This window comes from Rana temporaria, chromosome 13 (assembly GCF_905171775.1).
Source record: "Rana temporaria chromosome 13, aRanTem1.1, whole genome shotgun sequence".
Classification (NCBI taxonomy): domain Eukaryota; kingdom Metazoa; phylum Chordata; class Amphibia; order Anura; family Ranidae; genus Rana; species Rana temporaria.
The window spans coordinates 57,202,372-57,346,550 of NC_053501.1; the positions used below are offsets into that span (position 1 = coordinate 57,202,372).

General features: G+C 43.7%; 1 protein-coding gene and 1 long non-coding RNA gene across 5 annotated transcripts; one reads left to right on the forward strand and one right to left on the reverse strand.

Moving 5' to 3' along the window:
- Window positions 1–54,110: 54,110 nt before the first annotated feature.
- LOC120921177 (rho GTPase-activating protein 11A-like) lies at window positions 54,111–94,733 on the reverse strand. Of its 4 annotated transcripts, none has more exons than XM_040333892.1 (12): window positions 94,375–94,730; window positions 81,756–81,826; window positions 78,749–78,845; window positions 77,257–77,513; window positions 77,010–77,170; window positions 72,273–72,419; window positions 69,397–69,471; window positions 67,511–67,681; window positions 64,651–64,765; window positions 64,420–64,528; window positions 62,624–62,753; window positions 54,111–59,622 (listed from the first exon to the last, which is right to left on the reverse strand). In XM_040333892.1, the coding sequence occupies exons 1-12, from the start codon at window positions 94,513–94,515 to the stop codon at window positions 58,124–58,126; spliced, it is 2,973 nt and encodes a 990-aa protein (XP_040189826.1). In that variant the 5' UTR covers window positions 94,516–94,730; the 3' UTR covers window positions 54,111–58,123. The 4 variants fall into 4 exon arrangements, with proteins under 4 accessions (XP_040189826.1, XP_040189825.1, XP_040189827.1 ...); XM_040333891.1 differs by having other exon boundaries at window positions 64,627–64,765; XM_040333894.1 differs by having other exon boundaries at window positions 59,528–59,622; window positions 62,634–62,753; window positions 64,627–64,765; window positions 94,375–94,733.
- A 421-nt stretch (window positions 94,734–95,154) lies between these two features.
- On the forward strand, window positions 95,155–103,047 carry LOC120921180. Its single transcript, XR_005744838.1, has 3 exons — window positions 95,155–95,485; window positions 101,759–101,915; window positions 101,995–103,047. It is a non-coding gene; the product is annotated as an uncharacterized LOC120921180 (long non-coding RNA).
- The last annotated feature ends 41,132 nt before the right edge of the window (window positions 103,048–144,179 follow it).

Here is a 144,179-nt window from a genome sequence, read left to right on the forward strand (position 1 = left end):
TATAGGCGAGACCCATAGTCCCCTACAGAAGACCTACTGTCGAACCAAGTCCCGTAGGTCCCTCTCTTACCTTTCCACGCTGCAGGGTATTGCCAAGCAAGAGGCCCAATCTTCCCCCTTCACCGTGGGTATAGTCCTAGACCTTCAGGGACCGGGGTCCATGGCAGGAACACCACACCCCTGGACCTATATAGCACCCTGGCAGCAGAAAAAACATTTGGTCCTTAGAAGGCACAACGTTCTGGAACCCAGGATCCAGCCCTCCGCAGAGAGGCATTATAGGCTAAACCTCGTTCTTCGTACCGAGGCCCGGGTACCGTCCACTTTGGCTATGAAGCACCTTGGACGGATCCGGATTTATGGAGGCTTTTTACATCCAGCATGGATCCCTCCAGTGGAGCTCCTAAGAGCACATGTTAACTCGTGACCAACACCTTAGACACTGATGAAAAAACTGGAACTCCCAGTAGGGGAGGGGTTATATAGGGAGGGAACTTCCTGTTTAATTGATTACACCAGTGTCCATCACCTGAAGGTAGACTCTATAACCCACATAGTAATGAATATGCAGCTCTGTGTCCCGTGATGTACGATAAAGAAATATAGTTAGATAGATATAATTTATTGTCCTTATATACACACATTTTTCCAGGTAGTCTTTACAGCAGCAATAAAACACTTCTTAACAAAACCACACATACACACTCCTAGCACATGCCCACATATCTATTTAAATACATCAAAATATTTAAAAATAAATAAATAAAACATATTAGAATTCCACATAAAATTCCGAAAACACTGTAACTGATGAATTATGGACAATACAGCCCTTAAGTGGTTAAAAGGTAAGCCAATGATGGGGGTTGCAGTAGTCAAGGTGAGAGATAACCAGGGAGTGATATAGGAGCTTTGTGGGGTCATTGGTTAGGAAGGGGCGTATTTTGAAAATGTTACGTATGTTGAGGTGGCAAGCTTTGGAAAGTGATTGGATGTGGGACCAAAAGGAGAGTACAGAGTTCCTGTTCTTGCACCTCTCCTATTCTCAATCTACACCTCCTCCCTGGGTCAGCTCATAGCCTCCCATGGCTTTCAATATAATTTCTATGCCGACGACACCCAAATCTATGTCTCCACCTCTCAGCTTACTCCATCTGTCCCCCTCACACATCACTAATTTACTAACAGACATATCAGTCTGGATGTCAAACCACTTCCAAGCTCATAATATTTCCTCTCCCACGTTCCCCTTCCCCTGACTTCTCTGTCAAGATCAATGGCACAACTATCAACCCCTTTTCCTTTTAGTGGTCCTAAAAATGTTACGGGTATGCTAGGCCATAACTGCTAGATGATTGAGACAGTCAAACTGTGCTAATCTACAAAATTTCACAGGTTTTCTGATTCCATCTTTAACCACTTCCCGACCTCCTCATGTACATTTACGTCGGCAGAATGGCACGGACAGGCACAATCACGTACCTGTACGTCCTCTGCTAGACGTGGGTGGGGGGTCCGATCGGGACCCCCCCCCCCCGGTACATGCAGAGGTCGGGTCCGCTCGGGGAGCGATCCGGGACGACGGCGCGGCTATTTGTTTTTAGCCGCTCCGTCGCGATCGCTCCCCGGAGATGAAGAACGGGGAGAGCCGTGTGTAAACACGGCTTCCCCGTGCTTCACTGTGGCGGCGCATCGATCGAGTGATCCCTTTTATAGGGAAGACTCGATCGATGGTGTCAGTCCTACAGCCACACCCCCCTACACTAGTAAACACACACTAGGTGATCCCTAAATGTTACAGCGCCCCCTGTGTTTAACTCCCAAACTGCAACTGTCATTTTCACAATAAAGAATGCAATTTAAATGCATTTTTTGCTGTGAAAATGACAATGGTCCCAAAAATGTGTCAAAATTGTCCGAAGTGTCCGCCATAATGTCGCAGTCACGAAAAAAAATCGCTGATCGCCGCCATTACTAGTAAAAAAAATAAAAAAAATAAAAGTATTTTGTAAACGCTATAAATTTTGCGCAAACCAACCGATAAATGATTATTGCGATTTTTTTTACCAAAAATAGGTAGAAGAATACGTATCGGCCTAAACTGAGGAAAAAAAAAATGTTATATATGTTTTTGGGGGATATTTATTACAGCAAAAAGTAAAAAATATTGCATTTTTTTTTAAATTGTCGCTCTATTTTTGTTTATAGCGCAAAAAATAAAAACCGCAGAGGTGATCAAATACCACCAAAATAAAGCTCTATTTGTGGGGAAAAAAGGACGCCAATTTTGTTTGGGAGCCACGTCGCACGACCGCGCAATTGTCTGTTAAAGCGACGCAGTCCCGAACTGTAAAAACCCCTTGGGTCTTTAGCCAGCATATTGGTCCGGGGCTTAAGTGGTTAAGAGCACTCCACATAGATCCTGCAGACAAGGCAGGGACATTGGTGGAGCAAACCTGCTGATCAGCCTTCTGATCCAGCTAGGATTACTTCATCAGTCATAATGAAGTGGAGGTAAAAGGTGCTGTAGAACCTGACATTTGGCAGGAAGATCTTGAGGCCAGTGGTCCCACCCTAAGGTAGGCCTGCGGATTACTTGACTATCCTGCCGTCCTGGAAGTTGAGATCAGAAATCGGATTGGTTAAACTTACCAGTAACGGTGTTTCTACAAATCTTCCAGGACGGCAGACCTACTTCCCACCCAGTAAGGATGGAGGAAAGAGTGTATACAATAGGTGTCTAAAGACCCCTTGTGAATCAGTTGGGAGAATTGCTTTACAACAACTGAGGGACAAAGGGAAAGGTGGGGCCTTTTAATAGGCATAAACTGATTGTTTCCTGTAGGGAGGAGCCTCCCTGGAAGGTTAATAGAAACACTGTTATCAATAAGTCTAACTGTTGTTTTTTAATGGTTTAACATTGGTCCCCCCTCTATTCTTTTTTTTCTTTTTTTTTTTAAATGAGTGGAGCTAACCCAGGTTTCTGAAGGAGAGGGAAAGTGTTTTTTGCCACTATAACGTGCTATTGTCACTTACAACTCTACTTCCTCCTCTCCTCTTCCTTTCTCTGCCACATCCACCACCACATGAAATGGCCTCTCACCTCACCACCTGGACCCTTTGATTATGGAGGGTCAAATGCGCTTTATGTGTAAATATCAGCAAATCCAGCAGTAGTAGAGACGTCACAGAGAAACCGATAGGTCATCCCAGGTCATGTAATAAACAAATGCCAAAACATAGTGCTTCCCGTTTGGATAAACGATTTAATCGTAATAAAAGATAAAAAACACTCACAATGAAGGCACCACGATCGGTGTATATGGAGCAAAGTGATAGCCGCGGGTGACGTCACAACGCTCCTTCCGTACGCGTTACGTCCTCTATGGGCGGGGACTTCTTCAGCGGTGAAGGAGGCGTGGAGGAGCAACAGTTTACAGTCATATGATCAACAGAAAAGCATAGCTCCCAACTGTCCCTGATTTAGAGCAACTGTCCCTGATTTGGAGCAATGTCTCTCTGTCCCTCTTTCCCTCATTTTGGTATGATATATATAGTTATATATAACATGCACTTAAAAAAAGTGTTTCCTGGTGTTAAACCTTTTATCCAAATTCTAAATTGCTGCATTTGTAAATTTTAAAAGCCAATATAAAGAAATAGTGGTGGTACAAAAAAGCCCTTGTGGATTTAATTAACCTTTTTTTGGTTAATTCTCCTTTAAGGGGTTGTGGCAGGGGGTGTGTCCTATGCCTACATACATTTGTTAGTAGGTGTCCATCATTCCCGTCTCAAAATGTTGGGAGGTATGGAAAAGTTGCTTACAAACTTTAAATGCTGTGCATTTTTGATTAGCAATAGTGTATAGTCATATAACCCAAAGAAATGTCACTAGCAACCTTCAATGCTGTTAATTTCTGATTAGCAACAGGGTACAGACATATAATCAATAGAAATGTTGCCAACTTTAAATGCTGTGCCTTTTGATTAGTAACAGAGTACTGTGTCACTTAACAAAATTTGAATGTTGTGCATTTTTCATTAGCGACAGGGTACAGTTATATAACCAGTGGAAATGTTACCAACAAACTTCATTGTTGAGCATTTCTAATGAGCAATACGAGTCATATAACCAAGATGATAGAATAGACACAAAACAATGTAGTGTATTTCTGATGCTCAATAAGGCACAGTCTAACAGAAAACGACAGACAACTCAGTGTTGTGTATTTCTGATGAGCAGCAAGACAACCAGAAAGAACACAAATGAAATTTCACATTGTGTGTTTCTGATGTGCAGCCATACAAGGTATAAAGTCAAAGTCATGGTATATTCAACTGTCCAACAAAGAGGAAAATCTATCATAGGCTTAGCTTGGACTCTATATACTAATCTTCATCCACCAGAGGAGAACCAGGGTGGTTCCAAATAATGGAAGTCTAATGCCTTGTACACACGATCGGAATTTCCGATGAAAAAGTCAGATGGAATTTTTTCATTGGATATTCCGACCGTGTGTGGGCCCCATCGGAATTTTTTCTGTCGGAGTTTAGAAATAGAACATGTTTTATTTTTTTCCGATCGTCTGTGTGGAACTCCAGCGGTGAAAAAAACACGCATGCTCAGAATCAAGTCGACGCATGCTCGGAAGCATTGAACGTAGTGTTTTACGTCACTGTATTTTGGACGAATTTGGTATGACAGTGTGTATGCAAGACAGCTTGAACGGAATTCTGACAGAAAATTCCATCTGATTTTATCCCATCGGAAATTCCGATCATGTGTATAGGGCAAAAGGTGTGTGAATACCCCAGAGTAGCAATAGCTGTTGGCCTACCACTGTCAAATTTTAATTTATCGTTCGTTCGGCAGAACATTTCCAAACTTGTCCTTTATTTTTTGGGCTCAAAAACGTCCCAACCGATTACCAATTTGTACCCATTAACTGGCCCATCAAATGGACGGTGCACTCAGCAGTATTTCTGTTTAGGACAGTGTGCACCTAGAAAAAAATGCCCAGAACAGAGGCTTCTTGCATTCCAGAATGGAAAAAAATGGTGGTGTAAACTGCGCTAATAAAATAAGACCGTAGATACGGAAGAATAAATGTTGCTGTGATGCAAAAAATGTAAAGCTGCGATTCGTTGCATTATATAAAACAGTGAACAAAAGTGAAAAAAAGGAAAGAATCGCGCTAAAACCTTGTGAGCAATATACTTAAATGTAACATTTGGTGAATAAATATTTGCATATGTTATGTTAATGCTGGGCTCATTAGGATGTGGACAACTTGGCATGGATAATCTCCTCATTCAAATACTCCAATGGTGGTAATCACATATACATGGAAAAGAGACAAGGGATGCCTCGATAGTGTAAAAAAACATTAAAAATGTATTGGTACAAATTTGTATGTGTTAAAAACTCACACTTTTGCAGTTGAAAAACAACCTTAAGTCTGCTGTACCGGCCGGTTAGGTTACATGCAGACAAACCCGTTAGCGTAGGAATCTTGGAGCAGTCCAGGGGGTGATGCCAGTGTGCCGCTCGGTCCGCCCGACTTTTTTCGTGAAAGAATCACTTCATCAAGGGGCACTTGCATTCCAGGCATTCATTCCTGGGTGCACTCTCAAAGTGGTTCATTTTATGCATTAAGGTAAAAAAACTTCCTCTGTTTGTGTCTGTTCCCCCCTCTAAACACTTACCTGACACTGTTCCCACTAGCAGCCCCACACTGCTCTCTCTTCCTGTATTCCCAGGCTTGACTAAGAGCAGCAGGAGCCATTAGCTCCTGTCATCGTCAGTCAACTCCAACGGGGAGGAGACGGGGGCCCAGACCGAGCCGCACTGCATGTGTCTATGGATGCACACAGCCCGGCTCGGGATCAAGCCTGTATGAGTGCCCCCATAGCAAATGGCTTGTTATGGAGACACTCAGAGAAGAGGAGAAGTCTACAGTACTGGTGGGGACCCCAGAAGAGGAGGTTCGGGGCCAGTCTGTGCAGTACTATTGTACAGAGAAGGTAAGTATAACATATTTGTTATTTTAATTCGGAAAAAAAATTGCTTTACAATCACTTTAAATGTATGTACCACCTATCTAGTTGAAGTAGCTGTTAAACTTTCAAGGAGTTTGTCAGACTGCTGGCAGCAGAACTTGGCGCACCTGTACCCTCTGCCAACAGCTAATGCTGGAGCTCTCTGCACCCGGGCTAGAGGCCAGTGTGCATGGACCCTACTGCTTTTTAATATAACATATACAGTCACTTAAAAGGTTTTATGAAAGGTTATGTTGAATAATATTTTTAAATAATACATTTGTTCACAAAGGTTTATATACTGGGCCAAAAATGGGGGCAACTGAGGAGGTAATTGAAACAGAAAGACAGTCTGAACGTTTCCCTGTAAATTATTTTATATCCTTTTAGTTCTGTGATGCAAACCAATTGTTTTAGTTTCTGTATATCTTATGAATCCATTATCGGCTTTGATTTTTTTGGAGAAATGGCTAAATAGTTCTAGAATTTGGGATCCTACCAGGCTCTTTTTTATGTATTCAGCTATATAGACCCATTATTATGAAGGTGCTACGTCGCCACCTTTTGTCCAAAGTAAAACACTGCAACCTGTGCAATGCATATGATAACAGTTAATGAGATATTCATGCTGATCATATGCAAATGTGTTCCCTGCGTGATGGTGAATAATACAAAGCAGACGGGTTCCTATTCTTACGCATTTCATCAAAACACTATGTCATGTGAGAAGTGTGTATATAAACCTTCTCTCCTATGTCTGCAATGATTTGCAGACCCCAGGAGATAAGAAGGGATCAGAGGGTCCCTCACGCACTGGATTCTTTAGTGTGGAGTCAAGGTCGCCTGGCTTCCAGGAATCCTATTCATCAGGTCCTCTTGATTTTAGTCTTTAGATCACAGCACAAAAAAAAAAAAGCACAGTACTGACAACATTTAAAAGTTAATAGTAGTTAAACATTCATGAGCTTCATGGATAGTTCAGCAACAGTGATCTTGTGGCGCAATAAATATAAGAATCAAAACAAGCATTACCATGCCATTTTTCAAATTTAGTCCTGTGATAGTTTGATTGACAATTACTTGGTCACGCAACACTGTATCCAAATTAATTCTAAAATTTTTTTTTTTTTTTTTAGATAGATAGAGCCTATTTATTAACTTTTTTTTAACCATACATTGCTTACATTTACCAAATATTTACCATAAAAAAAATCCCATAATTATTGGTGCCAAGTGACACTTTATCCCACCACCACCACAAAAAAAAAAAAAACGAAGCGTTAGTGGTGAGTGGCAGTTTATCCTCCCCACACAAATACACACACACACACACACACATATTTAAAAAAAAAATCCTTAAAGTGGATGTAAACCCTGAATTTTTTTTTTTTTTTTATGTCACAATGTAGAGTATAAGATTTCCTATCATCTGTGCCCAGTCTTGTCACACAGAGTTAATCCAGCTCTGAGCGATCCTCTTTTATTGTTCAGTGAAATAAAACGGATTTACAGAGAAAAACCTTAGACTGTTTCGCCCCCTTGCTGTAAATGACAGGTTATTTACATATCTTATGCACTAGTCTGCAGACAGGCATTATTTTTTATTTCCCACCCCCACTCCTTTTCTGAAGTCATGTGGTTACTTTTCTGGATTTTGACTGGATGTTAGTGATCATAGCAGAATTTAGTGTAAGGAATACATAGGAAAAAATGCATGTTGACAAGGGGAGTGTAGAGGAGGGCGGGGAGTCTACGGATATCACGACTCCACCCACCGAGGTCCAGACAGACCCACCCACAGAGAATCTGCAGTTTTTCAGTTCTTATAACAGACAGAGGGGGGACATTTGACAGGTAAGGATGCATCTATATCCTTATAGATCAGCACTATGGCAGTAGTTTAGAAAGGATGAGAGTGGGTTTACATCCACTTTAATCTATATTGGTCAGTGCCACTTTAAAGGATAAGTTCACTTTTATAAAGAAATAATAAATGTACATAATTTTTGCAGGTAACAAAATATGCAAAAAAATAAATGCATTTATTATTTTTTTGTTAGGAACCTGTAAAGAATTGCACCCATGGTCAGCAGATTGTGAATATAATGCCACAGTCCTGCAGACTGTTATGCCCTGTACACACGATATCCGATGAACCCGACTTTCATCAGGCTTGCCTACACACCATCAGTTAAAAAACCATTTGTGTCAGAACGCGGTGGCGTAAAACACTACGACGTGCTGAGAAAAATGAAGTTCAATGCTTCCGAGCATGCGTCGACTTGATTCTGAGCATGTGTGGCCCTAAAAAATATCAAGGTTTTTTTTTTCAGCCCAAAAATGCTGGGATAGGCATAATAAGCAAAGCTTCTCCTGACTTTTAATGCAAGTTGGTGTTGAGAAGCAAACAGATCAGGTTGTAGAGTTTTATCCACAATCTTCTTATGCAAGGGCGGGTCTACATAAGATGTACCATCATGCCAGGCTTAGCACAATCTCTGAAAGAAGTGGGTGGGTAAGTAGGAATATACTTAGCCAGGTGTGCCAAAGTATAACACCACCCAATTGTTCTTTGTTGTGGGGTCATTGATTGGATTATACGTGTTACCTCTTAGTTTTTAGGTCAACTTTAAAATAAAACATGTGTCTGATCCAAAATGTTCTTAATAAGGGTTTAGGATATTAGGAAAATATGAGTTTAGGTGAGGATGCCATCTTGGTACACAAAGCTTTAGAATTACATTGAAGTAGATGCTAACAACAACAACAAATACATTACTGCTCAAGTGTTATCTGAGCTATTTAGGATGTTGGGCAATATCTGGAAACCGTGGAATTAATCTTGGGCCAATAGATGGTACAGTTTTTGGCAGATTCGTATAATTCTAACCCAGTATTGGGACTTTAGTAATGTTCAAAAGCTAGTCATTAGGTAGATTAGTAAGGTTCACTTTACATAATAATACATCTCCCCAAGCTGTAATTAGGATTTGGAGAACCTAACAACCATTGTTATGGGAAAAGTTATATTTTCCATTATGCATTAGCTGAGCACATTTGCTATAATGTAAACAGTTGGGCAGAGTACAGAATTCAGTTCCCCTCAGGTCTTCCGATTAGTGAACATAGTAATGGCTGATTATCCCAAGTAATTAGTTGAGCTAGTTGATGAGTATTTATGGCAGACATGGCGTGAATGACAATTCACATCAACAACCCTTGGCTACAGGCCTTTCCCGTAAGTGGAATTGATGGTTGGTTTATCATAAGTGAGTCACGAATAGAGAAAGGAAATTACGATTTTCTGAAATTCCTGAATACTTGATTTTTTTTTTTAGTAAAGGACAACCTATTAGCAAAGATCACTTATGTCTGCCCGAACATTCAATTTAATGCTCATGAGGTCACTGCATTCTTGAACCGAGAAGACAAGAGCAAGGATAGGCAAATTTGCCTGGGTTCAATTCTAACTTACCAAGGAATCCCCAACAACCGCAATGAGGACTGCACACTTGCAGATTTGGCATAACTTTATACCATTTTGTAACAAATGGAAATATTTCCTGAGGGACACCAACTTCATGTGTGCAAGACTATAAAGCCAGGGGTGCCCAACCTTTTGAAGAGCAAGGGCCACTTAAGCAACTTGGTAACCAGTCGAGGGCCACAATGTGCGGAGCGTGCGGATGACAGGTCACGGCTACTCTATAGGCCCTCTAATCCACTCAGATGAAAGCGGAAAAATTCCCTTCTGTTTTTTGGATTGGAGGTAGACAGACATCTGTTGCTCTAAAGAGGTGAATTGAGGGTCCCATTTGGTTGGGCTGCTTGTGTGAAAAGGGCCTAAAACTGCTTTCACACTGATGTTCTGTGGTTTACCCACACCGTGGGTGCAGTATAGTGCACCTGTGTCGATCCTGCGGGGTCTAGCTGAACTGTGCCATAGACGCCACCTGTGGCAAAAGCTGACACTGTAGAGGAGGCATCTGTTAATGGTGCTCTGCTCCACAGCCGCTTTCTTTCTTTACCACCATCCACCAGCTTTATTCACAACACTGATGCTGTGATATGGCGGGTCGTAACCTGAGATCTGGGCTTGCCAACCCACCATTCCAGAGCAGGAGGTCGCGGGCCACATCAGATGGCTGTGCGTGGCCACACTGGTTGGCCACCCCTGCTATAAGCCATCCCTTAACAGCCATGGCCTGTCTCAGCTACAAACAAATCCAGCCCAGCCTATATAATATCACTTCTATATATGATTGATATTCGGATACCAACGCCCTGGGTAACCTCTATCACCACTGCGCCAAAAAAAAACTTTTTAAACTCACGGTTTTATTCTGCTTCCCCTGTTGCGGCGGAATGGCATCTCCGCCGCATCCAGCGCTGCTATGCCTCCTGGGAGATGTGTGTCATCAATCCCAGGAGGCTGGGCTGAACATCGCCGTAGTTGAAAATCTCGGGGGGAAGCGAGAGGGGGGAGGGCAGTGCCGCCCATAGAGGTGGTGTCCTCTTCCTCCTCTCCAACTCCTGCTAGCACCGCTCCCGTCCTCCCGCCTCCACCACCCGCCCGCCATCTGTCTCCGATGCGCGGAGATACAGATCATCAGGATGACAGAGCGCATCTGTCTGATAGATCTGTATCTGAGAACACCGCTCGTAGTACAGCCCCGCCTCCCTGCACATTGAAACAGTGCGCTCTGCACTGTCTGTTACAATTCTGGTGCAGGGAGGCGGGGCTGTACTACGATCAGTGTACTCACATACAGATCTATCAGACAGAGATGCGCTCTGTCATCCTGATGATCTGTAACTCTCCCCACTCTGCACTGGTGTCACGGAGTTAGTGGGAGAGCGGAGCTTGCCATCCACTGTGCCCAACACTGTGCCCAACACTGCCCAGCGCTGCCCTCACTATGCCCGTAACTGTGCCCTCACTGTGCCCAACACTGCGCCCGTAACTGTGCCCTCATTGTGCCCAACACTGTGCCCAATGCTGCCCTCACTGTGCCCAACGCTGCCTCACTGTGCCCAATGCTGCCTCACTGTGCCCGTAACTGGGCCCTCACTGTGCCCGTAACTGTGCCCAACGCTGCCTCACTGTGCCCGTAACTGTGCCCAACGCTGCCTCACTGTGCCCGTAACTGTGCCCTCACTGTGCCCAATGCTGCCTCACTGTGCCCGTAACAACGCATCCATGTGCTGGGGGCTATGTGTTTTGGCGGGGGACCGATGCGGTGTGCTGCGATGTGCCTGGGCCGATGCAGGGTGCCGAGGCCGATTCGGGGTGTAAGGGACGACGCGGGGTGTAAGGGCAGATGCGGGGTGCTGTGCCAGGGCCGATGCGGGGTGTCGAGGCCGATGCAGGGGCCGATGCGGGGTGCTGTGCCGGGGCGATGCGGGGTGCCAGGGATGATGCAGCACAGCACAGGGATGGTGGGAACCCCTCATGAAGGGTTCCCACCATCCATGTTCTGTGCTGACTTCCTGTGGCTGTACTCCTGCTGTGCTCATTATGAGCGTACGAATCCGAATTGAGTTTCGGGCACAAAATACGAAATACCGGCTAATGCGAAACAGAACTAAACAAAATGAATTTATTGACAGTGCACATGTCTAGTATATGTATACACACTACATATATAAATAATTTTGTTATGTAGATATATCTGCACAGGAACAAATAATTTCTTATATTTACGGAAGAAAAAGAAGAAGAAAAAGAAGAAGAAAAAGAAGAAGAAAAAGAAGAAGAAGAAGAAAAAGAAGAAGAAAAAGAAAAAGAAAAAGAAAAAGAAAAAGAAAAAGAAAAAGAAAAAGAAAAAGAAAAAGAAAAAGAAAAAGGAAGAAGAAGAAGAAAGAAGAAACCTATTACACTGCTTGTGCAGAACTGAGCATGTGCGAGGCTGAAATCCAGGAAGTCATACAGTCTGGCTTCATGATGCCCACACTTAAGATGGCCCCAGTCAATTTCTATTTTATAAAGTGTCTAAATGCTGTAACAACCTAACAAAACGGACCTTAGTTTACAGACTAACTTTACTAGAATACATTAAGCTTGTGTATTACAGGGGTATTTATATTTAAAAAGTGAAATTGTGGCCGGAACTCCGCTTTAATATAATAATAAACAATAACATATAAACTCAATAACACCACGTGACAAGTGATATAAAGTCCATACCAAATTGATGAACAATATCGATGAGAAAATTCCTTATGCTGTGATAACTCCCCTCTGAAAAACACACTCACCAGACGGATTTGCCTTACACTCTCGTGTTAGGCTAAATCACTTGTCTAAGATCCCACAAATGGATAAACGAATCACAGCTGGACCACCTCAGCTGTGATTCGTTTATCCATTTGTGGGATCTTAGACAATCTTAGATAATCCCTCAATTATGTACATGAAAACAAAAGAAGTGCTCCAATAGTGTAAAATTGTACCACCAGTTTAATTCAAAATCACAGCAACACTTCATTCATTAAACTCACATGTAAACAATTTAAAAAGTCAGCTTCAAACAAATCACAGCAAACACAAATACAGTGTTTAGTTGGCTCTGCAGTGCTAGGCGGTCATGGCGGACCTGAGGTGTGTATAGGCTCACCACACTCCAGATTCCCGGCTCCCAGTAACGGCAAGTTGTCTATACAGCAGCGGCGTCTAGTCAGTGAAGCTAGTAAAACTGTAGATACGTTCCCGACATGTTTCGCAGTAAATGCTTAGTCATGGGATTGGCTACTGAACTCCCACCCACTTCCTTTATAGATTCCCACTGCCTAACACATAATTGATCAACTCGCGCATGCGCGCACGTCATGCCTTTTGGCTAGGACCGGAGGAATTTTTTTATTCCTGGCCGGAGGGTCTGGTCATTGTACACCACAATGACCACTTCTTTCACTCTCCTCTCCAATATCCCTTTCCCCCACTTTATTTAATTTATTGCCCATGTTTGTCACGTTTTTGTCCTTTGTTTGTGCACGTTTTGTTCACTGATGTTTGCTGTGATTTGTCTGACTTGTATCTTAGTGCAGACTTCTGGGAAAATTGGTGAACCAATCACACAAGCAAAAAATGATGTTTCTGGAGGGCGTTCTGTACACATTGTACAGAACACCTCCAGGTAGCCATATTGCATTGCATTTTTAGAAAATTGACAGAGCTGCAGATTGAAAAGGAAAGGTAATTTTTAATAACATTCAATTACAATAAGACTTGTGTCTCAATTATATACGTTATATTGTTTTTTCTTTATCTTCTGATGTCAAATCATACATATACCAGCAAAATACCTGTACTGAGGCTACCGTCAGTAAAAACTGGACAACAAAACTATCAGTCAGTTCCTACTTACTTAGATTGCATTGACCAATGGGGTGGACTAGAAGGTAGGGTTGTCCCGATACCACTTTTTTAAGACCGAGTACAAGTACCGATACTTTTTTTCAAGTACTCGCCGATACCGATACTTTTTTTAATGTCATGTGACAATTTGAATAATGTGAACTGACTGGGGGCACTGACGGATGGATGGCACTGATGGATGGATGGCACTACTGACCACTGCTCTGTCCACTACACTACACTGACCACTGCTCTGTCCACTACACTATATAAAGACTTGTCTAAACTCTCTCTCTGGCTGAGTCTCACCTGCAGCTTGTGTCTTCCATCAGCCTGGAGGAGGTGAAGAGAGGGTGTCCAGAGGAGAGGGGGAGCCTGGAGGAGGGGAAGAGAGGGTGTCCAGAGGAGAGGGGGAGCCTGGAGGAGGGGAAGAGAGGGTGTCCAGAGGAGAGGGGGAGCCTGGAGGAGGGGAAGAGAGCACATCGGTCCGGAGGCTAGGCGGAGGCGGGACCAGCCCCGCCGTGATCGTGGATAGGCCAGCCTCGCCCCACCGTGGTCACGGATTGGCCAGCCCCGTCGTGATCACGGATAGGCCAGCTCCGCCGTAATAGCCCCGCCGCCATTCATAACCATTCACAGGGCACCAGTCAGGGACACAGGAAGTCAACATTAGGGGGACGGATCCGGCAGTGACACACTGCCTGGCGTCCCCCTAAATGTTGCACCCGGTGCCACGGCGCCCCCCACGTTACTACACTGGCTCCGCCCCCTCTCCGTCCTCCGACTTCCGGGTATCGGATCAGGCATCAGGAGCATTTGTGCGAGTACAAGTACTCGCACAAATGCTCGGTATCTAGACAACCCTACTAGAAGGTTTGATGGATCAGGCCCAAGCTCCACTTTACTTTGCAGATATGACTATATTTGCACATACCTTTTACTTCTTTCTTAAAGTATTTGAATATTTGTTTGTTGGACAACATACCGTATATACTCGAGTATAAGCCGACCCGAGTACAAGCCGAGGTACCTAATTTTTACCCCAAAAAACTGGGAAAACGTATTGACTCAAGTAAAAGCCTAGGGTGGGAATGCAGCTACTGTAAGCAGAAAAGAGGGTCAACAATGCCCATTTGCATGCCTCACTGTGCCCAACCTCACTGTGCCCATTGCCACCTCACTGTACCCAATCTCACTGTGCCCATTGCAGCATCCCTGTGCCCGAATCAGTGTATCTAAAATTCTTGACAGGCCGCGGGCGTCCATTCATTGTTTAAGAGTCGCGGTCTCCTCCTGTTCCTGTTCCGTGATCGGAGTTTCCCAGCAGCCTATCACAGACACTGTGTTCAGTGTTCTGCCAATCACGGACGTCTTTTCATCCTCGGACGTGAGAACGGCCACGATAGGCGGAACACTGAACACAGTCTGCTGGGAAACGCCTATCATGGAAGGGACCAGGGGAAAGCTGCAACTTTTAAAAAATGGATGCTCGCAATTCTTCAGGTACACTGACGTATAAGCTGAGGGGTGTATTTTCAGCCCCAAAAAAAGGGCTGAAAAATTCCATAAAGAGGACCAGTCACACACTATTCCTATTACAAGGGATGTTTACATTCCTTGTAATAGGAATAAAAGTATTAAGAAAAAAAAAAAAAAATTAAGTAAAATAAAAAAATTAAATATATATAATAAAAAAAAATAAAAAAAAAGGAAAAACGCCCCTGTCCCCAGTGGCTCACGATCAGAAGCGAACGCGCACACAATATGTAAACGCCGTTCAAACCACACATGTGAGGTATCGCCGCGTGCGTTAGAAAGAGAGCAATAATTCTAGCACTAGACCTCCTCTAACTCTAAACTGGTAACCTGTAAAAAAAATTAAAGCGTCGCCTATGGAGATTTTTAAGTACCGAAGTTTGGCGCCATTCCATGAGTGTATGCAATTTTAAAGCGTGACAAGTTAGGTATCTATTTACTCAGCGTAACATCATCTCTCACATTATACAAACAATTGGGCTAACTTTACTGTTTTGTTATTTTTTAATTCATGAAACCGTTTTTTTCAAATAAAAAGTTGCAATGACCGCCACTTTACTCCCTAGGGTGTCTGCTAAAAAATATATATATAATGTTTGTGGGTTAGTAATTTTCTAGCCAAAAAAAATGATTTTTACATGAAGGAGAGAAGTGCCAGAATAGGCTCGGTATGGAAGTGATTAAATACGGTAAGTATTTTTTTTGTCGTCATATGCTCAGCCTGAATTGCCCATGTTTTTGACAGATTTGATCAGCACTGCAGGGAGCTTGGCGCATAATATTTTTTTAAGAAAGGAAAGTATATCAGTCCTGGTAATCACTATCCATAAGTTTTTCATGTACATCTGCTATCTTCAGATTTCTAAATTCTTTCAAAGTGTACATCATGTTACAAATTTCCCTTCCTGTTTCAGCAGTGGGTGTGGAGTCTAGGCATACACTGTGTGAGAGCTGATTGGAGGAAAGGGACCCCCCCCCCCCCCCCCACATAGGCAGAGGGACAAAGAAACTTGTAGAACTGCAGTGTGAATAGACAAGCTCTCTGCTTATCTAAGTTCCCTCCTGACACAAATTTCCACACATTTCCAGCTGCTTTTATCACCTGTGTGGGAGAGCTTGTCAGAAGTTATCATACTGTAGGAATTGCAATGAAAAAAATTAGTCTGATCATACAGTTGTATTCAAAATTATTCAACCCCCACTGAAATTGATTGTTTTGCCCAATTTGACACTGATTTTGATCATTCAGTCATCCTGCTTACAATTAAATCAAAGAGGCACGTGTAGGTCAGACAAATATAACATAACATTTATAATGAAATAACCACAAATGTCTTTTCTGTGCTCACATCATTATCAGTTTTATTCAACCCCCAGTTGACATTCAATCTTTGTACTTAGTACAACATCCTTTTACAGTTATAACAGCTTTTAAACTTGAAGCATAGCTTGACACAAGTGTCTTGCAGCGATCTACGGGTATCTTCGCCCATTCGTCATGGGCAAAAGCCTCCAGTTCAGTCACATTCTTAGGCTTGCGCACTGCAACTGCTTTCTTTAAGTCCCACCAGAGGTTCTCAATCGGATTTAAGTCTGGTGACTGCGATGGCCACTCCAAAATGTTCCAGCCTTTAATCTGCAACAATGCTCTAGTGGACTTGGAGGTATGCTTGGGATCATTGTCCTGTTGAAAGGTCCAACGTCTCCCAAGCCTCAGGTTTGTGACGGACTGCATCACATTGTCATCCAATATCTCCTGGTACTGAAGAGAATTCATGGTACCTTGCACACGCTGAAGCTTCCCTGTACCTGCAGAAGCAAAACAGCCCCAAAGCATGATTGAACCCCCGCCATGCTTCACAGTGGGCAAGGTGTTCTTTTCATCATAGGCCTTGTTCTTCCTCCTCCAAACATAGCGTTGATCCATGGGCCCAAACAGTTTCATCAGTCCACAGAACACAATCCCAAAACTTCTGTGGTTTGTCCACATGATTTTTGCATACTGCAGTCGACTCTTCTTATTCTTTGGAGACAGCAAGGGGGTGCGCCTGGGAGTTCTGGGATGGAGGCCTTCATTACGCAGTGTGCGCCATATTGTCTGAGAAGAAACTTCAGTACCCACATCTGACAAATATTTTCTCAGTTCCTCAGCAGTCACAAGGGGACTTTTCTCCACTCTACGCTTCAGGTAGCGCACAGCAGTCGAAGTCAGCATCTTCTTTCTGCCACGACCAGGTAGCGTTTCAACAGTGCCCTTTGCCTTGAATTTGCGAATGATGCTTCCTATGGTGTCTCTTGGTATGTTTAACATCTTTGCAATCTTCTTATAGCCATTGCCCTTCCTGTGAAGAGTAATCACCTCTTCTCTTGTCTTCCTGGACCATTCTCTTGACTTCACCATGTTTGTAACCACACCAGTAAATGTCTAGAAGGAGCCGAGTATCACAGTCATTTTAAAGCTGCCTAATTAATGCTTATTAGGCTTTATTGCTGCTCCCTGACATCCACAGGTGTTTTCAATACCTGATTGAAAACGCTTCAATGAACCTCTGTTCTTCAGAGTGGTAGTCTTTAAGGGGTTGAATAATTGTGTAAATGAAGAATTCACAAAATAAACATTTACTACTGTATTACAAAACCAATTGATGTCATTTTAGTTGCATATGGTTCTTTAAGAAGTCCTTGTAGGATTTCATTCAGAATACAATTACAAATGTACACTAAATTCCCTAAAACAGCATTGGGGGGTTGAATAATTTTGAACACAACTGTATATAGTATAAATATTGCAACAAGAGATGTATCCAATGGGCCACACATCAAAACAAACCCACTATAGTAAAGTATGTGGAAGTCTCAGCCTAGGCACCAATTAGGCAATACTTAAAACATATTTTCACTAGTCGTGGGCATGGTATTGGCGAATGCGATTTTCCACTTTTCTGTCCCTCTGTACCAGAAAGTATAACGGTCCTTTCACTGCACAGGCAATGTACAGGGTGTAAACATTTTATGGCAGGTACAGGTAGAGTGATCTCATTTCTAGGGATGAGCTTCGTATTTGAGTCGAACTCATGTTCGACTCGAACATCGTATGTTCGATCGTTCGCCGAATTACGAACTTTTTGGGCCGTTTGCGCCAAATTCGAATTACGTTTCACAGCCCATAATTCACTGCGGCATCGCAGTGCATTGCTGGCTGATGATTGGCCAAGCATGCACTATGACCCGCATGCTTGGCCAATCGCAGCTTGCAAAAAACGGAGAGCCATAATTGGCCAAAGCCAGGGTGGCTTTGGCCAATTATGGCTCAGGGGGTTTAGTACATGCCCCACACTATAAAAAGTCGCCTGCAGGTCGGCCTTGTGTAGTGTGTTGCGGTGGTTAAAAGACAGAGAGAGAGAGCGCGAGAGAGAGTGTGAGTGTCATTTTTAGTAGGTAGATAGAGCAGGCAGGCAGGCAGGCTAGTCAGTTAAATTTACAGTGTGTAGAAGATATATATGCATCCCAGGTGTTATATATATATTTATATATAGTATAGTTTAGCTAGATCAGCTCTTCCTAATTTACTGGCAGGCAGGTGATTGTGCTAGCTGCAGTATTCTCACGTGGTGTATTGCCTGTGTCCACCATAAAGCTACAGTGTGTGTGTACTGCCTTTGTCCTCTGTAGTTTGCACCTAAAGCTACTTGGTGTGTACTGCCCGTGTCCTCTGCAGATTGCACCTAAAGCTACGTAGTGTGTACTGCCCGTGTCCTCTGCAGTGTGCACCTAAAGCTACGTGGTGTGTGTACTGTCTGTTATTTTTCTCAATGATTTTCATCCATATTGCAGGGACCAGACATTACATTAAAGCCGCAAGCAGTTTTAAATTACTTTTTTCTTATAGAAATCTCATTTTGTGCAGGGACAGTTCTAAACAAGTGCAACTTCACAGGCATACTATAGACACCCAGCAGGTACAATATTTAAAGGAATTTTTCATTTTTTTTTTTAATAAGCATCATTAAAATCACTGCTCCAGAAAAAACGACTGTTTAAAACTTTTTTTCCATTGATACATGTTCCCTGGGGCAAGACCCGGGTTATCAAAGACGTTTTACGACAATAACTTGCATATTAGGCTTTAAAATTAGCACTTTTTAATTCGAACGTTCGAGTCCCATAGACGTCAATGGGGTTCTAAATGTTTGCACGAACGGTCGGTCCGTTCGAAGGTTCTGGTGCGAACCGAACGGGGGGGGGGGTTCTACTCATTTCAAATGGAGAGATCTTTAATAGGACCACAGAGGGGCCCTCCATCAGCTTTTAGCTTACCAGACTCACATGAAGAGGTCCAACTGTACAATTAACTGGAGCCTTATTCATTTTTTTTACTGCCTTTGGCTTATACATTTATGGAGTTACCTTCAATGCTCTGTGGACCAACAAGGTTCATGGCTTGATGTGCAGGATACTCCACTCTAGGCCTGGCGATGCCTAGCTCTTCCATTACTCCATGAAGCAAACGTTGAATATCTGCTTCTGACACGCGATCAGGGCTTCGTGGGCTGTGACCAAAGGATGGATTCAGCCCACACACCAACAATACCACTAAGGGATAGACCAAAGAGATGATGGCATTGTGTTTCATTGTCACCTGCAAGAACAGAAAGTCAGCTGTTAGCAACATGGACAGAAAAAATTATTAATTTACATTAAACCTGAACTTGGAAACAGATACATGTTATCCATGACTATTGTTTTCACATTTGCTGTTTTTAGTGGGGATTGCAGAGATATTATAATGAGTACCGTATATACTCAAGTATAAGCTGAGATTTTCAGCCCTTTTTTTAAGGCTAAAAATACCCCCCTCGGCTTATACTCGAGTCAGTGTACCTGAATTTATTGACAGGCTGTGGGTGTCCATTGTTTAAAAGTCACGGTCTCCTCCTGGTCCCTTCCGTGATAGGCGTTTTTCAGCAGACACAGTTCCGCCTATCACGAACGTTCTCTCATCCTCGGACTCCGTTTCCCAGTGTTTCGCCCATCACGGACGTCCTCTTGTCAGAGGATAAAAAGACGTCAGTGATTGGCGGAACACTGAACACAGTGGGGCAGATTCTCGTAGAACGGCGTATTTTTGCGGCAGCGTAACGTTTCCGATTTACGTTACGCCTCCGCAACTTAGACGGACAAGTGCTGTATTCTCAAAGCACTTGCTTCGTAAGTTGCGGCGGCGTAGCGTAAATCGGCAGGTGTAAGCCCGCCTAATTCAAATTTGGAATGCGCCGTCTGTGGAAATCTCCCAGTGTGCATTGCTCCTAATACGCCGCAAGGACGTATTGGTTTTGACGTGGACGTAAATCACGTCCAGCTCCATTCACGGACGAGTTACACAAACGATGTAAAATTTTAAAATTTCGTCGCGGGAACGACGGCCATACTTAACATTGTTACGCCGCACTTACGCCACCATATAGCAGGGGTAACTACACGCCGGGAAAAGCCCAACGTAAACAGCATAACTTTACTGCGTCGGACGGGCGTACGTTCGGGAATTCGCGTATCTAGCTGATTTACATATTTAGACGCGTAAATCAGCTTACACGCCCCTAGCGGCCAGCGTAAAAATGCAGTTACGATCCGACGGCGTAAGAGACTTACGCCTGTCGGATCTAACAGAAATCTATGCGTAACTGATTCTAAGAATCAGGCGCATAGATACGATGGCGTATCTGGAGATACGCCGTCGTATCTCGGGTGTGAATCTGGGCCAGTGTCTACTGGGAAACTGAGTCCGAGGATGAGAGAACGTTCGTGATAGGCGTTTTCTCAGCAATCACAGTTCCGCCTATCACGGAAGGGACCAGGAGGAGACTGCGACTTTTAAATAATGAAGCCTGTGAATAATTTCAGGTACACTGACTCGGGCACAGTGGGGCTGCAATGTTCCACAGGCCATAGACTGCAGTGCTCACCAGTGTATTTTGACAGTGGCAAAGTCTCCCTGCAGTCAGAATACAGTAGCTCAATGAGGAAGATTCCCCCATCCACCTCATGGCTGAACAAACAAAATGACTGATGTAGGGGCTGCCAAAGTCTCAGCAACATGTCCCGTCCACATTGCTAAATCCAGACTAGAAGAGACTATTATGCAAGTACTCCATGTTACAATAGTGAAACTGAAGCTGCCCATAACATCTTGAGTGTGTTTCAGAGTATCTCTGTCCTATTATTATCTCACATTCACAGTGCCAGATAGCTTGGTCTGTGCTGCTGCATGTGAGTAGCGGTCACCTTCCAGTACATTAGTAGGTGAACTGGTTTATTGCAGTAGAGTTCATATACATGTAGTACTACTCTTAGGCCCCATACACACGAGAGGATTTATCCGCGAATACGGTCCAGCGGACCGTTTCCGCGGATAAATCCTCTCGAGGATTTCAGCGGATTTCCATGCGATGGAGTGTACTCACCATCGCATTGAAATCCACGCCGAAATCCTCTGGCGATGACGTGTCGCGCCGTCGCCGCGATTATGACGCGGCGACGTGCGCGACGCTGTCATATAAGGAATTCCACGCATGCGTCAAATCATTACGACGCATGCGGGGGATCCCTTCGGACGGATGGATCCGGTGAGTCTATACAGACCAGCGGATCCATCCGTTGGGATGGATTCCAGTGGATAGATTTGTTTGGCATGTCAGCAAATATTTATCTGCTGGAATCCATCCCAGGGGATAAATATCCGCGGAAACAGATCCGCTGGAGTGTACACACCATAGGATCTATCCGCTGAAACCCATTCGCTGGGATTTTTCAGCGGATGGATTCTATCGTGTGTATGGGGCCTGAGAAGTCACTGATGTTCCGGGTCCCCACTGTTGCATAGCCAGTCACATAGCATTGCCTTCATTTACTCCAATTCAGAAAACAATCCTTGGCTTGTTTTTGTTGTTTTTATTGGAGATACCTTGGATGGGGGTAGGGAATTATAGGATGCCCAACTTGAAAATGTCCAAAACACTAAACCAGGGACAACTTCCATCCCATTTACAAAAAGTCCACTCTTTCCTTCCACCTTGCACAAACTTGGTTTCCTATGTACAGCACCTGCTGTTCGGTCCTGTTGGAACTAGCAGTACTATTGCTAGTACAGCAAAGGCCCATTACAGACAAGAACTCTCAGTTCCTTGACAAAATAGCACAGATGAAGTGAACAGCATTACATTTCTCCTTCTGCTATCCTGTGGTCACTGATCCCATCTCCACTTGTCTGCAGAATGCTAGCCCACCTAGCTGCCACCAGCCACATCTGCCTGCTCTTCCTCCCAGTCCTGCCCGACTTGCACACATACATGGAGATCTCACAGGGCAAGGTTAGATGAAGACACGTGGTCTTCAAGAAAGTACTGTCACAGCTTGCATTCTTTCCCCTTGTTTTTTCCCTGCTCCGCTAGCTGATCTACTCACTATTACTGTTTGCTCCTTCTCGCTGCCTCTCCAGCATTAATTCTTCCACTGCCTCTTGTGTTAGGATCCTTCCAGACACGCTTTCCTGAGCTCCCGGCTGGAGGTAAATCTTCTCCCAAGCAGGGGTCATTCAAGGGCCATCAACAGCCTCTCCTCAGGACTGCTTCTCCATCTTCCACCCAACTACCCTTGCTGGAATGGCCCATGTCTATTTATGGGTTATCCCAGTTCCCTGCAAGCCCACTTCTGTAGATTCGCTGAGAGCCCATAAATATTCAAGACAGCCCCTTCCAACCTCCTCCCACTAGTTCTAGAAGGTTCTCCCACCTCCTAGCTACCAGAGGGAAGCACCAGAGAGCTGCCAGGATAAGTCATCCAGCCTGCCCTCTGGTAACCCTAATCCAATTCAGTGACTTAAGTTTATTCCTGGCCAAAAAAAAACGCTTTTACCTACTCTCACTTCTAGTAGCACACACTAGAGCAAGGGTCTCAAACTGGCGGCCCTCCAGCTGTTGCGAAACTACAAGTCCCATCATGCCTCTGCCTGTGAGAGTCATGCTTGTAACGGTCAACCCTGCAATGATGCCTCATGGGACTTGTTGTTTCACAACAGTTGGAGGGACGCAAGTTTGAGACACCTGCACTAGAGGGTGCCACAGTACATGCAGTTCCTCTTATGTTAGTTAATCCTGGCTCTTCTGGTCTGGGTGTCTATAGCTAGTTTTAGTTTAGGCTAGAGGCACGTTAGGCATCCAACAGCCACTTCAGGTTGTTGCATGTGAGATTAAAGACTATTAGGGCCCTTTCACACGGAGCGGATCCGTATTGATCCGCCCCGTGTGTGTCCGTGTGCTCAGCGGGGATCATCCGTAAATCCCCGCTGAGCTCTCGGCGGACAGGGCGGTCCCCGCACACTGTGCAGAGACCGCCCTGTCTTTCCTCCGCTCTCCCCTATGGGGAATCGGATGAATATGGACCGTGTGTCCATATTCATTCGATCCGTTCTGCCAGACAGAAGAAAAATAAGGTTTTCTTCCATCTGAAAAAGCGGATCTTAGCGGAGGCGGATCTTTATGGACGTTAGCGGATGCTCATCCGCTAACGTCCACAATCCCATAGGGATGCATTGTGAGTCCGTAAACGGACTTGTAAAAGACGGACCGTTCGTCCGCCCGTGTGAAAGGGCCCTTAGGGAGGGACTAAAGTGCAGTGTGGCACTGTTTCAGTGCCACACCACGATTTCTCCATGTGTTTGTTTGGGGGAAGAAAATTTTTTTTTATTTTTGGGAAATATCTGCCTGTCAATGGCTACCCTAATGCCGCGTACACACGATCATTTTTCAGTGTGAAAAAAAAACGTTTTTCAGCATGTTGAAAAAACAAAGTTTTTCCAACTTCATCATTAAAATGACATTGCCCACACACCATAGTTTTTAAAAAATAATCTAGCAAAGCACCGTGACGTACAACGACACCATAAAGCGGAAGTTCTATTCGCCTTTGGGCTGCTTTAGCTGATTCCGTGTTAGTAAAAGACGTTTTGTGCTTTTTTTTGTCCGTTACAGCGTGATGAATGTGCTTACTCCATTATGAATGGTAGTTTTACCCGAACGAGCGCTCCCGTCTCATAACTTGCTTCTGAGCATGCGCAGGTTTTTAACATCATTTTAGCCCACACACTATAATTTTTTACAACCCGAAAAACGACATTGTTTAAAACTACGTTAAAAAATGCAGCATGTTCAAAAAAAATTTTGGTCGTTTTTCAGAACCTGAAAAATTATGTGAAGCCCACACCACGATCATTTAAAATGACATTTTTAAAAAACTATGTTTTTTTAATGCCGAAAAATGATCGTGTGTACGCGGCATAAGGATTCACTATGTTACTCAAACTAATTTATATGCAGATAACAAAAGTCTAGATCACCCATTCTCAACGGATTCTGTGTAACCTAATAGTTCCTCCATAGGTTACTAGGGGTTCCTTGAGCTGTTGAAGTAAAGGGAAAAAAGTGTGCTAAACCAAAAGAAAAAATGTATAAGGAAGCTGCCAACACTCAAACAAAGTCAACAATGGAATACAAAATAGTGTAGCGCTATGTGATGAACACAATACCATGAAATATATGTGCAAACATACAAATATGTATGAAGAAATAGTAAAACCAAACATGGAATACAATCAATTAGTGATTCAAATGGTGAAATATAAGGATGATGGCTCAACCCTAAGGCCCCTTCCACGCAGGGACGGATCCGCTTGCAGCAGTCCGCCAGCTAAGCAGGAGATCTCTCCGCTGATCTCCACTGAGCCGGAGTATGACAGGTCCCTCTCTGCTCTCCTATGGAGAGATCTGATGAAAACGGACAGCATGTCCGTTTTCATCAGATCTCACCCGATCCGATCTGCCATGGATGGATGGCGACGTATCACCATCCGTCTGATTTTAGCGGATCGGATGTCAGCGGACATGTAACCGCTGACATCCGGCGCTTCATAGAGAAGAATGGAACGTCCGTTTAGGTCCGCCACAAAAACCGACAGGTCCGGCAGTGTGAAAGGGGCCTAAAACAAAAAAGTCCCAAAACAGAGAATTGGTGAACAATGCAATCCATAAAGGGATGGTGAGTTTGTTATAACGTTATGCCCCAGTTGAAGTCCCATAGAGATGAAATGCGTTGGTCTTGCTAACGATTGCTTCCCACATTGCTTTTAAAACGTAATTTTGTGATCACTTTGTATACCTTTTTATGCATCTTGTCTTGATGTATGTTAGATTTTTAAATAAATCTCTCCATTTTTAGCCTGAACCTAATGGAGCTCATTTTTGTTTTCTATCCTCATTCCGGATTCTGATGAGAATACTGTCACTTATTTGGTTGACTTGAATTTGGTTGACCCTCTCACCTGGACCAACTTATCTCCCTTGGTTATCGCTGGCCTATAGATTTCCGGAGTTCTGTGGAGTGACACTCTTAAAGTGGAGTTCCACCCATAAATATAACATTACATCGGTAGTTATAAAAAAATGTCATTAGTCCTTTACGAATTTTTTTTTTTTTTAGATGCCTTCAAAGTGTTGTTGCTAGGCAGAATAGTTAATCTTCCCACTTCCTGCACCTAGGTGCTTAAGCTTCCTAACCTACACCGCACAGACTCCTGGGAATGTAGTGGGTGTAACTTTCCAGGAGTCTGTACACTCCCCAGTCTCAAAGAATCATGCGACTTGGACAGCACAGGTGCTGAAACCTGATCTGACACTGCTTGTGCAGCACTGAGCATGTGCGAGATTTGCAAGGCTGAAATTCAGGAAGTCATACAGTCTGGCTTCATGATGCCCACACTTAAGATGGCCCCAGTCAATTTCTATTTTATAAAGTGTCTAAATGCTGTAACAACCTAACAAAACGGACCTTAGTTTACAGACTAACTTTACTAGAATACATTAAGCTTGTGTATTACAGGGGTATTTATATTTAAAAAGTGAAATTGTGGCCGGAACTCCGCTTTAAGCCTATTTGACCCACTGCCACATGTGTGTCCACCTGATCCGGTAAGAGTATCCATTCACTATACTTTACCTGGAGATTTCAATATCATTTGACCATTTTAACAGTGTCCCATGCGTTGATCCTTGCATTCCGTTGATAGAACTCACCATCCCGTTGTGGATTACAGTGTCCCATGCGTTGATCCCTGCATTCGCCAGTTACACCGTTGATAGAACTCACCATCCCTTTGTGGATTACATTGCTCACCAATTCTTTCAGTTTTGGGACTTTTTTGTTTTAAGGTTGAGCCATCATCCTTATATTTCACTATTTGAATCACTAATTCTGATTGTATTCCATGTTTATGGTTTTACTATTTCTTCATACTTTTTTGTTTGTTTATTTGCACATATATGTTATGATATTGTGTTCATCACATAGCGCTACACTATTTTGTATTGTTCCTTGAGCCGTGGCTGATTACCTTCCATTTGATGTGCCTGCATAGTTCTAGGTCAACAACACTTTGCAGAGCCAATTGCGTGACGTCAAAAATCTTTTTTAGCTGTCTGTAAGGCTTGCATTCTGACTACTTTTTCCCCACCGACCACCAAATGTAATGGGAATTTTTTTCACTGACCACCAATGAATTGGTTTTAGCAGGGGTTCTTTGAAACCCGAAAATTATTTCAAAGGTTGCTCTTGGGTAAAAAGATTAAAAACTCTACGGGAGAGCAGAGTTCAATGAAGATAACATCAAAAGGTAATACAAAGAAACCAATCTAAACATACATGTAATATACAGTATACATACCACAGTTTGAATGTATATATTAGAAGAAACATTAGAGTGACAATGCAACACCTTTCGTTTTACAGTACCATCAACAGCTCCGGTTTTGTCCAGTGAAAGGACACAAGCAAAGCGACGTACTGCATTCTCTTTCACAGTTCTAGCAAAAACAGTGACTGCATTTGAACCAATTATTCATTAGACAGATTTCAGTGCATTAGAACAATAGCCATTAGGAACCTAACTCGCATCTGTGCTTGTGAAATGCTTTGTTCTGTGTGCAGACATATAATCAGATGTCAGTCTCCTGCAGACGAATAAAAAAACAAATCTGACCCTATAGCTGTGATATTGTCAGCGACATAGAGCTTCTAGGAAAATAATATCTAGTTAGTTACATAGGAATAAAAACAACATGCATAGGGAACCAAACGCAGAGACTTACAAACATGGAGGATGACAGCTGCGAGATGCAAAATGTGAAGTGAAAGCAGCTGGGAGGAGGGAGAGGATGGATGCAGATGGAACAGGGATGTGGGCGGAGAGCTATGACAGGTGAAAGGGAAGGATGGAGAGCAACGCACACTGTAGCAGATCTTACCCTTCTCTATGAGGCTTTCTGCTCATGGCCGCCTCTGCTTCAGTCAATTACTATGACCTCTCCTCGAAGCTTCCATTAATATTAATGCTAATGGCAGAGGAAACAAAACCACCCTGCTTTGTGTCTGCAGTGCTGTTAGAAGATATAAAATGCTGTATAGCAGACACCATGGCTAATACATTCATAGAGATGGGATTTGTTTATAAACACATATGAATGGGCTGGCAAGTGCTGCACACCAATAAACCAGTCCTGAGTCCCTCAGATTCCGAAAGCTGGATGGTCATACATGTAACAATACCATATATTTTAATATAGTGACTGTATCAAAGAAACATTTGTTCCTTTCAGAAATCAATTACAGGCTTGTTTATACCAGACGCAGGCAAACGTGTTTGTAAATGCAGTAGGAATGCATATGCAAGAGAAGTGAATGTATTTCAATGAGCCTAGTACACCATTGCCACACTTTCTTGAGCATTTAAAAAAGTACAGCATGCTGCATTTTTTATTTTTTTGCATGTAAACATGTCGGAACACAAAACAATTGCAACTCATGAAACATAAAAGCATAAATGATGCTTAACATCCCTGGCAGTATGATTATGTCAGATTTTAGGTGCTGAAAGCGGTACCATTAGCTTAAATCTGTCCAAAACATGTCTAGTGGACATCCCGGGTATGATAAAGTTTGAAACACAAAATCATAAATTATAATATAATAAATAACTATAAATAATTATAATAATCAAAATTAATCAATAATGTAATCAAATCAAAAACATTTTGCTGTCATTACTTTCAGTGTCTGAAGACGAATTTCCCCACAAATCGCTATCGCTCAATTCTGCAAGTGATTCTAATTTATTATCGCTGTTTTCTAGCTGGTCTAAAACCACTTTTTACATAAAGGAACACTTTTTAGTTGCTATGGACAATCTCCAGTTTCCAGGCAGAAAAAAAACTTTATTATATAAAAGTGCATGCAGGACACTGGACAGACCACTAGGGACAAAGCGGGTGTGTAATTATTTTATACAGTACTGTAATCTGTAAGATTACTGTATGCATTGTGTGTTTTAATTTTTTTTAATTTGGCGCCAAACTCCGCCGCTGTGCGTCGCAGGGAACGGAGCTCAGCGCACTGGGCACTGTGTGAATTGAGCGAGGAGACAGCTCGCTCACACAGCAGGGAGACATCGCAGGAACCAGGGGACAAGGTAATCCTGCAATGCAATCCCGAGTCTGGCTCGGGGATATCGCTAATGGTACTGAAATACCACCCCGAGCCTGACTCGGGAATACCACTAGGCAGTTTAAAAAAAACACAGCACAAACTGAAAACAGACAAAAAAAAGCTCCACAAACAATTTACAATAGATATGTAAACGCACATGCGGAACTGCACCATGAATGTGAGGAATGTGGTGTCAATGAGCATCAAAAATGGAAGCCCCCCACACGCGTATCGTCCCAAGGTACAAGACTTCTTCAGCGGAACGCGTGCGGGGGGCTTCCATTTTTGATGTCAGGACAGCCACCTACTTGGTATTTTATCGATATATGCTCATATTCTATGCACTAGGATATAGTGCCTCTTTTGTGAGTACTTTTATTTTAAATAAATTTATTGCATTTTGGTTACTATACGGAGAGCACTATGTGTCTACTTTATACTTTTTCATGCCATTCAACTACATGAGAGTATACCAGATGACCATCCGCCACTGAAAGTCGGTTTGGAGAAAAGGATCGACCGAGGAGGCACCGTTATCTTATAATACCCCCTTATTAGAGGGACAGCGCATTTGACCTGCTGCTCACCCACAGGTCCATCTGCTAAGGTGAGCGGCTTGTACTTCTATCTAAGGATACTTGACTGTTTTATAAGGAGTCTTCATCCGATCACCTTATTGAGGTTCCAGAAGTCACCCTTATCCTCTCTTCATTTTGATTAATTATTTGTTTTTTGGACTTTCATCATTTTGTTAGTAGCGCTGCACTGTTTTTTTTACAGATTACATCTATTGTCTGGTTTTGCATTATAGATTACTGTGTCGCTTCTTCACCTCCAGCTGGTTTGATGGAAATAAAAACATAATACAAAACAGCACATTGAATTACACGGAACATAATGTCATAAATAAATCCTATAAAAGGAATGCACTTATATATACATTGTGAAGATAGGCTTATCACATATTCTTTTAACATCCTGTAATACCCAGGGTATATTTAGGTGGAAATGGACCTCTATAGCCAAATGGTAGAGTACAGCATCATGTGGGAGGGATACAGTGATCACGAGAAATAACGCTCAATTGTTAGCTGTAGTGTACCAGTGCTGCCAGTTTTCCTTCTAGGTATTAGGCTCAGCTTAAGAGTTGGGTATTAAAGTACACAAAAGGACAATTTTACTCCCTTGTTTTCGGCACCAAAAGCGATGTTGCAAAAATTACCAGTGCCGAGTTCTTGGCAATAACAATTAAATACTAGAATCTAGTATCGAGTTAAGTACACCAATGCTATTTTCATAAGATATGAAAATATTGGGCCAGATTCAGGTAGATCCGCGCAATATTTGCGTGGGCAAAGGGCAACGAGTTTTGCTCTGCGCCCACGCAAATATTTTGATATGCCCGCGATTCACGGAGCAGTAGCAGTAGGGAATCATTTAAATTAGGCGAGCTCCCGCGCCGAGCGAACAGCGCATGCTCCGTCGGGAAACTTTCCCGACGTGCATTGCGGCAAATGACGTCGCAAGGACGTCATTTGCTTCTAAGTGAACGTGAATGGCGTCCAGCGCCATTCACGAATCACTTACGTAAACGACGTGAAATTTAAATTTCACGAGCGGGAAGGGCGGCAACAGCTTCTTGAATCTGGCCCATTGACTATTTTCAGGGACTACATAATTCTCACTAAACAATTGTGAATTTCTGCATCTAGTTATACAGTGGAACCTTGGATTACAAGCATAATACGTTCCAGGAGAACCCAAAGCACTCGCATATCAAAGGGAGTTTCCCCATAGAAGTCAATGGAAACAAAGATAATTCATTCCACATTGACTTCTATTGTATGCAGTACAGCATGTGGCCAGAGGGGGGGGGGGCGCCAGAGAGACTCGGAAATACTCAGAGATCACTCAGAGCAATGAAAAAAATCCTGTCGTCCCGGCCGGTTTCCTGGCGAAATAGATCCCCTGGCGGATAATGATGCCCCTGTACTGCGCAGGCACAGCGCTTGCGCAGTACGAACCCCAAACGGAGCCTCTGAAGTTAGCCAAAGATGAATAACTGAGTCACCTGTTACAGGGCGCCTGTGCCATGACCACGATGCAGCGGCACGCTCCCAATGCTCAAGCACTCCAGGAGCAGGTGTATTATGGTTATCTCGTGCCAGGGGCGGCTCTACAAGGGGCGAGATTATTACGGTTATATGATGTACGGGGCAGATGGCTCTGCAAGAGGCGGGTGTATTTCTGTTATATTGTGCAAGTGGTGGATGGCTACAGAAGAGGGCAAATTTTAAAATGATAGACAGAGATGATAAAAATGTTGATTGGCGTTTTCAATACTTGTCAGAGTATATTGTTATTAGGCTTAGGTCTTAACCCCTTTACCACAGAATGGCTACAGGGGATGCATTTAAGCATGTATTATGGATGTACACCATATAACAGTAATAAACCCGCCCCTTGCACGAGATAACAGTAATACACTGCCCCTTGGTCTGCACAAGCATTCTATCACATGGGGGGGGGGGCTCAGAAGCCCACTATTTGATAGTGTGTGTGTGGTGGGGGGGGGGCGCATTGAAGGACCCGGCCTTGGTGTGGCAAAGGGAGTAAATTCGGGCCTAATGATGGCACAGGACAAATCTCGTTCTATACAGTATATAAAAATAACTGAATACACTTAGAGTCCGTGACACTTAGAGACTGCTTTTATCCTTCTCATTTCATAGATGCAATTAGACTGTACCCCCTCAGTCATGGATACTTTGCCTTTTCTGACATAAGTTAATTGGGAAGACTCGTCCCTATAGATTTATTCCTTTACATTGTTTTAGTTTTGTTTCTTTATTACCACCAAAAATATGGCCGCCATACTGTGTATTAGGTCGCTGCATCAACTATTTAAATGGTCGCATCCAGCGCCGTACACAGATCCACCAGAAAATGGCCGCCATCTACTTCCTGTCATCGGGTCACGGGAAAATGGCCGCCGCTATTGTCACTTAAAAAACCTATTTAAGGAAACTTCCTATGCCTAGTTTTCATCCCCTGATGAAGTCACGTGACTGTGACGATACATGTAGGGACGTACAGGCACTGGAAGCGACACTGATAAGCTCGGCACTCGTGGATTTGTAACCATGTTTATTTTTTAAATGTGAGTACCCACTGTTTTGTACATTAAACATCAACTTTTATCAAACATATTATACTATTGTGGGATTCCCTTACTTCCTTTCCCCCTGCTACTATACATGCACTTTATATGGAGATATACAACGCATAGCAGACGAGTTAGCTGCATTTGAACACTTAGGAACCAGACCCACATCCACCTAAGGACCTCACAGGCAGGACTATGCTGGACCTCCCCAGGCTGAGGCCACCCATCAACTCAGGGGAAGACACAGCAGAGTCACCACCCCACAGCCATCACTGTTTGTGTGACTTTGTTCAGACACTTGCATTTGACAATATATTGTCACATTCAAGGACCTATCGCGTTTTACCCATGTACATTTATGTGACCATCACTTAATACATTGATTGTGTTCTATGATCATTCAGTTCATGGTTTTTGCATGTTTTTGCATGTTTGTTTGCACACCATTACCATTCAGATGACGTTTTGGTTACCTTTCAGTAGTTTTTTTTATTCCATTCAAGCAATATTTTGAGTTTACTCATATGTAGCAATCTTTTGCACATTCATTATCTGTCACTTGCTCTTTACTCGCACTATTTATGCCATTATGCGATTTTAGTGGATCATTTCCACATTTATTAGTCATTTCCACCAACAGCTCAACACCATTTTACACTATTAGGTTGTGGATTCACCTTTCAGTGTTTTGTAGCTGTTGATTTTTATATCTATTTCCCTAATTTTCCTTTTTCTGCTGCTGTATAGCAGCCCCATACTAGCGTGTGAATACCTCTCATACCTACTCTCCTTAAAGCGGAGCTCCACCCTAAAGTGGAACTCACGCTGATCGGCACCCGCCCCCCCTCCGGTGTCACATTTGACACCTTTCAGGGGGGAGGGGGGTGCAGATACCCGTCTAAAGACAGGTATTTGCACCCACTTCCGGCCACACGCTACGGGCAAAAGACGGGTTTTTCTGACTTCCCGTCTGTCGCCCGTTGTGTGCTGGGAACACTCGGCTCCCAGCACACAGCGTGTGAGCCAATCGGCGGGCGCATGCGCCGTAGGGAACCGGGTAGTGGATGGCGGGGGGAGCAGCAGAGAGACGAGCGATCGCTCGTCCTCTGCTGCGGACGGCGCTGGACTCCAGGACAGGTAAGTGTCCTAATATTAAAAGTCAGCAGCTGCAGTATTTGTAGCTGCTGGCTTTTAATATTTTTTTATACTGGCACATCCGCTTTAACATCTCCACTTTATTTACAACTTACAACAGAGACATTTTATACAGGATTGCCATGAATGACAATAAAGAAATCAAGCAAACTCTTATCTAACATATATCACTGAGTAATATGTACTTAAACTGTTACTAAACCCAGGACCATGCATTCACTACATCTGATCTCACGGTACGCAGAACATGAAAATACAATAGTTTTAGTAAATATAAACTGCTAAATACCGCTTTTCATCAGCAGTTAGAGCAGTCTTGTGACTTCTATCAGAGTCTGGTTAAAGCTTGTCGGAGGAGTTTTCATTCTGCTCTGACTGTCCTATTAGACTGCAGGACACCTGACCCTCTCTCTGGACAGTGCTAATTGGCCCTGTGCTGATCATATGCCCTCTCGCGGGAAAAAAAAACCTCTCTAGCAACACACCAAACTGTGACTATAACAAGCATACTTTACTGCATTATACAGACCGATTTTACTGTTTTGGGTTTGGTAACACTTCAACTGGTAAATAATCATTATTCAGTGCAAAAACAAACGTGTGCCAATACTTCCTCTACATTTAAACTACACGAATACCATGTACAATTTCCTCTAGAACATGAAAACATTTTAGTAACTATGTAACAGAATACTAGGAGGAAAAATGTAATGTCAGCTTAAAATAGAACATAGTTTTCCTGTATGAAGAACAATGTTCTCCGCAAAAAAAAAAAAATGCTGTGTGATCATCACAGTATTTGCACAGCTGTCAGGAGTAATCACATGTTGTGTCCAATATGTTTATCTAATGATCATTAGCTCTATTAGTGGCCATAATGTGCCATTTTCCTAAATGAGGTGCAACATATTTCAGGAAAACACCACATTATGTCCATGGGCTAGCACAAAGGTACTTTAAATAATTAGACAACACGATAATGTAATACAACACTTTGTTTATTTAACCTTGGAATTTTATATGGCCACGGTGTTATCCATAAGGGGTTAAAATAATTATTTAACTAACATAAATAAGCCATCTTGGCTAAGATATGTTTTAACAAAGAATTAAATGGTGTCCATCCAGCCAAAGCTGGACGACTACTCCCCTAATTGGACAACAACATGACTTTGAAGATAGGGAGGGAGGGTGGACGTCGCTTGCTGACTCGAACGGTCTGAGGGGACCACCGCGCTCGGTCCCTTTTATCACTTCTTCCGCACGGGACATTCAGCCGTCCGACAGCCAAATAGCAGCTCCGCCCTGACAACCAATCCCACGGCTGTTGCTGCCCAGGGACGGCGCGGATACCTGCAGATAAAAAAAACAGAGCAGGAGAGCTGCAAGCTCTCCCTTTGAGCCTGCCCATGTGGGTCCAGCTTATTGCTGTGACCTCTCATTAGATGCAGCTGATAATCATGGGAATTAAATATATTAGACACATTGCAGGGGTTATTCACAGGTCAAATAGACCCATTAGTGAATTCTGAATGATCTCAGACTGACATCAAATAGATAGCATCAACACAAGCCCAAAGCCTCAAAGCTTGTTGACCCAGACCCATATTGTAACGGAACCCATTCGCACATTTTGCTAGAGTGATTCCCTCATATAGCGCTTCCTCCAGTCTTAAAGATACATATCAGATATTATAGCTGCATATTGCAACCAAGAACTAGGCAGGTCTCGTTCGGCTGCCAGAGGCGATTAAGTTCGCATGTGCTGCGCTATATAAGTTTTCATTCATTCAACACATTTATTTGAATAAACTCACACAAAATATATGTCCCATAGGAGATCATCCCCCTCCAGATCATATTACCCTCACAATACAAACTGCAAACAGGAATATAATTAGAACAGACATATACTATAAACATTAAGTAAATTATGTAAAAGGGGGGGTAAATAGAGGCGCTTGCCAAAAATTGACTAAAATAACTAAAATGCCAAACAACGCACAGCAACGTATGGATAGTATGATAAAATCCAAATAATGTTTCACTCCTTGTTTCCAATACCTTCAAAAGCATCTACATTGAGATGAATGAGGTGGAGATAGTGAAAATTAATAATCCAAAGAAAATAGACTAAAAATAATAATTGATAGTCAACACATTAATATCAATCCAATAGTGTCATAAAACAGTGATAACTTAACAGTGATAGATCCGTATGAAGGACCAGAAAGAACACAGTGTAAATTCTGAGTGATAAAAAATGAACATCAATGTTTGTGAATAAATAATCTTCAGAATAAAAAATATAAGATATGTATAAAGATATTATAATATAAGTAAAAAATGTTGAATAAAAAATTCAAGTTAATTAAAGTGTTTCAAGTCAACCTCCAAAAATAGTGGAAAGTTCCAAAAGAAAGGTGCAGAAAAGACTTGTAATAAGGTGCAAATCCAAATTCTTCCAAAAAAAGTGTAGATAATAAATTAAATAAGTGCTGCCATCCACCGCACGAAATTCCAGTGTAGTTTGTGCAGACTCGTGAAAAATAATTCCAGCCTCTCACCTCAAAACAGGTTAAACCAGCCTGTTAGATGTATTGAAGGATTCCAGCAGTGTAAACTCTATGGGTCACTCCAAGAACGTCCACCAAGGGAGAGACTCCAGACCACTCACATGAAAGTAGATGTAAACTCCATAGTGTAATAAGTTCAACACATTTTTATTAGTGGTTAAAACAAGGTATTACACTCACATTTAGCAGGAGATATCAACAGCATGCAGCAAATGTTTGTATGTAAAGCAATAGATCTCCGCTCTCGGCCGCGAGCGGAGATGACGTCACCGTCGGCACTTTCCTTCATCTGACGCGTTGCGTAGCAGATCAACGCTACTTAGTCATAGGTATGGAGGTGCCGTCGGTGGTGGTGACTTAAATAGGAATGCGGATGCGCGCTAATCGTCACTTCCGAGTGGATATTAAACCACGTTTGTTAAAACTAGTAACTCCTTTGGATATAAAATCGAAAGTGTATATAATGAAATGGAGGGTATGGCAAAAATAATTTGTAGTATCGAAATACTAACTCCCTCTAATGAATCAGGATAAGTTAAACATAGTACAATTAAGACAGGGATAAAAATATGGCTCCCTCCAGTGGGGAAAGACAGGAACATATATCTCTACATATAATAATAGGAGCATAATTCAATCGATAAACAGGCAAGTGATAGCTCCCTCTAGTGGACATTAACAAGTATATTGAATGAAATATCAGGAACAATATATACAAGCTCCCTCCAATGGATAAATAAGGGACTGGAATCACATAGCTTAGTATCAAGCCAGTTGACACTCAGTGTTTGTCAAGTAACTGATAACGGCTCCCTCTAGTGGATGATTAAACAACTGGGGGAAATTTCATGTTTTCCTATATAAAGCTCCCCTTTCCAAATAGAACAGAATGACTACATGAATAAATATGAAAAGGGAGAATGGTAGGTAAATATTGATAAACTATAATCATAGTTAAAATTAATGAATAAAATTATTAAAAAGATTTAAATATTAAAAATATTAAAAATATTAAAAATTGGAGATAAAACAGTTCAAATCAAAATCTATATTATGGCCATTGGGGGACAGGGTGCATAATTCATGGATCCAACGAGATTCAGCCTGACTGATTTTCTGCACTTTATTATCTCCCCTCCAATGGGGTTTGTATTTTTCAATGCCCCACACTTTCAGGGACGAAGGATCTTTGTTATGAAAGCGCTCATAGTGGCGAGATAAGCTATGTTTAGGGAATCCATTTATGATATTTTGTGTATGTTCACGCAATCTCTTCCACAGGGGCCTTTTTGTTCTACCCACATATTGAATTTGACACGGGCATTCTAGGAGATACACAACACCTTCCGTTCTACACGAGATGAAATCTTTAATTTTGTATTCTCTCCCTGTGCAACTTGATTTAAAGGTTTCCTTTTTCTTCTTACTTTCTTTGGTGTGTTTACAGGTGAAGCAGGTTTTACATGGATAGAAACCTTTTTCATTAAAGAAGGAGAAACTCTTTTTGTCAGGAGGATCCAGGACATTCTTTGCAATAAGGTCTCTCAGAGTGGGGGCCCTCCTATATGTAAAGAGAGGTTTCTCCGGAAGTACACTTGTCAAGTGGCGATCACCCTTCACAACATGCCAATATTTTCTACAGATGGTTTCTATTTGTTTATGTTGGACACTATAGTCCATTATTAATGGCACCCCCCCAGCAAAGGTATTGTTTTTTGAACAGTCCTGTATAAGGGAATTTCGGTCCAAAGCCATAACGTCCTGTATTTTCTTATCGATAAAATCTTGTTGATAACCTTTCTCTACAAACCTTTTCCCAATAAAATCAGCATGTCCTGGATCCTCCTGACAAAAAGAGTTTCTCCTTCTTTAATGAAAAAGGTTTCTATCCATGTAAAACCTGCTTCACCTGTAAACACACCAAAGAAAGTAAGAAGAAAAAGGAAACCTTTAAATCAAGTTGCACAGGGAGAGAATACAAAATTAAAGATTTCATCTCGTGTAGAACGGAAGGTGTTGTGTATCTCCTAGAATGCCCGTGTCAAATTCAATATGTGGGTAGAACAAAAAGGCCCCTGTGGAAGAGATTGCGTGAACATACACAAAATATCATAAATGGATTCCCTAAACATAGCTTATCTCGCCACTATGAGCGCTTTCATAACAAAGATCCTTCGTCCCTGAAAGTGTGGGGCATTGAAAAATACAAACCCCATTGGAGGGGAGATAATAAAGTGCAGAAAATCAGTCAGGCTGAATCTCGTTGGATCCATGAATTATGCACCCTGTCCCCCAATGGCCATAATATAGATTTTGATTTGAACTGTTTTATCTCCAATTTTTAATATTTTTAATATTTTTAATATTTAAATCTTTTTAATAATTTTATTCATTAATTTTAACTATGATTATAGTTTATCAATATTTACCTACCATTCTCCCTTTTCATATTTATTCATGTAGTCATTCTGTTCTATTTGGGAAGGGGAGCTTTATATAGGAAAACATGAAATTTCCCCCAGTTGTTTAATCATCCACTAGAGGGAGCCGTTATCAGTTACTTGACAAACACTGAGTGTCAACTGGCTTGATACTAAGCTATGTGATTCCAGTCCCTTATTTATCCATTGGAGGGAGCTTGTATATATTGTTCCTGATATTTCATTCAATATACTTGTTAATGTCCACTAGAGGGAGCTATCACTTGCCTGTTTATCGATTGAATTATGCTCCTATTATTATATGTAGAGATATATGTTCCTGTCTTTCCCCACTGGAGGGAGCCATATTTTTATCCCTGTCTTAATTGTACTATGTTTAACTTATCCTGATTCATTAGAGGGAGTTAGTATTTCGATACTACAAATTATTTTTGCCATACCCTCCATTTCATTATATACACTTTCGATTTTATATCCAAAGGAGTTACTAGTTTTAACAAACGTGGTTTAATATCCACTCGGAAGTGACGATTAGCGCGCATCCGCATTCCTATTTAAGTCACCACCACCGACGGCACCTCCATACCTATGACTAAGTAGCGTTGATCTGCTACGCAACGCGTCAGGTGAAGGAAAGTGCCGACGGTGACGTCATCTCCGCTCGCGGCCGAGAGCGGAGATCTATTGCTTTACATACAAACATTTGCTGCATGCTGTTGATATCTCCTGCTAAATGTGAGTGTAATACCTTGTTTTAACCACTAATAAAAATGTGTTGAACTTATTACACTATGGAGTTTACATCTACTTTCATGTGAGTGGTCTGGAGTCTCTCCCTTGGTGGACGTTCTTGGAGTGACCCATAGAGTTTACACTGCTGGAATCCTTCAATACATCTAACAGGCTGGTTTAACCTGTTTTGAGGTGAGAGGCTGGAATTATTTTTCACGAGTCTGCACAAACTACACTGGAATTTCGTGCGGTGGATGGCAGCACTTATTTAATTTATTATCTACACTTTTTTTGGAAGAATTTGGATTTGCACCTTATTACAAGTCTTTTCTGCACCTTTCTTTTGGAACTTTCCACTATTTTTGGAGGTTGACTTGAAACACTTTAATTAACTTGAATTTTTTATTCAACATTTTTTACTTATATTATAATATCTTTATACATATCTTATATTTTTTATTCTGAAGATTATTTATTCACAAACATTGATGTTCATTTTTTATCACTCAGAATTTACACTGTGTTCTTTCTGGTCCTTCATACGGATCTATCACTGTTAAGTTATCACTGTTTTATGACACTATTGGATTGATATTAATGTGTTGACTATCAATTATTATTTTTAGTCTATTTTCTTTGGATTATTAATTTTCACTATCTCCACCTCATTCATCTCAATGTAGATGCTTTTGAAGGTATTGGAAACAAGGAGTGAAACATTATTTGGATTTTATCATACTATCCATACGTTGCTGTGCGTTGTTTGGCATTTTAGTTATTTTAGTCAATTTTTGGCAAGCGCCTCTATTTACCCCCCCTTTTACATATGTTCTTTGGTGCGTGAGCACTATTTTAGTAGTGGCTGCTGCTTTTAGATTTTAGTTGATATTTTAAACAAATTATTTACAGTTAGGCTGGTTTTGCGCATTGGTTCCCCCCATACACATATTAAGTAAATTAGCCACCTGGATGACTCAGAGGTTTCATTCCAGGTCAGACTTGCTGACTTCTGCAATTACTAAACACAGTGTATTGGACAAAACACATTATTACAAGTATAAACAGAATGGTTTGCTTAGCAGACAGAAAATGGCAAGTAAGGGCCCATTCACACGGGGCCGATCATTACTGATCCGCCCCTTGAACCTCCGCTTGCTCAGCAGGGATCGCTCCATTGATCCCCGCTGAGCCGGCGAATGGCAGGGCGGTCCCCGCACACTGTGCAGGGACCAACCTGTCTTTTCTCGGAGGAATGCAGAAGCGGGCGAGATCGGGTGTCAGCGGATGTTCATCCACTGACACCCCTGATCTCATAGGGACCAATGTATGTCCCTTTTTCATCCGTACATGGATGGATGAAAAAGCCGTGTGAAAGGGGTCTTAATTGTTGGAAGAACAACAAACAATCTGCTTACATACTGTGACTGTGTATATGCATTATACCTATCTACCAGAAGGTGGCGGTGTAGTATAATAGTGTGTTATCTATGGTAAGGTAATCGGAGAAAGTACCATCCTTATTGTGTTATACATTCTTGTATATTCCTGTTTTCTGTCTGCATGATGTAAAGCCATAATAAACATATGCTCCATAAAAGTAAAAGTGTTCTGCTGTATACAAGAAGCTTCCAGCCCATGATTTCAATACTCTTCCAATATTAATTTGCACAATTAACAATGGGAGAAAGACCCTTAGAAGGTACATTAGACCTACTTATAATAAACACATTATAGCAGTCAATCCCAGACAGGTGGTTTGCGGATGACATCATCATCTGCTATGAGTCCCATAGTGTGGAGCAGTCTTTGCTGGAAATGTGGCATCTATGCCCTTAAAATGGACCCCAGGCTTACAGTCCCAGAGTCTGTGTGTCTTGGGGAGACAGACTTGAAGCCAAAGTAACAAGACCATTCCCTGGATCCCCCAGGCATACACCTTCCATGGCATAGTGTTCCCTTAAATGCCAGGGCCCATAGTCAGTGGATAGGCTTGCTCACAGTCCTCTCCAAAACACCCTGTCCCAGCTAGGTCCGTCACACATATACTGAATGTCCACAAGTACAGCTTCATCTCCAGCATGTCCTCAAAAGTCACAGACCAACTCTCATGATAATAGTGGTCATGAGAGACAGAATTGGTTATATTTGCCCTAGAAGATCTCACACTGTAGATATTCAGCTCTAAAGCACCATATGATAGAGAAACGCGAGAACTTGTTGATAACAGGGAGATAAAAAAATGTGGCAAAAGATAATGGCACGAGAAGCAAAATGGCTGTGCACCACCTTACCAAGATTTTCAGGAAATGAATGGCTTTATAGCCTTCACATTTAAAATGTACCCAGTACAGTGGAGACTTTACTGCAAGAACAGCCCATGTGTGATATTACCTTGAGCCAGATACTGTTTAAAAATAGTATACTTGCAGTTGAAGTGTTACTAAACCCACAACCGTAAACTCAGTCTGTATATGCAGTAAAACATGCTAGTTATACTCACTGTGGAACCTAGGGGGTTAATCTTCTGCATTCCCCTAATAATTTCCTGATAACAGTCTATGGAGTCAGGCTGCACATGCTCAGTTTGATGTGTATTGCTAGAGTTTTTTTTTTTTTTTACCTTGGAAGGGTGCATGTGATCAGCACAGGGCCAATTAGCACTGTCCAGACATAGGGTCAGGAGTCCTGCAGTTTCATAGGACAATCAGAAAACTCCCCCCACAAGCTTTAACCAGTGCTTAGCTTCACACTGATAGAAGTCACAAGACTAACTGCCGATGAGATCATATATTTACTAAACTAAATTACATTTCCATTTTCTGTGTACTGTGGGAGACCAGATATAGTGAATGCAGGGTACTTGGTTTAGTAACACTTTACATATAATTTTAAGTAAATGCAGAACAAAAAAGATCCCCTGAATAGCAAATTCCAGTTGAATGACTTGTGTATACAGCAAGACTAATTGCAAAACAATATCAGCAGAGAGGGCAGATGGTCCAGTCACACATTAACCATGTCTGTGAACAGTATTACGTATCTAGAGCTGTGTTAAAACAAAATGATAGCTTAGAGGTTAAGCCGCTGTTCGGAAGAAGAAAAAGCTCCGAAATCAAAATATAAAAAGTAGCTAAACAATAGATTAAACGATTTCTTAATTTCTGAATTCTCCCTTCCAATGTGTTATACATTTTATATTCCGAATATGTACAAGATTGGACAGAGATGTTAACAGTACACGATAGTTCAGGTGCATTGGCTTTCACGTTGGCATGCATGTAAACAGAATCCATATTTCCAGCAGTAAAGATAAAAGGAAAACAAAGCTAATGCAATACAAGAAACGCAGACATAATTTGAGATTTTCCTAGCTTGTGACGGAAAATATTGATTATATGAAGACAGGAGGCGAGTATCTTATGCATTATCTTTCCTTTAATAATGCTCACAGCAGAAAGTGTATCTAAAACATTCAGTGTAAAAAACTTAAAACAACCACCACCCCCAGCAGTCCATATAGTCACTAACCACGCCCCAACGGGGGACTCCATAAAGAGGGGCTGCTTGTGGTGGATCCTCCTCTTTCTTGATGCGACGCTTACAGGATAGAACGGCATCGGAGGAGAAACAAGCTGTAGCCTTGAAGTCTAGACCGGCCGGTCGACGACGGGCGTCTTCTGTGAAGAAGAGACGATTTTTCACCATGACCCAACAGAGGTCCGGGAACGAACGATCCCAACGGGGAAACTAAACCTGGATGCGTTTCATCCATCGGACGGGGTTCCGTCATCCTTCAAACTGGATAATCCGTCTGTCGAACGCAGTTTGTCGGTCAATAGCCTGTGAAGGAGAGAAAACAACCGTAATAGGGAGGGCAGGGAGGGAAGATACTCGCCTCCTGTCTTCATATAATCAATATTTTCCGTCACAAGCTAGGAAAATCTCAAATTATATATCAGACAGGAGGCTCATATCTTATGCAAGTTCAAAGCTAATGTAGCAATCACAAACTTAACACAATAGAAGACATAAGATATTCATTAAGAGAGAACTGATCTGGAGATGTGATCTGGAGGTCTGAAGTAAAATTGGCGGAACGTGGTCTCTGAGGACCAGTCCGCTGCTCTCAATAAATCGTAAAGATTGCCTCCTGAGACGAGCACCTTTGTGGCCATGGCACCCCTGGTGGAGTGGGTCCCAAAAAGTGTGACGTCGATCCCCGCCATGTCCATGGCGGTCCTAACCCAACGCGCCAGAGAGGCGGGGGAGACTGGAAAATGGGGTTTTACATAAGACAGAAGAAGCTGGGAAGAGCCCGCGGAACGCAGAGCAGAGGTCTGGGATTCGTACGTCTGGAGACAGCGTACGACACAAAGGAGCGGATGATCCGGAAAAGATGGGTAAAAGACCGAGGTAATGCCAGTCTTTGTCCTGCGTACAATGGAGAATTCAACTCCCTGTGGGGAGAACTGCCGTCTGGAAATGTCCAGGGCTCTGACATCTGACACTCTCTTGACAGAGAGGAGACAGAGAAGGACCGTCAGTTTTATGGATAAAAGTTTAAGTGAAAGGTTAGTGTTGTCCCCCCAACTGGCGAACATATCCAGCACCTTGGAAACATCCCAGGTCGCTTGGTATCTAGGCCTGGGGGGACGTTGGAATTTTGCACCTCTCAAAAGACGGCATACTAAAGGGTGTCTGCCAATGGGTAAAGAATCAACAGGTTGGTGATATGCTGAAATGGCTGAACGGTAGATATTAATGGAACTATACGAGCTACCGGAATCGAAGGAATCGGCTAGATAGTTGACCACTAGGGGCACAGGGGCTTGCACGGGATCAACTTGCCATTGATCACACCAACGAACCCAACGTCTCCAGGCTGATCGATATGCCGATCTAGTCCCGGGGGCCCAGGCCAGGGCGAGGAGGTTTCGAGCTGACTCTGAAAGATTTCTATCAGGGGAAGGGATCCCGATACTAACCACGCGAGAAGAGGGAGATTGCCCTCTAGAACTAGGGGATGGGGTTCCCCGTTCGGGTTGGTGACGAGATGAGAGTATTGTGGGAGGTATCTGGGAGAGTCCACAGACATTGCTAATAGTAGAGGGAACCAAGGTTGGGTCGGCCACCATGGTGTGATCAATACCACCGTTGCTCCCAGGTTGGTTATCCGAAGGAGAAGTCTGGATAGTATCTGGAAGGGGGGAAATGCGTAGTGCGTCCCCACCGGCCAAGGTTGGCGAAGAGCGTCTACTGCGTAAGCCTCCGGATCTGGCCTCCAGCTGAAGAAGCGGGGTAACTGGCGATTGAGCCGAGAGGCGAATAGATCGAAGGATAGCGGACCCCAAAGCCTCTGCAAAAGGAGAAAGAGTGATCGATCTAGTCTCCAATCGCTGGAATCTCGAAGATATCGAGAGTTCCAGTCGGCCACGGAGTTGAGGATTCCCGGGATGTACTCCGCTATAGGAGTGATGTTGTGGGACAGACAAAAGTGCCAGAAGTCCTTGGCGATATAAGCCAAAGTTTTGGATCTGGTGCCCCCCAGGCGGTTGACATACTGCACCGCCGCCACATTGTCCATGCGAAAGAGAATACAGCATGCTGGAGAATGAGGCATGAAGCTCCTGACAGCGAAGAGGGCTGCCAGTAGTTCCAGTGCATTGATATGCAGGGAGGATTCTGTTTGGGACCAAGTCCCCCCCGTGGAGGCTACGCCGCACCGTGCGCCCCAGCCCAGTCGACTGGCGTCCGACTCTATGACAACGTCTGGGCTGGGATTGAATATAGTTCTGCCGTTCCACTCGACGGCATGGTGTAGCCACCATTTCAGTTCCTCTGTGGTCTCTTGACATAGGGGGATCTCGTCTGAATATCCGAGGCCTTGCCTCAGATGCATAATCTTGAGCCTCTGAAGGGCCCTGTAATGCAGAGGGGCCGGGAATATGGCTTGGATAGAGGCAGCCAGCAAGCCTACCAGTCGGGCCAGAGTGCGTAGTGAGAGATATCTCTTGCGAAGTGCAGAGCGAATCTCCTTGCGAATGAGAGTAAGTTTGGGTTTGGGGAGGCTGAGGGTAGATTGGACGGTGTCCACTGTGAAACCTAAGAATTCCATCTGACGGGATGGGGTTAAGACCGACTTTTCGCGGTTGATTATGAATCCCAGATTTTGTATAAGGGACATAGCCCATGACATGTGTAACAGGGCTTGGGGTTTTGAGTATGCCATGATGAGAATGTCGTCCAGATAAATAATCAGACGCACTCCTCTGCTCCTTAGAGCTGCCACTACGGGTTTCATGATCTTGGTGAAACACCATGGGGCGGATGATAGGCCGAAGGGGAGGCAAGTAAATTGCCACATCTTGCCTTTCCACGGGAAACGCAGCAGATGCTGAGAGTCCGGGTGTATGGGTACCGTCAGGTAAGCGTCCTTGAGATCTACTTTCACGAGCCAGTCTCTGGGTTGGAGAAGGTCTCGTAGGAAGTGAATACCTTCCATTTTGAAGTGGCGATACTGGACGTGTTGATTTAGGCCCCTGAGGTTGATAACCGGGCGGTAGCCCCCCCCTTTTTTGCGAACCAGGAAAAGGTTGCTTATGAAACCTGGGGAAGAAGGGTCTACTTCCACGATGGCCTGTTTGGTAAGCAGGTCTCTCACCTCCCTGTCTATGAGAAGGCAACTTCGTTTTGCAAATCGAATGGGAGGGGGAATTATATTGAGTAGAGGAGGAAAAAGTATGTCTATCATGAACCCCTCTACGGAATTTAAGATCCACGCGTCTGCCGTAATCGCAGACCAGGCGTGGGTAAAATGTCTCAGACGACCCCCCACCGGGATGAGATCGAGTGTGTTGCAAGGCATACTCACCGGTATAGGGTCTTGATCGAGGATAGCCGTGTCCCCCGCGTCCGCGCCAGGGTCTGCCTTTGGGGGGAAAGAACGGTGCTGGCTGAGCCACCGGGGCGGAGTAGTTTGGAGCCTGGTACTGATACTGGGTAGAGTTCCTACCCTGTGGCCTGTAAAAATTAGCGCGGCCGGCAGAACGGCCTCTACTTCTGCCGGCCCTGTTGAAAACCTTATTGGTTCCGGTACGTCTCAGCGAATTCTGAGCTTTGTCAAGGCTGGAAAACAGGCCAACAAATTTGTTGATGTCCTTAATGACCGAATCCCCAAATAGCATGCCCTCGGCCGATGGGCCGGGTTCAGTCTCAGCCAGATGTGAGAGTTGGGGATCCAGGCGCATGAGAATGGACCTGCGCCGTTCTACGGAACATGCCGTGTTGGCAGTGCCCGCTAAGCATAGGGCTCTTTGTGCCCAACCTCTCAGTTGTGGCAAGTCAACTGCTTGTCCCGAAGTTGCTGCCTGTTCGGACAAATTTAAGATTTTGGTCAGTGGACCGATAAGATCTAAAACTCGGTCTTGTATTGACCGGAAGGACCTCTCAATGCCCTTTTTCTGAAATTTACCTGTTTTTATTAGGTACTTAGTGAGGACCGGGTCTACCTCCGGGGTAGCCACCACTTTCTTGGGCAATGAGGGTCTAGGGCATTCGGCTCTCAGCTTGTTGCGGGCCGTTCTGTCCAGCGACTTCCTGGCCCAAAGCTCTACATACTGTGCCACATGTGGCAGGGGTGTCCACTCTCCGGAACGCGGGTGAGTAATCGCGTCCGGGTGGAAAAATGGTTCCCCTAGAGCGTCCAATAGGACATCGTCCTGCGTGGCAGGATTGGCGACTGTGTCGGTCGTTATGGCCCCAGCATCCTGATTGATGGATTCAGAATCAGATAGGTCTGATCCCTCAGAAAGGTCCGCCGATTCCTCAGCAGAGGAATCTTCGTACGAATCCGGCTTGGTTCTTCTAGGAATTCTATACCCCTTATGGTGAGTCTCCCTGGGGTCGAGCAGATTCAGGTAAGTGCTGGGGATGGTAGCCCGTGTTAGGGGTTACCTGTTGCACATTATTTTCTTCCCCTGCCGGGGAGTCAATTACCACCAGGGTGTGTTTTCTTTTATGCGGTACCTTTCCCTTTTTTAAAGGTGGTTCGCCGCTCTGCGGCGGTGGTGGGTGTACCACAGTGGGTTGTAAAGCCCAAGCGGGTGAGGCAGTGGAGGCCAGGGCCGCTTGAATGGACATTTGTATAATGTCCTGCAACTGTGTGGCACTCAACGTATGTGAAGCAGCAGCAGGAGAGGCATCTCCATTGAGGGGGTTAGTCTCAGACATGTCTCCTATGATCTATTCTGCAGGTATATTAAATGTACAGGCAGATCTTAAATAGTAGTACAGGCAGGCACTGAGCAGGGTTATGTAAAAAGTAGCTGAAAGCTATCTAATATTTGGACCTGTAGTGTATGTCACAGGTCGGTATTTATAAGAAAGTGCCAGCTAGCTAGGTATTCAATAGTCTATAGAAAACGTTTGCTATAGAAATCGTTTGTATAAAACTATAAACTATAAGCACTTATCGGTCCCAGGTTCCAACTAATCCTCCCCTCCGTCGGCGCCGAATGGCGACAGAGGGGAAGGGAACCTGGACTCCCCCAGCGGCCCGGGAACGAAGTCTCGCGAGACTACGGCCGCTGGGCGCTGATTGGACGAGCGAACTGAGAAGAAGCTCCGCCCCCCCCCGAACGCGCGCTCAACTCGGCAGTGAGTGAGGGAGACGTGCTCTCTCTCAGTATGGCGGTGACAAGCACCGGCGCGCGCTGGAAAAGACAGCGGAGAGGCTGAAGAGATGTGAAAAGGGAGAGGGTCTCGAGCGCTAGAGAAAATTGCGCGATAGGAGCGGAGAGACAAGGAAAAATCCTGTCAGAAACAGGAAAGTTGGCAAAAAAGATGGCAAATCCACAATATGCTATTAAGTCAATATAAATAAAAAATAGCATATAGATAAAAGTGAAACAATAGTGAGAATAAGCCAGGGAAGAGGACAGGAGTGAAAAACTCTGTATATCCCTAAGCAACACCAATATATATATATTTACTGATGACAATATCTAATGGAGTACTTATCTGATCCTGTGAGCAGAAAGAAAGAGGAGGATCCACCACAAGCAGCCCCTCTTTATGGAGTCCCCCGTTGGGGCGTGGTTAGTGACTATATGGACTGCTGGGGGTGGTGGTTGTTTTAAGTTTTTTACACTGAATGTTTTAGATACACTTTCTGCTGTGAGCATTATTAAAGGAAAGATAATGCATAAGATATGAGCCTCCTGTCTGATATATAATCCTAAAGGCTTGCTAGCTGCTAACAATGCATTTCCTATGTTTTTTTTTGTGAGCCACTGTATGAGTTATGCGGTTTACCAGAACAAATAAAAAATGCTATTGATCTATTTGTAGGCATGATTTATGCAAGCGAATCTGGAAATATCTTAATTTGTTAAGAAATCTGTACAACTGGGAACCTGTCAGCCTCCTGTGAAAGCAGGGTACTGCGGTCAGTAGTCAGAGTCTAAGCTGCGGATATTAAGTGCCAACTGCAATTCTTTGGCCCCTTTCCCACCAAGGCATTTTTCAGGCGGTTTAGCACTAAAAATAGCGTCTAAATACCACCTGAAAAACTGCTGCCTTGCAGTCTTCCGTGTGAAAGTCCGAAGGCTTTCACACTGAAGCGGTGCACTAGCAGGACCGCTCCAAAAGTCCTGCTTGCCGCATCTTTGGAGTGGTGAGTTTACCGCTGCTCCTTCCCATTGAAAACAATGGGACACCGCGGTAATACGCCTCTGCAGAGGCGCATTACCAGCGGTATTAACCCTTTTTCGGCCGCTAGCGGGGATTAAAACTGCACCGCTAGCGGCCAAATACCGCCGCAATTCCGACGGTATAGCGGCGCTAAAAATAGCACCGCTATACCGTCAGCGCACCTCCCGCACCAGTGTGAAAGGGGCCTTTAGGGAGAACTCAGATACCTTTGCCATTCTTTATATATGAATAAGGCCCCTTTCACATTGAGGCGTTTTTCATGCGGTACATCGCTAAAAATATCGCTGCTATACCGCATGAAAAATCATGCCCTGTAGTGTTCAATGTGAAAGCCCGAAGGCTTTCACATTGAAGCGGTGAGCTAGCAGGAGCGCTCCAAAAGTCCTGCTAGCCGCTAGCACCCGAATATCGCGGTAAATACGACGGTATAGCCGCGCTACAAATAGCGCGGCAATACCGTCACCGCGGCAAACAAAAGATTCAAAATTATCCTTAAAACTTGCAACACAAGTTAAACAAAATATTTATCACTTAAACTATAACATTTTGCACCAACTGTGAGGGGGTTAGCTCGGCAGCGGGTGAATGTGACCCCCACTACACCAAAATTAGTCACAGCAAACAGTGAATAAAAGGTGCAGTTTATTTACACTATTTACAATGGTCCAAAAACAGCAAAACAAAAAGAAACATGAAAATAAATCCATGCCAACTTGGCCACTTACTACACACAGGTTTCCCTGGCTATCAGCTAGGTGCAGCCTTGTGCTGTCCCCAGGGCCGTTTGAAGGAATTTGGGGGCCCCAAGCAAAATGGACATGGAGGCCCCCACCCAACCCCCCTCCGCACGCACACACACGCAAAGCCTACAGGAACAGCAGCATAGCCATACAGTTTAAGTTCACCCACACCCCTGTGTTCTTCTTACTCCTTCCCCCCTCCCTATGTTCTTTTTACTCCTTCCCCCATCCCTATATTCTTCTTACTGCCCACATGTTCTTCTTACTCCCCTCCCTGTGTCCTTCTTACTCCCCTCCCTCCTCCATGTGTCCATACTTGCCCCCCCCCCCCTGTTTTTTTTACCGCGAGGTACAGGAGATTCAGTTTCCTGTTCCCGGTCGGACTGAAAAGAAGTGAGCACTCAGTGGACTCAGCTGGACTGACAGGATGAAGAGGTTGGCCACGCTACAGCCTGGGAAGGAGAAGTTGGGGGCCCCAAGCAATTGTTTGTTTTGCCTGTCCTGTAGCGACGGGCCTGGCTGTCCCAGCACCTATCTCCCTGTTACAGAGGCTTGCCACATAGGCCTTAGACAGGTATCACTTCCCAGTCTAAACAGGCACAAAACTGGTTCCAGGATGGAGCATATCCATTTGCATGCTGGGAGTTTTTGTAGAGGCCTTAAAGAGGAAGAAAACCCTGATGGGTTTTACTTCCTCTCCCTGCAAATTAAAAGCATAATGGGCTAGTATGCATCACATACTAGCCCATTATGTGATACTTACCTGCAAACAAATCCAGCGCTGTCCCCTGTGCATCTTCTCGCCCCTCTTCCTTCCGGGGGCCGCGGACTCCGGCTCTGTGATTCATCGAGCCTTATTGTAGGCTTACCTGTAGCAAAAAGTGTTATGTAAGGGTTTACAACCACTTTAATAAGCCAACTTAATTCAGCTGGGCTCGTTACCTCTACCCCTGCAGGACTCTCAGCACTTCCCCTAGTGGTACAAATCGGCATAGAGCCTGAATCTGGGACACACATATTTGCCATCTTGGATGCAACCATGCGATCTTACCTGCCCGATGTCACAAACAAATATATAATATATCTATATAGATACACATATATATACACACACACACACACACACACATACAGTGATACCTCGGATCCCGAACGGCTCTGTTCCCGAACAACAAATTTCACAAAAATTTGCCTCAGTATATGAACTCCACTTAAACACGAGCCACGGCCACTTCCCTCTTCTGACACGTTCATATTGAGAAGAGCAGTGCAAGATGAGTCTTAGGCTACTTTAACACTGGGGCATCGCGGGCGTTGGCGATAAAGCGCAGATATTTTTAGCGGCACGTTGGCGGTAAAGCGCACGTTTTTTAGTGGCGCTTTACCAACGTTTTTGCGGTGCTTTTCGGCCGCTAGCGGAGCGCTTTAAACCCCCACTAGCTGCCAAAAACCGCCCGCAAAGCGCCGCTTTGCTGGCGGTTCGGAGGCACTGCCTATTGATTTCAATGGGCAGGGGCACTTTAGGAACGGTTTATTCACCGCTCCTACCGTGCCTCAAAGATGCAGCTGGCAGGACTTTTTTGGAGCATCCTGCCAGCGCATTGCTCCAGTGTGAAAGCCAGAGAAAGGAGCGGCTCTTTCAGGGCACTTTACAGGTGCTGTTTTTGTCGCCCCCAATGTGAAACAGCCTTAGGCAAAACCAGTCCACTCAGATAGGGGTTGATGCCCCTGACTAGCATGAGGGTGGGCTCACTTAATTGGGAATCATGGAAAAACAGTTCATATGAATTCTACAACTTTATCATGCCCTCAGATCTTCTCCTGGATGCACAGTGTCGATTTCTGGCACCTAGATTACTCATTTAAATAGGGGTTTGGGATTGTTTCAAACAAGAATTAAAGAGGAGCTATTTTTTTTTATATGTACACATGAAAGAGGTCAGCCTAATGTAAAAGACCATATGCAATATACGTTTAAATTCCTTTTTTTGTACATACACTTCATAATATGCTCGTAATCCGAGGTGTGTGTGTGTGTGTGTATATGTATATATATATATATATATATATATATATATATATATATATATATATATATATATATATATATATATATATATGTATATGTATATGTATATGTATGTATGTATGTATGTATGTATGTATGTATGTATGTATGTATGTATGTATGTATGTATGTATGTATATATATATATATATATATATATATATATATATATATATATATATATATATATATATATACCTCCTCGGATTATGAGCACAATCCGTTCCAGGAGAATGCTCGTAATCCAGGGTACTCCCATATCAAAGCGAGTTTCCACATAGTAGTGAATGGGAACGCAAACTGAGTCAGGATTTTTCAAAATACAATGCTCGTATTGCGAAACGCTTGTTAACTGCGTTAATCGCAATCTGAGGTTCCACTGTGTGTGTGTGTATATATATATATATATATATACACATACACACATATACATACACACACATACATACATATACACACACACACACACTTTATATCAAAAAAAGTTCAGAACAGAATAACCTGATTTACATTGAACCCCATGGGAAAATTTGCCAATTCAGTTTGCAACCAGTCGTTTCACAAATTTAGTTTGTGAACCGAGGTATCACTGTGTAGATATAGAGATATCTATCAGTTTGGGGATGGATCCTTTCTGTTCCAAAATGACTGCACACCAGTGTGCAAAGCAAGGTGCATAAAGCCATGGATGAGCGGGTTTGGGGGTGGATGAAATTGACTGGTCTGTACAGAGTCCTGACCTCAACCTGATAGAACACCTTTGTGATGAATTATAGCGGAGACTGCGAGCCAGGCCTTCTCATCCAACATCATTGCCTGACCTCACAATTGCACTTCTGGAAGAATGGTAAAACATTCCCATAGACACACTCCTAAACATTGTGGACAGCCTTCCCAGAAGAGTTGAAGCTGTTATATGGAGTTGGGTGGGCCAACTCAATATTGAACCCTACGGACTAAGACTGGGATGCCATGTGCATGCAAAAGGCAGGTGTCCAAATACTTTTGACAATATAGTGTATATACCATAGTTTATAGACTTTAGAACCTTCCTACAAACTAAATATTATATACCGATTTGGATTAGTTTTTCCAAATAAATGTAGCAAAATTAATTTTGGCCTAAATTTATAAAAGACGGATTATTTATTTGCAACACTATAACCACAAATTCTATATATATATATATGCACCTTTCCTGACTCACTTACTGTTCACACACTTATAGGTCAATGACAACACTGAAGAAATTACACGTTGCTACAATGTAAAGTAGTGAGTGTACAGCTTGTATAAAATTGTAATTTTGTTGTCCCCTCAAAATAACTCAACACACAGCCATTAATGTCTAAACTGCTGGCAACAAAAGTGAGTACACCCCTAAGTGAAAATGTCCAAAGTGTCAATATTTTGTGTGGCCACCATTATTTTCCAGCACTGCCTTAACCCTCTTGGGCATGGAGATCACCAGAGCTTCACAGGTTGCTACTGGAATCCTCTTTCACTCCTCCATGACGACATCACAGAGCTGGTGGATGTTGGAGACCTTGCGCTCTTCCACCTTCTGTTTGAAGATGCCTCACAAATTCTCAATAGGGTTTAGGTCTGCAGACATCCATGGCCAGTCCATCACCTTTACCCTCAGTTTCTTTAGCAAGGCAGTGGTCGTCTTGGAGGTGTATTTGGGGTTATGCTGGAATACTGCCCTGCGGTCCAGTCTCTGAAGAGAGGGGATCATGCTCTGCTTCAGTATGTCACAGTACATGTTTGCATTCATGGTTCCCTCAATCAACTGTAGCTCCCCAGTGCCGGCAGGACTCATGCAGCCCCAGACCATGACACTCCCACCACCACGCTTGACTGTAGGCAAGACACACTTGTCTTTGTATTCCTCACCTTTTTGCCGCCTCACACGCTTGACACCATCTAAACTAAATAAGTTTGCAGGCTTTCTTGTGCATCATCTTTGGAAGATTTAATTCTGGGACAACAGTCTGGGCACTGACAGGCTGACCCCCCACCCCTTCAACCTCTGCAGCAATGTTGGCAGCACTCATACATCTATTTCCCAAAGAAAACCTCTGGATATGATGCGGAGGCCTCACCATGGTGAGGCCTGTTCTGAGTGAAACCTGTCCTGTTAAACCGCTGTATGGTCTTGGTCACCGTGCTGCAGCTCAGTTTCAGGGTCTTGGCAATATTCTTATAGTCTAGGCCATTTTTATGTAGAGAAACAATTTCTTTTTTTTCAGATCCTCAGAGAGTTCTTTGCCAAGAGATGCCATGTTGAACTTCCAGTAACCGGTATGAGAGAGCGGGAGCGATAACACCACATTTAACACACCTGCTCCCCATTCACAACTGAGACCTTGTAACACCGAGTCACATGACACCGGGGGGGGGGGGGCACCAATTGGGCCCAATTTGGACATTTTCACTTAAGGGTGTAGTTGCCTGCGGTTTAGACATTGATGGCTGCGTGTTGAGTTCTTTTGAGGGGACATTAAATTTACACTGTTATACAAGCTGTACACTCACAACTTTGCGGCGCTCCTGGCTCCTCCTCTTCGAGTGCCCCGTTGGAGAGCCGCTCTCCCTCAGGGCACTCGTGCAAGCCTGTGTCTTGCTGCTGCGTCTATTGACAGACAGCAGGGCTTGGCCCCGCCACCCAAGGTCATTGGATTTGATTGACTGCAGCGGGAGCCAATGGCTGCGCTGCCATCAATCTATCCAATGAGGACCCGAGACACTGGCTGGAGCTGGTGTGCTCGTCCCCGTCGCTTGAAAGACTGGGTTCAGGTAAGTAAAAAGGCGGGCTCTGGGGGGCAGCTACATCACAGAAGGTTTTAAATACTTTAATGGAACTGCAGCTAGCTTTCCTTGCTGTAACCATTTATGACAGCATAAGTCATTTTGCTCACAAAACAAATGCTGTACCCACAGAAAAAGAAAAACCTTGTGTAATCACAGGGGAAGAAAAAAAATCACACACACACTTTAAATTTAGACAAGTACAATTTATCCATCACTAAAAAGATCCAGCATTACACACAGACATTGTTAAGCTGCCCATAATCCTGCAATACTGAGAATTAACAGCTTTAGATTCATCATTTACTAACCATACCATATTAAGCTTTAACATGTATTCCATCTTAAAAGATAGCCATAAAATAAATCAGTAGCATGGAAGAACAAAGATTTTAGGGATTGTAGATATGGTTTTGAATAGCCTAGCACTGACATTTAAGGGCTTATTCACATTGTTACTTTTTCTGGGCACCTGGGATGGCCCTGGAGAACACCCTGCAAACGGCAAATCTAAACATGTGTACAGAGCCTTGTGTTTAGAAAACAGTTACCCGTCTTCTATGGCTTCCCCGACACGGTCCAGTTGCATTAAAGTGGTTGTAAACCTCAGACATGAAATATGAAAAAATAAAAATACATACACATCCTATACCGAGTACTGGTCTCTCTCCAAAGTTCTGAGTGTCATTTCTCTCTGCGGCCTGGTTCCTCTGGCATCAGCATGACTCCGTTCTGGCAGCTTTTCCGGAAAACCAATAGATAAAATGGCGACGAGAGAGGGAACTGCAGCACTCAGTATGGAGAACAGGCACAGCTGTGGGTAACATTCATAGGCTGTGTGAAGGGGGGGGGGGTCCCTTCTTTCCAAATCAGGGCTCAGAGCTGTCGGCTGTGACTTTATATTTGCCGAAAACAAGTTGGAGCATAACAAAAGTAATGAGTGTGTATCAATACACAGTACAATAGAACTACAGACGACAATTGACATTTTAATAAAGTAAGACCGTCAAGTTTACTTTGCATACCATGTTCGCGCAGGAGGTAGGGGGGATAGCTTAATATAACCTTGGTATGCTGCTATAACCTTATAAATGCGTAAGGAATAAACAGATGACAGGAGGAGAAAGCAAAGGGAAAATAGTGTGATTATAATAACTTAAATGTCAATACCAAGGTAAAAGGGAAACAAGGGTACAATTATTTTTGTAGCCTAAAAGTGGTCTACTGTAGTCAACATGTCACTGTACAAAAACAACCATGGGATAGAAGCTCTTAGCCATTACAAGTAAATAAAAATACAGTAGGTGGAGGAAAGTCCAATGTGTCTGTAGTTGGGTGATAAGTAAAAAAAAAAAAAAAAAGCTAGTCAGTATGTAAAAAAGAGGAAAGAAAGATGGTATATGGGGGAAGGTGGGCTAAAGAAGGGCGAGGGGGGAAACCCCAGAAATCAGCCGGAGAGAAGTATGGAAAGTTTGCAGAACCGAAAGGCTAAGCTTCCCATCAGGGAAGGAGCAAAGATTCATCAAAATTGGGAGGAAGATAATGTTTGATCTACGGACTCTATAGCATCCCAAACTTAAGTACCATATCTAATATTATGGCTTCAATTTTGGCGTGTATCATTGCTGCAGTAATTTTATTCTTGACTATTAAAATGCATAAAGTAGGAGATTTCCATGCTTTTGCCATTTGTTTGGCTGCCGTGGTAACCTGCGGAAGTAGTTTGAATTGTCGACAAGTCTGAATGGTTTGCAGGGATTTGTTTCATCGGTGTGCATTGACGAATGCTAGTCACTTTACTGGGTACATGTGAGGATTTACAACCACTAAGAATAACTAAACACAAAGCATCGAGGGCTTTTCTATATCCAATACTTAAAGGTGTTGTAAAGGAAAACATTTTTTTCCCTAAATAGTTTCCTTTACCTTAGTGCAGTCCTCCTTCACTTACATTTTTTTTCCCTTTACAACCCCCTTTAAAGTAGAAGTACAGCCCAACACTAAAATCCCTACCATCTACAGACATCCACGAGCTAACACTAACCTATCTAGCCCTGTAAAGAAGAAATCGGTATACATACATTTTTGGAACCCGCTTCTGTCCAGTCTCCAATAGTGGAAGCTCTGCAGAAGACACAGCCGGGAACGGCTGTGAAATGAATGGGGAGTGACGTCACCCATAGACTTACTATGGGGATTCCTTTGTTGGCTGCCTCCTCTGCACCCCCCCCCCCCGCAAAGCTGCAGCTGACAGCTCAGGATCGGATTCAGAAAAGTTATGTATATGGATTTCTTCTTTACAGGGTTAGATCATGGATGTCTGTAGATGCAAGGATTTTAGTGTTAGGGTGCACTTCTACTTTAAAATCTATTATGTTGATCAGTGTGATATTCAAGCCTTGATAGAATACATTTGGGGTTGTACTTAAATCACAAATAAACCTGTGATCTAAAAAAAAAGGGGAAGGAATGTATACATACATGTTCAGTCATTAAGAAATAAATATGACCATACGAATCACTCACCATAAACTATGTTGATCAGTCATCCAACCTGCAGTAACGTACTTAAATAGATTTTGTATATTTACAGTTATGTTTAGAACCCCATGTTTCTGCTTGTAAGCAGTTAGGCAATGTGCCAGTTAGAAATAAAAAACATATTTTCAAGTTATAATTAAGACATTAATGAAATCTTAAAAAAAAAAAAAAAAAGGGAGCGAACAAAAACAAGAACCGTAATCCACACAATGTCAAAAACGTCAGCTTAAATTCTGTTGCATTACTCAGACCATGCGATAACATTTACAAACCAGGCTGTTTGGGTTGTAAATTTGAACTATTCTTAGTCCTATGCATATTCTCTAGTGGAGCATTTAAATGATTCTGGGCTCAAAGATCCTGTCAGATGTTGGGTGCTGCACAATAACTGAACATGAACACAAGAATCATGAATTGGGTCTATTTTTCCTATGGTGCTGGGCTCCAAATATTGTTATCACCATCATTTAATACAGTGTATTTGCATGTTTTAATACACCAGATTTCTGTTTTTCTATCATTAGTGCATGCAAGTGAAATGTGCATAAATGTCACACTGCAGCTACACTACACACGTCAACCTCATAGGGCAAGACATCCAACACACACTTCCATGTACATTTTTTTAATCATCGTGCCAATCTTGGTAGGTTGGGTTAACGACCACCCACAGGCTTACTGCTAAATATTTTAGCAGTACACACTGGTAGAAGGTTGAGAGCAACTCCTATTAACATTGAGAGCTCAAATATTAAATAACATTTTATGAGCAACTAAAATAAAGCACTCCCCTACCTACAATAAGTTAATCTACAATGTAACTGTATTAGGAAATATGGTCACAGCTCTTTGCTGTAGCCTGGGCCAGTTAGGTGAGCTGGTGTTCCAGCCTGCTGTAGTTGAATAGCTTGGCATACTGGTACCTATCTTGACTTACGTTACCGAACACAAAAAACTGCAAGACTTACTACAGCACCATTTAAAAAGAAAAGGCACTTAAAAATTAATTGTTAACAAGGCAAGCTGATACAGATTAGAAAGACTGCAGCACCTTCAAAACCTATACTTCCACCAGAAAACGTACATCGGACAATAGGACACATAACCGTACAACAGTCCATGCGTTATACTACATACCTAGAACTACCTGAAAATTGCATATTTACAGTTAAATACATTTAATAAAATACTGTTATAGCAAACACCTCCCAAATGGCAGATTCAAGCTGCACTACCCGTGTACACTGTAAAAAAAAAAGGAAAAAAAAAAAAAGCGTTGCAGAGTTCAAGTTTCCACTTTAGATTTCAGATCTTCTGCAAAAAAGGAAAGAGGGTCCAGTCACACAACAACCATGTCCCATAAGAAGACAAAACATCCACAGCAGATTTGCTTGAAGGAAATGACGGGTTTCATTGTTCCATTGAGGAATGCTCCATTAAAATCAAAACCTTTAAAACTAAATTAAAAAAATAAAAATAAAACTAACCAGTTTCTATTCCAAACATGTGCAAGGTGCTTTTGGAAGAGATGTAAAAAAAATACACCATAGTTCAGGTGCATTGGCTCGCATGTTGCCATACATGTAAACAGAATCCACTTTTCCAGCAGTAAAGATTAAAAGGCAAAGCCAAAAAAAGCTAAGTCTATTCAAGAATCACAGCTTTATAAGTCTAAAGGCTTACTAGCTGGCAAAAATGTTACTTTCCCAATTGGGTTCTTTGGCGATCCTCTATAACGGTTATGCTGTCTATTAGACAGAACACGCACAGCATTATTTGGAACATTCAATGAAAGATCAGATTTTGTAGATGTAGATTTGGTGATATCTTGGTTTGTTAGGTCTTCCAATACAGACTTTACTTGGTTTACAGAAGAGGGCACAGAGGTTGGTGCATTTGCAAATGTCTGCTGGGAAAACCTAGAACTGACCCCTCGAAAGGAAACTGTAGATAAATGCTCACAGGAGGTGGCGTTCTCCTTACAACCTGCAGAATAATGTCTGTGACTTGAATGAGTTAAGGAAAGCTCTGATGAAAGAGATCCATCACAACTGACTGATTTCACCATTGGTGAGCTAGCCATCCTTTCTGCTTCCCGCAAGTTGTCCACATCCCGCTTAAACTCTGAAAGTGAATTTATACGTCTAACAGACTGACGTACAGGAGTACGCTGCAATTTAATAGGGGACTTGAATTTTTGGACACTGCCATCATTTAGGCACAGCCTATTGAAGTGCATTATGTGATCAGACACCCTGCTGCTTTTGCGAACTGGGGCAGGTACTGAGCGAATATCCTGAGAAACCCGTGAAAAATTCTCTTGGTTAGGGATTGCATTTGATAAATTCTTTTCCGATTTCAACAGCCCCACAACTTTTTGAGAAACTGAAAAGTCTGACTTTATCAGGGAGTTGCCACGTCTGGATTCAAACACATTCATGTCACATTTCAGTTTGCGTTGTGAAACTTCTGTCAAGCCTGTAGAATCAGCATCGCCGTCCTCCACAATTTTTAATAAGATCTGTGGTGAATCCTGATGTGCATTAACTACCAAGTTTTCAACCGGTGCCTCTCGAGAAGCTAAATGCTTTTTAACAACAGTTTGTTCTTTATAGTTTGTTTTTGATGAAGTCTCGTTGGCAACACCATCACAGTCCTTGTTTGACCTGAATAGAGTGTCACACTCAGTTTGTGGCTCAGATGTGCAGGTCTTTTGCTCAACTACTGATCCAATGACTGAAGTTTCTGACTTTGTCTGTGGCTCTGAAATAAATGCTAATAGTTCCTGTGCTGAAGACTTGCTACATCCAACAAATGCACTCAGATCACTTCCCGATTCTGTAAATGCTTGTGTAATTCTGCGTACCGTTTTCTGTGCTTGATAGTCCTCATCTACACACAGGGAATCTTCTCTATGGTTGTTCTCTTTGCTGGAGTTGTCAGTGACAGATTTATTCTCTTTGGGTATGGCAGGGGGTTTCCCAGTTACAAGAACAGGCTCAGAATAGCAGTTTCCAGCATACAGATATCCTGATAAAGGCGTTCCATCATCACAAACCTTACTTAACGGAGGAGGTCCTGTCCAGGACATGCGATGGCTTAAGTCATCAGACTTTCTGGGTGTTAGTAAGTTATCTTCAGATTTGCTTATTTTCTTTGAACCTATAAAAAAAAAAAAAAGTTAATACATTGGGAAACAAACTAAATGTTTTGTTGAACAAATAGAATAGAAAATATAAAGGCTACCTATTCATTTCAACAAGCATGTGCAGTTTTTAGGAATATATTGTACACCCGAATATTATTCTGGTCAATTAAACAGAATTAACGTCCAAGCATGCAACGCACCTAAAACGCTACTAGACACATTTACAAGTGTAAAGCATTTATTCTGCCAAACTGCCGATGCCTGGAGAAAAGACATCTAGAAGAGATGGTCAAATGAGGTCTAACAGTGTCAAGTCCTTATAGATCATTTCTGTGTGCATGTACATTAAGCCCCTTTTCACACCAGCGAACTGATAGGGTCCGCCAGTCCGTTTTTCAGGCAGACTCGCTCAGACCACCCATTGTTCTCTATGGAGTTGCAGATGTCGGCATACATGTGTGGCATCCAGCAGATCAGATAGGATGACAGTCGGATGGAAATGGACACGCAGTTCATTTCCATCCTCCTGTCCTATAGAGAACAGTGGGCTGTGTCTGTGTCCACTCTGCACAGTGAAGTGGACACAGATCCGTCATCCACCTGCTCGGTGGGGATCTCCGTCTGAAAAAAGAAAAAAGAAGAAGAAATATTCCGCAGTCTGCCACCAGAATTACAACAGAATCCATTGATCTGAAGGTCACAGATCTGCAATTTAAAGGCCTGCGAGTGGGAAGCTACAGAGCCAGGCAGACATTGCAGGGAGTGATGTAATGCCGCCAGGTGTCAAAGTGTTTCCAAGCTGATAAAGCGCAATCATACCCGGTGGCATTGGGTCATCACTTCCCCTTATCCCAGCAAAGACCAGTGATGTTGCTGGCAGTCAATGGAGGTAGCATGGCCGGGAGTGAAGCATGCATGGCTTAAACCAGACCACGAAAGATATAAGCATGCGGTGTATGTAATTGCGTGATGGCAGAGCACGTAAAACTGGCCACGCTAGCATGGACCAACATCTATGCTAGCGTGGTCAGTTTCTCACAATATCTGCTAGTGCAATTAACATATTATTAAATTATTAGAAATACATTAAGGAACAGCACTTTAACCACCAACATAGATCAAATAAAGTGCACTATATTTCTAATTTTGAACTGTAGTAGTAATCTCCAAATACATTTTGTAGGCAGACCATATTTACATCAAAGCTAAATGGTGAAATCTCAATGAGTAAGTGTATTGTATATCTGAAGCCTCTATATGGATCAAATGACCACAGGTATTATCATATTGTAGAATGTATCGATACAAGCTGAATTTATTCAATACACATACATTTACTGTTCAATGAACTTCATGCATGTTGTGTTATCAGCATGCCATTTATTTATTCAAAGTTGTTCCCACTTGAGGTAAATGAATGCACACAGGCCAACTTTGACTTATTCCACTTTTTCTGTACTGAAAAAGTTCAACACACTAGAACAGGGATATGCAATTAGCGGACCTCCAGCTGTTGCAGAACTAAAAGTCCCATTAGGCATAGCAAGACTCTGACAGCCACAAACATGACACCCAGAGGAATGATGGGACTTGTAGTTTTGCAAAAGCTGGAGGTCCGCTAATTGCATATCTCTGCACTAGAAGGTATAGTGTTCAATTCAACTCCAGTGCTCACTGTACAGAGGCTCAGTCACGATGTTGTGACTTGCATTTTTCCTCACAGGATCAATGCAGGCTATCACTAGGGCACACTGTTTCCTATGTGCCCAGGGCACACTGCAAGGCAGCCGGGAGGGTGAGGTGAACTGTGGAAAAATGCAGATATGTAGCATTTTAACAGGAAAAGACATGCATTAATGGAAGGAGTGGCAGACCAAAAAATAAGACTCCAAATGAATCGACGTTGTGTTAAAAGACAGCCACCGCATTTCAGGAATCAAAGAACCCCCCCTTCATCAGGGCTTCAGTTAAAAAGGAGAACCTTGAGTGGACTCAAAACAAGGCTTTCTGGTTTGAATCTGTGCAGGGAAGCCAATTGCTGGACTAGGAGTCCCTGGCCAGCAGTATTTGCATCAGCTGTCAACTTAAGAACCTCGTTTAAACTCATATCAAAGTCCCAGCGCCTCTTGGATGCCTTTTTTATTGATGTAGCATTTTATAGAAGCTCACTAGAAGGCAAAGCATGTCACTGAAGTCTGATGTCCGATGTCACATCTGCCTTGCCTCTCGGCCCTGGAATCATTAGGAGATGCACAGTGGCAGTGAACCTCAATAAGGAATGGAAGCTTTGCAGGCGAGGGCATTAATGGAACCACTTAGCTGAGCAGTGGATCTTACAATTGATCTGGTTTGTGAGAAATTGGGACTCAGCATGGTTGTGAGGCAGTACTGGTTGGTCAGGAATGCCACAGATGAGAACATATAAAGCATCTTGTACCAATGATTGTAGAACTACCTGAGCGGAGATCGTTCCTATGCTACTTGGCTTATGCTGCTGGTCTTGGTTGTTTCAGTGCCTACAACTACTTGTCTCCACTATTTTGCTTTAGCCGCAAGTGCACCTTCTATACAAATGCAGTACAGACCACAATCCCAATGTGGAGGGACTAATCATTGGGAAAGGCTGTGCAATTCATTGTGATAGTTTATTCAGCCACAGCTTTGATGCCCTGATTTGCCACACGAGTCTGTAAGCTTAGAAAGTGTTACTAAAAAATGTTTCTTCAGCACATTTTCCTCGCGTTCAACACCTTAGACACTGGCGAACAAACCAAGGTACTTCCCTGATGGGAGGGGTTATATGGAGGAGAACTGTTTTTGATTGGTTGTGCCAGTGTCCAATCACCTCTGGTGACCATACAACCCATTATGTAATGATTTAAGGCTCTGTGTCCCGTGGTGTACGATAAAGAAAAGATTACACAATAAGGACTTTGATAATGTTTACATTACTTGAGAAGTCCACCACTTACAAGAGAACTAAAATTATCAAATTTAAGTGAGATGAACTCTTACCTGCACTTACAAATGGACTTTCAACTGAAGAGTGAGCCTCCAACTTGTTTCCGGGAGTTGGCAATTCTTGCGAGTTTGCTAATCTCCAGCCAATGTTTTGAGAACGAACACTTGTAGGATTACCCGAGTTCTAGAAGGAACCCAAAATGATATCATCAAGATAACAGCATGTCCTACCAAAAAACTGACCTCACGAGAAATAACATAAACAGCAGCAGTGGCCGACATGTTTAATGTTTGACATGTTGGGTCTCCATGTACTTGGAAAGAGATAGTACATATAGAGCTTGCACAAATGGAACTGGGGGAAAAAAAAAAAAAAAAAAAGCATTACCGTCCCGGGTAGAAAAATGAACATATATTCCCAATTAAGGGATGGGGCGTGGGACTATGCGAATGCAATTTGGATATGCAAAACAGTTATAAATGGACAAATATATTAGCTCTGAAACCGCAGAGACCGTACACAATAGACAGAACTTGTATATATAAAAATATAGTTTAATTATAATTTATCACATAAATACATACAGACAAAACTAAAACCAATGATCATTTGAAATATTGAATTTCACCATTAGTGGAATTGCAAACTGGTATATACAGTATGTCCTACTGTATATACCAGTTTGCAATTCCACTAATGGTCAAATTCAATATTTCAAATGATCATTGGTTTTAGTTTTGTCTGTATGTATTTATGTGATAAATTACAATTAAACTATATTTTTATATATACAAGTTCTGTCTAACTGTTTCACATATCCAAATTGCATCCAAATAGTCCCACACCCCATCCCTTAATTGGGAATATATATTCATTTATCCATTTACTTGGCGCAACCTCAGCTTTTATATTTTACAAAAAAATTAGGTAATTTATTGTGTTAAACTAACTTACTAAAATTTGCGGTAATATCGTGTGACAAAAAATTGTAACTACCACCATGTTATTCTCTAAGGTACAGGTGTCAAACTGGCAGCCCTCCATCTGTTGCAGAACTACAAGTTCCATGAGGCATTCCAAGGCGGACATTTACAAGCGTGACTCCCATAGGCAAAGGCATAATGGGACTTCTAGTACCACAACAGCTGGAGGGCCGCCAGTTTAACAACCCTTCTCCAGGGTGTCTGCTTTCAGAAAATATCATGTTTGGGGGTTTTATGTAATCTTCAGGCCTAAAATAATGTAAAAAAAAAAAGGAAGAAGAAAAAGGCAAAAATGGCTCTGGTTATGAAAGAGGACAAGTTATATCCATAAGCTTTGTTTGTAATAATAATAAAAAATATATAGCTCCTTACTTTGACTCCTAGATCCAAAGAAAATTTGTCAAGCCCCGCTTTATCACCACACAAAGGTATAAAAAGACCGCAACTACAGTGTTTTTTTTCTTCTTTTAAAGGAGGGTTCAGCAATGGCAGCTTTCATTATTTTTTTAAACCCACTTTAACAATAACCATGAATGAGTGACTGTGGGAATGTTCTAGACTCCCATGGTCCAGTTGCTACTGCGATGCTCTACTAGAATCATTTATTCTTGGACTTGAAAACAAATAAAAAAAAAAACACCAGGTGAATTATATTATTAAAAGGGATTCCTTCATCGCAAGGCCACACATGTCACCGTACCAGTATCCCTCTACAAACTACTGAACATACTGAAATGACTTGCATTGTGATATATTTCTACAAGTTTTCACATACTATTTGTATTTTCACAATACTGGTAGCTTTACTACATTTGATTGACAAATATGGCTGAAGACTCGGCTTTAGTAATTTTTTAGCCACTTACCACTTCTTTACTACTTTTTCCCAAACTAAAGCGAAGTCTAAGCGATCTGCGTACCATCTCTTTGCGACTTATTTTAGGGGAGAAGCAGCCAGTTTTTCCAGACTCCACCCTACATGACAAAAACAGAATTACAAAAATTTGAATCTAGAAAATATATCAAAATTCCACCAACAACACAAAAGTGACCAGAACCGAGACGGAATTTACCTTTGTACTTTCCTGTTTTCATACCTCTTGCTGCGTCTCAAGTTACTAGTGCTAGTGAGGTGCTTGCTGCCAGAGACAGATGGTGAGAAACAATTTTCTGATATTTCAAATGAAACACAAGGGCTTCCTTCTGTGCGGGCTTGATGGGAAACAAAAAGTAAAACCTTAGGTCAAATATATGCAACATCGTGTTATGACAATTTGCTCTGGTTCACTATATCTGAGCAACATATATACTTTATACCCAACATACATGTTTAACCACTTCCCTACCGCACACCGTCATATGACATACTTGACTTTGTGCGGTGATATCTGAATGATGCCGGCAACTACAGGCATCTGTCAGATATCCTCCTTTTCAGCAGGCGATTTGTTGTACAATAAGAACGATCATAGCGGCAGTTTCACCGCCTGATCGTTCTTATAGGCGACGGGAGGGGACACCCCACCCCCGACGCTTCTCTGGGCACTCCCGTGCCATCAGGGGCCTGGAGAAAGAATCGTCTGGCGCTGGCGATAGAGGTTTCCGGTGACCAGATAGTCACCAGTCATCTCTATGACCGTCAGAGGCCCAGGCGCGACGTTATGACGTCATGCCCAGGTTCCGGTAGTAAACAAAGCCGTGATAGCGGCTGTCAGGACAAGATCTGTGAATTTGTTTTCCCGATCGCACGCTTTCCAGCCTGGAGGAGAGATGTGGGGTCTTATTAACCACGCATCTCTCCATAAAGAGTACCTGTCACTGACCATTCCTATTACAAGGGAGGTTTACATTCCTTGTAATAGGAATAAAAGTAACCCCCCCCCCCCCCCAAAAAAACACACCTGTCCCCGGTAGCTCATGCTCAGAAGCGAACACGCATGCAAGTCCCACCCACATATGTAAACGCCATTGAAACCACACATGTGAGGTATTGCCACGTGTGTTGGAGCGTGTGCAACAATTCTAGCACTAGACCTCCTCTGTATCCCTAAACTGGTAACCTGTATATATAAAAAAATAAAATTAAGCGTTGCCTATGGAGATTTTTAAGTACTGAAGTTTGGCGCCATTCCATGAGTGTGCGCAATTTTAAAGCGTGACATGTTAGGTATCCATTTCATTGGCATAACATCATCTTTCACATTATATAAAAAAAATTGGGCTAACTTTTGTTTTGTTATTTAATTAATGAAACAGTCTCCCCCCCCAAAACGCAAATACTGTGCGAGATAAAAAGTTGCAATGGACCGCCATTTTTATTCCCTAGGGCAGGGGTGGCAAACACAAGGCCCGCCAAGCCTTGTCATGTGGCCCGCCAGCCTCCACCTCTTGTTCTCACAGCAGCGCAGTATAAGCCCGATTTTCTCCGGGCCATAAACTTCTATGGGACAGGAGAAGCGGTGTGTAAATGTAGGGGTGTCTGGCTGCATCTGTGTTGGCTCACTGTGGTTGTTACACTGTCACAGTGCACAGTTCCCCCCCTACACAAATTGGAGAGGCTGAGTCTGCTCTGCCTTCCCCCACCCCTCTTCCTGTGTGAAGTCTGTGCAGACTGCAGTGAGCAGTGGGGCTGGGAAATTATGAACAGAGAAGCCGGCAGATAGAAGGTACACAGGATATCTGAGTGGTAAGCCTCTAGGGACCATCCAAGTGTGAGCTCAGTGACTCTTATCTCCCTTCCCCTCATTTTTAAACTTTTTTTCTCCAGCAGCAGTAGTTGTTATAACTGTAGCCAAAGAGTTCAGAATTGTGTCATCAGCCTGTGGTAGTGCTCGGTCCCTTGTGCTTTTAGGTGGGTTCACACTGGTTTGCTGTGTTTTGGCCCATTGCTGGTGTATCTGCAGTTTTCCTGCATTTTACCCACAGTCCTATTGATTTCTATTAGGTTGTGTGTTTTTTCTGCATTTTCTGAAAGCGCACCAAAATTCCTACATGCTTCATCTTTGGCGCACTGTCAGAATATGCAGCAAAAACCTGCAACCTGATATATATCAATCCCTGCCCTCTGTACATAGCGCACCCCTGAATCCCTGCGCTGTGTACGTAGTGTACTCCCTGCGCTGTGTACGTAGCGTACTCCCTGCGCTGTGTACGTAGCGTACTCCCTGCGCTGTGTACGTAGCGTACTCCCTGCGCTGTGTACGTAGCGCACCCCTGCGCTGTGTACGTAGCGCACCCCTGCGCTGTGTACGTAGCGCACCCCTGAACTCTGCACTCTGTATGTAGTGCGACCATATACAACTGGCCCGTTGAGGGCAACCATACTGCTGATGCGACCCTCAACGAAATTGAGTTTGACACCCCTGCCCTAGGGCGTCTAAAAAAAAAAAAAAACACAACACACATATATAATGTTTGGGAGTTCCGAGTAATTTCTAGCAAAAAAATTATGATCTTTACATGAAGGAGAGGAGTGCCAGAATATGCCCGGTATGGAAGTGGTTAAACATATCAAAAGGACAGGAAACACTTTTCAAATTACATCTTAATCTCAAGGACTGCAGACAAACTAAGGGCCATAAGATACTGTATGTATGGAAGAGTGAAGAAAACGGTTTAGGAAGGAATTCAGTTTTATCATAAAGCCTTACTGCTCAAGAAAGCAACAGCCATCGCTATATTTCTGGCCGTTCCGATGCTGGACCTTCGGTCTCAGCTCCTGTAGCATAGCATGCAGCCGCAGGGCCTGCTCCCCCCTCCCTCTTTCCAATCACAGAGCACTTTGTATTTTGTGAATAAACAACAGAGGTGAGGGGTAGGCAGAGATTCTGCGTGTGAAAAGACAGCCTCCCTTCTGTCAGAGTGCTGGTAGTGTAGCGATAGCTGTACTCCCCCCCCGATGAACTTGTAAGTTTTGTTTTAATACGTTTATGTAACTATGACAACACAACTACTTACCAGAGGATGGTGTGGATCCGCCACCAAATAGAGTACTCGGTAGCAGCTCAAAAGTAAGATTCTGTTTTATAGATTTTCTTTTCTTGTTTGAAATTCCCTGCACAGAATCCAAAGGAAGTTTTCTTTTGGTGCTTGGAGTAAGGATTAAAGGTGTCACCATGGAGCTGAAAACTAGATGGACAAAAAACAAATAGGATTTGATTTTTTTCCTCTCGCAAAAATGGGAAATGCTGAAAGCATTGGTTCCCAACCCAGTGTATGTACAAAAGCATTCAGAGGTATGTGTAAGAACTGAATAATGGCAGACTGTAAATTGATAATAGGACTGTAAACAGTGTCACTTGCTTGCTGAGCGACACTAGACTATGACAGTGCAGGTCTAGGCAAGAGCAGCAAAGTGATCCGATGTCACCATCGTCCTGCTCAAGTTCCATCCACTGACAGGAATCACAGCATTCTTTCCTATGCACTCTGCAGAGGTCTGCTTCTACCCTTGAGTTTGTGTAGCAGTGACCTGCCAAATTGCTGAGGCCACATTGGGCATTTTAGAACATCCCAGGGAACTGCAGAACTTGGGGGAGAAGACGCATGGTGCTTGAGTGCTTACTGCCTCCACTAACAGAACACTGCCGTATCATTCTGCCAGTGCCTGCCACAGCTAACTAGCAAATACCTCTCCATAAAGCACTTGCTGACAGCCAGAGGCACCCTATGCCCAGGGGAGAACCTGGAGAGGAGATAGCGTTCCTGCTGAAGTTGGTTGAGTACCATTACACTGAAGCCAGCCATAGATGGATCGAAATCCATCCGGTTCAGCGGGGATCGGCTGAATTTTGATCTACGGGAAGGGAGCTTGTACAGAAGTTGATCTACTGATTTTTGCCGCTCAATTAGCACTGCTGGCAGAAACAGTTTATTCTAATGGATGGAAAGTCTCCCCATTGTCAGAATACAAAAAGGCACAGTAGGATTCTCCCATCCCCTTGAATACATAGATCGGTAGAATAGATTTTGGTTGAAGAAGTTCAATTAAAAAAAAAAAAAAAAAAGAGAAGAAAAGGGGCCAATCATCTATGGGCTGCCTAAATCTGTGATTTAAGGCAGTAAATTACCTTAATATTCCATAGTTTTAAAATCCCATTATTGGTTATTGGCCAATTTATGTAAATTACAGCAGCAACTGTATTGTTTGAAACATTTTGCTAATATGAAGTGTGCAATTAATGGAAATGGGCTGCCAAGGGGTATACAAAAGTGAAAAAAGGTTGGGAACCACTGCTGTAAAGCATAAGATGAAGCTGCAAAATATTAGACATGTTAAAAGTAGATCCAACTTTAAAGTGACTATTAGCCTGCAGAAAAAGTGTTAAAAGCATCTTCCAAGCATAGAATTCAAAGAAGCAAGCGGGATAATACACAAAAGGGTTTACTTATAATGTGAATGCTACATTCACAAAAGTCTCTGGTGGTGAATCAGTTTGTCATTTAAAACATGGGCATGGAGATTCCCCTGCAGAGAATGTTTGCTGAATGTTAGATTCACTGCTTTATAAATATATGCCTTAAAGTGTTTGCATTCTACTGCAGTGCCAGGAAGAAAAAAAAAAAAAAAAAAGACTTGAAAAGGTTTCAGGTACATTCAAAATGCAATTGAATTTTTACTATATAAATAAGTATATCCTTAAAACATACACTTACAAAAGCAAACTCAGTACAGTAAATATTTCATGATACATTATGAAGTAATGGATGCAATGCAGTTAAAGTGTATATTGAAATGTAATTGAAACCCTTCCAGTTTTAGGTTAACAGGTCTTAAAAGGCAATCCATGCATGAAAAATATAAATGTGGCTTGTATTGTGACCATTAGTTAGTAAATACCTACCAGTCCTGTCTGTCTGGGGTGTGGAAGTAGGTGTTCTATTAGTTTTAAGTTTATTCAGTGCTCCACTAACAAAATCTGAAATGCAAGACACGAACTAAGCAGTCTTCCAAGAAATTTTACGTAGACTACAGGGGTCACATAATGCAAGTCATTTCACAGATGTACCGCTACCAAGTAAAAGCTATACATTCTGTTTACCACTGGGGTAGTTAAGACTAGTGTTTCCATAAAATGCAGCTCCCAGCAATCCAACAAAGGAAAACTCTGCACGGGACTCGAAATATTAACTGTAAGGCTTCATTTCCACTGGCGTTTTTACAGCCACTGTTAGCCTTTTTTACAGCTTAAAAACGCCTGTCCATGTTTATTTTGTAAAAAAAAAAAAAAAAATTTTGTGAGCTGCAGCTTTAAAAATGCCGCGGTCGCGTTTTCGCGCGTTTTTTCAGCTCTACTCTGGAGCTTCAGAACGCCCTGGTCCTGCGTTTTTTTTTACAGCTCAAAAACGCCTATGCCATTTGCAGCTCAAAAACGCCTATGTGGGCATGATGCCATAGAATAACATGGACAGGCGTTTTTAAGCTGTAAAAAACGCTCAGAAAAGTGGCTGTAAAAACGCCAGTGGAAATGAAGCCTAAAAGCACAGAGTTTCCCTGAAAAGCCCTCCAATCGAGAACACTGCTCAGGTAGTGCGAGTGCTGCTGATTGAAGCACAGGGCAGCAGGTGTGTCAGACGGCTGGACCTTATGTTATGGAGCGGTGGACCAAATGTCCTGCAAGCTGCTAGTACAGGAAGTTTCAAGACTGCAGTACACAATTACATTAAGCCTAGGTTCACACTGACTGTGGGATAGAAATCGTGCAAATTCATTAAACTGGCAATGCAGTCGGATTTCAAGGGCGATTTGGCAGACATCTGTGCAGGTTGTTGCAGATGTCTAATGAAATCACCCATTAAGTCGCCAATAGTAGTACCGGAACTACTTTTGGGAATCTGTGCGGAGCCACGAAGTCAGTGTCGCACTGATCCGGACAGTGCCATTGCCGGCAAGAGCCACCGATTTGGCATGTCAAAATCGGCCCGATCTGAACGTGGGCCAAGAGCGGGAACCAAATAAATATACATACATACATACTCACCTTTACAGCTGCAGCATCGCTGTTATGTTGCAACTGTTTCACACTAGCTCTAAGCCCAAGAACTAAGTGATCACGCGACTGCTGATTGCTCAGATCTCAGTCCACTCTGAGGAGAGAGCACTGACTGTTAGTCTGCTCTGCCCGACCAGTGTTCACTGGAGCCCCGGGCTGGGGAGGGGGCAGATGCAGCTGGCTCAGGCTCTCAGTGCTGAGAGCCTGAGTCAGCTGCTGAGGAGGCATCTGGTTGGATGTCAATATTGGGTTTCTTTCAGAGCCTGGAATGGAACCAAACAGTGGGCTGTAGCAAAATAGTAAGCAGTACTTCAGAACAATGGGGTTTATTTACTAAAGGCAAATCTACTGTGCACTGCAAGTGCAGTCGATGTAGATCTGAGGGGGATGTTCAAAAAAAAAAAAAAAAAAAAAAAAAAGCAGCATTTTTGCATGCACATGATTGGATGATAGAAATCAACAGAGCTTCCCATAATTTCAGATCTTTCCCTCAGATCTACAGCAACTGCACTTAGAAATGCACTTGCCTCTAGTAAACGGTCGTTTTTAATAAACCCCTCCGTTGCTCTGCAAAAAAAAAAAAAGTTTTGCCTTCTGGTCCATTTGAACCCATATAGAGAACTGTAAATATAATGGACTCGCAACACTATCTTTTTTCTGACAGATCTCTTTGAAGTGCCGGAGAGGGTGTAATGTCTGTTTTGCTCTCTGAAGTAAAGAAGTTTTCTGGGAGACTGAAGAGTTGTGTTTCAAATGTATTTTTGGGGCGATTACGGTTATACCCTTGGGAAAGCCTTACAATCCAGAGATCGTCTTTTTGTGGGTGCAAGACATGACTATCTAATCGATTAGGAAGCTGGGGGGTTTTGCATCTTTATAGAGAACCCAGGGAATCAAGAGCTGCCAGTATTTGTCTTCCTGGTCTTTTAAGGCCATAGAAAAAGTTCCCCATGTGCTCAATCTCTGTGACCCTGACCAACCATTGTGTTTTTTAAAGCAGTAGTAAAGTCTGGTACATTTGTTTCTTTTTAGAAGCCCCCCCAGCAGGTATATGCCATAATGTGCTAGTATGCACAGCACATTATGGCAAATGTACTTGTCAAAGAAGCCCTCCAGTGCTGCGGTGTGATCTATCCGACGTGCCCCGGGCACTTCCATCCTCCCCTGGTCTAGCTTCAGGGTTCCCGGGCTTCAGTCAGTTGAATGGTTGGACCATGTTGTCGTGGGAGTCGCATAGCTGCTTTCAGAAGATAAAGTTCAGGTGTGCAAAAAACTGCTCTGGAAGCGAAAGGGTTAAAACCTCTGCCATGATGTTCTTGCCATGCCCCCATAAGGGAGATTTCCACATACTTTCTGTTCAGGGGATGAATATCAGACAGAACAAGAGTAATCTTCTTTACAGACAGGGAAAGGATTTAAAATTATCCAGAAAACACTTAAGTTACAACACTTCCCTACCCTAGTTAAAAAAGCCTTGCTGAAGATGGCTTTTAATACTGCACGATTCTCGACTGAATAAAACATGAGTTTGGAGATTTCAAAATTCAGCATTGGTCCTCGTGTACAGAAAAAAAAAAAAAAAAAAAAACACACACACACACACACCCCCTCTCAACCTGATGGGAACTGATTGCATCCTGTTATAAAATAGTACATGCCTCCAACTGTTCACTGCTGCAAGAAAGGCCCTGGGTCTGGGACAAGACCGTGAAGGACAAACCGCTTACCTCCAACACTTCTCCGCCTCCTGCGCTTCCTCTCACCATCGGAGTCAGCATCACCTTCCTCTAATTGCTCAGCTCCAGGGGTATCAGAGGCAACATCCATTCCAAGCATGCCTGGTATTTTCTCAAGAAGGAAATTAGGAACGTAACCTACAGAAAAAAATAAATAAAAATGTGTACATATAAACATGCATACAGTATATATACTTTAACAGGGGAGTTAAAGGGCACAAGAATTGAGAGACCGAGTAATACTGCTGCATACAGGAAGACTTGGACACACTGAAACCTCAGAAAAAATGGCAAACAATTGCTTGACATCGAAATGTCCAAGAAGCACTCACAGATATAGCAGAATGCATCTTGAACTTAATCTTTAAGCCATTTGCTGGCCAACAATGTGTCTGAGACACTAAGAAATGGTGTAGAGAGAAGCTGGTTGCCCATTCCAGGGACCATAATGGATGACAATCATGCAGTCAAGTTGTGAATCTTTGTGCAATGCATGCCTACTTTGCTACCACGGCTTGACAAACTGCAGCCAAGCAATGTATGGAGATCTTCTGATAAACTGGACTGAGACAGAGGGACTCAAGAATTATGTGCTAGTTAAGATGGAAAGCCAAAATTAGGAAGGAAGGAGGCTCTAAGGCAGGCCATAGACTGTGCAAATTGTCTTTGGTTTCAGGAAAAAAAAAATTGCACGATTCCCCCAACAACACAGACAGTGCCGATGGGGGAATCCCTCCTGCCGAGCAATTGTCTGCTCCCGGCGGGGGAAGCCATCCTCGCTTGGAGAAGACTGTGATTAATGCTAGCGGCTATAGCAGACGCTAGCGATAGTTGCAGGTGAATTCAGCAGGCAGTTTGTACCAAAGTTGATCGATCAACTTGGTACATCCAGCCTGCCCATACATGGTTCAAATCCCTGCCGATTTCTGCTGGACTGGCCAAGATTCAAATGATCTATTGCCTGCCTAAGGCACTCTGCCTTTGTCCAAGTGCAAGACCAACAAATGTTCTTTACAGGACAAAGCCAACAGCTCAAGCACACAACTTTGCAGAAGTGATGGCTAAAAGAACATGTGAGTGAGAATGAAAAAAAGAGTATTAACACTTATACCTTCAAAAGGCAATTTTTGAAGGCCAGTGGGAACACAATTCAGATGCCACAAAGTCACTGGTGAGTACACAGGGGGAGCTATATGAGGGACACCCTGCACAAAGGACAAAGTGTAGGAAGCTACAAGTGTTGAGCTCTGCCCCCTTGATGGTACGCCGGGATAAATATTGATCCAGGCTCATTTGCAGAAAGTTAAGGATTTGTCCCACTGTGAAATTCTTGCCTTGCACCAGGCAACGTATGTACTTGACTTGCACTTGTAGACTTTGTAGGAGGCAAACTTCCTTGCTTTTAACAATAGAGGAATCATGTATTCAGAGATACCGCTGCCCTCAAGATCGGGACCTTACCATGCTAACAAAGCCAGCAAGTGTGAAGCAGAATGATAAACAGACCTTAGGTCCAGAAGACCCAGGTGATCTAGAAGAGACCATGAAACATCCGCCAGGCAATGGAGATGCCATGTAGGAGGCGGCCATCAATCACAGAACTCTCAAGCAAAAGTGGAGATTCCAGTGACTATTGGAATGAAGAGTTGGATTATTATTTTTTTTTGCCAAAGCAGAAAAACTCTGGCTTGAGCCGAATCTAGGATAAGCCCCAGATATTCAAGCCAATCAGTTTGTTCCAAGGCGAGGAGTCTTTCACCAAGTCCTGAAAGGTCAAGACCAGTGGCGGTTGATGGTTTTTCTCCAGAACTGTAAACAGAACTGGGAAATGTGATAGTTTCCCAGGCATCGCTACAGGAAAAGCGAAGAATGGCAGTCAGAGGACACCAGGTAAGCAACAGAAAGTTGCCAATTTAACTGTAGATACAAACACACACTTTTTAATCAATTGCAGTCTGAAATATTTTTCCCAGTGAAGTAACTGGCCTCAGGTGATACACAGATGAAGTAAATCCTCCTTCATAAGTTGTACCATCTACCCGCAGCCCTTTCTTTACTACATCCATTTAAAGTGCTGAATTTACAAGCTGTCAGCATTCACAAAAAAGAGTGGACGGAGAGCTGAGGTTACACTCAGCAGAACTTAGTGAGGAGAGGTCAGAGCCGATTGGAGGGAAGGGACACAGCACACAAGAACAGAGCTGAGCCTGTCAATCTGCTGGAGGTCCCTCCCATCACTTTTTTTTTTTAATGGTTTCAAACTTGTCAGAAGTGATTCATGCTGATAGAGGAACGAAGCACCAGACAGAAATTACACTTCATGCACATAACAAACAACTACACACCATAGAGGGATATGCTCCTTTTTTTGACTCATGATGTTTACACCACTTGTACCTACAGGTTAGCCTATAAGGCTTACCTGTAGGTACTGTAAATATCTCCTAATCCTGCACAGTTTAGAAGATATATACCATATGCGCTTGTGCCATTAGCGCATGCGCACTGAAGAAACGTCTCACTCTCGCGGTTTCTTCAGCAACGTGCCGTGACCGGCAGCTCCCGCGTGCAGAACGGGAGCGAGGTCATCGCGGCTCTGGCCAATTACAGCGACGAAACCCCAAAAATAACTTCAGGAGACATGTCACCGATCACAGAGGTTTACAGGGCCGCTGCAACAGCTTTGAGCTAAGGTAAGTATTTCATAATGAGCTACACGATGCATACTAGCTCATTATGCCTTTGTCTTACAGGTTTTTTTTCTCTTCATTATTTTTTTTTGTGTTTACAACCACCACTTTAAGACTGGCTCTATTATGCCATCCAGTTCCCAAGGCTGAGCATTTCGAAACACCACCAAATACACTACTCACAAAACAATGGGTTTGAATTAGGGTTGTCCCGATACCACTTTTTTGAGACCGAGTACAAGTACCAATACTCCCCCCCCCCCCCCCCCCAAGCACTCGCCGATACTTTTTTTTTTAAAAAGTCATTTGACAGTATTTATTATTTTTCAGTGATTTTTTTTTTTTTTTTTTAGGGGGGGTAGTGGGTGGTCAGTGTGTGTTTTTTTTCTATTATTATTTACATTTTATTTTTTAAATTTATTGCAATTTCTTTTTTTTTTTTAATTAGCCCTGTTGGGGGGGCTTTGGTGAGATATCAGGGGTCTTAACAGACCTCTGACATCTCCCCTTTAAGACAGAGAAAGGGACTAGGGACACAGATTCCCCAGTCTCTTTCTCAGCTGCACTGGAAATGAATGGACAGAGGCTCCTATCCATTCATAAACTGAAGCATCGTAAACAATGCTCAGTCATATGAATGGACAGTCAGTGATCACTGATTCTGTTCATTCAGAAAAAGGTAGGAGCCGGATTTAGCGGCTCCTACCGCCGCTCTCCATCCTGACAGAGGGGGCGGAGGAGGACACGGAGGGGGGACACTGATCACTGAGCAAAACAGAGAACGGCAGCGGCACGGAGGGGGAGAACAAAGGACGGCAGCGGCACGGAGGGGGAGAACAAAGGACGGCAGCGGCACGGAGGGGGAGAACAAAGGACGGCAGCGGCACGGAGGGGGAGAACAAAGGACGGCAGCGGCACGGAGGGGGAGAACAAAAGGACGGCACGGAGGGGGAGAACAAAAGGACGGCACGGAGGGGGAGAACAAAAGGACGGCACGGAGGGGGAGAACAAAAGGACGGCACGGAGGGGGAGAACAAAAGGACGGCACGGAGGGGGAGAACAAAGGACGGCACGGAGGGGGAGAACAAAGGACGGCAGCGGCACGGAGGGGGAGAACAAAGGAGGGCAGCGGCACGGAGGGGGAGAACAAAGGACGGCAGCGGCACGGAGGGGGGACACAGGAGCATGGAGGGAGAGTCAGGTATCAGTAAAGTATCGGAGCAAATGCTTGGTATCGGTCCCGATACCGATACTAGTATCGGGACAACCCTAGTTTGAATGGATGCCCCAGGCTGACGTGAGCTCGTTACACTCCAGCATATGGAGGTTCACTGCCAATACTATACATAAAATATGGAGTTACGCTTTAAAAATAAATAAATAAATAAGAATTCCCCTCTGGATGATCTATGTACATTGCAAGGATTATAACAACCTTTGTTGCAGATTCCTATCCTTAGTTATTCTGAAGAAATCCCTGTGTGTTTTGTCTGTGCCAAGTGAATCTAATGGAAGTGGCTTCATAATTATCAGTCAGCTGTGGCAGCTGCAAAGCACCAATGAGGAAATCTGCGGGGCCTGCATTCCCTTAAGACATGTACCTTTTGGAAATCTCACCAAAAATTGCATTTTTGTTGCAGGGGGATGCCTGAAATCTTGTATCTTAGGCAGACTTTTGGGAAACTTGGTGAACCAATCACACAAGCAGGAAATTAGGTTTCCGAGGAGTGGTCAGTACACATTCTGTGTACATAACTCCATGTAGCCATATTGCATTTATAGAAAATTACAGCGGGTGCAGATTGAAAAAGATAGGTAATTTTTTAAATAACATTCAATTTCAATATGACTTGTATCACAATTGTGCAGGCTACATTATTTTTCCCCCCCACGAAAGTGGAGTTACCCTTTACTGGACACACTAAAGGACCTCGCAGCCAGGATACTTTATATAAGTAAAAACACATTTTGTATACTTAATAATAAATAAAATAAAAAAAATAGCATATCATGGTTAAAATGAAACCTTAGTGCTCACCTATATCTGCTGCCTGGTCTATCAGAGTTTGCACTATTGCTGCCTGAACACGCAGCTTCTTTTCTGTGCTTGCAGAAATCTTGTCACTGTCCCCTGTCTGTAGAAGGTTAGGAGCAAATATCACAGCCAGATTACTGCTGTCCATTCTGTTGGTGTCAGATCTGCAGGGCATATTAATCTATAATAAGTAAAAATGTACACCATTTGTATTTTTGGTAAGCAAGTCTACCCAAAGCGAAATTCTTACCTCATAGACACATTTTGCAGAAAGTTAAAAAAGTAACGCAGGATAGGAACTGTCCGTTCAGGCATTAGGCTGGATATCAGTATGGTTGCAGAGGCCTTATCCTCATCACTGCCCAATTGCTGGGCCTTGCTCAGCACATCCTGGAGATCTGCAGGAAGAATGGGTTCTGGTAGCTCTCGGAAAAACTGCTTGAGGATGCCAGCCACATCACAGGGAATAGCATCTGAGAGGTCATTGTCGCCTCCATCAAGCTTAGTCTATGAAAAGCACAGACAAAAATCAACAGAAATTAGTGCATGAAGAACATAGAACACTGAAATGTGCACGATTCCACCATGGTGAAAGTCTTCAAATCAGATCAGTTGTTAACAATTGGAATCTAAGCAATTAATGGGAACATTTGTTCAATTAAAATGGACCTAAAGCTGACCCCCCTCCAGATCATCTAAAGCTGTGTGCACGACCACTACCCTCCACGATATGAATCTGCATTTTTTTTGGCCATTTTATTTTTAAAAACTTTAGTCCTGGTCCAACCCAGCCACCTAGGCGAGAATGACTTGACCCTGCTGCCTCACCCTCCTAGGTTTCCACGTTACATTTTAGGAGGCTGCAGGAGTAGGGATCAACTATGGCCGGAACTATGGTCATCATCGGAGGCCAGATGCCTAAATCCAGAGGAGGCAACCAGCTTGCAATTAATGAGGATGACCACGTTGGCGACGCAGGACCTGGGCTGCTATAACTGATCAGCAGAACGATGCTACATCTGCTGGGGAGCCAAGTATTTTAATCCAGGACAATGCTGCATGACAGGTAAGTGTGTGTGTGTGTGTGTGTGTGTGTGTGTGTGTGTGTGTGTGTGTGTGTGTGTGTGTGTGTGTGTGTGGGGGGGGGGACAACATCAAGAGGAGCGACTGAAGTTCCTCTATAAAAGGGGTTGTAAAAGGTTCATGTTTTTTCACCTTAATGCACCCTATGCATTAAAGGTGAAAAAACATCTGACGATTACCGTCACAACCCCCCCCCCCCCCCCCCCGTTTACTAACCTAAGACCTGGAAAGTTCTTCATCGCGAACGATCGTTGCCTATGCTTCTCCATTGGATAGATTGATAGCAGTGCAGCCATTGGCTCACGCTGCTTTCAACCAAATCCAATGACGCGAGCTCCGGAGGCCGAGTCCTGCAATCTGCGGTTATGGACGCCGGATGCAGGACTCAGGAGCGTGCCCGCAAGGTAAACCCCCTTGGGAGAGTGATTCCCAGAGAGGGTTATCTAAAGCAGGGAGGAGCCAAGAGAGACGCCAAGGTACCCCAGAACAGGAGGATCAGGGTCACTCTGTGCAAAACGAACTGCACAGTGGAGGAAAGTATATGTTTGTTATTTAAAAAATAAAAAATGTAACCTTTACAACCACTTTAAGTAAATGCAACAACATAGAAATAGGTAGTAAATGTAAAGAGGAAATAAACCCATTGGCTTCAAATTTACCTTTAGCAGTTTCTGTCGCACAACAGATCCAGACTTCCTAAAAAGCCCTTCAGTGTGAGCATGGCTCTCCAAGTACTTACAAACATCAGCAAGGAACCTGAAATATACAAGTACCATCAGACTTGTGGTTTTCCTCCAAGAGCAAAAAAGGAAGAAAAATACTAACATAAATCAATTTCATGTATAAAAATGCCCCCATCCAACAGCCTTCAGAATTAAAATATGTATTCTATAAATTAATTTGTTCATGCCAAACGTGTTTAAGCAGTAATAAACCCGAAAATATACATATTGCAGCTTGCTTAGATATTGTGGCTGCATTTTTTTTTTTTATGCTTGCGTCTATTTTTATCTAGTGATACAGCTAGTAGGTTTCCTGTTTTAAAAAAGAACAAACCCTCTTGAAGGTATATCAGTTACTGGGATGTGACAAACCATTTGACACTGGCAGGGGTGCTTACAATGATGAGCTTTTAGTTACTGTGCATAAAACCTTTATCCCAAAAGGAAAATACAATCTGTTTGCTGTAATGGTTTATAAAGTGTCAGCTGGAGCACGGCTTTGATTTGTTGTATTTAAATCTACTAGTGCACTCAACACTCCTACCCAAGGTGCCTTACCTACCAGTTAAAAACAGAGGGGGGGAAAAAAGCCTAAAAAAATAAAATGAATGCAGCCTCCACATCTAATGATTGGTAAGCTGCAATAGATTATATTTTTGGTTGTGGGTTTAATACAGCTTTAATAATATCAAATTTCACTTTGTGCATCCAGGTTGATTATACTTTTTTTATGCAGGACAAATCAACCTTTCATTTGGTGGTAAATGGTAATGTTTATCTCCTGATTTTATTTTATATCATCAAAAGGACAACTGGCCCAAAATAGTAAAAGCAAACTTTTTTTTTTTTTTAATTCAACAGTAAATTTCTTGCTACTACCAAAATTCTCCTGCTACTGAAGATCACAGCAATGCCACATATGTGTATGTTAGTTCAGGGCTTGATAAAATTTGCTTGGAATCTAGGAGCCAGCTGAACAAGTTAGGAACCAGTTTTTTAAATCAACTGACCAGAACTGCATGGCCAAGGTGTCAGCAATAAGCCAAGCGAAAAAAAGACTGAATAAAAAAAAACAAAATAAAAAAAAACAAATAAAAAAACACACACTTTTGCTTGTTATAAGGTTGTGCAAATAAGTTATTTTTCGCCTTCACTGATGTGCGCCGATAGGCTGCACTAATGGGCACTGATGAGGCGGCACCAACAGACAGCACTGATAGGCAGTGGCAAGGATGAATTTGGAGGTGGATGGGCAGTGAGAGTGAGCCACGCTCAGAGCACCGTCTACTAGGGCCGAAACAACTAATCGACAACTAATCGATTATGAAATTAATCGATTACAATTTTCATAATCGATTAATCGGCCAGTAACATAATAACAAACTAAAATTAGCATTTTATAGTACAAAAAAGCAAAATCGCTACTGTATTACTTTCACTGTCCCACAGTAAAAAAATGAACCCCTTACAGTAGCGATTATTTGCTTTTTGTACTTATTTTTGTTTTTTTTAACGCCATTATGTTACTAAACATCTCAGGCCGGGTTCACACCTCTGATTTTTGGTGCTTTTTGCAGAAACACACTACAGTTCATTTACATGTTATCCTATGGGACACGTTCACATCCATTATTTTTTTCAGCTGCTGCGTATTTGGAAAGGGCAAAACAGTGCTATTTTTTTTTTTTGGTTCAATATACTTCAATGGCAAAACTGCAGAAAAGCATGTAATGTGTTTATGCGGCAATTTGTGTTTTGTAGTCTGCCCAACAACAAATTGGCCCAAAAATTTTTTAAAAATGCAATTTTTTTTTTTAAGGCTATTATCCGAAACAATAATCGGCCAACTAATCGATTATGAAAATAATCGTTAGTTGCAGCCCTACCGTCTACCAGAGAGCGCTGGTTTGCAGAAAGTGTGTAGCTCCAGCTAATGCAGTGTAGCCCAGGCACCAGAATTAAATTACTAGTCGCTACTGCGACCTGGCACCTGGGTTTTGTCAAACCCTGTGTTGGTGGTAGTTCGTACACGTAGTACAGCCCAGAAACAATAGTGCGCATTTTGCTTCTTTTTTTCTCCCATCTCTGCAGGGACAGAGAAAGATACATTGTATGCGTCTTGTCTATTCACAGATACAGAAAACACAGGGGTGGGCTTCACAGTGACTGATCACTGTGATCACTAATCAGAAGCTATCACGTGACCGGTATTGATCGTTAGAACTGGGCTTGGGGTGAGACCCCAGTCTCTGTGCTGTGAATGCACGGCCCCACTGGAAAAAGCCCAGTCCAGTGGAGCCGCATATTTGTGTACAGTCGGCGTGAAGGTGTTAAAGTGGCTGTAAACCCTCCTGGGCGAGTTGCACCTACAGGTAAGCCTAGATTAAGGCTTACCTGTGGATGTTTGCAATATCTCCTAAACCGTGTAGGTTTCCTAAAAAGAGTACACTGCTGTCTATGGCGCATGCGCGCCGTAGACATCGGCGCAGGCACACTGTAAATGCAGTTTTTGCTAAAATATAATGCCGTGTTTTAAAGCACCCGCGCGCATGCGGAGTGAGGTCATCGCTGCTCCGGCGATACCCGGAAGTATCCTCCGGGCATCATGGCTGCGGCTGGAGATGAGGACAGGATCGGGGGCTTCGATCTAAGGTAAGTAATGCATAATGAGCTAGTATGCTAGTCTTGCAGGTTTTTTTTTCTCCCCCCCCCAAATGGGTTTACAACCGCTTTAATGTGAGTGGTTATAACATTTTTAATAAACTGTCCATTACTGCACTAGATGGCACTTCCCTTTCTATACTGGGTATACACACGGTGGGGGAGGAAATAAATAAATAGCATTCGATTATTTGCAGTGTGATTTTCTCCTATTCATCTTGTAGAAAAAAAAAAACACCACACACACACACAAACAGTACAGATCTCATGTATTTATACTCACGTTGGAATGTTCCCATACTCTGGAATAAACAAATGTGGTAAGGAATGAATAGGTGCTCCGAAGATTTTGCCCTAAAAATAAATAAAAAATATATGCTTGATAAAACAGAAGATGCCCAAAAAAGCAGGTTTCTCAAAAAAAAAAAGGCACATGTCATGCTTTCTCCTAGATGTTGAAAGCAAAGTGTTCTGGTGTTTTACACAAAAAAAAAAAAAAAAAAAAAAAAGACACCGATTATACACAATGGCCACATGTGAATGAGTATTGCTGGCAAAATATACCCAGATCTGCAATGTGAGAGGCAATTGTCTATAAAAAAAAAAATATATATATAATTATATATTTATTCTAAATAAATAAAATACATAAATAATAAAAACAAAAAACAAAAAAAAAAAAACAGTACCATAAAATCCTCCTTCCAACCCAAACATTGTTTGGTAAAATTACTTCATCACATTTGTTTACAAATCAGTAGCCAGTCCCGTAAGCAGGTTATGAGACAACCCCCATCACTGGTGCCATCAGAATACAACCCAAAAAGTCAAACGCCATATATGCTATATTTTTCCTGCTCAGATCACATGACCCTCAGTGGTCTTAAGCTGGCCACACACACACACACACACACACAATTTTCTTTAAACACGTTTCCTTTAGATTTACTAAAACCATATAATATGAGGCCAAACCTAAACACTTTCAAATTGTGGACAATCAGGCAGACCCTTGTACTACATAGTTGAAGATAAATCTAAAGGAAATTTAACAAAAATTGCATATTGACCATCCAGATTTATAAATAAAACAGTCTGCACTAAATGTACAAAAAGGTTCTGCAATCCACTTGGGAATGCAGCTTTGAGAGATACCAGGAACAGGATATGAGCCAATAAACAATGGTCAGATGCAAGTCTAGAGCCGGATCACATTTCCTGTATGTAGTAGCAGTGTTAGGAGAAGCAGTCTTACAACACGTGGAATCACATCTCCTTACTCCCCAACATCACTGAACATGGAAGAGTTGAGCAATCTGCAACACAAATGGAGATCCAGCTATCCATTATTGGGTTTGAATATAGTAAAAAGTGTCCATAGATGTGGAATGTTTGGCAGATGTCAGCTGCTTCAGGGGTGGATCAGATCTATAAACACCAACAAATCACACCAGATCTCCCTGACTGGTCTCTGAAGATGTTGCAGCCAGCCATATACAGTAGTTTGAGACAATTATTTTCTATTTCTCCTGCCAGGAAAAGCAGCATTAGGACGTTAGACCAATTATGGGTCTCAGCGGAGGACGACTTTTATAGCACAGAGTTCCAGTGGTTGGCAAGTCCCTACTTTTAGAAGTTAAAGGTTTAGGATATGGCAGTCACTCCCGGGGGCACAAAAGAATGTTCTAAAGATCAACAAAATAACACATCATTAGTTGATTCCACTCTCTGTAACATATAGGATCTGCCCACCACCAGAGAAGAAAGGGGGAAATCCCGACCCCAGAGTTTACATTTTTAGGTTAACCATCAGGTTTAAATACAACTCCAGCTTTATTATGTAACCCAGCATGGAAAGAAAAGAAAAATGCAGCTTTTGCCTCCTCTCCAGCACCGTCCCCAGCAGACTGGCCACTCTGAGGTCTAGTGCTGACCTTTTCTGAATTGAATAAAGTGCAGCTAGAAGAGGCTCTTAGACAGTAATGCTGGCCATAGACTCTGATTGTACCAAAACGATGCAATAGGAGTATAGACCTAAACAATCCTTTAGATTTGTATCCAGTCAGGCAGGCTCTTGTCCTACATAGTTAATGGCAGATCTAAAAAGGAGATTGTACAAGTACGGTCACCCTAAAGTGATACTATAGGTTTGATTTTTTTTTTTTTTAAACAAACATTTCATGCTTACCTCCACTGTGCAGTTAGTTTTGCACAGAGTGGCCCCGAACATCCTCTTCTGGGGTCCCACAACGGCTCTCCAGGCTCCTCCCTGCATCAGATAACCCCCTCTGGGAAGCCATCTCCTAATGGGGTTACCTTACAGACGCACTCCCGTGTCCAGCATTCGGCATATGTAGCCGCCAAATGCAGGACTCGGCACTGCCCCCCCTGACACCCGCGTCATTGGATTTGATAGACAGCAGTGGGAGCCAATGTCTGCGCTATCAAGGTGTTATTTTACCTTAATGCATAGGTAAAAATAGGATGCATTAAGGTGAAAGCACACAAAGGTTTACAACCCCTTTAAGACAGAATGGAACAGTCAGTGTCTGTACCTAAACGCTGACCTTTCCCCTTCATAAGTGACCAGATAACCAGAGGTGCTAATAAGATTGTCATACGACCAGTGCCACAATTTAAGGACTCAACCTTATTGAGTAATTAATACTTCAGGAGGGCGATTTTGCCTCGGTTCACACTATGTGAATTGCATCCCTGTTCAATTCACATGCGATTTAATGCACACCAAAGTCATCCATGCACCAATTATGGAACTGCATTGCAACTGGATTGCATGGTACTTTTGTACCATACGATCCGGTGTGGGCAAACACACTGTTTGCAACCTGCATTTGGGGTGTCCTTAAAGTGGTTAAGCCACCATCTCATCTTTATATCCTCCCCTCTGTCAGATAAAAAGCTGCATCCTAGTGCGGGGCTCGACAAAATCCAGGCGCCAGGTTGCAATTGTGACCTGGCGCCCACCAGTAATTGAGGCCGCGGCCTACAAGGGCGCAGGCCCGCCGTGATCGCACGGTGGGGGAGCTCTGAGGCACAGGATCCTGTGTCTGCCGGCAAACTTTTACCCTTTAACCACTTCCTGACGGCCGTACGACTATATACGGCCGCAGGGTGGTTCTACTTCTCTGGGGCGCCGTCTTTTTACGGCCGCCCCTTTTCGCGTTCCCCGAGCGCGCAGCGGGGAACTTCTGTGCTGGACGTGTCCCTTGGACACAGCCAATCACAGATCGCCTTGAACGGCCAATCGGAGTGGCCGTTTGCTAGGCGATCTGTGCGGCCAATGAGAGATGATCTCATATGTAAACATACGAGATCATCTCTCATTGCCGTCTCTCACACTGACAGCGTCCTGTCAGGGAGAGAGGAGACCGATCTGTGTCTCTTCTACATAGGGACACAGATCGGTCACCCCCCCAGTCACACCCCTTCCCCCACAGTTAGAACACTATATAGGGAATACATTTAACCCCTTCCTCACCCCCTAGTGTTAACCCCTTCCCTGCCAGTCACATTTATACAGTAATTAGTGCATATTTATAGCACTGATTGCAGTATAAATGTGAATGGTGCCAAAAATGTGTCAAAAGTGTCCGCCATAATGTCGCAATCGCAATAAAAATCGCAGCCATTACTAGTACTAACAATATGTAGAATACGTATCGGCCTAGACTGAGGAAAATTTAAAAAAAATAAAAAAATAATTGAGCTATTTATTATAGCAACAAGTAAAAAATATTTTTTTTCCCCCAAAATTGTCGCTCTATTTTTGTTTATAGCGCAAAAAATAAAAAAAACACAGAGGTGATCACATACCACCAAAAGAAAGCTCCATTTGTGGGAAAAAAAGGACGTCAATTTTGTTTGGGAGCCACGTCGCACGACCGCGCAATTGTCAGTTAAAGCGGCGCAGTGCCGAATCGCAAAAAGTCCTCTGGGCAGGAAGGGGGTTTAAGTGCCCAGTAAGGAAGTGGTTAAAATCTCCATAGGCGACGTTTAAAAAATTCTACAGGTTGCATGTTTTGAGTTAAAGAGGAGGTCTAGAGCTAGAATTATTGCTCTCGCTCCAACGATCGTGGCGATACCTCACATGTGTGGTTTGAATACCGTTTACATAGGCGGGCTTCTGCGTGCAAGCTCATCGGGACGGGGGGCGTTTTCTGGCTCCTAACTTTTTTAGCTGGCTCCTAGATTCCAAGCAAATTTGTCAAACCCTGTCCTAGTGCCTGTGCTAAACATTTAAAAAATTCTACATGTTTTAAACAGCATCTCCCAGTGATAAGGTGACTCCATGATCTCAGCTCTATCCATGTGATATCTCCAGTGGGCAGGGCCAATATTCCCCTGCTGACGTCAGCCAGGGAGGAGAGGAGCTGAGAGCCTGAAGTCATGTGATCGCTACAAGACCCTGTTAAAACAGGTAAAAATCCTTTTTTTTTTTTTTTTTAAATAAAAAGCATAGGCACTAGGACACTACTTTTTATCCGACAGAGAGGACGATATACAGATCAGTTCGTTTTGAAGCAGTGGGGAGAGGAGCAGATCAGCAATAGTTAGATGACAGGTAGGAAGGGGGAGAAGGAGGAGGACAGAGGGAGACACAGGAGAGCTGCAGGTAGCAGCGTATGATGGAGGCACGTACACCGACAACGGTGCCAGGGCTCAGCAGCCATTATATAATGGAAGTCAGAGTACAGAGGAGAGGGTAGAAACTGGCAGGATCAGCCAGGTATTAAAGGGAATAGAGGGGGCCAAATTACACAGCACAAGCACTGTATATAAAAAGTATTCCCTTGGGAAGATCAAAGAGGGAGAAACTTCCCAAAGAAAATTTGACAGCTACTTAAAGTGGAGGTTCACCCTAAAAACTAAATTTTTAACATTAGAGCCAGCATACTAAGTACATTTACTTTTGGCAGGTAATTTTTTTTTTCTCCGTACTTACCTTTATATCCTGATTTTGTCCAGGGCTTCCGCATTCTGATGACTCCGGGACTGGGCGTTCCTATCTTACGGTTCGATGATTGACGGCTTGTGAAACAGGTGACCTGTCGCACAACGCGCGTCACCAGATTCCTGGAGATAGCCAAGCTGCGAGTCCGCACTATAGGGCGCCTTCGCCCGCCGTGTAGAGCCGACTGCGCAGGCACCGTATACTGCCGACTCGCAGCTCGGCTATTTCCGGAAATCTGTTGACGCGCGTTGTGCGACAGGGGACCTGTTTCACAAGCCGTCAATCATCGAACCGAAGGATAGGAACGCCCAGTCCCGCAGTCATTGGAACCCGGAAGCCCTGGACAAAATCAGGATATAAAAAGGTATGTACAGAGGAGAAAAAAAAATGACCTCCCGAAAATAAATGTCCTTAGTATCATTAGTATGCTAGATCCAATTTAAAACATTTTTTTTTTGGGTGAACCCCCGCTTTAAAAGGCTATAACGGGCAATAATGGATCAAGGTAATCAAAAAGCCACATACTGTATAACACGCTTCAAAAAAGGAAGAGGATCTTTTTTTGGGGGGTTAACCACTTTAAAATTGCACCCAATGCAGATCACAAGGGCAGTGCGATTTGAATGCAGTGAAGGAAAAATGCATGGATCTTGGGTTTTTGCACAGCATTAGTGTGAACCTAGGTTTACAATGTAGGAGGTTTAAATCCATTTTAAAATATGCAATATAATAAAAGCATATAAAATCTTTGAAACTCAGCAAAACAAGAGTTGAGGAAATTTGGCTGCACTGAATTATGGGACATATAGCTGGCCAAGATACCTTGTTCACTGTGCCCAAATGTTCAAGTCTGAACCTGAACCACTACAGAGTCAAGTTTTGAACTTTACACAAACATTCCACAGAGCTGCAGATCTAAAAATGATTAACGAAGGGCTGAGTATAATTTTATGTGAGTAAGATTAAGAAGCGCACACAGAAAAAGGCAAAGTGAGGCACATTAGATTCACCATCCACTCCAGTAGATATACTGCTGTGATTAGAGAATGATGTAACAAGCTGATTAGCACTAATAACAAATGTAAATAAACAAAAAAATGTAATTCTATTTGTATTATCCTACGAGCAAGTGATCATTTCCACCAGAAGGTCCACTGAATATTTCCAAACACAGTTCCTCTCAAATACTGGCCAAATGTCACTTCACCTAACAATTGAAATTGAATGGGAAGGGGATGATAAAATAAATAAATCAAATCACTTGAACAGAAAAATGGTGACTAAATTGAAACCTCCTTACGAAAACATCTGCTATTTTTTGCATTACTTTTCAGAAAAAGAGCCTATGCACAAATTAGTATGAACACAGTGCCAAAGTGGATAGCACAAAGATATATACTATAGTTCCGATTTCTTCTCACGGCCAACAAACATACTGGCGAGTTCAATGCATCGCTCTGTGCACCAATAAAGGAAGGGTGCCATGGTCATGTCCTGCTCAAAAACAGCACATTGTGTCAATGGCCTGGGGGAGAGGGAAGGGGTGAATAATGGACACTAGCACTTGTTTGTAGAAGAGCCGTATCTGCAGAGAGCAATCCTTTCCAGCATAAAGAATGCAGATATTTTAATAGACAAACCTGGCGTGTGTGTATTTTATTTAACTGTCGGCTTCAGTTTTTGGTCAAGTGTATCCTGCATTTTCGGTACCCAAATTTCCTATTCAGTGCACTTCTACTGTCAAGTTTTCACTGCCGTATCCCTGTCAGGTAGATTTAAAGTAGACGTATTTTGTCCTGATAAACTTTCCCACTAAAAACAGAAAGGGATGTGAAATCTAAGTTGTCACCAGAAGGGGAAGGTAAATCTTTACTGTGTCACCAGTCTAAAAAGGGAGACATTTCTTTTCACTTCATTTTGCCTCTCAAGGAATAGACTAGCTGAGTTTTACAACTTTGCAAAAAAAAAAAAAAAAAAAAAAAAAAAAAAGAGTGCATAGTAGTGAGAATACAACTCCCTGTACTGTGTGGCCCTTTTACCTCATTTAGGGCCTGTTCCCACCTTTGTTTTCCTGCTGTAAAACATTTTACTGCAGGATGATGCACTTCCAAGTAGAAATCCCATTGTCTCCTATGTGGCTGCTTCACATCTATCTGCTGCAGTTTAGTGTGTTCTAATAGGGAACTATAAGGCCCATTCATACCTAGACGTGTTGCCACATGTGTATTGGTGGTAATGGGCCCATAGGCTGAGTATATTTGACTGGTTAGACCTTTAGGGCTCGTGCTGATAGGGATGATTGTTATCCTGCATCTGGAATACACGTCAGTAAAACCTTTTGATTTTCTGGCTCAACACTACTCAAAATGTTATCATTACCACCACCCCCAACCCATCTAGCCAACTAGTAACATTTCCATTGCTGGTGAAGTCAGTTATATTCACCAGAGCCCTCCACTGATGCCATTTCCACATTGGAGAATGCTAATCTAGCGCTGTACATTACCTCTTGAAATCACATATTTTTCCTTCATCCCTTTTCACACAGGACGGATCCGTTTGATGGACTCTGCTTGCTCAGCGGGGATCACCGAGCAGAGATGGACAGAGTCCTGCTCTCCTCTATGGGGAGATCCGATGAAAACAGACCGCATGTCCATTTTTATTCGATCCCATCTGCAAGATGGATGGAAAATAGGACCGCCATCCGTCTGGATTAGGTGGAGATCAGATACGATAGAACTAGGCGTCAGCAGAGGTGAATAGGTGGTCCGATCAGGTCCACCTAAAAAAACTGACAGGCAGAACTGATCAGACAGCCTGTGTGAAAGGGGCCTTAGGGTTTCCAGGATGGATCAAAGTTACCCCAGTCAGTCAGAATGATCATGTGCTGGCTCTGACCAATCAGAATTGTTCTGTCTTGAAAGCCCTACAGAAAGAAGATGATGAGCGAGTATTTAAAATCCCCAGACCACTGCGCTGGCTGCATTGGGCAGCTCCTCACCTATGGAGGCAAGTACAGGGGGGGACCCCAGGGATGGGGAGAGGCGAGGAAGGGTGTTCGTTCGCCTTTTCTGAAAAGAAGATCCCTTTAAAAGCAAAATTAAATCCAAAACCAAAAATGCAATATCTTGCAGCTTACCAATCATTAGATGTGGTGGCTGCATTCATTTTCTTTTTAGGCTTTCCCCCCCCCTTTGGTTTTACCTGGTGATCTGAGCAGTAACACACCTCCTGTATTAGGGTGCCCCCCACTCTGGATGAATGCGCAAAGAGGGGGGGACGACTGGGGGTGTACTAGCAGATTTAAATACAACAAATTGAGGCCACGCTCCAGCTCACACTTTATAATCAGTTACAGCAAACGTTTTACATGAATAAACAAAAGCCGAACATTGTAAGCACCCCTGCCGATGTTAAAGTGTAAGTTCACCTTTACAGAAAAATCTGTAAGGTAAACTTACAAAGGACCACCTCCTTGCCCCCACCCCCCGAACCCCCGTCCCGTGGCAATCTCCCGTTCCAAGCCTCAGTATATCCATGTCAGAAATCCGGGGCTTAGAAATCCCCTCGGCATCCATGCATCTCCTCCATAGCCGACAGAACGGGCTACATTTGTTGATAGTTTGGCGCACCTTGTCAGCACCGACCAAAGTGCAGAGTATTTTTAAGCATCTATTTCAATAAATTAAGCCAAATACTCAAAGGATGGACATAAAGTAAGGCAAATATATAATGTAAGGTCCGCAGTCACTGTGCGATCCAGTGTCACGTAAGGAGCGGCGTCCCAGCGATAGTGACAGACTGTCCGAGGGTTGATTATCCGAAGATGGAGCTGCAGGAGTAGCCCCGGTGAGGATGAAGGTGGCTGGGCAGACCGCCGTACGGCCTGGGTGATGTCCGGAAACCGTAACCGCGTGTCAGCATGGAAGGCAGGCTCAGGAAGGCCCAATATCACTTCCAGTTAACGGACCTTCCCGAGCCTGCGTTCCACACCGACATGCACTTCCGGATCGGACATCACTGAGGCCGTACGGCAGTTTGCCCAGCCATCCGGATTCTCACTGGGACTACTCTACAGCTCCACCTTCGGATAATCCACCCTCGGACCGCTTGTCGCCATCGCTGGGACGCAGCTCCTTACGTGACCGTGGATCGCACAGTGACCGCGGACCTTACATTATCTATTTGCCTTACTTTACTTCCATCCTGCGAGTAGCCATTTGGCTTAATTGATTGAAATAAATGCTTAAAAATACGCTGCACTTAGTTTGGCGAACCTTGTCGCTCTTCTACTGATTTCTAAGCCCCGGAATCATGACATGGACATACCGGGGGTCAAAATGGGAGATTGCCGCGGTCCAGGTCAGTGGGGCGTCCTGTATAAGTTCACCTTATAGAATTTTCTGTAAAGGTGAACCTATCGTTTAAATGTTTTTCTTAATCCCTGTAAACTGATACATCTGGAAAAGAGCTTGCTCCTTTGAAAAACAACAGACTTACTGGCTAGATCCCCAGATGAAAATAGAAGAAAGTCTAAAAAAGAAAACAAATGCAGCCATCACATCTAAGAATTGGTAAGCTGCAATATAATAAAATGTTTGCTTTTGGGTTTAATACTGCTGCAAGGGCTCATTTATGCTGAAACCCAACTTTCAGTGTACAGTTTCATATTTAGATTTATTAATCCCAAAGGGAAATTATTAAAATACAGTTACATTCAAAGACAACACAAGATCACAATAACATTACCAATAACAGCAGTTGGTACCAAATACAAATAAATTAAATGTGCAATTATATTCTTCTGTAATGGAGTTTATTTGTTTACCACTTTGTTCCAATATGTTTATGTGTGAAAAATTGCAGCATTCTGTATTTTTTTTAATTAAACACACGTGAAAGCACTGCAATGATATAAACTAGGCTTATCGGAAAACATGTTCAGCTACATTTGGTGTAAACAAGCCCTAAAGAAGCTGTACAGAGATTGTGTTTGAACCACTCTGCACTGTCTTTCTTTGAATACGTTGGATTGAGCCGTGTCTGAACTGCGGCAACTTGAGTAAAATTCCGCCTTTTCTTGGCACACGGCTGGTTCCATTTGATTACAGCTAAATGTGTTCTCATGGAAAATGCATCAATTGACAGGACCGCCTGGTAGACATGATGGGAATTGTGGAGCCACTTTCTTTACCCCTGGGCAGGCCTAGCATTGTACACTGCTTAGGAAGGTTCTCGCCATAGCCCTCTTGAACCTTGGCCTGACCCATTGTACAGATACACTGGACGACCTCAGGTGCAGTTTTGTTTACTGTATTTGTTGAGTTCTATGAATCTTTGGGTTTTCATATTGCCTATTCCCTAGGTATTTAATTGTAGGGAGTCATACCTCCACTTGTCTCCCTAGTGGAATGTATTAGTATATTGACACCCTAACTTTATTATTTCCTTGGTTGTAATTAGGGTTGTCCAGATACCGATACCAGTATCGGTATCGGGACCGATACCGAGTATTTGCGGGAGTACTCGTACTCGCGCAAATACCCCCGATACCTAAATAGAATACTTCCCCCCCCCGCCGCTCCTGCCGCATCGTGCCGCCGCATCGAGGGACATGGCTAGAGGGACATTGCTGCATATGTGAGGGACATGGCTGCATATGTGAGGGACATGGCTGCATATGTGAGGGACATGGCTGCATATGTGAGGGACATTGCTGCATATGTGAGGGACATGGCTGCATATGTGAGGGACATGGCTGCATATGTGAGGGACATGGCTGCATATGTGAGGGACATGGCTAGAGGGACATGGCTGCATATGTGAGGGACATGGCTAGAGGGACATGGCTGCATATGTGAGGGACATGGCTAGAGGGACATGGCTGCATATGTGGGGGACATGGCTGCATTTGGGGACACATTTAAAAAAAGTATCGGTATTGGCGACTACTTGAAAAAAAGTATCGGTACTTGTACTCGGTCCTAAAAAAGTGGTATCGGGACAACCCTAGTTGTAATATATACAGCAAGACCCCTTTCACACGATCAGACCATTCAGGTCCGCCTGTCAGTTTTGACGGCGGATCTGAATGGCTGCTCCATGCAGTCCTATGGAGAGTCGGATGTCAGCGGAGACATGTCCGCTGACATCCGACCCGATCAGCCAAAATCAGACGGATGTTGATACGTCCCCATCCGCCCATGGCGGATCAGATGAGATCTGATGAAAATGGACATGCTGTGTTTTCATCAGATCTCCCCATAAGAGACAGCAGCGCTGCACAAGCCCCTTCCCGCTCAGTGAGCAGAGAGGGACTTGTCATCCACCGGCTCAGCAAAGATCAGCGGAGATCTCCCACTGAGCCAGCGGACTCCGTAGCGATGGAGTTTTCCTGTGTGAAAGATGCCCAAGACCCCTACATACGAACCAAGTTGCGAACTTTCAAAGATGTGAATATGTGCTTGCAGTTTTTTTTTTTTTCATCCAACCCAGCAGGCTGAAAAAAAAAAAAGAGACAGTTCACTGTGCCAACACAAGCAATGTTGGTGCAGCGGTCTCCCTAGCTGTGCTATTGTGTTCCCCCCCCCCCCCCCCACCAACATACTGATCAGCACTCGCAGCCTTTGTCTGCAAGAACTGATCTTTTCTGGACTTATGAATGGGCTCCCGGACCTGAACTTGTTTGGAAGTATGGGACGTTCTGTAAGGGGCCTATTTGATAGTATTGCGGATGAACTGCTCTTATGATACCTACCACTATTATACTGATGTCTCCTAACTGTTCTTTTACATGCAAACCTTTTAAAGGGGGTGTAAAGGTTCGTTTTTTTTTTCTAAATAGGTTCCTTTAAGCTAGTGCATTGTTGGTTCACTTACCTTTTCCTTTGATTTCCCTTCTAAATGTTTTTTTTTCTTTGTCTGAATTTCTCACTTCCTGTTTCTCCTCAGTAAGCTTGCCCCCATCATCCATGAGGGTTAGTCAGCCAGAACAGCTTACTGAGGAGGAACAGAAAGTGAGAAATTCAGACAAAGAAAAAAAAACATTTAGAAGGGAAATGGAAGGAAAAGGTAAGTGAACCAACAATACACTAGCTTAAAGTGGAGCTCCGCTGAAAAAAAATATGAAAAGCCAGCAGCTACAAATACTGCAGCTACTGACTTTTATTATTAGGACACTTACCTGTCCTGGAGCCCAGCACCGTCCGCAGCAGAGGACGAGCGATCGCTCCTCACTCTGCTGCTCCCCCTGCCATCCTCAGTGAGGGAACCAGGAAGTGAAGCGCTCCGGCTTCACTGCCCAGTTCCCTACGGCGCATGCGCGAGTCGTGCTACGCCTGCCGATTGGCTCCCGCTGTGTACTGGGAGCCGAGTGTTCCCAGAACACAATGGGGGGAGGTGACATAATGCCTGCAGTCTGCCCGAGACTGTGTGGCCGGAAGTGGGTGCAAATACCTGTCTTTAGACAGGTATCTGCACCCCCCTGAAAGGTGTCAAATATGACACTGGAGGGGGGGCGGGTGCCGATCAGCGGGAGTTCCACTGTAGGGTGGAGCTCCGCTTTAAAGGAACCTATTTAGAAAATAAAAAAAATATCCTTTACAACCCCTTTACCTCAATAAAAATTCTGAGAAAATTCCCATTAGACAGAATACAACTTCCTGCAATGATGTATTGGATTCTTTCGTCTTGGTCACGTCGTCATCACCATCTTAGTCACTTGATTTTTTTATGGATGAATACTGTACAGATTAAAATAGTTTGTTCCATTATCACACGAGAACATTTTTTTGTGCTTGTCCCTTTGGAAAATTGAACGATCGTGATCGACTTTTGAAAGCGTTGTTTTAATGATCAGATTATCGGCGATCGCTCCATCGTGTGTACAGTTACATGTAATAACCATAATCAGACCCCTCATACTCACACTGTGCGGTGTAGCAGCCGACCCCTTCCCGCTCTCCGATCGTTGCTTGCTGTTCCAGTGTTTCATTTTGATGCCATATGACCGAAGATGCTGGATAACTGCCAGCCGGGCCAGGCTAGGATAGTCAGGGGATTGCTTCATCCTGCACAGCTCTGTGATCAGACAGGAGGGTATACACACTGGGGACCTACCTACCTACCGAAACACTCACCCTATACAACAGGCCCCGGTCACCTACAAGTCACTTCTTATACATAACACCTCAGTCATTACTCCCTAGCACCCCTCACCTCCTCCTATACAGGACTCCCCTCACTCACCTCCTATACAGGACTCCTCACATACAGGACTCCTCACCTCCTCCTACACAGGACTCGTTCAGTCCTCACCTCCTCCTATACAGGACTCGTTCAGTCCTCACCTCCTCCTACACAGGACTCGTTCAGTCCTCACCTCCTCCTATACAGGACTCCCCTCACCTCCTATACAGGACTCCACACCTCACCTCCTATACAGGACTCCACACCTCCTCTGCCCACCATACAGCTGCACGTCCTCGGTGCTCTAGCGCCTCTCTCCTCCTAGAACAGAGCGGCCTAGGTATGTGCTGTCCCCCCGGTGTCCCTCCACACTCATATCACTTCTCCCCCCAGCACCGGCTCTAAGCCTCCGTTCCCTGCCTCACCTTCCGTTCCCTCCTCACTTACATTGCCCTCTATTCCAGCCCTCCTCCGCCGCCTCGTTCCCCTTCCTTCCTTCACTCACTACACTCCGTTTCCTCCGTCCCGCTTTCCCTTGCTTCACTCTGATTGGTCGGCTCTAGTTCAAACCTCAGGCCCCCTGGTGCCCATAGAAACAGGGCTGCCCGTGCCGTTTGCCTGTTGCTGCAAAATAAAAGAGAGGGCGGTGTTCTGTCAAAAGTTCCATCATGTCACGCTGCCCGTGTGGAAGTGTTTGAGGTGAGGAGAGGCGGGGCGGTGTGTACACAGGGTGGTACAGACAGGACTCCGGAAACGGCCAGCAGAACAACACACAAGGCCTATTGATGGGAGATGAGAGGGAGCTTTCTGTTGTGTGAGAAGAACGCATAAGCCGGGAGTGCAGCGTGTGTGTATGTTAGTGATAAGAGAACACGACGAAAGGCAAAGCCTTCCTTTTTTTATATATATATATATATATATATATATTTGGATAGCTTAAAGCGGGAGTGCACCCATTTATTAAATTTTTTTTTTTCTCCCCTTAGCTTCCTGCTCGTTTTGTCTAGGGGAATCGGCTATTTGTATTAAAATATGAGCTGTACTTACCCGTTTTCGAGATGCATCTTCTTCCGTCGCTTCCGGGTATGGGTCTTCGGGAGCGGGCGTTCCTTCTTGATTGACAGTCTTCCGAGAGGCTTCCGACGGTCGCATCCATTGCGTCACTAGTAGCCGAAAGAAGCCGAACGTCGGTGCGGCTCTATACTGCGCCTGCGCACCGACGTTCGGCTTCTTTCGGGAAAATCGTGACGCGATGGATGCGACCGTCGGAAGCCTCTCGGAAGACTGTCAATCAAGAAGGAACGCCCATTCCCGCAGCCCATACCCGGAAGCGACGGAGAGGATGCATCTCGTAAACGGGTAAGTACTGCACATATTTTAAAACAAATAGCCGATTCCCCTAGACAAAACGAGCAGGAATCTAAGGGGAAAAAGTGCCCTCTAAGGGTGAACCCCCGCTTTAAGGCTCCATTCACACCTAGGCGACAAAACGCCTGAAGCGCGACGCTCGTGCCGCTGGAGGGGCGAATTTGCATTGATGTCTATGAGATGGTTCACATCGAACGCCATACGCCTGCCGCCTGAAAACAAGTCCCGGACCCTTTTTTCAGGTGGCGTTCGGGCATAGACATGAATGTAAATGTCTTGTTAAAAAAAAAAAAAGTTAAACGAATCGCGGCAAAATACGCCGCGTTACAGTGTGAATGCAGTCTAAAGTGATACAAATGCCTAGTTTTCACTGAGCGGAACGGTTCGGGTTGGAACAGTTAAAATGGTCCGGTCTATTCTGGTGAGCGTTTCCACTGCAAATCGGACCGTCAGGGACCATACAGGGTTTAGAAAAAATGCCTAGCGTGTCCACCAATCAGTGGAATGTATTGTAGCTCCGCCCTAACCGAACCGTTCCATTTTCTATGGCCCCACATCTGAAGCAGGACCCAGAATGGTGCAATTCGGTTTTATGGCACACTTTCATAATGGAAACACCCAAAATAGCGAACGGATCCGCTCAGTGGAAACGAGGCATAAGTCTCCTTTCACACTTCTACGACTTGTCATGCGATTTTGCAGTCCAAAATCGTGGGACAAGTCATTCTCCATGATTTTTCAATGACTTCCATTCATATTGGCACAACTTTTTGTTTTTAAAAGCCAGCTGCTGACTTTTAAAAAATGGAAACTTACCTGTCCAGGTCCCCGCGACGTCGGCAACCGAAGCCGACGCTTGGCTCTCAGGCTTCCACCGCCATCCACTGTGAGGGAATCGGGAAGAGAAGTGCTGCGGCTTCACTGCCCGGTTCCCTACTGCGAATGCGTGAGTCGCGCTGCGCCGTTCTCACTGGTCCCCGCTGTGTTCTCGGAGCCTTGTGTTTCCCAGAACACAACGGGGGGGGGCGGTGACGTGGAGGGTCGGGACTCTATATCCAGTGGCGTCACTAGGGTTGGTGTCACCTGGTGCGGTAAAACATGGTGTCACCCCCCCCTCTGTCTAGGCTGCCCAGCACCAAGCAGGCAGCGCACGGGCACGGGGCGCACCCCAAACCAGCCCCTGTAAATGATAGTATAGTGGCAGGTTAGGGTAGTATAGAGTGGTATAGTGGCAGGTTGGTGTAGTGGGGTGGTATAGGACAGGTTAAGGTGGTATAGGGCATGTTGGGGTGATATAGGGTAGTTTGGGGTGGTATAGGGCAAGTTAGGATTGCATAGGGCAGGTTGGGGTGGTATAGGGCAAGTTAGGGTGGTACAGGGCAGGTTGGGGTGGTATAGTGCAAGTTAGGGTGGCATAGGGCAAGTTGGGATAGCATGGGAAAGGTTGGGGTGGTACAGGGCAAGTTAGGGTGGCATTGGGCAGGTTGGGGTGGTATAGGGCAAGTTGGGGTGGCACAGGGCAAGTTAGGGTGGTACAGGGCAGGCTGGGGTGGCACAGAGCAGGCTGGGTGGTACAGGCTGGGATTGCACAGGGCAGGATGGGCATGTCAGCTAAAAAAAAAACGGGATAGTGTCACCCCTCTAGCGGGTGTCACTTGGTGCGGACCGCACCCCCCTAGCAATGCCTCTGTCTATATCTATACCAGGAAAGGGTGCAAATACCTGTTTTATACAGGTATCTGCACCCCCCCCCCCCCCTTGAAAGGTGTGAAATGTGACACTGGAGGGGGGGAGGGTTCCGAAAAGCGAAGGTTCACTTTTGGGTGATCCTCCGCTTTAAGTCCTGCCGACTTCAAAGTAGTCCCTGCACTACTTTGGTCCAACTTCCATGCGAGTTGATGTCCATAGACCTCAATGTTAAACCCTCAAGTAGCATGTAAATCGTACCTGAATAATATAGACACGATTTCAGTACGACTTTGTAAGCACAAGCAGCTTTTTGATCCCCCCAATCCTTTCAACATAGTAGCCCCTCCCAAGCACATTTTACCACCACACATTCACTTCCTGGTTATTCCCTCAGGAACAATGTGCTCCAAACAGCCCAAAAAAACAGATGTCCTTGTCCTTCGCTCCTTCTCTTCTTCCTCATGCACTGCTACTAATGCAGCAGCAGCAATGACAACTGCTGTGGCAATATATTGAGTAGCAAAATTTTCTGTCACACCACACCACAACAACCAGGAAGCAAACAGGAACTGGAAACAACTATGGCAGGAAAAGGAATTACCTCACACCATGTATGTTTTCATTGGTTAATGCCAAAGTTGTGGCAAAGTAGTACTGATCCGAAATCGCGGCAAAGTCGAACGACTTTGAAGTCGTATAAGTGTGAAAGGGGCCTAAAGGTTCGATTTAAAAAAAAAAAAAAAATTCATGCTTACCTCAACTGTACAACTCGTTTTGCACAGAGTGTCCCCGAAAGCTGTCTTCTGGGGTCTCGTGGCTCCTCCATGTATCACATAAGACACCATGGGAAGCTCTCTCCTGGAGGGTTACTTTGTGTGCGCACTCCCATAGATGCCGAATGCTGGACTCTGCCCCTGCGTCATTGAGTTTGATTGACAGCAGCAGGAGCCAATGGCTGCGCTGCTATCAATCTATCCAATCAAGAGCCGAGAACCCCGGGCAGAGACATGACGCGTCCTCGCCGTGGGACATTCCAGGGCTCAGGTGAGTAAAACGGTGACTGAGAAGTTTTTCACCTTCATGCACAGGAGGGTTTTAGACCCCTTTAAAGAACAGCTCCAGGCCCACCTACCAAAAAAAAAAAAAATTGTGTAATATTAGGACACTTGCCTGTCTGGGTCCCGTGGTGAATCGGCTCTCAGCCATCACATCTAAGGGCCCTTTCACATGTGCGGACCGTTCGTCCGTTTTTTCATACGTCCGTTTACAGATTAAAACGGACTGCAATGCTTTCCTATGGGATAGCGGATGAGCATCCGCTAACGTCCGTTAACATCCGTCTCCGTTAAGCTCCATTTTTTTTTTTTTGAACGGAAGAAAACCCTATTTTTCTTCCGTAAAAAAAAACGGAACGGACGAAAATAGGATGTTAGCGGACGATCCGTTAACATCCGATTTGCTGACATCCGTTTTTCATCAAAATAAGCAGTTTGTGGGATGGGGGGTGGGTTGGCATGGTTAAACTTGTAGTCCACCCATATGTCAGCATCCATATGCCTACCACAAGTTGTGGATTGTCCACTTGCCACGTCACCTGCCACAAGTTGTGCTTTTTTGTCTTCTCAAATCGGATAACATGACAAATGTCACATGCTCCAAAAATCTGCCGAAATCCATTGCTGTATAAGCAGGAACACTACAGCAAGGTATCAGGAAGCACAAAGCGAGCTGAAACCACAAAGCAGCATGGAAAGCACAATGCACGCTGGGGAAAACAAAGAATCATGGGAAAATTCATGAAAAACTGATTAAATTTGGTTCTAAAAAAAATAAATAAACTGACCTATACGGATGAAAAACAGAAGTGAAAAAGGATGAAAACTGATGTTTACTGACAACAACTGATGATAAAAAAACGTGACTGAACTGATCTAATGTGCACGTGTGAAAGGGCTCTTTAATTGCAGCTTAGCAGTTCTTAGGGCCCTTTCACACATACGGACAGGGCCGGACTTACCATTGGGCTTGACTGGGCTCAAGCCCAGGGGCCCCACCCAATAGGGGGCCCCCTTTAAAAAAAAAAAATTGTTTATTTTTTTTAGGGGTCCGGAGGTCCAGCCCGGACGGCAACCCCCCTTTTTTTTTTTTTTTTTTTATATATATATATATATAATAAATAAATAAATATATATATATATATATATATATATATATATATATATATATATATATATATATATATATATTTATTATTAAAGGGCCCAGGGATCTCCAGGGCCCCCGGATGGCAACCCACCTTTTTTATTTTTTTTATAAAAAAAATTACATATTTTTTTTATATATATATATATATATATTTTATTAAAGGGCTCAGAGGTCCCCAGGGCCCCATGTGGCAACCCCCCCCCCTTTTTTTTTATTTTTTTATAAATGTTTATTTTTTTATTTTTGTTTATTTTTTTAATTTTTTATTAAAAGGCCCAGAGGTTCCCAGGGGCCCAGAGGTCCCCCAGGGCCCCGGATGGCAACCTCCCTTTTTTTATGTATTTTTTATAAATGTTTTTTTTTATTATTATTAAAGGGCCCAGAGGTTCATTTTTTCTTTTTATTAAAAGGCCCAGAGGTCCCCAGGGCCCCGGATGGCTACCCCCCTTTTTATATATATATATATATATATATATATATATATATATATATATATATATTTTGTTTTCTTCTTTATTTCTTCTTTTTTTTGTAAAGGCCCCCCCGCTTCTCAATTTGCGGCAGCCCCCACGCTTCTCAATTTCAGGCGGCAGCACCCCCACCCCCCCTAGGTTCTCTGCTTCAGGGGGCCCATGCCTTAAGCTGTGCAAGGGGCCCCAAAATTCCTGATGGCGGCCCTGCGCATACCTCCCAACACGCACGGATTCTGTGGGAGGGACTTTCCCGCACAGACAGCTTCTTCCCGCAGTCCCGCAAAAGGGTTAATTTTCCCGCACTGCAAGAGGAGGCAGCACGGAAGCAGGAGGAACCGGAGTGGTGTGTGGAGGACTGTGGCTGCTGAAGGGAAGAAAGCCGACAGCCGGGCTAATGACAGTCTGTGGCCCCGGCTGTTGGCACAGGTGAGAGGCACTCCCCCCCTCAACAACTGCAAAATCCCCCCCCGCTCAACAACTTTAATGCGCTCCCCCCCCCCCCGCTCAACAACTTCGATTCCCCCCCCAATTCTCGGCTCCAGGGGGCCCCTTCAACACTCAAGCCCAGGGGCCCCCACCACCCTAAGTCCTGCCCTGCATACGGACCGTATGTCCGCATTTTCATCCGTCCGTTTGAACATCCGCTGACACCCGTAATTTGTCCGCCTCCAAAAAGATCCGCATTTGCGGACGGAAGAAATCCTACTTTTCTTCCGTCTGCCGGATCGGATGAACACGGACATACGGTGCGTGTTCGTCCGATTCCCCCATAGGGGAGAGCGGAGGAAACACAGGGCGGTCCCTGCACAGTGTGCGGGGACCGCCCTGTCAGCTGCCAGCTCAGCAGGGAATTTAAGGGAGGATCCCCGCTGAGCTTTGCGGACACACGGAGCGGATCATTACTGATCCGCTCCGTGTGAAAGGGCCCTTTCACACGTGCGGACCGTACATTAGATCAGTTCAGTCACGTTTTTTTTTATCATCAGTTGTCAGTAAACCTCAGTTTTCATCCTTTTTTACTTCCGTTGACGTCCGTTTTTCATCCCTATAGGTCCGTTTTTTTTTTGTTTTTTTTTTAACTTTATTTAATCAGTTTTTAATAAATTTTCCCATGATTCTTTGTTTTCCTCAGCGTGCATTGTGCTTTCCATGCTGCTTTGTGGTTTCAGCTCGCTTTGTGCTTCCTGATACCTTGCTGTAGTGTTCCTGCTTATACAGCAATGGATTTCGGCCGATTTTTGGAGCATGTGATATTATTTGTCATGTTATCCTATCTGAGGAGACAAAGAAGCATGACCAGGAAGATTTCTGCGAGAAGACTCAGGTACTGAACACATCCCATGCTGCTCAAGAGGCCAACTGACGTTTTTTTTGCTCTACACTATGCAGATCTGTAACGTTTCCCACAAACATTTTTCAATTTTACGCGACTGTCTGTACCAACGTTTCAATTTTTGTTGGAAAAGTTGCATCCCCGTTTGGAAAGGATGAACACGGATATGAGATGTTGTGTGCCTCCAGAGGAGCGACTTCTACTTACCCTGAGGTAAGCCAGCCAGCCTTTCTGCTTGATTATGTCCAGCGTAATGTAGGATTCCTTTCATCATTTCTTCTACTCTTCCTAGGTTTCTGGCATCTGGACTATCCTATACGTCCCTAAACCACTATTTTTTTGTTGGGAACCTCTACAATATCCGGAATTGTGCATGACACCTGTCAAGCAATATGGGACGAGCTTCGGTGTACTGCGATGCCTGTTCCAGATACATGCATGTGGCAGGAAATAGCAAATGGTTTTTGAAAGAAAACCCAATTCCCTAATTGTGTTGGAGCCCTGGATGGGAAACGCATCCGAATTCAGATGCCACCTGGATCTGGCTCACAATATTTTAACTACAAGAAATACTTCTCCCTTGTGCTTATGACAATCTGTGAGAGTGATTATAAGTTTGTTGCTGTAGATATTGGGGCATATGGATGTACTGCAGACTCAAGAGTGTTTACAGCATCGCAAATGGGGAGAAGACTACTTGAGGGCCACTTTCATTTGCCATCAGACAAACATCTTCCAGGAACTGTAGGGCCAGATATGCCACATGTGCTTGTAGCTGATGAGGCATTTGCACTTTCTCGGCATCTCCTAAGGCCTTATGCCAGGCACAATCTAACTCCCCCCCCCCAAAAAAAATGTTTTAATTATCGGTTGAGTCGTGCAAGGCGCCTTATTGAATGCATCTTTGGCATTTTGACCAGCAAGTGGCGCATATTCCATACAACAATATAACTCAGCCTGGAGAATGCCCAACTAGTTATACAAGCATGCTGTGTCCTCCATAACATTATATGTGAAAAAGAAGGAATTACTGTTGAGGAAGAGGACGAGATCAATTTACCTTCTGTATGGTTTACCGGACTGCGACCCAACAATTCAGTCGTTGCCATGCGTGATACGTTTGCAAACTATTTTATGTCCCCAGAGGGAGAGGTTCCGTGGCAGTATCGGCATGTGTAAAAACTCTCACCAGGCACTTTATTATGTGCAACTTGCTAGTACCATGTTTGACCCCATTTTGCTACCCTGCAATATATTTGTTTTCCCACAGAAAATGGAAATGCAATAGTTTAACCACTTGCCGCCCGCCAATGACATATTGACGGCGGCAAAGTGGTTGTAGAATCCTGACCGGACGTCATATGACGTCCTCAGGATTCTGAGCCGCTGCGCGCCCCCGGGGGCGCGCATCGCGGCGATCGTTGTTGCGGGGTGTCAGTCAGACACCCCGCAACACCGATCTTGGTAAAGAGTCTCTCACGGAGACTCTTTACCACGTGATCAGCCGTGTCGAATCACGGCTGATCACGATGTAAACAGGAAGAGCCGTCGATGGCTCTTCCTCACTCGCGTCTGACAGACGCGAGTAGAGGAGAGCCGATCGGCGGCTCTCCTGACAGGGGGGGGGTCGCGCTGATTGTTTATCAGCGCAGCCCCCCCTCGGATCGCCACATGGACCACCAGGGAAGCCCACCCTGGACCACCAGGGAAGGGCAGGAAGAAAAAAAACGGGGCAAAAAAAAAGTCTAAAAAAATAAAGTTTGGAAAAAAAAATAAAGTTCCCAATCAGTGCCCACAAATGGGCACTGACTGGCAACAAAAGGAAAACAGTGCCGCCCCACAGAGTCCATCAGTGCCGCCCCACAGAGTCCATCAGTGCCGCCCCACAGAGTCCATCAGTGCCGCCCCACAGAGTCCATCAGTGCCGCCTATGAGTGCCCATCAGTGCCGCCTATGAGTGCCCATCAGTGCCGCCTATGTGTGCCCATCAGACATGTGCCCATCAGTGCCGCATATCAGCGCCCATCAGTGCCGCATACCAGCGCCGCCAATCAGTACTACCTCATCTGTGCCCGTCAGTACTAGCTAATCGATGTCCATCAGTGCCATCTCATCTGTGCCCATCAGTGCCGCCATATCAGTGCCCATAATTGAAAGAGAAAACTTACTTATTTACAGAAAAAAATTAAAACGTAATTTTTTTTTTCAAAATTTCCAGTTGTTGCGCAAAAAAAAAAATCGCAGAGGTGATCAAATACCACCAAAAGAAAGCTCTATTTGTGGGAAAAAAAGGACGCCAATTTTGTTTGGGTACAGTGTAGCACGACCGCGCAATTGCCATTCAAAGTGCGACAGTGCTGAAAGCTTAAAATTGGCTTGGGCGGGAAGGTGTATACGTGCCCTGTATGGAAGTGGTTAAACAAATACTACTTTTTCTCGTTAGCAGTATGGCAGTCTTGTGACTTCTATCAATGTATGATTAAAAAGCTTGTAGTTTTCATTCTCCTAGTGTCATCATCACTGACCCTATGACCATCACATTCTTTTGTATCAGTTGCTTTTGGTTTATATAGAGTACAATAATAAAAATTAACTTTTCCATGCCATCAATTATTTTTATTAATGTCATAGACAATAAGTGACAACAACATATATCACAAAATATATTAAACTGTACAAACAAATATAACATAAAATACATGGAGGTGGATAAATCACTCTTGAGATGCGTGCAGTGCAAACTTGGTGGCAAACTCAAATGGGGCAACTTAAAATGGGGATTCCTTAAAGGTCCTGATAATAAGGACTGGGGGAAGTGGAATAGGAATCGGATGACTGGGAGGAATTGCTATATGAAGTGGCCTTGGAACTGGAGGACTCTCAGGTGGGTGCCACTTGGGGTGGGGGTACAACATTTTGGGCAGTGGTGGCTGGTGCACGGTGGTGATGGGGGATAATGCCTGGGTGGTATGGATGATGAAAAGTACGTGGTGGAGCTTGCTCACTATGGTATGGGCGTTGGAGAGGGCTAATGACTGGTGGCATGGGATCACCGGACATTGCAGCTCTTAAGCACACACCAGTGAAATTGTAGATTGCCATTTGGACATCCATTTTCCGAGGAGTGGGGACTTTTAGAAGATGATGGTACAAACTTCTCACAAAAGTAGCATCCTCGTTATTGGGGTCAGAAAATGGGTCGTTGGTATCAGCCCTTCGCATTCCCCTCATCTCCTCCATGAATGTCAACATGGCTTCATCCATGTCATGTTTTTGTTTTCCACGTCGTTTACTGTCTTTCGATGCGGTATCTCCAACAGAACGAATCTGAGGGGTGGAACATTTATTAGCACATTTTATTTTGTCAACATGAGGCATTTTATATAGAATACTTACAGGTACACGTTGTCTTTGAAGCGTGGCTGTTGCTGCCGATTGGGAAGACGGGTTTTCTTCTGGACCTGGCTGGTTATCTCCAACTCCCATCTCTTCCTCTGGCGCTTGCTGGGTATCCTCTGCATCCCCCTCCTTCTATTTCCGAAATGTTGCTGGTGGTACTGTAAAATATTCGTTGATAGATGGATTACATGCATACTAGCTCATTATGCCTTTGTCTTGTAGGGTTCTTTTTTTTTTTTTTTTTTGGATAGGGTTTACTTCCTATTTGGAGTTTACTAGGCCAACTAATTTAATATAGGGGATAAATAATTTATTTACCTTCTTAAGTCCATTACACATAGAAAAAAAAGAGGGCCTCAAATTGTGGCAAGTGGACAATCCACAAATTGTGGCAGGTGACGTGGCAAGTGGACAATCCACAAATTGTGGCAGGTGACGTGGCAAGTGGACAATCCACAAATTGTGGCAGGTGACGTGACAGGTGGACAATCCACAAATTGTGGCAGGTGACGTGGCAAGTGGACAATCCACAAATTGTGGCAGGTGACGTGGCAAGTGGACAATCCACAAATTGTGGCAGGTGACGTGACAGGTGGACAATCCACAAATTGTGGCAGGTGACGTGACAGGTGAACAATCCACAAATTGTGGCAGGTGACGTGACAGGTGAACAATCCACAAATTGTGGCAGGTGATGTGGCACGTGGACAATCCACAAATTGTGGCAGGTGACGTGACAGGTGAACAATCCACAAATTGTGGCAGGTGACGTGACAGGTGAACAATCCACAAATTGTGGCAGGTGACGTGACAGGTGAACAATCCACAAATTGTGGCAGGTGACGTGACAGGTGAACAATCCACAAATTGTGGCAGGTGACGTGACAGGTGAACAATCCACAAATTGTGGCAGGTGACGTGACAGGTGGACAATCCACAAATTGTGGCAGGTGATGTGGCACGTGGACAATCCACAAATTGTGGCAGGTGACGTGACAGGTGAACAATCCACAAATTGTGGCAGGTGACGTGACAGGTGAACAATCCACAAATTGTGGCAGGTGACGTGACAGGTGGACAATCCACAAATTGTGGCAGGTGACGTGGCAGGTGGACAATCCACAAATTGTGGCAGGTGACGTGACAGGTGGACAATCCACAAATTGTGGCAGGTGACGTGACAGGTGGACAATCCACAAATTGTGGCAGGTGACGTGACAGGTGAACAATCCACAAATTGTGGCAGGTGATGTGGCACGTGGACAATCCACAAATTGTGGCAGGTGATGTGGCACGTGGACAATCCACAAATTGTGGCAGGTGACGTGACAGGTGAACAATCCACAAATTGTGGCAGGTGACGTGACAGGTGAACAATCCACAAATTGTGGCAGGTGACGTGGCAAGTGGACAATCCACAAATTGTGGCAGGTGACGTGACAGGTGAACAATCCACAAATTGTGGCAGGTGATGTGGCACGTGGACAATCCACAAATTGTGACAGGTGACGTGGCAAGTGGACAATCCACAACTTGTGGCAGGTGATGTGACAGGTGACGTGACAAGTGGACAATCCACACATTGTGGCAGGCATATGGATGCTGACATATGGGTGGACTACAAGTTTAACCATGCCAACCCACCCCCCATCCCACAAACTTACCACGTATCCGACGCTGTTTATTGCTGAGCGACAACCAGTTTGGTGTGAGCCGTTCATGGGACACATCTCTGGCCATTTCACTGTCTCTTCTCTCCAGGCACTAGGCAGCATGCGCTTAATAAGCATGTGACTTTCTTAAAGACCACTACCCGGGTCAAAGGGTAAATTGTAATGTATGCATATTAAATTACATATTTTGATGAAAAACGGATGTTAACATCCGTTTTTCGTCCGTTCCGTTTTTTTTACGGAAGAAAATAGGGTTTTCTTCCGTTCAAAAAAACTGAGCTTAACGAAGACGGATGTTGGCGGATGCTCATCCGCTAACGTCCGCTATCCCATAGGAAAGCATTGCAGTCTGTTTTAATCCGTAAACGGACGAACGGTTTGCACATGTGAAAGGGCCCTTAGATGTGATGGCTGCATTTATTTTCGCTTTTAAGGCTTTCTTTCTTCCCATCTGGTGATCTGGCCAGTAAGGCTGTTACTTTTCAAAAGGACAAGCTGTCCCGCTAATGTAGCAGTTGAGACAAACCATTTACCACTGATAGGGGTGCTTACAATGATCAACTATTATTCCTAAAGGAAGAACAATACTGTAGCTGTAACTGCTTAAAACATTTGGCTGGAGTATGGCTGCAATTTGTTAGTGTACTTAAAGTGTTACTAAACCCAGGACCTTGCATTCACTTTATCTGGTCTCCCACAGTACACAGAACATGGAAATGCAATTATTTTAGTACATTTCTAAATACCCTTTCTTATCAGCAGTATTTAGCAGTCTTGTGACTTCTATCAGTGTCTGGTTAAGGCTTGTAGGAGGAGTTTTCATTCTCCTCTGACTGTCCTATGAGTTTAAAATAGAAATAAAAATATTGACAAAACACACTTAAAAGATGTATATATGGTGCCACAAACGTGAATCATAAAGTGCTATAGTGCATAAACCAGTGACGTCCTGATGAAGGTCAGTCCAACATAAATGGTATACAGTCCTTATTGAATATATGATGGTGACTCCATAGAAACGTGAAAGTAAAGTGTTGCAGTGTCCACACTCAGGTGCTCCCCACCCTCAGGTAATGGCCGCTCACCTCAGAGCGTCTGACCTCACACCTAAGTTTGGTCAATCGCGCTTGTGAATCACCTTATGGATTCTAGATTAGGTGTATGGTTCAAAGCTGCTCACTGGCGTTGTCTTCTCATATGCAAACCATAAAAAGGGTCTCCATAGCGTGATATAGTTTTTTACACAGTTTATTATATAAACAAAAAAGCCCTAATACAGGGTACTCTTATGGGTTAGTTGCGTTTAGTGCACCACTCTATTATTTGCCTTAAGGCAGTCCAGCTGCCTACTACACCATCCTGTCCCCTCCCCTACGCGTGACGATACAAAGGAAAATTGTGTATCTTCCTCAGGGGGATGCATTTATTAATTTTTTTGTGAAGTTTGACACATATCACAGATTATTTCTTGACAAACTAAGGATTATATTTAATATACACATATATATATATATATATATATATATATATATATATATATAAGCTGGGGGATAGGTAGCAGGTACAAAACGCTCCCTGGGATGAGCAGGCACAGATACCAAGTCCATGGGATAAGTGAAAACAGAGGGGTGTTTATTGGTGCTATATACAAAGTATTTTTACAGGTGCTGTACAGTGTGCAGAGAAGAAACAAAACAAAAGTAATTAAACAAAAAGCCTAGCCGTGTCCCGGCTCTAACTATACAATATGCATGCCCTCACTACCAGGCTGAACAAACCTACAGCTTGTCAGCTTCCACATAGATTGCTTAACAGTTTTGGTTACCAACCTCTTTGCTCTCACAGACCAACACTATCTGTGTCCCAGGGCAGAGCCAAGACTGTCTGCACAGGTGAGCTTAAATTGGCCTGGGGGAGAGGGCCAACACCCGTACTGGATCAGAGCTCAGAGATCCCTGAACGTATAAGAGAGGAGCCTGGGAGAGGTGTAAACCCCGAACAGGACTTTTCCAGGCTCTCTCTGGGACGCTCTGCTACAGTATGTATGTATGTATGTGTATATATATATATATATATATATATATATTATTCAAAACAAAAAGTGAAATGAGCTCCGGTTGTAGACGATTTTTGCTTAAATTTTCAAGTCATGTATGAAAAAGACAGCAAACAGCAATATAGCATACTGACAGGAAGAGCAGGGATGCTTGCAACTGTACAGTAGCTGTATGCTATATTGCTGTTTGCTGTCTTTTTCATACATGACTTGAAAATTGAAGTAAAAATCGTCTACAACCGGAGCGCATGTCCCGTTGTTGTTTTTGTTCAAATTGGTGGATGATTGGGAGCCCACCTTGACATCTCTCCATTTGATGTTTAAGAAGAGAGAGTAAAGTAACCCACCCAAAGTTTTGAGATATAATATATATATATATATATATATATATATATATATATATATATATATATATATATATATATATATATATATATATATATATACTTTTTTTTTTTCTCTGCTAGTTTAACAACAGTCATGGTTTATATTTTGGACGTTTTTATATTGCAATGTTGGCACTTTAAATTTACTGTTGGGAAGATTTTGAGTGAGATAGCACAGTAATTTAATTTACCGTATATTGTTAGCACACGGCTTTGTGAGACATGATTAGTGCTAGCAGCTGTCATTTATCATCACGCATTTTGTATTTATATCATTTTTTTCCTAATAGGTAGCTCGCACGATCCTCATAATCTGTTTGTCCTATGAGGTTGCAGGACCCCTAACCCTCCACCTGGACAGTGATGATTGGCCCTGTGCTGACAGGTGAGTGTCCGATTATTAAAAGTCAGCAGCTACACTTTTTATAGCTGCTGACTTTTATATGGGTGGAGCTCCGCTTTAACAAAGCATTCACATAGTTAACTGTTTTTTAAACTAGCTCAATTTTCTAAATATGATTTCCCAAGTGCTTTTCTGAGAAACCCTTTTTTTAGGCAATTACAAGTTGGCGTATCTGCCGCAATCTCGCATAATGTGATAAAACAATGAATGCAATGTGATAGAGCACATTTGTTATATATGAAATGTGACCTTATGATGAATATGTTGCATTTCTTCAAGATTGGCAAACGCACAGATACAGCCACTGTGATCTTTAACAATAAATGTCCCCCACTGAGCTCACACAGGTTTTCAGCTGACACGCAGAAACTCAGGATCAGGCGGAGGTGGGAATCGCAGCGTTTCGTAGTAAAAACCCTTTCTCAAATGAGATCCACCTTTCTGCATGTGGCATACAAACTATTTAAATACACAAAATGGTTCCCAGTTTTTAAAGGGGTTTTTACTCCGAAACGTGATTCTCACCTCCACCTGATCCTGAGTCTCTGCATGTCGGCAGAAGTTTTTTCCCGGTTCCTATTTATGTGTATTGATGTTTGATTGTTGCCGTACTTTTAGGCTCCGTGCACACTAATGCAACTTGTCATGCGACAGTCGCATCCCATTGATTTCAGTGGCAACGGTTCTGATCTATGCTACTTTGAAAAGGTTCCTGCACTACTTTGATGCGACTTTAGTACCAAAGAGTGTAAAGTCAAATCAAAGTCTCACTGTAAATCGTGTGATTGGAAATAGTGCGAACCAAGCCTTAGCCTGGACCAGTGCTGGCCCAAGACATTGTGCTGCCTGGTACCAAGAATGAAATGCTGCCCCCCCCCCCCAAAAAAAAAAATTACGTTCACCAAAATGCCCCCACATCCATTATTTTATATCATGATAACTAAAGTGGACCTATCATGGCTCTATATATGTATATAGGAGTATAAAAAGGACCTGTTATGGCTCTATTCATGCAATTAACCCCACAGTGGAGCGGAGAGCGGAACAGGAGGAGCGGTCGGGCGGCAATTAGCCCCGGAGTGGAGAGTGGAGCTGGCGGAATGGGATGGCGTGTGGGCAGGAAATTTGCTGCCCCCCTGAAAGTGCTGCCTGGTACAATGGTACCATCGGGTCCCATGGTAGGGCCGGCCCTGGCCTGGACCCCCCCCCCCCCCCCTGTTTTCATGAGATTGTGCAGTATATGATACTTGTAGCTGAGAGTTTGTCTAGATAGAGGAACTGTGGGGAGATCTTGTGCATGTAATCTGTTTTGTCTTTATATGATGTTATCTTTGATAAATATATGAAAATCAAAATGTTGGCTGTGTGGAGTGCTGCCTATTATTTACTGATAAGATAAGAAAACCCAATATATGGTTACAACACCTGTATAGATGCAAAGAACCCTTTCTGCACTGACGTTGTGATTTTGGTGTTCGTTGGCTTACATTTTGATTTACTAAAACCCTGTCATATCGGCATATGACATCATTCATAATCCCGGAAACAGCCAGAAGCAGATACAGCCCTCCCCTCCCTCTCTGCTCCAGGTCAATCAGAGAAATGTTGCCAAGATGGATTAGCCTGTAGCCACCCAAGTTGGGGATGTCATTATTAAAGGTGGAATGCAATCAGGGACCCATCATGGAGATTTGTTTCCCCAGGGACAGCCCCCTAAAACAGAGGGCTGTCCCTGGAAACTGAGGATGGCTGGTCATCCTGGTTACAGTGCTCTGTTGCGTGACCCAGTTGTGCTGCTGCATTGTCAACCTTTCACACACTGTCCCAGTGGAGACTATAAATAGCCGTTTTAACAGACATTAACACACAATATGCAGACATGGTCATTGCTGGAGTGTATACAGTCAGAATGTGGCTGCAAAGAGGACGCAGGAGTTCACCAGATAAAAGAAAGGTAAACAACAAGAATTGTATTTATTAAATGCATTTGCTCGTCATACACAGTGCTTTATCAAAAAATGCTATTCATTTAGGGTTTTCCATCTACTACATCTTAAACCAGCCATAGACGGTCCGAATATCGGCCAGTTCATCAGGGACCGGCCAAGATTCTAACCATCTTTGGGCATCTGATTGTACCCAAGTTGACTGACCAATCAGCTTGGGTACAACCAGCCTGTCGGATTTTTCATGCGATTATTGTGTTCTCCCGGCAGAGATGGCTCTGGTCCACCCCCCCCCCCCCCCATCAACACTGACCCATTGCTTGTTTGTAATTTCTGCATGCTGAATGGTAATGTCCAGTGACAGTTGGTTGCAGTGGATAGATTTTGGGAAGGCATTTAACAGGTGCTGAGAAGGTGATATGTCCTAAAATAGCTGAACTACTGCGCTTTGCAGTTACAAGGCGATTTGTGGCTCCATACATTTAAGATGGTAGTAAACACTGCTTGCTCACTTGTACCCTTATAATAAAGCTTACCTGTAGGCACAAGGAATATCTCAGTTTAGGAGAAATTCTGCAGCTGGTGACGTCAACAGCACACAGTGGGCGCCGCCACCTTTCTCCAGCCAACCCCTCTATGACTGCATTGCATGAATCTATCCATGGCCACCGCTGCCACCCCCTATTCAGGTGCCTGACCCCTTTTCAGGGGCCAGGGGCGTGAATTACAGCGGTGGGGGGTGTTTTTGAAACACCTTATTAGAGCCAAAGGCCAAGGCCCCAGAGGAGGCATAGATATCCCAAGGCCCCAGAGGAGGCGCTGGACGTGGCATAGATATCCCAAGGCCCCAGAGGAGGCGCTGGACGTGGCATAGATATCCCAAGGCCCCAGAGGAGGCGCTGGACGTGGCATAGATATCCCAAGGCCCCAGAGGAGGCGCTGGACGTGGCATAGATATCCCAAGGCCCCAGAGGATGCGCTGGACGTGGCATAGATATCCCAAGGCCCCAGAGGAGGCGCTGGACGTGGCATAGATATCCCAAGGCCCCAGAGGAGGCGCTGGACGTGGCATAGATATCCCAAGGCCCCAGAGGAGGCGCTGGACGTGGCATAGATATCCCAAGGCCCCAGAGGAGGCGCTGGACGTGGCATAGATATCCCAAGGCCCCAGAGGAGGCGCTGGACGTGGCATAGATATCCCAAGGCCCCAGAGGAGGCGCTGGACGTGGCATAGATATCCCAAGGCCCCAGAGGAGGCGCTGGACGTGGCATAGATACCTGAAAGGTGACCCCGGAGGGGTGGAGGATACCGAAAAGCGAAAGTTCCATTTAAATGAAATGAATGAAAATGACAATGCTTCCTATAGGACTCTCACCTAAAGACTCCTGGGAGTGTACTATATCGATTGTGATGAAAGTATGCTTAGGAATAATTCTGGAAATCTAAATGTGCACGGCCCTAATTCAGGCTCTTCCCAAGGAAAAGTGTGATGAGAATATAATTTACCTTAATGTGACACAGAAGCAGTAAAGCAAGAATATGGAACATGACAACCATCTAAAAAACTTGAGGATACAAGTATTAATAGAGTTTATACCGCTGAAGCTTGTATACAGCGATCCCAAAACATAAACTATTAAAAAATAAAAAAAATAAAAAATGGATTAGTGTGGTAAAATCTATTATCATAATAAAAATGGAATACTAAATATGCAAAACCAAAAATGTTCATTTTAAAATGCATTAATTAAGCAAAGCTGTCCTTCCCAAAAACTAGACTGTCATGCATAAAATACTACTGTCCTATTGAGATATAGGGTACTTGAATCTGAGGTCCCCAGACCAAAGAGTCAAGAAAAAGAGGGAGGGCCAAATTGGACTGTTGCGGTACTGGTACAGAGGTAGAGATAAGGATTTAAAACAATTAATAATTTTATTCAAAGTACAGACAAGACAAAGTTACAAAATTTAAATTTGTGACAACCCCAAGACAGAAATCCCCATGGGGGAAGACAGCACGATGGGTTGAGGGTCATGACAGTCTCAACTAGTTTCGTGGTTTTGATACCGCTTCATCAGGAGAAGATCTAAAAATAATAATAATAATAAGACAATGAATCAATAATAGGGTACAAACACAGTATAAACATAGGGGAACCACGGGTTGAGTTGCTCACCTAAAAGATCCCGCCATAAGGGGACAGCGGGCAGAACCAGACAGAATCCCATACGGTGACCAAAAAGGGCACATATGTGGAGGGACCTGCTTGTCTGATGTAAAAGACATATAAAGATATGTGTGTTAACAACAATGGAGCCAGACCTAAGATAGTGGGGGGAGAGGTTGTGCCATGCGTGATCACTACAACTAAGTGATGGGAAATTGGGAAGTGAATGTGAGGATGTGAGAGAAAACAAAGGGAGAAAGGGGAGGGTCCAGGGGAGGGTGTGTGGGGGGGGGGAAAGGGTTCAGGGGAGGGTGTGTGGGGGGGGGAAAGGGGAAGAGTAGATACAACGGGAGGTGGGGGGAGGTGGATAGAGCAAATCCATGGTAGAAAGTGGACATAGGGGACAAAAAAGCTAACCTGTTTCACATCATGGATAGATGCTTAGTCGTTTTGTCCCCTATGTCCACTTTCTACCATTGATTGCAGTGTTGCATGAATTTTTGGATGTTATACAGCTTTGGATTTTATCCTTTGTTCATTTTGTTTCAATAAATCGCCTATCAGAGTGCGGCAGTCCAGGAACATTTATTTTTTCCACAGATCAGCGCAGAGTCTGCACCTGTCAGTACTACAGTGCGGGAGCACAGCATAGGTCGCAGTGCTTGGAGCGGTACTCTTTTCCATTGTTTACCAGGAGAAAGCTACCTTAATACAATTAAGATATGTAACAAACTCTGCAGATATGGAGCGCAAAACATAACTTATTTTTAGCATTAAAAGTTCTCCTCGTGATTTCATAGACAAGAAGATTAGTGACTCAGTGGGTATAGTTTTACTGTATAGTGGAACCTTGGATTACGAGCATAATCCGTTCCAGGAGAATGCTTGTAATACAAAGTACTCGCATATCAAAGCGAGTTTCCCCATAGAAGTCAATGGAAACGAAGATTATTCGTTCCACATTGAGTTCTATTGCTTGCAATACCGCATTATTGTTCTATTGCTTGCAATACCGCATGTGGCCAGAGGTGGGGGGCGCCGGAGACACTCGGAAATACTCGGAGACCGCGCAGATGCACTCCGAAACCCTCGGAAAGGCTTAAAACACCCGGGAACTGAGTATTTTCGAGCGGCTCCAAATGTGACCGGCGCTCCCGCACCTCTGGCCAAATGCGGTACTGCACACCGCAGAGGCTTGAATCCTGCTTGTTTTGCAAGACAACACTCGCAAACCGAGTTAGGATTTAAAAAAAAGAATTGCTCGTATTGCAAAATGCTCGTAAACAGCGTTACTCGCAATCCAAGGTTCCACTGTTTATGCTACTGAAGTAATTTTACAGCATCTTCCTTTAGGTGTGAGATTTAGGAAGCTGTGTGAAAGAGAAATGTTCTGGATCTCTCCCAAAGGCTTTCACTTCTATGAATCAGAGTGACCTCTGGTGGCTCATGCAATACATTGTTCCTTCTTATAGTTTATTACATTGAGCTGTTACATAATACTGTACATATTTGTATATGAACTGTTACATATTTAGCTTTTTCTAGTAACCAAGTCCATCTAGGTCAGGGGTGCCTAACTTTTTGAAGAGCGAGGGCCACTTTGGTAATTATTCATGGGCCACAATGAGCAGAGCGGGCAGATGACAGGTCTGTGTCCACACTGCATATGCAGAGAAGATGGGGACAAAACCCACTCTACTCTATGGGCCCTCCGATCCGCCAGACAGAAGGGGACGGATCCTCTTCTGTTTTTTTAAGCAGATCAGAGTGGAGGTAGGTGGGTGTAAAGGTAGCTGGTCAGTTTAAAGCTGCCGCTCTAGAGGTGAATGGACGGTCGAAACCAATCATACCGATCGTGTGAAAGGGGCCTAAGGCTGCTTTCACACTGATGCACTGTGGTTTACCTGCACCTCAACTGACCTCAATCTTCACTTCTTCCTCAGGATTCCTGCAGGTATCGGTGGCTGCTGCTGTATCCTAGGCAGGTATGGCTGGTGGCTGCTGCTGGCTGTCCTCTAGGGCTGGTACTGCTGGTGGGTCCTGCTGGCTGGTTTTGCTGGCTGGTACTGGTGGGTACTGCTTGCTGGTACTGCTAGTGGGTCCTGCTGGCTGGTACTGTCAAGTACTGCTTACGACTATTGGTGGGTACTGCTGGCTGGTATTGGTGGGTACTGCTGGCTGGTAATCGTGGGTATTGTTGGCTGGTACTGGTGGGTACTGCTGGCTGGTACTGCTGGTGGGTCCTGCTGGCTGGAACTGTCAAGTACTGCTTGCGACTACTGATGGGTACTGCTGGCTGGTATTGCTGGGTACACTGGTGGGTTCTGCTGGCTGCTACTGGATGGTACTGGTGGGTACTGCTGGCTGGTACTTCTGACTGGTACTGGTGGGGACTTCTGGCTGGTTCTTGATCCCCCCCCCCCCCCATACCCGCCATCAGTGTGACAAGAGGTGGCACTGAAGGGAAGCATGCGGCTGTAGTAGAGAGCAGAGCCAATGCTTCCTGTATCTCTCCTGTCACAGGCGCGGAGTACATTTGGTGTCACTCCACCTGTGACAGGAGCTGGTGCTCTACAGGAAGCATTGGCTCTGCCCCCTCTAACGCTGGCTCCGATCTTCATGCTGATGCGCAGGGATGCGGGTCGGGATCCTGCGATCTGGGCTTGCCGACCCGCCATCCCAGAGCAGGAGGCTAGGGCCACATCAGAGGGCACCCCTTATCTAGTTGAACCATGAAAAGGGGGAAAAAAAATCATACAATCTTATATACACAATCCTATACCCACAGTTTATCCAGAGGAAGGCAAAAACCCCAGCAAAGCATGATCCAATTTGCTCCAGCAGGGAAAAAATATCTTCCTGATCCCCCACGAGAGGCATTCAGATATAACCTGGATCAACTTTACCTATAAATGTTAGTATCCAGTTATATTGTGTACATTTATTCTAGGTTCACATCTATGCAGCTGCACTTGATGCGTTTTCCAGGCACGTTTTGCAGTGCATTTTGCTTTTTAACCCTAATTTTTTTTATGCGTTTTTGCATGTAGTTTTCATGCATTTTGTGTTTTGTTTTAGTTTTTTCTCTTTAAACACACTGCATATAGCTGGTTGCTAAGCGGGGGACCGGGAAGCCGGTCACCGCTTTCTTAACAACCGATTAATCATCAGCTGTCAGCAAGATTACCGCTGACAGCTGAATGTAAAAAAAATATGCGGTGTCACTGCTCCTGGAGTCTCCTGGTTATCTGCATCACATATCCTTGGGGGGTTGCAAGAGCAGTGACACACAGCTACTGGAGGGCAGACCTGGCAGTGCATTGTTGCGTGCCCCTTGCAAGAATGTGGAAGAGACAGCCAGATCCCAATGACGTAAAAAAGGATGATGGCTGCATGTGACCTGATTTGTGGCAACAGGGCATTGTATTGCAAACGGCACAATGCTGCCATTGCTGAGTGTGTTTTTTGTTTTAAGATGATAACCTGCAAAAAAAGAAAGACAGAACAGAAAAAAAGGGGATCGGAGCACGCAGCTGAATTTCCCAGAGTTCCACCCAAAAGTGGAACTTCCACATATATGCTTCCTCCCCCCTCCGGTGTCACATTTGGCACCTTTCAGGGGGAAGGGCGTAACGGGGACCCATTTTTTGACAGGTCCCTTGCCCCACTTCCGGGAGACGGGCCGTGGCCCGATCTCCCTGAAGTTTGGCCCCCTCCTCCTTCCCCTGTCGCCGGGCCAATTAGAAAGCGCAGCACGCTTCGCTCATGCACAGTAGGGAACCAGCTGTGAAGCCGAAAGGCTTACCAGGAATGGCAGCGGAAGCACCCGGAAGTCGATCCAAAGATCAGTGTATGTGAAAATATTGCGCAAACTTATAAAAAGGTGAAAAGGTAGGCGGCCAGCACACAAAAAATATTTGTAAAGGTAATGTGTAAAGAAAAGTGTAGCGCCAATGTACCTCAACTCCACTTTGGTGGGAAACCGAAAGGAGAGAGATAATATAAGATTGGAAATAATCCAAATGTGTACTTAACACCGTGAGGTGTGGTGACAATTATTTGTAATTGGGAATTTTATAAATCCCCCAAAAATAAATAAATAAACTTGTGAGGTGGGAATAGACACCTATAATGCAAAAAATGTCTGTGAGACAAGTATTCCTGTGTGAATATTAATGTGAACCTCAGAGGATCAACATGCACCTGTTACCAGTTAAGTCCTGTTGGGAACTTAGGAGAGAGATGATGGTACCCTCAAATAAACACACACTACAGCAATTAGCCTGCAAAGGCAGGTGAGCTATAGGTTCAAAACAAGTCTTTTTTGGGAAAACATCTTAAATCATATGGGATGATATTAAATTCGCATAAATTATATATAGTCCAATCCCCTGTTGGGAATAATACATATATATGGTCCTTTTGATTGTGTAAATGCGATGTATATCCTCAGTAGCACGCTTCAATCAGACTTTTACGAGAGAAGAAATAACTGGGTACTCTTACCAGAACACGATGACCCACTACTCATCTTACGATGGGTGGGTCTCCAAGGCTTGTACGGGCCGATTGCCCTCTCTGGTTACCCTTGCGATGTAATTCTCTCAAGGCCTCTCCAGCCTTATGTAGTCTCCAGATGGTGTTTGGTACGAGATTATACTCACAGACAAAAGGACGCAGATGTTCTCCAAAAAAAGTTAGGTGATGGAATCAGTGGTTGATCACAACAGAGTATGTGGAAAAAGCAAAAAAAGGCTCCACATAGTGTAAAAAAGTTACAGTTTTAATGAAAACTTCAAACTTGTGTCACTGAAAAAAGTGAACACTCTGGATAAAATAACACTTTGAACAAAAATTCTTTTCAAACAAAGTTCAGCAATAAAAATCAAAAGTCCAACAAAAATCCAAAAAACCATGCAGCAAACCAAAGAGCTTTCCAATCCAATAAACAGACAGAAAGTATCCACAGACAATGCAGGTGATGGCGGTATGACCTGTGTACCCTACCGGTTTCGTCGCTATAAGGACTTCTACTGGGGTGTATACAGAGGTCTATGCCATCCACTGCCAATATATAGCCTGAAAGTCCACCTGTCTGTAATCTTACCTTGTTCCACAGCTGACTCCGGCGTGCGCTCCAATTAGGCACACATGTTTGGATTTGCTCTCCAAAGCCCGGAAGTAGTGGGGAGGGCCATTAGTGATAGTGGGCGTGTATACTGGAAGTGTTTCTAACTATCCAGTTTGACGCTGTCCTCGTTCTCCACCCCTCGCATAAGCCCATAGGCATAGAGAGCGCTAGACGTCATGACGTCACGCGCATGCGCACATCACCATCTTGATGCCGCGCTTCCGCGTGTCACAAGGTAATTCAAGCCTCGTTTTCACGCCCGGGAGATGTGTTCATACAGCGCTGTGACGTGACGCACACGCTCTCCATACAGTGGTGCCGTGTGTCCGCGTGTCACGATGCGTTCCACGCCTCGTTATCACGTCATGCAAGCAAATTCCTGCATGCAGGACAGCGGCATCTTGTGGGCAACTAGGGTTAGTGTTTCATTGAAGTCATATGACAGCAAAAACCTTTAAAGTTGATGTTCCACAGTTACCTCTAATGGTCATAAACACATCCAGGTAATTCTACATATATTGGGAGAAACGTGGGTCCCAAGGATTTGATCCCAGACAGGTGGATCGACAATATGCAAAGGAAATAAAAAATATAATATATAGAGCCAATCATCAATATGCATTTAAACCGGCCACATTATATACTATCACATAGAACTATGAAGGGAATGTAGAGATTTATCAAGCTTTTTATATGTATTAAGGCAATAAAATATGTCCAAACCATATACAATGTCCCGGGCAAACCAAGGGGAAAAAATTATTATTATCGCTAAGCCTGGTTGATGAAGGCATTAACGTCCCACTCAACGTTTAACCCATGTGGTACAAAACATTTTAGCTGGTATATCCAGAATACCTCAAGCTTGGACACCCCTCTGACTTTGGGCTCGCCCCTCCAGTGGGGGACAAACCTGTCTATAATCTGGAATTTAGTGCCTTCTAGTTTTTTATTATGTTTTTCTACATAATGCCTGGGTACAGTGTGGTTAGTACGGCCTTTCAAAATCTTTGCCACATGCTCACCTACCCTTGTGGAAAAGCTCCGTATGGTGCGGCCAACGTACTGTTTTCCACAAGGGCAGGTGATCAAGTATACAATATTGGTTGTGGCACATGTAAAGAAGTGACGCATGGGGTATTCAATCCCCGTGGTGGTAGACCTAAAACTGGTGGTCTTTTTCCTACCACATATATTGTTGGTGCACACTGCATCTCCTACAGGGATGATATCCTTTTGAGAGGGGAAAGAAAGACGGCTTTATAGGGGGATCAGGGACATTCGGTGCAATCTGATTCCTCAACGAGGTGGCCCCTCTGTAAATTATTCCAGCATTTTCGGGAAGGGATGGCCCCAAAATTCCATCACTCTTTAACACTTTCCAGTGTTTAGAGATGATCCCCTTTATCTGCCTGTATTGCACTGAAAATGAGGTAAAGAAAGAATTTTTGAACTTAGACTCTCCCACCTCCTTTTGTCGTGCCACAGTGAGTGAGGTTCTATCAACTGTTGCTATATTGTTAATTTCCTTATCGACCAAATGACCTGGGTAGCCTTTATCTACAAATCTTTTTTTGAGGATCTGCGCTTGTGTCTGGTAGTCTTCGATGTTCGAGCAGTTACGTCTAATGCGCAATAACTGACTCTTAGGTACCGAAGAGAGCCAGGATGGATGGTGACAGCTATCAACCGGAATATAGCCATTCCGGTCGGTGCTCTTGAAGTATGTTCTGGTTGTTAATTGGTTATTTTGGACAAAGATCTCTAAATCTAAAAAGTGAATACTGGAATGGCTAGCCTCATAAGAGAGTCTAATACCCAAATCATTTGTATTCAAAGTAACCATGAAGTTGTCAAGGGACTCCTGGTCACCCCTCCATAGGAGGAGGATGTCGTCTATGTATCGAGCCCAGAGTACTATCTCTGGCCGATTATAAGCATAGACGACATCCTCCTCCCACTTGGCCATGAAGATGTTTGCCAGGCTGGGGGCAAACTTTGCCCCCATAGCCACTCCTTTACGTTGTAAATAGTATTCCCCGTCATACCAGAAATAGTTGTGCGCAGTAGCGAACCGCAGGAGCTCCATAATGAAGGTCCTTTGCGCACCGGGAAGGGTTTCTGAGCGCCCCAAAAAACATTCAACTGCTTTATACCCCAACTCATGAGCGATACAGGTATATAAAGAGGCAACATCCGCTGTCACCAGCAGCATGCCCTCCTCATATGCTACATCCTGAAGGAGTGAGATGGCATGCCTAGTATCTTTTAAGTAGGAGGGGATATCCTTGACTATGGGCTGAAGATGGTAATCGATATACTTGCCCAAGCGTGCTGTTATGGAGTTAATCCCACTAATAATGGGCCTCCCTGGGGGATGGACACTGTCTTTATGAATTTTCGGTAAAAAGTACATCACCGGAATTCGTGGTACTTTTGGGACCAGATAGACTCGTTCTTTTTTGTCCAAAATTCCCTTCCGGGTACCATCTTCAATAAGCTTTATCAGAGAGCTTTTGAAGTTATTAGTGGGATTTGAAAGTAATTTAATATAGGTTTCAGAATCCCCCAGTATTTTGAGCATCTCTTCATGATATGCTGATTTGTCCAAAATAACGATCCCCCCTCCCTTATCTGCAGGGCGAATGATAAGGTCTTTGCGTTCGCATAAACTTTTCAAACCTTTCCTGATGTTAGGGTCAGAATATGTTCTTTTTGGGGGAAGGTCGTCCAAATCTTTCAAAACCAAATCCCTGAACACCTTCACACTTGGAGCCATTGGGCAGGGAGGGTTGAAAAGGGATGGGTTCGAAAGGCCTGTATGGATGATTTCTGAGGTTACTTCTGATAAATTTGACCTAATTGGATTACTCAAAAAATAGCGTTGAATATTGAGCTTGCGCACAAACTTCTGGACGTCTATAAATGTGTCAAATTTATTTAAGTTCTTAGGGGGAACAAATTTTAGCCCCTTGTCCAAAACAACCTTTTCAGCTTCCGTGAGTGTGGTGGTGCTGAGGTTGAAAATACCTGTCCCTATTGAACCCTTGGCCTTTTTCGACCGGGCGCGCCGCCCCCCTCTCGTGCCGCGTTTTGTTCGCCCTCTCTGTTGTAATTGGCATGATCCCTGTAAAAATCCCCTGGGTGATTTGGTCTCGGTTGGTCTTGATTATAATGATATGGGGATCTATCATGTTGGTTGACCTCTCGATACATGTACCCATATTGGTCATATGGTCTCGGTGGATAGTCCCTGTATGGAGGCCCCCCTCCTCCTCCCCTTCTCGGGGTGGTAGGAGGATGTCTCTGGGGGTAATCGTTGTAATTTCCACCATAGGGTGAATAGTCACGTGACCGTCCTTCTCGTGATTGATCTCTTGGGTTATGATGTTTACCTCGAGGTCCCTTCCCCTTTCCTCTGTTATTCTGTGAGTTACCATTCTGATATGCATTTGGGGTGCAGGGTCCAGCCGGTCTAACATTAGACCCACTTGACCTTGTAGAAGGTACTGCTGCCAGTACTGGCTGCGAGAAAGAGAGGATTTTAGCATCACTGGTGGACGGTTGCGACAAATCCATATCTGTTTGTTGATGGTCGGTATTTGTGTTAAAATTGGCATTTGTTTGCCAACTAAACACAGTACCTGACTTGTAATCGGCAAGATCCCTATTATATTTCTTTTGTTTCTTAATCCTTTGCTCACGTTCCTCCTTCTCCAGGTGGTTTTTTAGGTTAGTGGATAGTGTGCTGTACTCAGGTGTAGTTTTGGATGTTAGGAGCTTTTCTTTGATATCTTTAATCTCCTTATCTAACAAAACCATTTTGGATTTTTTTCTATCAGTTAAAAATTCTAAAAGGGATAGTCCCTGTTTATTAAAAAACTTAAACCATGATTCCAGGTCGGGATCTCCCTGTTGGGGATGAACATCCCATCTAAGGCCTCTCGGGACCATCTCCTCCTTGGTATAATGCTCCAAAAAAGCAGTGTCCCATTGGAGATGTAGTTCTGAGGTCATAATATTCTTCAGCCTAACAAACAGACCTCCAATTTCAGAGTCTGAATTTAAGGCTGAGAAAACCCCTTCAGTATTAAAAGTCCGACTACTGCGGTAATCGAAGATGTCCATTTTTCAGAAATGGAAGAAGATGCTGCAATATATAAATATTTAAATTCCAAAAAGCAGTGTATGTGAAAATATTGCGCAAACTTATAAAAAGGTGAAAAGGTAGGCGGCCAGCACACAAAAAATATTTGTAAAGGTAATGTGTAAAGAAAAGTGTAGCGCCAATGTACCTCAACTCCACTTTGGTGGGAAACCGAAAGGAGAGAGATAATATAAGATTGGAAATAATCCAAATGTGTACTTAACACCGTGAGGTGTGGTGACAATTATTTGTAATTGGGAATTTTATAAATCCCCCAAAAATAAATAAATAAACTTGTGAGGTGGGAATAGACACCTATAATGCAAAAAATGTCTGTGAGACAAGTATTCCTGTGTGAATATTAATGTGATCCAAAGATCAGCTGGTGTGCCATTGGCTTCCTGGACAGGTAAGTGTTAGTATCTAGTTATATTGTGTACATTTATTCTAGGTTGACATCTATGCAGCTGCACTTGATGCGTTTTCCAGGCACGTTTTGCAGTGCATTTTGCTTTTTTAACCCTAATATTGAAAGTCAGCAGCTACAGTATTTGTAGCTGCTGACTTAAAATGTTTTTCACTTGGGCTGGACCTCCTCTTTAAGATCAGTGGAAAAAATATTATAATAAAAGAATTCAGTTGTATACAGTCAGGCCACTAGAGGGCACAGTAGTATAGAAGATGCATGTTTTATTTATTTTTTTGCTATCAAATTTAACTGAATACTATTTTGTAACTTTCCCTTGTTCTTACCAACACTAATGATAATGTAAACACGTAAATTCACTTTGGTAGACCCTGTACAAAATACTGCTATCACTTAATGAATACAAATGCTTTTTTTGCTTGTTTGTGATTTCTGCATGCTGAATGGTAATGTCCAGTGACAGTTGGTTGCAGTGGATAGATTTTGGGAAGGCATTTAACAGGTGCTGAGAAGGTGATATGTCCTAAAATAGCTGAACTACTGCTCTTTGCAGTTACAAGGCGATTTGTGGCTCCATACACTAAGATGGTAGTAAACACTGCTTGCTCACTTGTACCTACAGGTAAGCTTATAATAAAGCTTACCTGTAGGCACAAGGAATATCTCAGTTTAGGAGAAATTCTGCAGCTGGTGACGTCAAAAGCACACAGTGGGTGCCGCCACCTTTCTCCAGCCACCCCCTCTATGACCAATGGATAGATTCATGCATTGCATGAATCTATCCATGGCCACCGCTGCCACCCCCTATTCAGGTGCCTGACCCCTTTTCAGGGGCCGGGGGCGTGAATTACAGTGACGTTTTTTTTAACACCTGATTAGAGCCAAAGGCTCTAATAGGCATCAAAAGCATGGTGCTCACGGTTCACCAAGGTGTGTTAGAACAGCGAATGAATATTCGCTGTCCTAACACTGAACTGCCTCTCCCCACCAAAGAGGTGCTCGGGTCTGTTACCTGTCACCTGATTGGCTGAAATGACAGGCGCTGTGATTGGACGCCTGATGGGAAGGGAGGATGGGAAGAGACACATGGAGGACACCGCTTACCACAGCATATGATGGGCACAGTGGCAGCGTTTGATGGAAATGTGGCTGAAATTTGTGGGCACAGTGGCTGCAATTGATGGACACAGTGGCAGCATGTGGGCACAGTGGTGGCATTTGATGGGCACAGTGGCTGCATTTGATGTGGTGTGTTTTTTTTTTTTTTTCGTTTTAAGCGAAATCGGTCATAATGTGCTACTATGTGAGGTATAATAGCACATTATGGGTTAGATCGCCCAGGGGTCCATTTTATTTTTTATTTTTTTTATTTCAGGCGTTTACTACTGATTTAATCTTTACCTACTTCATCCTAAAGAGTTTGTATGTCTATACAGACACTTTAAACTAAAGATTTTATTTTCTTCCACTAGGAATAAAAAATGGTAGCTATGCTATTGACCTGACCAGGCCCAGACCCTGCCCTATTCTATCCAAAAGTAAAATGTTTTAGCTGGAGCTTGGCTTTATGATCTCAGATAATGTACATTAGCACTTAGTGATCATTTTAAAACTATGTTTACATTTAGAATTATAAAAGGTGGAAATGAGAAAAATGCAACATGGAAAGAGGATTTGCATACCTGTATAGACCCTTCCCTGAGAAGGTATACTTCTCTTTACGCTGATATTTGAGGAAGTAAGTTATCACATGATTACTCTTAATTCTTACCACACCATGACCAAATGTCTCGCATAAAGTGGGTTCCACGGTCAGTGCTGCTAAAAACTATGCACGAGACAGATAAAGACTTTAAGTTTCACTTCCCAATGGGGAAATGAACATGGTGTATAAATAAAAGTAACTAAAGAACAACTACAGGCTAAACACAACATGAAATGGCAAATACCTGGTCTATGTTTGCCTTTTTGGATGCACCATTTCTAATCAGAACTGTCGCATAAAGTTTTGTACGTGTAGCAGGAAGTCAAGATAACATCATTCAAAGGGTGGATTACTGGCACTGGAGCCATGAAGTTTACTTGAATGTTTTGTTATTTTCACCCAATGATATGATGGTGGAGTGACTTAAAGGCTATAAGTACTATGTCTTCACAGCAGACTGAGGGTATTTCCTATTTTTTATGGCTTTCTTTGAAAGTGGAATCTAAAAGATTGCTGGTTCTCCACTAGGGACCCCCTTGAAGGAGTTTGACCTTGGCTGCAAGTTACCTCCAGGTTAAATAATGGACGCAGAGGTGCACTGGTGCCTGAAAGATGAACTCCCCAAAGAACTGTCTGCATTGAAAAGGGACAAGGTGGCGCTGATAGTAAAGCCCCATACACATTCAATTTTCTGCAGATTTTTGTCTTCAGATTTACCAAAACCATGTAGTGCAAGGGCCTGCCTGATTGCATACAAATTAAAACTCTTATGCCTAGTACACATGATCGGTTTTCCCGACGATCAAAAGACCACCGGGAACCGGCTCGGTCCCTTTTCCCCTGTACACATGACCGGTTTTCCCGACAGGAAAACTGCGAGGAGAAAATTTGGTCGGGAAAACCGATCGTGTGTATGCTGCCTAGCAGTGTTTTCCATAGAAAAACTGCATGGGGAAAAAAAGCACTGCGATCCGCGGCGAGAAAAAAGGAACATGTTCTCATTTTTTTAACCCGCAGTTTTCCTGTTGGAAAAACTGCCAAGGAGCATACACATGGCCGGTTTTCCCGGCCAAAGGAAAATGCGGCAGTTTTCACGACGGGAAAAATGATCGTGTGTACTAGGCATTAAAGTTTGACCTCATATTATATGATTTTGGTTAATCTGAATGCTAAGACAAGCAGTGGAACTGTACTGGAAGCTCGACTGGCAGAGCTGCAGGAAATAACGGACTGAACAGTAGCAGACTGGAGCACAGAAGACTGGAGCACAGAAGACTGGAGCACAGAAGACTGGAGCACAGAAGACTGGACCATAGTGACTGAACTGCAGCAGACTGGTCTGTCTGTAGCAGGCTAGACCAGAGTGACTGTAGCAGACAGGTAGCGACTGTTGCAGACTGGTAGGAACTCGGGTACAATGACAGGAACCTGACTCGATGCTCAAGCAGGGACAGATTCTTCTGCTGAAGTTTATAAATGCTTCCTGGTTGACTGACAAGGCAGTGATGCTGAAGGGTGGAAGATAAGTGACTAGGACAGATGTATTTTATAAAATTAATCTGGCATCTTCAAAATGGAATATAAATACAGCTATATAACAGTAAAATTATGAAAAAAAGTAATGATTTCATAATATTACCAAGAAAAAATACGAAATTATAACTATAATACTTTAACAATAATAATCATAATACAATTCTATTTTGGGAATTATCAATAACCCTAATGAAATTGAGTTTGACACATTTCAGGGGGAGGGGGGTGCAGATACCTGTCTAAAAACAGGTATTTGCACCCACTTCCGGCCACACAGTCTGCGTGCAGACTGCGGGCAGGATGTCACCTCCCGCCCCCCCCCATTGTGCTCTGGGAACACTTGGCTCCCAGAGCACAGCGGGAGCCAGTCAGCAGGCGCAGTGCGACTCGCGCATGCGCCTTAGGGAACCGGGCAGTGAAGCCGGAGCGCTTCACTTCCTGGTTGCCTCACCGATGATGGCGGGGGGCAGCAGAGTGACGAGCGATCGCTCGTCCTCTGCTGCGGACGGCGCTGGACTCCAGGACAGGTAAGTGCGCTGATATTAAAAGTCAGCAGCTGCAGTATTTGTAGCTGCTGACTTTTAATATTTATTTTTTCAGCGGACATCCGCTTTAATAGTAAATTGGTCTCTGGCATCTTTAACCAGAAACTTTTCTTCAGCTGCAGAAGCTGTTCTATAACCTTTGGGGAAAACAACATACAGGCTTTTCTAACATGCACATTCTTGGGGAATTTTGTTTCTGATGCAGTTTTCCTTTTAAATTCATGAAATGGAACAGGAAATCTATGATACAGGTAGTATTGATGAAAGATATAATAGCCTTCTAGAATCCTTAGAATGTGTTCACACAAACGCACACCCATTCAAGCATGCTTAAATCAAATGCTGATATACATGTTTTGTCTAAGCAAGGTCAGCTGTTATAAATAATACACCTAATGGGATTTATAGAAAATGTTAATTAAGCCACAAGATAAAAAATGTGCTTTCTTCTCAACAAAACCTCTTTTTTATCATTTCTAATAACAGGGCTGTTTATACTTTAATACCTTTCATCACATTTGTCTCAATTTCCAATGTTGGTGAGACTCTGGATTATGTATACAGTATAATGTGCAGAGGATGTGTAGATAATGCATATAATGTAGTAAAAGATGTATACAGTATAATGCTTCAAAAATGCTATGAACATTGAGATAGATGATCTAGAAATATGTAATAGGTATGTAAATGTGTACAGGAGGGATGTGGGTGGTAGCCATTCTTTTGGGCATTATGGCCATCTGTGTGGGAATTATTATGGGAAAAGGAGGCCGGTTGACATGGTTCTGCAAGACGAAGGCTTGTATAAAAGATATAAGAATGTGGCAGTTGCTATGGTTATTCCCTCACAAAATGTTACTCTTGATGCTTGGTCAAATCAACCATCTTCAGCAGCCACCACAATGGCGGACTCTCCAATGATGAGGCCAAACACAGTCCTAACAAATGCACTATTTTTATTTAGGTACCCACACCCTAACCACATCTCCTTTCTCTTTTTGACAAAAGCAGCTAGGGGATTGGGACTGTTAAGACTGGGATTAGGGTTAGATGTGGGGGATTGGGACTATGGATGAGCCGAACACCCTCCGGTTCTGTTCGCATCCAGAACATGCTAACGGACCGAAAGTTTGCGCAAACTTTATAACACCGTTAAAGTCTATGGGACTCGAACGTTAGAAAATCAAAAGTGCGAATTTTAAAGGCTAATATGCAAGTTATTGTCCTAAAAAGGGTTTGGGGACCCGGGTCCTGCCCCAGGGTACATGTATCAATGCATTTTTTTTTTATTTTTTTTAAACAGACGTTTTTTCAGGAGCAGTGATAATGATGCTTAAAGTGAAAAAATAAAAGTAAAATATTCCTTTAACCACTTAAGGACCCGCTCACGTATATATACGTCGGCATTTTATAGATGGATATCTCTGCAACGGCAGCAGCTGCTGCCACAACCGAGATATCCATCTTTCCTGTGAGCGGTCCTGTTAACGATAACGGTGGTCTCTGCGGTGGGTTCGCCGCGAGATCACAGCGGCGGAGGCGATCGGGTCCTTCATTCTGCATGGCTGGGATACGAGTGAGGGCAAGATGGGCCCCCACCCATTTCCATAGCATAGCACGTCACTTCCGCCCATGCTTCTTAAAGGCATATTTTCCTGTTGTCATTTTTTCAAATGACAATTTTTTTTTTATTGCATTTTAGTCTAAATATGAGATCTGAGGTCTTTTTTTGACCTCAGATCTCATATTTAAGAGGACCTGTCATGCTTTTTTCTATTACAAGGGATGTTTACATTCCTTGTAATAGGAATAAAAGTGACCAATTTTTTTTTTTTTTTTTAAAACCGTGTAAAAATTAATAAAATAAATTATCCCGACGAGCTTGCGCGCAGAAGCGAACGCATACGCATATGAAAACATATCATATCAAACCTCACAAGTGATGTATCATCGCGATCGTTGGAGTGAGCGCAATAATTCTAGCCCTAGATCTCCTCTGTAACTCAAAAGATGCAACCTATAGAATCTTTTAAACGTTGCCTATGGAGATTTCTAAGGGTAAAAATTTGACGCCATTCCACGAGTGGGCACAAGTTTGAAGCATGACATGTTGGGTATCATTTTACTCGCCCGTAACATTATCTTTCACAATATAAAAAAATTGGGCTAACTTTACTGTTGTCTTATATTTTTTTAATTCAAAAAAGTTTTTTTTTTTTTTTTCCAAAAAAGTGCGCTTGTAAGACCGCTGCGCAAATATGGTGTGACAAAAAGTATTTCAATGACCGCCATTTTATTCTCTAGGGTGTTTGGAAAAATATATATATATATATATAAATATATATATATATATATATATATATATATATATATATATATATATATATATATATTGTTTGGGGGTTCTAAGTAATTTTCTAGCAAAAAAAAATGGGCTTACCCCCAGCCCATTACCAGCCCATTTGGGGCTTGTATGGATATTAAGGGGAAGTCCGCACCCAAATTAAAAAAATGAAAGGCATGGGGCCCTCAGGCCCTATATACTCTGAACAGCAGTATACAGGCAGTGCAAACAAGACAGGGACTGTAGGTTTGTTCTTAAGTAGAATATGTTTGTAATTTTGAACTGGTACATTTTTAAAGTGTAGCTCCAGCCAAAAAATCTATTTTTAAGCTTTTTGGAAAACATAGGGAAGAGTTATCACCCCTGTAACAGTTGTTTTGCTGTATGTGCACCTGTTTAGAAGATTTCACCTCACTTCCTGTCCCAATGACAATTGGATTTTGAAAATGTGTTTCTTTTAGGGAAACAAGGATTGGTGATAAAGTATCAGCATCCCATATTAGTCGTGGCCGAAATTGTTGGCACTCCAGAAATTTTTCCAGAAAATCAAGTATTTCTCACAGAAAAGTATTGCAGTAACACGTGTTTTGCTATACACATGTTTATTCTCTTTGTGTGTATTGGAACAAAACAAAAAAAGGGAGGGGGAAAAAAGCAAATTGGACATAATGTCACACAACTCCAAAAATGGGCTGGTCAAAATTCTTGGCACCCTTTCAAAATTGTGGATAAATAAGATTGTTTCAAGCATGTGATGCTACTTTAAACTCACGTGGGGCAAGCAACAGGTGTGGGCAATATAAAAATCACACCTGAAAGCAGATAAAAATTTGAGAATTTCACTTAGGCCTCGTACACACGACCGGACATGTCCGCTGAAACTGGTCCGCCGACCAGTTTCAGCGGACAGATCCGATCGGGTGTACAGGCTAGCGGACAGATTTCCAGCGGACAAATGTTTCTTATCATGCTAAGAAACATGTCCGCTGGTTAGTACGTCTAACCAGCGGACCAAAATCCCGCGCATGCGTCGAATTGATTTGACACATGCGTGGAAGCATTGAACTCGCGCGAGGGAGAACGTCGGTGTCGTCTACGTCACCGCGTACTCTGTCCCCGCGGATTTCGGTTTGATGGTGTGTACAGCCATCAGACCGAAATCTCCGAGCGGACATGTCCGCTGGTGTGTACGAGGCCTAAGTCTTTGCATTGTGTGTCTGTGTGTGCCACACTAAGCATGGACAACAGAAAGAGGAGAAGAAAACTGTCTGAGGACTAGAGAACCAAAATTGTGGAAAAATATCAACAATCTCAAGGTTACAAGTCCATCTCCAGAGATCTAAATTTTCCTTTGTCCACAGTGCACAACATTATCAAGAAGTTTGTAACCCATGGCACTGTAGCTAATCTCTCTGGGCGTGGACAGAAGAGAAACATTTATGAAAAGTTTTAACACAGGATAGTCTGTGTGTAACGGTCACCACAGATTTACGATATTCCCATTCCATCAACCACAACAGCTTATCTGACACTCCAACCATCCAACAGACACGATCCATTCCATTTCCCAGAATAACCGAGACTCACACAGCTCTGGTACTGGTTTCAAAATGTATGAACGCTTTTAATGGTATCTTGGCTTTCTTATATACAGTACAGCATGTTAAAGTTAATCACAGGGACAAATAACTCTCCACCCACACATCACACAATGGGGCTTCAATCACATTCTTTTAGATAATGATATCCAGTTGAGCTAATCATTAGTCATCCCCCAGATGTCCCGTCTCCGCAATTGGAGGAGGTAATTACTACAGCTTGACAAGTCACATTCCTTTACTAAACATAATTGACATGCTAATTCCCTACCCCTGAAAGGAGACATCTGACCTTTCCGACTTTAATTAGTACAATGGACACAGAATGTCATCACAGCAAGATACTTTAACATCCCATAATAGCAGACTTGGTTAGCATCTCAACAGCCTAGGTTAAGCATTGAAGTAGACACTCTTATTGACCGGTTGTGGGTCAGCATGAAATCAAACTGTAATATTCCAAGATATCCTGCAAAACATGACTTATCATTTATCAGTCACCCTATGCACAAAAGGGGCACAGGGTGACCCAAGAGTCATCAGTGATGCTGTCACAGGAGTACCCCCCCCATCCTTCAAAAGTCTCTGGGTGTCACGGGTCATTCCGTTACATCTCTCCCCTTTCAGTGGGAGACTGACACAGGAGGGAACCCCAAACAGGTTGACTCCGAAGTTAGTCAGTAGTTCCAGTCCTCCAATGCTGGTATCCATACCGTACCCCAAATAAATTGCTCCAAACAGAGCATTACTCACCCAGCCAACCTCTGCCTCTCTCAGAGAACCTGCCTGCCGCTGGGGAGAGGCCTGGACTGGCCCTTCTCCCTGGAGTCCTTTCAGCTGCTGGAGAGAAGACAGGGTGACTGGGCTCAGTCCATCATGCTGTTGGGGATCTGGGCCAACTGGCCCCCATCCCTGGGGTATACCAGTGGAGACTGAAGTCCCATCCACTGGTGGTAGGTGAAAATCCCCCAGTGCTTACAAAGCCGACATCCTCCTGTATCAGTGCCGCACCATTTTCTGGGGTTGTGTCAGTGAAGACAGAAGTCCCATCCACTACCACAGGAACTCCCTCTTCTGCTAGTTGAGAGCAGAGGCTCGTGGCACTCTGCTCTGTTGCCAGCTCTTCTGCTGGGGAGGCATAAACCGTAACATCCTCTGAACGGTCCATTAAGTCCATACGTTCTGTAATCTGTGGCTGGGGAGATGAGCCAACTGCCCTAGCCCCCTGGAACTCCACATCATCCGCTTCAGCTTTGGGAATGGCAATCTTCAGATTTTCCACTGCTGATTCATCAGCCAGGATTTCAGTTGTCATCTAAAATGTCCTTATAGTCCCAGGCAACGGGAGCCCCACCCTGCTGCTTAGCAGAGTCTAGCAGCTGTCTGTAGGCGATCTCCAGCTCCCATTCCTGAATGGCCAGAAACTCCAAATCTTCCTGTAACCAGTGCCCTTCTGAGACATTCGATTTTTGTTCTCTGTGCTCCATTATGTCCTTCAAGCGCCACTCCCTATCATCCCCGAAGTCCGGATCACTGGACATCCTCCAACACAATAGTCCCAGGTCATCATATGGCACTGGGTGCCTTGAATGTATGCAAGGCATCATGAAATCTGAGGATTACCAAAGGATTTTGGGTCGCACTGTAGAGCCTAGTGTCGGAAAGCTGGGTTCGCGTCCAAGATCTTGGGTCTTCCAACAGGACAACGTCCCCAAACATACGTCAAAAAGCACCCAGAAATGGATGGCAACAAAGCGCTGGAGAGTTCTAAAGTGGCCAGCAATGAGTCCATATCTAAATCCCATTGATGGAGAAATCTTAAAATTGCTGTTGGGAAAAGGTGCCCTTCCAAAAAGAGAGACCTTTAGCAGTTTGCAAAGGAAGAGTGGTCCAAAATTCCAGGTGAGCGGTGTAAGAAGCTTATTGATGGTTATAGGAAGTGACTGATTTCAGTATTTATTTTTTGTTATTTTTTCCAAAGGGTGTGCAACCAAATATTAAGTTAAGGGTGCCAAGAATTTTGACCAGCCTATTTTTGGAGTTTTGTGTGACATTATGTCCAATTCGCTTTTTATACTCCTTTTTTTTTTTGTTTTGTTCCAATACACACACAGGGAATAACCATGTGTATAGCAAAACATGTGTTACTGCAATACTTTTCTGTGAGAAATACGTGGTTTTCTGGAAAAATTTCTGGGGCGCCAACAATTTCGGCCATGACTGTAACTCTTACAGGAGTGAATTTTCCCTTCCTAGGGGTAGATTTCCTCTCATTTCCTTTTGTCTCCCTCCGTTTGTAAGTAGGAGTCGTTTGAAAGTAGGGGCCTGCCCTATGTACTCTGCAGAGATTTGGGCCTTAGGTGTTGGTGTTGCCACAACACTGTAAGCCCTCAGTTACTCTTGGTGGGCACTGAAATGCCCTGCTGTGAACTATTATATCAATAATTGTAATTATATGCCACCGTTGAACAGTGGCAGAAAAATTGGGCCTTTGGTGGTGCTGGTGCCACAACACTGTAAGTCCTCAGTTACTCTTGGTGGGCGCTGGAACGGGCCCTGCTGTGAAATATTATATCAAGAATTGTAATTGCATGCCCCTGTTGAACAGGGGTAGAAAAATTGGGCCTTAGGCACTGGTGCTGGTGCCACAACACTGCAACCCCTCACAGATACTCTAGTTTGAGTGCAGGAATGAGCCCGGCTGCAAAGTATTGCAGCAAAAATGGTAATTACATGCCCCTGTTAAACAGGGGCAAAGAAATTGGGCCTTAGCCACTTGTGGCGGTGCCCAGAACCAAAAATGTTCTTACAAGCTATCAACATGAACATTGAGGAGAAAGAGGATAGTCACTCAGCATCAGCATAGGCAGTCTTGAAGGGCTCTCGCATTCAAAAAAAATATATTCGGTTACATCAGCATCAGGTGCTTGGTAGCTGGTGATCCAAGCTAAATTTGGGCCTGCCGTTACCTTACTGTTTCATACGCTCGTTTCAGGGGTTCTCCTTGAAGAGTTGTCCACAGAAATGTCTGCACCAAACACAAAGTCTCTTTCAAGGTTTTTTTTTAACAAAGTTCTCCAGCAGAGTGGTAGATGGATGGGGAAGAGACTCGGGTACCTTTGCTTTGCAGATCACGGGTACAACTTGGATCCAGAGGATTAATTCAGTTCCACACTGGATGTCAGCAACCACCAGATAGACCTACTCTCACTAGCCTAGCAGCTGGTGCGAAGCTCTTCAAAGTCTCTGCCACAGACTTGATAAGTGTTGTCAGGCCGTCCCACGATCTTCTGCCACAAGATCGTGTAACCACTCGCACACTTTGTACAGTTCCAATAAAGTACACGACTTGCGTGCCAAGAATCTTTCAGACAGGCCGGCAGCACGGTGAGGCAAATTTTGCCAGGATACGTCCTTCAATTGAATCCCACTGGGTCAGATTCCTCCTGTAGGTAAGGTAGCGAAGGACCATCCCTTGATTAGTACTCCTGGGCCTACTCTCAGTTGCGAAGTCTCGGACCTGCTGGCCCTGAGGCTACGAAACAGCTCACACATCCCTGAGGCCAGGAGGGCCATTAGGTCAGGATCGGAAGACCCCGCAAAAAAGATGCCTGTCCCTTAAGTACCCCTCCCCAGAATGCACAGAGGGTTGACCACGCCCCCTGAGCCACTTCTGGGAAAGAAATACCCAATGGATCTAACCCGCTGCCTTTCCAACCTTGACCAGTGGTAACAGCGACACCCACTGTCAAGGGGAAAATTGTGCAACCCAGCTGAACTGAAACAGAACCAACAATTTAGCATAATCCTCCTGAGCTAAACTACAGCTCAGGCAACTAAAATGTAACACATAGCGCACCAGTTCTGTCAACCACGGATTCGCGCACATGCGCAGAAGAACGGCGCTATCGCGCGTATCTATGCAGCGCCCGCATGCGCGGTCCGGCGGCGCGAAGGGTGCGGGAACGCGCATGGACACGCACACACGCGTCTCCTTCGGAGCCAATCAGAGACTTAACCACCCCATTTAAACCTGCCTCTGACACATGACAGGTTGCTGGTTTATCATCAGCTCCTGTATGTGTTCCACTGCTTTACCTTGCCTTTTGACCCGGATTACCTGACCTCCCTGATTGGATACCTGACCTATTGCTTCACCTCGCATTGCTGCTTTCTCCAACCCTTGACCCCGGCTTGAACCTTGGACTCTGCTGCTCTCTCCAACCCCTGACCCCGGCTTGAACCTTTGGACTTTGCTTGTCTCTCCAGCCCTTGATCCCGGCTTGCCTTTTGGACGTGTTCTCTGCTACTTCCTGCCTGAGTATCCTGTGTACCCGGATTTCTCACCTGTCCACCAGGTGTCACCAGTGGCTTCCTGTGTCCATCCAGATCTGCACTTCAACCCAGTTACCCCGCTTCTGGTGCCTCCTGGTGCTTTCCCCCCTCTGTTCCCACCACCAGAGGGAGGTCAGCGCCGGTTCGCAAATGTGAGCCGTCCGCAGCATCTTGGCCTTGGTAAGTACGATCCCTGATACATACTCAATGGGAGCATGGAGCCACAAGGGTAAATATAAAAAGAATAAAAAAATTATACATACATAAAAACTTGGCAGAAACCTAAAATATTTCCCACACTATCCTAAAGTGAAAAACTTGCCTGGAGTTGGCTTTAAGATTGGTAAGATATGGCAACCAATCAGAATTTACTATGCTTCTCTCGGACCAGTACAAGATGGATTATGATTGTTGATCATTCATTATTGCTTGTCATTATTGTCAATGATGCTGATGCTGCAGAAGTCTGAAAATAAATAAATAAAGAGTATTATTGACTTATAAAGTGTATTTTGTGTGTGAGGCGTCACGCTTTTGCCTGCATCAATATTGACAAGTGTGAATGGGGCTTTAAGAACAAGATTTCTTCATTAAATAAGGCCGTATTGACCTAATTACAAGTCATTTATTTTCCAGGTACCCTGCAACTGTCACTCAAGTAAAAACCCAGATGCCATCAACCATTGGAAAGGAATAAAAAAAAGAGTAAAGGAAAAAAGTAATTCAAAGAAGGAACTGAGAATGTCTGTAGTTTGTAATTTATGTACATGGAAACCACGGTATGTTAATTTCCCCAACCACAAGCCAGAAGACAACCTCCCATTGCTACCTTACAGCAGAGAAAAGAACTCACAAAGTGAAAGTCAACTTGCTGCTAGCAAGATGGCGTTAGTGTTTACCAGCGAAAATGGGCTCTCCTGACATTGCTAGGAACCCCCAGCACTGCATCGCGTGCAAGGTAAGGGCATCTGCATTGTTCTGAGGATTACTGAGATACTTCCCCCCCAACACAAATTTTGGCTGAGAAACAAGCCACCGGCGGGAAGTGCAGCTGTAAAATAATAACTGCAGAGTGGCTATGTTTCCTCTTCAGTTTTCTAGAACTTGTGTGATTGTCAGCATGTTCTAATGGTCTCTTGATGGCAATAATACCTATTTGTCAGCATCTTGGTACCTTTGAGGGTAATAGGTCATATGAAATTTTGCTGGTATGTTTGAGTTTTGGATTTTATGGTTCATGAAATAGAAAGACAAGTTTCAATTTTTTTTCGAGCAACTAATTATCATTACAGTTTTTAAGTAGAGTTGGCAATGTGTTATATGGCTGCTTACAGGTTTATCTAGTGCCGGGACAGCTGCTGAAAATGGCTGTTAGTAAACCACGGAGTGTTGGTGACGGCCATGTCTTGTCGCTCACTGATGGGTCATCTTTCCTATCATGTGAATTTATTTGTGTATATAAACTATCAATACAGAAACTGTTTTACTTACTGATAATTTCAGTCTTGATCCATGTTGTATTACCATGTATGAATGACACATCGGGGTCTGTGAAATCAGGGAACTGCTATTTTTGTTGGCTGTGAAATCGGGAAACTGCTATTTTTGTAGGCTGTGAAATTAGGGAACTGCTATTTTTGTATAAATAGGCTTATTTATACAAAAATATCAGTTACCTGATTTCACAGCCCCCGATGTGTCATTCATACATGTATCAGGACTGAAAGTATCAGAAGTAAAACAGTGGTCGTGGCGCAGCTTTCATTTCCACAGTTTCTGTATTGATAGTTTATACACAAATAAATTGTACCTTTTCAAGCTGTTTTATTAATGTGACAAGCGTTGTTCACCTATAGTGCTACATAGAAAATAGGTATTGTAAGTGCTTCATATTCAGAGTAATTTAATGCAGCGGTCTCCAACCTTTTTTTGCACCAGGGACCGGTTTCGTGGCAGCCATATTTTCCAGGGATTGGAGGTGGGGTTGGGTTCTAAAGGGGGGTCGGTGACGGGATATTCACAAAGTCAAGTAATGACAGTGCACCTTTACAGTGCAGTCCCCTTTATATCACAGTGCTTCATTACATTACAGTGGCCCTTGCAGTCATGCCCCCCTCCACCTTTTCTCTCTAATCACATTGCCCCCCTTTTACTCTCTGCCTCCCCTGTACAGTCCTACCTTTGGCAGGGCAGAGACAGTATTCAACCTGTGTGTCCTCTCCAGGGTCTCATGTCCCACCAATGATGTCATTGTATCAGCAGGACAGTTGGTGGGAGGATCTTCAGATCTGGATCATATTAAAAAGCAGGTGATCACCCATTTAATATGAAAAGACTCCCACTCTCTGTGCAGATCTCCAGCTCCTCCTGGCCCCTGCTCTGCTGATAGGATGACATTGTTGGTGGGAGGTGAGTGGCGACGCAGTCTGTGTTGGCCCTGTCCTGACCGTGGTTGCGGCTTACCTCCCAGGCCTCAACAGGCCATGACTGGTACCGGTCTACAGCCCAAGGGGTTGTGGGTCCTTGATTTACAGTAATGTGAACCTGTACTTTGCCAATTCAGAATGGCTCCACCAGCAGCAGATATTTACTTGTCCCCTCCAGCGCTGGGATTAGAGAGTGAGCTATGTGTAAGGCCTCATGCACACTAGACCTTTCTCTATTTCTCTTAGATGCCTTTCCTCCCGTCAGCGGCATTTTGGCAGAAAAAACACTTGAAGCTTGTAAAGGCATTTAATGAGTTTAGGCACTCATTCATTTAATCGCCCAGAAAATACATTTATTCTGACCATTGAAATTAATTATTGCTTAAAGCGGAGGTCAACACAAAAATGGAACCTCCGCTGTCCGGATTCCTCCCCCCCCTCTGGTGTTACATTTGGCACCTTTCAGGGGGGGGGGTGCAGATACCTAAGACAGGTATTTGCACCCACTTCCATTCATAGACCCCCCATTATCTGCAGGAGTCTACGCCACGTCCGGCACCCCCCGCTGTCTTCTGGGAGACGCACTGGTCCCAGAAGACAGCAGAGACCAGTGGCATTGCGCAGGATTCCCTTCTCGAAAATGGCAGTGCCAGCACCTGAAAGCCAAATGATAGCTCGGCTTCGGGTGCCGACATAGCGGGCACGCTGGACAGGTAAGTGTCCTTATTTTAAAAGTCAGCAGCTGCAGTATTTTTGTAGCTGCTGACTTTTAAAAAAAATATATATATTTTGGCGGACCTCCGCTTTAAGCCAAAATGCAGGACACACTGGCAGTGTTTTTTTTTTTGTTCTGCCTCTAAACGCCCCTATTTTTAAACCAAAGCTAACACGCAGGGATGTTTTTGGCGGAAGGAAAAAAAAATGCCAGATACTCCTAGCAGCAGCTAAAAAAAAGTCCAGTGTGCATGAGGTCTAAGGCATGTCTTGAAGCTTACATGAAGCTGAGGACACTTTGACACTGTGACAGCACTGTGTGCCAGAGTAGCCAGTCTCCAAGAACCAGCAATGTCATGCTGCACCATACCAAGAACTACAAGGTATTTTGTGCTATTGATAGTGCTGTTTTATAAAAATGAACCTATAGTGTAGCCCTGCATGCTTTTTTAGCTTTGGCTACAACAGGGAAGGATTAGAACCATGTCATGTTTTTACTGCCGCCTGTGATCTTACAGAGAGATTGACCCACTGACCACTGAACTTTATCACTGAGATAAAAGCTTATAGGATATCAAACATTTCATGTTCTGTTGTGTCTAAGAGGGGTTCAAGTGGGGATTTCCATTGTTGTGTTTAACATTTCCTCTACTATCCTGTTGCATTTCTGAGACAGGAAGTAGAGGGAAACCTTCTTAAGGGGACATAGGCAAACAAATCGCAGGATTTAACCGCTTACCGACCGCCCTATAGCAGATTTACTACTACAGGGTGGCCATTCTGTGCAGAATCCCATATATAAGTAATTCTGCACTGGGTAGGGGACAAGCTGGCATACCGCTTCCGATGGATGTTCGTTCATTCACCAGCTGATCATTGAGGAGAGACGCTGGACGGAGCTCTGCATGTGTAAACAATGCAGATCTCCAGCTTGACAGTGGAGATGTGATGGGTTTTCTTTCCCTGCAAAGCAGGGAAAGAAAATCCATCACTTCTCTTAGTGAAAGCAGCACACTGTGTATACAAAAACACTGGCTAGGCACACATTTAACCTTTTGATCGCCTTCAATGTTTAACCCCTTCCCAACCAGTGTCATTAGTACGGTGACAGTGTATATTTTTAGCACTGATCACCGTATTGGTGTCACTGGCTCCCATAAAGTGTTAAAAGCATCATATAGTGTCAGATTGTCCCCCACATGATTGCAGTCCCGCTATAAGTCACTGATTAGTATAAAAAAATGAAAAAAAAAATTCCAGTATATACACCACAGATTTTGTTTATAGCGCAAAAAAAAAAAAAAAAAAAAAAACAGTGGTGACCAAATGCCACCAAAAAAAGCTCTATTTGTGGGGAAAAAATTACCTAAATCTAACTTGGTTTCTCCTTTTTGTTATATACTGGCCTATATTATTTTTCTAAACCAGTGGGCATCTGGTTTATTTCATAGGGTCTGCAGGCGATGTTTACCTCTCCATAGCAATCTATAACAATATTTTTATTTTATTTCCATGCCTGATTCTCCTGATTTTCTAGTAACCCATTTATTATATGTTCGCTGTATTTTGACTTCAGATCTGGAGCCTCTATACAACATTTGAAAGTATTTTATGTATGATGAGACAGATTGCTCTTGGAATTTTGAAACTTTTTAGTGTTTGTTTCTTCTTTTCTTTTTTTGTATTGGAAAAATAAAAAACTTCCTTCAATAAAAAATGTCAATTGTAAAGTAACACTGTGCCATATCACCATAAAATGGCCTAGTCCTAAATGGGAGTAAATCTTTCGGAGGTCAAGTGCTTAACCTTTCCTTACTTTATGGCTAAAAAAAGTTTGGGCTATGCATGCACATTGAATTCAGAGAAGCCTGTAATGCAAAATAGTACTGTGCATCCATTTTCATAAAAGCAACAAGGAACACTGTGGATGTTTAACGCAGATAAACCTATAAATGTCCTAATACTGTAACCCTATCTCTCTTTAATTCAAGGAGTGTGGAGAATAGGGCGCTCTGGATAACAAGGAGACTTTAACAAACAGTACATGACTGGCTCTTGAGATGTGATTTAATGCACCACAGCAGCACTTCAGAAGAGGGAAGCGCACTCTATAGGAAAAACAAAGCAGAGAAGAAGGCGCTTCTAAGTGCAGTAATAAAACACGAATGACAAGGAAGGGTTAAAAACCCTTACAAGATGGAAGTGAAAATTGGGCATATCAATTAATCCATATCATCCAGCGGGATGCCTCCTGGGAGTAAGACAGCTGCAGGTGGAAGTTCCAGCTGTGGTAAATACTGTCTTTCTGATCCAAGAGGGAGGACTGTGCTGTCAGGACCAGCATGGAATCCAGGTAACCGGAAGTGACGTCAGAGCAGGTGGTACATGTTTCTGAGCATGCCCAGTCGCTCCTTCTTCAAACCAATGGAGTAATGTAAGGGGAAGGGGTTTATATGAGAGTCAGGGGTGAGACAAATAGACAGGGAGTGGGCGGGACTGATAACGACTGCCATATCATTAGATGGCAGTCTGCAATGGATTAAAATGCAGTAAAACACAGTAAAATCAAGTAAAAAAACTTGCTGCAGTAAAGATACACAAGACATAAACACTGACTGCGTATGCGCAAGCTACCGGGGACATCCTATAGGAATCACTGTGACAGGTCCTCTTTTTGCAGAGATGTGGGGTCAATAAGACCCAACATCTCTCCTCCAGGCTTGAAAGCATGAGATTGTGAAAAAAAATTCACAGATCTCATGCCAACAGCCGCGTTTGCAGCTTTGTTTACTTCCGGGCCTCCGACGGTCATAGAGATAACTGGTGACCATCTGGTCACCAGTCATCTCTATCGTTGCGAGCCAGCACAGGCCGGTTCGTTCTCCGGGCCCCTGATGGCACGGGAGAGCCCGGAGAAGCGCCGGATGGCGGCGGGAGGGGGGGGATGTCCCCTCCCGCTGCCTATAAGAATGATCAAGCAGCGGACTGCTTCTATGATCGTTCTTTTCGTGCACAGAATCGTCGGCAGAAGACGGTGATATCTGAATGATGCCTGTAGCTGCAGGCATCATTCAGATATCACCGCACAAAGTCGAGGACGTCATATGACATCCTCGGTAGGCAAGTGGGTTAAAGTGTTTTATTACTGGACTTAGAAACGCCTTCTTCTCTGCTTTACATATCTTTAATTAGTTACCCTGGTTACATTTAGCAAGTTTTGATTTCTATTTTCTTGCTTTACTGTAATTTATTTCTGTACATATCTTATACTAAATGGAGAGAATGTTTGATGGAAAGTTGTTAAGTGAAGACTGAGCATACAGTAAATGTCAATTATGGTATATTTTAGATAATTAAAGTAGAAGTACAGCCAAAGCTTGTTTGGCTGTACATCTCCTGTGGATCACAGGAGTGCATTTCATTCTGCACTCCTGTGATCCGTTTTTAGCAGTGCGGCCTGAAACCCGCTGTCAGCTGATGTCAGAGAGCCGGTCACCCAGCTCAGTCTCTCAACAAGCTGCAGAGAGCCTGAGCCATTTGCTCCCACCCCATACACAGCTCATGAGCAGGCACCAAGACATCAGGGGAAAACAAGGTGTCAAGACTGCAGACTAAAACAAGGTCAGAACAACACAATAATTAGCAGCAGAAATGTAGAGGCAGTGATCACAATGTGTTCAAATCTAGGAGAGGTCAGAAGAAGGGGTCTAGACAGGAACCCAAGGACAGGATCTGAAAGTAGAGAAAGCAAAAAGAAAAACTTAATAAGCTAAGTAAAAAATAAGAAGTTTGGATCAGTTGAAGTGCAAGTGATTTAAAAGTGAAGTACAAAATATGGTGTCTTCTTCACACATGCATGCTTTTACTCCCTGGTGCACACTTCTAATTGGGTGTAGGTCCCTTTTTAATGGTTTCTGTCTGTGTAATGCCAGGCTGCATTGACTTGTTTACTCCAGTCCTGAGTATCTAAAGGAGAGATCTTGGGTTGGTAGTCTTCAGGAGATAAGTTGAGACTGATCTTGTCTAGGAGAAAGGTGAAATTTGGCACTCCCCTTAGGCAAAGCAAGGGGCTACTCTCTTGAAGAAGGAGCAATGAAACTTCTGAAACTGACAGCAAGTTGTCCCCCCCCCCCCAATGAAGTTTTTCCCAACTGTGAAAGAACAGACTCTGTTGTTGCACATTTTGTACACGTTTTATTTTTCTAAGTCAAGAGCAACTGAAGTAATAACCTGTCAGTTTGGGAAAAAAGGTCAGCAAGGTGGGCCACAGACTCCAGTTTACTTTGCCCTCTCTGACAACCAGCAAAGGGCAGATCAGGATGTGGGGGTGCAATAGAGAGTGTCTCTGATGGGTCTACCTTCCATCAGAGTATTTTCTCTTTCTGCCAGTGGCCTGTCCAATCCCTTCACAAGGGAAAATAAATAACTGCGTTGTAGCCACAATGGGGTGTTTGAGCTGTGCATCTCCATGTGCCAAGAACAGACACTCTAGAAAGCAGAGGGATTTGGCTCCTTATACCCCATTCCTTATGTGTACCCCTACCCATGTAATATACTTGCGCATGCAGGCACATTAAAAGACATTAAAGCGGTTGTAAACCTTTATTTTTGACTTTTACCTACAGGTAAGCCTATAACAAGGCTTACCTGTAGGTATAAAGAATATCTCCTAAACCTGTACGGTTTAGGAGATATTCCCCTCCAATGCGGGCGGCGCATGCACAGGGGGAAATCCACAGCGAAAGATCCAGCAGCCGCCGGACCTTGCCGATTTTAAATCTCCCGCGCACGCGCGGGAGTGACGTCATAGCCAATCACAGCGCTGGAGCGGCGATACCCAGAAGACACGCCGGAGCAAGATGACATCTCGCTCGGCGTGAACCAGGTATGTGTTGTTCACCTCGTTTTGAGGTAAGTATTTCATAATCAGCTAGTATGCGGTGCATACTAGCTGATTATGCATTTTGCCTTGCAGGTAAAAAAAATAAAAAATAAAAAAAATTATATATGCGGTTTACTACCGCATTAACAAAATGTAAGGTGCATAATCTAAATCGGCTTTTATTCAACTAGGGTGCCCACGGGTTTCTTCTGCCATGACAAAATGCCTAAAAATTGCCCAAAAATTGTGTACAAGCCAAGCCAGCAGGTGGATCAAGCTTGCCTTTTAGTTAAACGGAGCCACAGGCTTCCATTTTGCACCATTACAACCTTCTGGTCCCATTGGATGAGAAATGGGGGGCATTGGGTGCCTGCACAGCATTCTTGTTTTCCCCTCTCCATCAGTACTGGGATCACATTAGCTGATGTTAGGTGTCCTACTTGTGTGGATGTTGCTGTGATATTTAAAACTATTCGTTTCGTTTTACATATCTTGTGCATCGTTTTAAAGGGTGCCACAAGATGGAAAAAGATTGAGGAACTCTGATCTAAAGCATGCACATAAGGCTCGTACTAATATATGGGTCCTATAGCATATAACACTTTCCTGACAGTAACAAGAGAGCACCCGTGCAGCACTTCTAAACGAGATCAAC

What these genes read in the sequence shown, in the direction of transcription:
- LOC120921177 (XM_040333891.1), bottom strand. Translation starts at nt 94,515, where the DNA reads ATGAAGCAATCCCCTGACTATCCTAGCCTGGCCCGGCTGGCAGTTATC. An exon ending in TGCGACAGAAACTGCTAAAG is followed by an intron (nt 77,514 to 78,748) that starts GTAAATTTGAAG and finishes TGCTTTTCATAG; the next exon opens with ACTAAGCTTGATGGAGGCGA. An exon ending in CTGCAAAATGTGTCTATGAG is followed by an intron (nt 77,171 to 77,256) that starts GTAAGAATTTCG and finishes TATGCCCTGCAG; the next exon opens with ATCTGACACCAACAGAATGG.